This window comes from Eubalaena glacialis, chromosome 14 (genome assembly GCF_028564815.1).
Source record: "Eubalaena glacialis isolate mEubGla1 chromosome 14, mEubGla1.1.hap2.+ XY, whole genome shotgun sequence".
In the NCBI taxonomy this organism is placed as follows: Eukaryota; Metazoa; Chordata; class Mammalia; order Artiodactyla; family Balaenidae; genus Eubalaena; species Eubalaena glacialis.
The window spans coordinates 39888330-40004366 of NC_083729.1; the positions used below are offsets into that span (position 1 = coordinate 39888330).

The 116037-nt window shown below is 39.8% G+C and overlaps 2 protein-coding genes and 1 non-coding gene across 3 annotated transcripts in view; all 3 read left to right on the forward strand.

The window, feature by feature from the left end:
- The window catches only part of EPCAM (epithelial cell adhesion molecule), a 10781-nt gene extending 3787 nt beyond the window's left edge, over positions 1-6994 (forward strand). The window contains exons 4-9 of the mRNA XM_061211285.1: positions 532-597; positions 1628-1691; positions 2509-2610; positions 3797-3997; positions 5704-5748; positions 6529-6994. Of these exons, the coding sequence (XP_061067268.1) occupies positions 532-597; positions 1628-1691; positions 2509-2610; positions 3797-3997; positions 5704-5748; positions 6529-6570 (520 nt within the window). The 3' untranslated portion in view covers positions 6571-6994. The remainder of the gene's footprint in view (positions 1-531; positions 598-1627; positions 1692-2508; positions 2611-3796; positions 3998-5703; positions 5749-6528) is intronic.
- A 10072-nt stretch (positions 6995-17066) lies between these two features.
- MSH2 (mutS homolog 2) lies at positions 17067-90832 on the forward strand. The gene is made up of 16 exons (XM_061168543.1): positions 17067-17316; positions 23476-23630; positions 26847-27125; positions 28376-28522; positions 31148-31297; positions 31998-32131; positions 43824-44023; positions 62209-62318; positions 76298-76421; positions 77889-78039; positions 80468-80565; positions 83403-83648; positions 84733-84937; positions 86171-86418; positions 88064-88239; positions 90385-90832. The coding sequence occupies exons 1-16, from the start codon at positions 17106-17108 to the stop codon at positions 90553-90555; spliced, it is 2805 nt and encodes a 934-aa protein (XP_061024526.1). The 5' UTR covers positions 17067-17105; the 3' UTR covers positions 90556-90832.
- Positions 59296-59402, forward strand: LOC133074840 (U6 spliceosomal RNA). Its single transcript, XR_009697247.1, has one exon. It is a non-coding gene; the product is annotated as a U6 spliceosomal RNA (small nuclear RNA).
- Positions 90833-116037: the final 25205 nt, after the last annotated feature.

The following is a 116037-nucleotide window of genomic DNA, read 5'->3' on the forward strand; positions in this document are numbered from 1 at the left end:
TTAAAGCGAGGTATGATTGTTTCAGGGATTATGTAATGGAAAGGAATGGAAACACACTCCAGCTAGCTTAAGCCAAAAAGATTTTATTGGAAAGAACTAGAAAGACCAAGGCAGGGACTCTCTCCACTTCTGTCTTCTGGAGCCTTGTGGCCACTTTTCTGTTTCTCTCAGTGCCGTTTTGTCTCTTCACATGAACATGACCCAACATGACCAATTAAGCCTTAGCTGCCTATATATTACATGTTTTCATGCATTTTGGATTCATTTAATTAAATTTAGTTTTGAATATGTAATATGTGATCTTGAGTGTGGTGACCAGAGGCCAGAGGGTCCATGTTAGAAAGCCTGAGTTCTTTATGAATGATGTATGTGAGGGCCAAGGAAGAAATGAAGGGCATATCTTTTGTATAGATCCTTTTTCTGTTAATTCTCCTGTAATTCCACTTGGGAATTTGGGTATTAGCATATTAAGAAAATAGTATAAAGGGCTGAGTTGTTATGGTCAATCAATACTGTCTTTTTACTTTATAGCTGGATCATCATTGAACTAAAACACAAGACAAGAGAAAAACCTTATGATGTTCAAAGTTTGCAGGCGTAAGTGCTGTTAAATGCATTATGTTTGCACAGTTGGTACTCAGAACTTCCATCCTACACCATTAGATAAACTAAAACAAGTCTCAATGGGTTTTCATATTTCTGAAAAATAAAATACTGTAAATAATATTTTTAACTTTTTAAAAAAAATAAAGGTGTAAGAATTGTACAGATTCCTGTAGTACCCTTCGCTCAGATTTACCAGTAAACATTTTGCCACATTTTCTTTTTATATGTGTATGCATATGTGTGTATACTTTCTATATCTATCTGAGCATGTATAAATATTATTTCCCCAGAACCATTTGAGAGCAAGTTCTAGATGTCATGCACCTTGACCCCTAAATACTGTGGTGTATCTTTTCCTAGGAACAAAAGGCATTCTCTTACATAACCACTATACAGTTATCAAATTCAGGAAATTTAATGTTAAACCACATTGTGCCAGTTTTCCCGATGTCCTTTGTGGCAATTTTTTCTCCTCTGACCCAGGACCCAGTCTAAGATCATGCACTTAGTTGTTATGACTGTTCAGTCTCTTTAAATATGGAACACTGCTTTGGCCTTTCTTTGTCTTTGTTTTTCCAATAAAATTTAAATTTTTAATTAATATTTGAATTATAAACCATGACATTGATATTTTTGAAGAGTATGGGCAAATTGTTTTGTAGACTATCCCTCAATTTTGGATTTGTCTCATGTTTCCTCATAATTAAATACAGGCAATTCATTTTTGACAGGAAAGCTACTTAAAGTGATCTTGTGTCCGTGTCAGTATTTCACATTGGGAGGCACACGACATCAGCTTGTCCCTTTACTAGTGATGTTAACTAGTGGTCAGGGTGGTGTCCACCAGGTTTCTCTACTATGGAGTTACCACTTTCCTCTTTGTAATTAATAAGTATAATCTGTGGGTAGATACTTAGATACTGTGTAAATATCCTGTTTCTAGTCAAACTAGAACTCAACAGTTTTTGCATCAATTATCATGATGATAGTTGCAAAATGGCATAAAATTTTTTATTTACAGTGCATTCAAGGAGGTAATCACAAGTCGTTATCAACTGGATCCAAAATATATCACAAATATTCTGGTAAGATTTTTTTTTTTAGCAAGTGAGCTTTAACAGAAAATTGGTCTGATAGTTTGGTTTGGGTATGATTTTTGATAGTGGTTAAACTGCATTTGAATAACAGTTTAAGCCCTGGGCACTTAATCCTGCAAATCCCCTGTTACTGTTTTCCTTCGTAGTCTTTGAAAACCTCAGTTTACCCTTAAAGAAAATGTAGTGTCTCTTACTATTCCTAACACATGCCAGTCTTCACACCTTGGAAAACCTCTCTCTGTGGTGGTTTTTGACAATGCTTAGGATGCTACGTAGTCCTGTTTTCTCTGGTTTCAGGAGCTAGTCTTTAACCAGTTAGCCCTTCCTTAACTCTTTCAACTTTGGTTGAAAAATGCTTGAATAGTGTGATGGAACTCTTTCAAGGCAGAAAATTGCTGTCATTTTTTAAAAGACTTTTTGGTAGGGACAGACATTTTTCCTTCCTAAAAACAGAACATGGTAAATGCCACTGCATTTTGGATTGCATTTCTTTAGCATTTTAGCATTAAAGTAGTTCTAACCAAATAAGGTACTTTAATATCTTGTTTAAAATCTTTTGAAAATTCTCTTTTGAAAAGAAAATTATAATTATCTTTGGTTGCATTGCTATTTTAATTCCTTTGGATAGATTTTTAAAACCTCCCAAAGATTTTGAAATTATTAGTGATAAACCCAATTATCCACTAATGGCAACATGCAGATTATAGAAAATCAAACACTGAATATTCTGATTATTGAACAATGATATTTTCATACAGTTTTGGTTATAGTAATATTAATTTGTATTTTTCAATTTTTCCCCCAGTATGAGAATGATGTTATCATTATTGACCTGGTACAAAATTCTTCTCAGAAAACTCAGAATGATGTGGACATAGCTGATGTGGCTTATTATTTTGAAAAAGATGTGAGTATAATCTTCCTCATTTTATTCCTGTGTTTAGAAATGTAATGTTGTCTATCATGCCTCGGTGGATTCAAGATCTTTCATCTGTTTCTCTACTTTTAGATCAACTGTATGAATAACTATTCTCCAACTGGTTCTCATGCTGCAATTAATTTTGTCCTCCTTGTCATTCACATGCACCTTTCTTATACACCTTTCTTACTTGTTTGTATATTTATGCCTTTTTATCACATTGTTCTGTCTAGAATATCTTCTCTCCTATGATTCTTATTACCTCCTTGGCAGTTATTTAGTTTGTGAGTGTAGCCTTCCCCTACTATAATTTGCATTAACAAGAGACTATGTAAAAAATGCTGTGTAACTGGTGTGATTAAAATGTTTGTTTAAACTTTAATATACTGAAGTGAGCTATTTTCTTTTTTTTTTTTTTTCCTGAGCCCATCTCCTGGAATTTCAGTTACGTGTATGTTAGACCACTTGATAGTAACCACAGGGGCACTGAGGCTTTGTTCCTTTTTTTAAAATTTTTTTGGCCGTGCTGTACAGCATGGGAGATCTTAGTTCCCTGACCAGGGATCGAACCCGTGCCCCTGAAATGGAAGCATGGAGTGTTAACCACTGGACCAGCAGGGAAGTCCCTAAAGTGAGCTATTTTCTGATGAGATCTGGGATCCACTTCAAAATAACAAGGCCAGGGAATTCCCTGGCAGTCCAGTGGTTAGGACTCCGCGATTTCACTGCTGAGGGCTTGAGTTCGATCCCTGATCAGGGAACTAAGATCCCACAAGCCAAGCGGTGCAGCAAAACAAAACAAAACAAAACCCCACAAAACAAACAAACAAAACAAAAAACCAGGCCGGGAGAGGCTGGAAGGGTGGGGATAGAAGGAAGAGTAGATAAAATAAGGTTGGCCATGTGTTTATGTTATTGAATCTGCGTAACAGGTACATGGGATCTCATTATACTATTCTTTCTACTTTTGTATATGTTTGAAATTTTCCTGTCATTAAAGTGGTGGGTATTTTTTGTTTTTTTCTTTCTTATGTTTCAATGGATGAGATTGTTATCACCAAACCATAAAGATTCTTGGCAGCAGTTCTTTTGGTACATAATTGGCATGTAATTCTATGTGGCCATGGTAGGTTATCTTAACTATTTTAAATTGCTTTTCTTCTTCTCAATGTAGGTTAAAGATGAGTCCTTGTTCCAGTCCAAAAGGATGGACCTGAGAGTAAATGGGGAACTACTGGATCTGGATCCTGGTCGAACTTCAATTTACTATGTTGATGAAAAACCACCTGAATTTTCAATGCAGGGTCTACAAGCTGGTATTATTGCTGTCATTGTGGTTGTGGCAGTAGCAATTACTGCTGGAATTGCTGTGCTGGTGAGCATAGGACAAGTAAAATTTCATTTCAGGGTCTCTTCTTTGAAGAAAAGGCGATAATGTGAAAAAGCCACAACCGTGTTCCAAAACAAGTTAATGAAACCGAGTTTTCATTTTTTGTAATCCTTTATGCTGAATGAATCTATTGCATTTCTGGTCCCTTTTTATAAAATAGTCAACCTTATGAAGCAAGAAAGGATACTGATCTGAGAAAAGCTCGTAGCTGAGCACCTCACAGGTTGGTTACATTGCTATCAAATAGCAAACGTCCTTCAGTTGTCCTCACTGCACACAGGAGTGCAATTCAACACTGTTGCCAGGGTTAGTGCAAAATAACCTGAATTCCCAAACCATTGAGTGCGGTGAAACTACAGAACACAAATTAATGTTAGCATAAAAAAGAATTAAAAGGGATAAATATGAAGCAACAGTTCAAAATAAAAGATTTCATGTAAACTGAACTTAGCAGTGCTTCAGAAGAAGACTGTGTCACCTGAACAAGCAGCGTTTGTTCTCAATATGTAAGGGTACTTCAGCATCAGGAAATTTTACCAACACAACAAATTCAGAAATAGATTTGATGGTATATGAGAAGTTATATTTTCAGTTCAGCAGCATTATCACACTTGGCTCTCCATCTGGAAGAAAACAAAAGTTGGATTCCTGTTTCACCCCACCGGGGCTGGCCGTACTGCTCAACTGTGTGTGAATAGCACGTTTTGGAGCACAGCAGCGTGAAAGGCGTTGGGCAGTGCACCCATGTTCAAACACATTCTAGACGGCTTATAGTTCAAAATGTTAAAGAATAAAATAAGTCTCAAAAGTAATTTAGGAGATGTTGTACAACCTTGTGGTAAAAGAAACCAAGTAAGGTGGGAAATCTGGAATCCATGAAGGAAGAAGTATATATTTGACTTCATTGAAATTAAATATTTTGTATGGCAGAGATACTGTAAAGTGAAAAAAATGTCAATGATAGGCTGGGGGAAAATATTCACTATGCATAAAACGGGTTCTTAGATATAAAGGGTTCTTAGAAAATGATGAGGAAACTAAAGAAAGAGTGGTAACAAGTGTGAATAGACAATTTACAGAAAAGGAGTTCCAGATGGCAGATAAACACATGAAAGGTTCATCATGGAAATCTAATTGTCCTACAGAAATGAAAGCACAAGTACATAAGGAAGCATGGTCAAGGTCATGTATTCCAGCGTTGCTAGTAAGGGTGAATCTGGAAACAACCTGAGTGTACATCCAGAGGAGGATGGATGAGTAAACTGTGGGGTATCCATGCCATGGAATAAAGTGGCTATTAAAAAGAAGGAGTTCAAAAAAAAAAAAAGGAGTTCAATCTATAGCTTTTGATCTGGAAGGATTCCTGTGATGTGGATACAGGCTGTGCAAAGAGGGAAATGATACTCTGCATGATCCCATTTTTTTTTTGAGACCCCCTAAAACTTATGTGCATATGTTCATATATTTGTATTAGGATGGAAAAAGAAGTGGAAGAATGCACACTAAGCTGTTAAATTTCACTAAAGATTATTCATTGTTTTCTCAGTGCATTTGAGAAACAATGTCTACAGATTTTAAAATTAAATTTGTTCATATCAGAATTGTGTTCATTAAAAGCATATGTGTCAATTTAGACTAACTTTTTGTTTGGGTAGCAGTCCTCAAATAGTAATCATTTTTCTTCCATATAGGTTGTTTCCAGAAAGAAAAGAATGGCAAAATATGAGAAAGCTGAGGTAAGTGGATTATTTAGTTAAAAGGCCCTTGTTTAATCTCTTACTCCTAATAATACCTATACCTTCCAGACACTGACAGGTCTCAGTTACACTTGAGTCCTTTTATAGTATAGTCCTTAGGGTCTTAGGGAGAGTCTCACAATGCTAAATTTTCTTGCACAAGTTCCATAGCAGACCAGATTATATTGAATTCTGACCACTTATTGGCTGGGCAAGTTATTTAACTTCCCTTAAGCCTCCATGTTTCCTTTATCTGTAAGACGGGGATAATAGTACAGACCCATTGTAAGGATTTAATAAAGTAATCTGTGTAAAGTGTCGATCCCATGCTTGCCGCACAGCAAGATGTTTGCCATCCATAGTAGTTGTCATCATCTTGTCTCGGTTCTGCCTATAATTGTGCGATCTCAGACAAAGCATTTAATTCTAAACTTCAGTTTCCTCACCCATAAAGTAAAAGGTTCGTAATAGAAAATGAATTGGTTCTTCCTATATTTAAAAATGGTATACATTTAACAAAAATGTTACCCATTCTTAAAGATCTAGCTTACCTGCTACTTCCCCCTGTCATTTTGGCCATCTTATCTCTAAAAAGCAATTTGGATCATGTACTTAATGTATGCTTCCTTGTAATGTACCTTTTAAAAAAAAAATTTAAATAAGTCATAAATGTGGAAGAGAATTTTCTTGCTTTCCTTTTTGTTTTTTAAGCTATTTTCAGAATGAACAAAAGACTGGATCCAAAATTATTTTAATTTTTTCTTTTTCCCTCTATTTCAGATAAAGGAGATGGGTGAAATGCATAGGGAACTCAATGCATAACACTAATTTGAAGAGTAACTATAAGAAGGGAAATTAGCAAACAGGCTCAGATTACAAACGTATGAACATGGGGCAAAGAGAAGATCTTTGAAGACCACTATTGTGTTAGTTAACATCACATATTTGTAACAGTTAAACCTGTACTCAAAATATAAGCAGTTTGAAATTGACTTTACTAATCTTAAAATTTGACCACAAGTGTCATATATATGCAGATCTGATATAAAACCCAGAATTTGAACTGCATAGTTTGAATTATTTATGCCTAACATTGAACGGTGTGCATTAAATATGCTTCCACAGTAGAGTCTGAGTGACTATTGTCTCATCTGTTTGTGATTAAATAGCTGCCTTTCTGTCTACTTTGAGTCTTGTACATATAAATGTTTTTTATGAACTATGAAATAAAACATTTAAAAAATGAGTTTCCTAACTTCATTTGAATCATATTGAATCAAATTTCATAGTATACAAATAAGATAATAGGTTAAGAAATGCTCTGAATGCTAGCTACAAATTAGAATTTGCGTGAGTCCTTATAATCAAGTATATTCAATATAAAATTTATAACCTGTAGTGTGTAACTTCTTTTTTTTTTAATAACATTTTTTAAAAAAATTATTTAGGCTACGCCAGGTCTTCGTTGCAGCACGCAGCCTCTTTAGTTGTGGCATGTGGACTTCTTAGTAGTGGCATGCAGGATCTAGTTCCCCCACCAGGGATTGAACCTGGGCCCCCTGCATTGGGAGCATGGAGCCTTACCCACTGGAGCACCAGGGAAGTCCCTGTAGTAACATCTACACAGAAAAACCAAACAATTTTATTCTGCATGCATCTAAGATTCTATTTTAGACAAAGTGGCATTTTGACAGACACTTAATACCTTGAGGCTGAATTGATGGAGAATGTTGTGGACCATGAATTCCATGGTTGGTTGAATTAGAAGCACCAGTTTTTCAACTGAATAATTATGGTACAAACACATTTTATATGAAGTTAAAGTATCCTGAAATATTTTGCTTTTCTTAGGAAATTTTTGAAAACACTATGAAAAGAACATTAAAGAAAATATAAAAACTAGATTTAAACATTTACCTATGATTTTTATCCCTTCCATAGTAGGCAAATTCTAGGATGGCCCCTAAGATTTCTTACCCATGATATATGTGCTCTATGTAGTTTCTTCCCTTAGAGTATGGGCAAGATCTGTGAATACGATAGGCTATCACCCCTGAGATTAAGTTATATGGCAAAAGTGAAGGGATTTTGTAGATGCAGTTAAGATCCCTCATCACTTGACTCAATTAAAAGGGAGATTACAAAAGAGTGCCTAAAAGTAAGAGACAAAAAGCAGAAATAGACGTGCTCTCCTGTTAGCCTTAAAGCAAACGGCCGTGTTTTGGAGAGAGTCCCCTATCAGGAAATGGCAGGCCGACCCTCGTGGCTGAGGGCCTCAGTCCCTCAACCATGGAAGTGAATTCTGTCAACAACCAGTGAGCTCGGAAGAGGCCCTCAGCTCCTGATGAGAGCAACCCTGGTGACATTTTCACTGCAGTCTCGAGACCCTGAGGAAAAGACCCAGTCACGCTTTGCTTGGACTCCAGACCCATAGAAAGTGAGGTGATAAATGTTTATTGTCTTAAGATGCTAAATTTGTGGTAATTTGTTACACAGCAACAAAAAGTAGTAGTAGAAAGTAATGAGAATTTTAAAGACAGAATAGCAGATACAAGGAACAGCCACCACCGCAGGGCTGAGACAGCACCCAGGGAAGAAACCCTCTACTTCCGCCAAGTCCCACACCCTGGGCTGGAATCCAGACCTTGTGGGAGAGGGCATTATGGCTTGATGAAGAGCAGAGAAGTTGCTGTGGTGCTGCACTGGCAGAACTTTTTGAAAATCTCTCCTGTGGAACTTACTGGAAAAATTTGCTCTCAAGGGCAGGAGTCATCAAACTACAGCCTGCAGCCTGGTCTGCCACCTGTTTTTAAACAGTCTGGGAGTTACGGATGGTTTTTGCATTTTAAATGGTTGAAAAATTTTAAAGAACATTTCATGATATGTGGAAATTACATGGAATAAAAATCTGTGTCCATAAAGTTTTATTGGAGCACAGCTACACTCTTTTGTTTATGTGTTGTGTGGGGCTGATTTGCACTACAAGGGCAGTTGAGTAATTGTAACAGACCGGGCCAGTGGAACGCAAAGCCTAACTATTACTCTGGTCCTTTACAGAAAAAGTTTGCTGACCCCCGCTCTAGGGTGCTGAGGGATAGCTCCTCATAGGGAGGTGTCCTGCCCGACACCTACAGCACTGTATAAAGCTGCCTTTTATAGCTGGGGTGTAGCGGTTGGTGCTCCGGGAAGCTGCCATCTGCTGTCCAGGGCTGCAGAAGCCCTGGGTGCTGCAGGAGCTGGACACTGGGGAAGCAGCAGGTGCCACAGGGGAAACAATACCCTTTCTTCTTGCAGTGTCTCTCCAGCGCCCTCTACCGACAAAGCTTCAGAGCATGCACAAAGGGTGAATTTGGAGCTAAGAGGCAATAAATCAGTAACTCTTCAACCCAGTGCCCTCTAGTTTCTGTTCTACCTCTTCTGAAGCTACTCCTGCCAAAAGTCAACACTGACCAGCTAATTGCCAATTTCCCCAGTATCGAATCGTTTGATCTCTCCACAGCTTATCACCACAATGACTGCCCCATATCCTACCCCAGTATGTTGCTTACAGATTTTCTTCTTTGGCTTCACTGGCATTACTCTCTGTTTTGTTTTGTTTTCTCTTCTGCTGACTCTGAAATACTGATGTTCCCAGGATTTATCCTTTCTTCTATTTTTTCCTCTCTTTTTCTTCTGGGAGGATTTCATCATTCCCTTGCTTTAGTTACCATCCAAGTCCTGATGATAACAGAAATACCATCTCCGTTCTTGTAATTCACCCTGAGTTCTACACTAAACTACTTTTCACTTAACTAGCCTTTAATGGCCTCATCATCTTCCTCCAAAAACCTAGTGAACTCTTATATTCTCAGAATCAGTTAATGGCATTGTCACCAGGTACCAAGTCCCAAGTTCTTTTTTCTCTCTTAACTTCTCCATTCTTTTAGTCATCAGGCCCTGAGATTCTCCCTCAGGAATAAATCTGCCTCTAATTTGCCTCTCTTACACATTTTCACTGATCTCTTTGCCACCAATTTATTCCCTTTCTAAACCAAATCCCACATTGCTCCCAGAATTATTTGCCTAAAGTTGATCATAGCACTTTTCTGCCCCTTCCCCCTGCCAGTCTGGCCCTGCACTGGGTGCTGTTTCCCCTTTTGGCTGCCCAGCATCCCGTCTCCTCTTCCATTTGGGGAGAATCCTCCTGTGTGTGGTATTGGGAGCCAGTTCTCCAACTCCCTCTGCAGAAGTTTAAGGGTGGTTATCCTCCCTCTGCTCTGAGCATCAGGGCACAGGCACCTCCACCTAGGACTTGGAATCTTGTGATGAAAACAAAGAACAGTTGAGAAAATTCTCAAGGGCAGCGATGGGGTGAGACCAATGGCAGCCACAGGAGTGTTCCACGGGTGGGATCCCAGCCCTCTAGCTATGGTCACTCTGCCTGGCCTCTCGGTTCCTCCTTTGTCTCCAGTGCCAATACCCTGCTCCAAAACTTTACCACTTGCCTAGATGTAATTTCTGGCTTCCTTCCTCTTCACTCCCAATCCTTCCTGTGTATTATTCCCAGAACAACGAAAATGGTCACAATCTACCTTATTTCCCATTATACTTCAATATATCCAACTTTGCTGCATTCAAGATTTTCCTTCCCATTCCTCAAATGTTCCTGTTCCCCAGTCCTTTTATACTTTGCTTGGGCTTGACCATGCCTTTGCTTATGTTCTTTCTTTTCTTTTCTTTTTTTAAATTGAGGTATAGTTGATGTACAATGTTATATAAGTTTCAGGTGTACAACATAGTGATTCACAATTTTTTAAGTTTATATTCTTTTCTTTTTTAACATCTTTATTGGAGTATAATTGCTTTACAATGGTGTGTTAAAGGTTATATTCCTATGTTCTTTCTTACATCTGGAATATCCTCTACTTAGTCAAGGCCCAGCTTAAGATTCCCTTTCATGAAGCCTTTCTTTTTTTTTTTTTTCCCCCGCCCCCCGCCCCCAGTCCCCAGTCCATGAAGCCTTTCTTAACACTTTAGTCTCAGCTCTTTCTACTTCTTTCAACATGAAGGGGATCAGGATATGCTACCCCCAAATATGCCACTTTGGCATAAGGATTTTTTTGAGCTAAAGGCAATTGAGAATCAACAGATGCAGAAAGAGTTCTCTGCCCTCCCCTTATCTGCCTAAAATCAGGGCATAAATTTCCCTTTGTGAAGGTGTTTCTCCCACCCCCCCACCGCCCCCCCCCGACCCATCACCAGAGAGAGAGAAGTGACACTGAGGTGAGTTTGCATAACTAGACCTTATTACAACAGCCTTTATCTTCCATTAGTTCTCCCATATATTTCCTGGTTACTTCCACACAATTGTCATCTCTGGAAGCCCAAACCCTCTTTCCTTTGTTAAGAGGATATATGAGACCCTGAGTCTAACCGATTCTTTGATATTTACTTTTCTGTGAACTCCTGTGCATGTATATATTAATAAAAATTGTGCCTGTTCCCCCATTAATCTGTCTATTAGTTTAATTCACATACTACCAGTAACTGAACTTAAGAGAGTAGAGAAAAAGTTTTCCCTTCTCAATAAACACAACCCTTTCTGTAGATACAACATAATTTCAGTTATTTCCCATCATTCTAAAACATGGCCCTCCAACCCCTCTAAAAATTCCCACTGACCTTGCTTCCCTAACAAGCTGCCATTTCTATCTCTTTTCCTTTCTTAACAAACTTCTTAAATAGAACTAGCACATTTTGTTTTCAGAATGAAATTTTCAATCCATAGAGCTTCTGTTGCCCACATCAACCAACCAAAGAGCTTTCTCAAAAACCAATGACTTCTTCAGATCATTTGCCCACTTTTAAACTGGGTTATTTATCTTTCTATTATTGAGTTGTAAGATGTCTTTATATATTCTGAATATGAGTCCTTTGTCAGATATATAATTTGCAAATATTTTCTCAGAAGAACATACAGAGCACATGAAAAGATACTCAATATCATTAGTCAATATATATCATAGTCAATATATCATAGTCAATATCATTAGGGAAATGAAAATCAAAACCACAATAAGATACCATTCATACCCACTAAGATGGCTAGAATCAAAAAGACAGACAGCAACAATTGTGGGTGAGGATGTGGAAAAGCTGGAACACTTATACATTGCTAAAGAGAATGTAAAATGTTGCAGGCATTTTGGAAAAGTTTTACAATTCCTCAAAATGTTAAACATATGGGTTATAGTTTAACATGAGGACTACAGCTAAACATATATTAAAAGTATGATACAGTAGTCCCACTTCTAGGTATATATCGAAGAGAAATAAAAACATTTGTCCACATAAGAACTTGTAAATGAACGTTCATAGCAGCATTATTCGTGATGGCCAAAAGTGGAAACAATCCAAATGTCCACCAACTGATGAATGAATAGATAAAATGTGGTATAGCCATTCAATAATACATTATTTGGTAATAAAAAGGAGTGAAGTACTGACATATGTTATGACGTGAATGAACTTTAAAAACATTATGCTTAGTGAAAGAATCCAGTCACTAAACACCCTATATTGTATGATTCCATTTATATGAAATGCCCAGAAAACGCAAATTTATAGAGACAGAAAGTTGATCTGTGGTTGCCAGGAACTAGGGGGAGTAGGAAATAGGGAGTGACTGCTAATTTGTATGGAGTTTCTTTTTGGAGTGACAAAATGTTCTAAAATTAGGTTGTTGTGATGGTTATACAACCCTGTTAATATACCAAAAATCATTGAGTTATATACTTTAAATGGATGAATTATGCAGTATGTAAATTATATCTCCATAAAGCTGTTTAAAAAAGAAAAAGATGTCTTAATACTCAGCTCCAGGGGCCATTTTTAGTCGTCCTTTCTCTGAAACTGCAGCTCTAACATGGTTCACAGCACTTTACTTATTGTCATTTTTTTAATAATGGAATAATACAACCAAATTACAAAAATTTTAGAAACTAGAGTGGTGGCAAAATTAGTGTTGAATATGAATTTCTCATGGGCATATTATCATAGAAAACTGAGCTAACAATAATTTATTTATTTTTATAAATTTATTTATTTATTTATTTTTGGCTGCATTGGGCCTTGTTGCCGCGTGCGGGCTTACTCTAGTTGCGGCGAGCGGGGGCTGCTCTTTGTTGTGGTGCATGGGCTTCTCATTGCGGTGGCTTCTCTTGTTGCCAAGCATAGAATCTAGGTGCGTGGGCTTCAGTAGTTGTGGCATGTGGGGTCAGTAGTTGTGGCTCGCGGGCTCTAGAGCGCAGGCTCAGTAGTTGTGGCGCATGGACTTAGTTGCTCTGCGGCATGTGGGATCTTCCCAGACCAGGGCTTGAACCTGTGTCTCCTGCATTGGCAGGTGGATTCTTAACCACTGCACCATCAAGGAAGTCCCTGAGCTAGCAATAATTTATTTTTAAGATTAAGTTAAGATGCAAGAGGGAGGAGATATGGGGATATATGTATATGTATAGCTGATTCACTTTGTTATAAAGCAGAAACTAGTGCACCATTGTAAAGCAATTATACTCCAATAAAGATGTTAAACAAAAAACGATTAAGTTAAACACTTTAAAATTTACTAAACACTTTTCTGTTTTTGGTTGTTTAAAAATCTTAATTATTACTTCTTTGAAGAGCCTCTTTGTTAGGTACATGTGCCTTTTTGCCCAATACTTACTTACTCTGATTATAAATAGGTAACAGTCATTATGAATTTGGAAAATATGAGAAAATTAAAACCCATTTGGTGGTAATGATTTTATTGCACCCTATCAATCATATTGTACCATGTCTTCCAGTTATATTTTTGCAAAATCCCTCTTTTCTGTTATTTTTAGAAATTCATAGTTTCCTATGTAGGACTAGAAAACATAAAAAATTTCTATAAGACAACTATTTGACATAACTTTCAAAATTATCATAAACATTTAATCTGTGCACATGGCTTTAAAGAAAAGATATTGTTAAAACAACCTCTTAGGGAGTTCCCTGGTAGCTCAGTGGTTAGGATTCCAGGCTTTCAATGCCATGGCCTGGGTTCAATCCCTGGTCCGGGAACTGAGATCCTGCAAGCCACCCGGTGTGGCCAAAAAAAACCCAAACAACAAAAACAAACAAACAACAAAACAAAACAAAAACCTCTTAGGCAAATTGATTACAAGCACATTTCAAAGTTTTATTTCAAGTTTTTCTCTAAGCAGGCTAATTTAAAGGTCCCTCTTCTCCAAGACATTTTGGCATTTTGGAGGATAAAAACCTGTTAGGATCATTGTTATTATTAGCCTGGATACAAAGTAAAGAGTGTCTGAAATCATTAGGAATCTTTTAAGTCTGGTGAAAGGTCATTGTCCTCTGCCAAGGCTGATAGTCCTCTAGATGAATTTCTAGACTTTATGCTCATTAGTCTACCAGAAATGGTAGTAACTCCCCAAAAGGAGCAGTTAATGACATCAGACTCTAAGGCTTAGGTCTCAGACACATTTTCTTTCTCAGAGCAAAAGGACATACAGAAAAAGCTCCCATTTGGGCTGCTGGCCCTTAGTCCCCCTGCCCAGAAGCAGCCATGGTTATGTTCCTTGTACTAGGTTCACACTCTGGAGATCCATCTGTATCAGCAGAGCTATGCATCTAAACTGTACAAATATTATAGCTCATAATCTAAGGTGGATTTTTAAAAATCTTGTTCATCTTTAAAGACTAGAGAAAAATCCACTGCCCTCACCTAGATGAAACCAAACCCCCTCCCGTCAGGCTCTCTACCTCCACCCTGTAAACTCTGTCTTTCTTAAATTGCCATGAGAAGCTTATGTTTTGATATTCCATTACCTTGAACTGCCCTCTGGTACTCGTCCAGGTCCTAACTCTCTAGATAGATCAGGCAAGTCCAGGTATTCTCTTTATTTTTAGAATTAATAGACTCAATTGATAAACAAATAAATAATTCAATGAATAAGTGAAAGACATAGTCTGGGTGGGGGGAAATGTGATGATAAATAGTATAAAGCCTTTTTACAAAAGATAACAAAATATTTTCAAAGCTACTACCTCATTTGATCCTGACATCAACCCTGTAGGTAGTTATTATTACTATTTTGCCTTCCTCTGAACTATTTAGAATGTGAATTAGGAAAGGGGAGAAATGGATGACACTCAAGGCCAGTTTATTATATAGAAGTGGTTATTGTGATACACAGTTCATTCATTTAAAAACATTTCCTGTGTACCTAGTATGTGCCAGGCCCCCTCTGGCGCACAGATGGTTAAACTTACAGAATCTGGAGACTGAACTCTAGCTCTATCACTTACTATTATCTCTGGATCTTGGGCAAGCTACTTCACATTTCCAAGTTTCAGTTTCCTCAATGTAAAATAAGAATAACAATAGTTCCTAATAGAGTTGTAAAAATTAAAACAGTAAGCACATGTAAAAAATTTAAAAGTCAATAAATGCTGATGAACATTAGCCATTATTATTAACTATAAAAAATGTAAATACTCGTCTGTGTTCTTTCCAGGTGTTTAGTAAGAGAGACAGGTGAACATATACTTCTTTTTTAAAAATTAATTAATTAATTATTTTATTTTTGGCTGCGTTGGGTCTTCGTTGCTGCACGCGGGCTTTCTCTGGTTGCAGCGAGCTGGGGCTACTCTTCGTTGCGGTGCGTGGGGCTTCTCACTGCCGTGGCTTCTCTTGCGGAGCACGGGCTCTAGGCTCGCGGGCTTCAGTAGTTGCAGCACGCAGGCTCAGTAGTTGTGGCTTGTGGGCTCTAGAGCGCAGGCTCAGTAGTTGTGGCCCACGGGCTTAGTTGCTCCGCGGCATGTGGGATCTTCCCAGACCAGGGGTCGAACCCGTGTCCCAAGCATTGTCAGGCGGATTCTTAACCACTGTGCCACCAGGGAAGTCCCTGAACATATATTTCTAAAACAATGCAGCAAATATAATAGAGATATGAACAAAATGATACTCCAGAAGATAATTCAACTAATTACACCTGGGGGGACTGGGCATCCTTCAGGCCTGAGGACTGAAGAATGACCAGTAGTTTGCTACACAAAGGGCAGCGCAAGGCCATTCCAGAACAGAGGGACATGTTTGTGTTAGAGCCACAGGTATTGAAAGGTAAGGGGAAGTTTATTGCTCCAGATCACAGAGTTGGGGTGAGAGGAGGGAGCACTACAGGAAGTGGGAGACGTAGTCAGCAGTCAGATGGTTCAAACTTTCTCTGCTTCTGAAACTATTTGAATTCAGTGGTTTCTAAACTGAGCTGATTGTCAGGAATGTCCAGGGAGCTTTCTTATGAGATCCCAAGATCCCACCTTCAGAAATTCCAACCCATTATGTGTGGGTGGGGCCCAGGAACACCTTTGAAAAGCCCCCGGGGTAATTCTGCTGCTGAATCAGGGTTTGGGGCTGCTTTTATGGGGGAAGGGTGAGCAAACAGGAGAGCGCAATACCTTTTGTAAGGCAGGTAACTGTGCAGGACGTATCCTGACCTCCTTCAAATCTTTGCTCAACATTTAAAAAAAAAAAAAAGTCAACCCCCTCCATCTTTTTTACCTAAACACTTATCTTCTAACAGTTTACTTACTTTAAGTTTACTTAGTATATTAACTGAATCCATTCATTAGAATGTAAGTTCAACAAAGGCAGTGGTTTTTCTCTTTTCTTTACTAGAGATCCTTAGATCCTAGAAGTCTGGCGCATAGCAGGCCTTCTGTTTTTGAATGAATCAATCAATCAAGGAGTGGACGATACGAGAATTTGGCCAGGACGGAGGCTGTGGAGAAGAAACGTGTAACCTTGATGCAGGCAGTTTGCTTAAAAAGGAAAAGTGAGGCAGTTGGAGAGAGAGGGGCACAGGTTAAAAAAAATACTGTGACAGGGAGGAAGGCTAGTTTTTCCTTGTTTTCAAGTTTCTTTCTGATTTCACTCTCTTGCTTCCGGGTACATAACAAACTCAAAGCCTGCCAGAACTTCCCACCTGGTCTCCTAAACTAGCTAACCATACACCTGGGACCCACACCAGTGCAGCCGAAAAAACCCGGAGAACTGAATTCTTTCAAGGACGGGCGTCTGCCGAGGCGGCGCGCGACCTAGGATCAAGCATGCGCAATAGACAGAGTCACCAGCGTGCGCGGGAAGCTGGGCCGCGTTCGATTATGATTGGCTGTCGCGGCGCACGCCCACCCACCGAAACGCAGCGCTGGATGCTGATTGGGTGTCTCCGCAGAGGCCGGACGCCGCACGGGGGACGAGGGAGGGGAGGCGGGAAACAGCTTAGTGGGTGCGGGGTCGCGCAGTTCCATCAGGCAGGCGGCGGAGAGGTTCCGAAATGGCGGTGCAGCCGAAGGAGACGCTGCAGCTGGAGAGCGCGGCCGAGGTCGGCTTCGTGCGCTTCTTCCAGGGCATGCCGGAGAAGCCGACCACCACGGTGCGCCTCTTCGACCGGGGCGACTTCTACACGGCGCACCGGGAGGACGCGCTGCTGGCCGCCCGGGAGGTGTTCAAGACCCAGGGGGTGGTCAAGTACATGGGGCCGGCAGGTGAGGGCGGGGACGGCGCGGGCTCAGGGGAGTTGGCTCTTCTCAGGAAGTGGGAGGGTGTCGGGCAGGGAGACACGGGGGCGGGGACGCTGGTGCCTCGTGGGGGCACTGCGCGTGCTCCGGCCCCTGCCTGGCCGAGTGGGGCACCACCCGCCCCCTGCCCTGCCTCCGCCCTGAGTCTGTTCCTCCGGAGCTGCCCCGGATCAGACCTAATAGCGATGGCTACGTGCCAGGATTCGTGCGAGGCGTTTTAACACATTGTTCTATTTAATTTTGCTGCAGTCCGCGTGGGTGTCTGCTTCTCGCTCCAGCCTTGGCTCTGTGGATATCATCACAAACGCCGCCAAACCTCTGTATCACAAACGCCAGTCCAGGATTGAGATTTAGAATAGAAGGGGGTTAGGGAGACCGTTTTATGTCACCAGCGTGATTTTGCCTGTTGGGCGAACGTGATTTATATCGCTGTTCAGCGCAGGGACCTATAGTGTCTACTGTTAATAGGCAGTATTGCCAAGTGGTCAGGACCTCGAACTGGAGCCAGATTGCATGGCTTCAAGTCGCAGCCCCTCCACTTACCAGCTGTGTGGCCTTGAGCTAGTCATGTATGTCTGGGCCTCAGCTCGGCATTCAGTGCCCTCGGTAACCCAACCCCATCTCTCTAGCATCATCTCTCCCTGGAAAGCTACAAACTTCTCACCCTCTTGTAGTTAGATGTTCTGAACATCTAGTTTTATGTTAATCTCTTTTATCCCTGTCTCCTAGGAATGAACATAATAGGAGGAGTAAGGAGTTGTGGGTTTTAGTCCTGCCTCTGTCATATGCAGATGGAAGGTTACTGACAAAAGATGTTTCATTCATTAGATAGACATTTATTGAGTGCTGCCTTGTCGGGCAGGGTTATGGACACTGGGAGTACATAGATCAAAAGGCAGTATCCCCACCTTCACAGAGCTCCCCCTAGTGGAGAGCAAGGCAGAAGTAATTCCAATTCCAGGTGAAGACCTATGGAGGATGCTCCATAACAAGTTGCCAAAGAGGCAGAGGCAGGATTGCCTAAGACTGGAGCCATCATAAGAGGCATTACAAGAGAGGTTAAATTTCACTTGAGTCTTGAGAAACCCTGTACCCATTAGCAGGAACTTTCCGTTTCCCCTGAGTCCTCCCAAACCCAGGCAACCGCTAATCTGCTTTCTCTCTCTAGATTTGCTTATAACATTGGTCTTTTGTGATTGCCTTCTTACACTTAACATTTTCAAGGTTCATCTGTGTTATCAGTACTTCATTTCTTTTTATTGCCAAATATTCCATTGTATGGATATACAATATTTTGTTTAATCCATTCGTTAGTTGATGGACATTTGGGCTGTTTCTTGAACCGATACTTTTAATGTCATCTGTACCCATTCTCTCCTTCCCTGTTGTGCCAGTGAAGAGATGAGCCTTTTGCTGTGGTCTGGATCCCCTCTCCTCACAGATGGCTTTTCTGTTGATCATTTCTTCTCTCTTTGGTTCATTCTTTTGGCATTTAGGCTTATTCATATCCTTTTAGCTACTTTTCAACAACTATCAAAACATTATTATAATAAAGCCCTGTGAGGTGGGTTAGTACCTAGCTTCAATTTATAGATAAGGAATCTGAGTCCCTAAAAAAGGAAGTTCCTTATCTTTTGCCTCTTTTGCTGTCAGAACTCAGCTTAGAAGCATCTCCTCTTGGAAGACTTTCTTAATTCCCATCTTAAGGCTGCCTGGTTAGCTGCCCCTCTTACGTGTTCCCTGCCCTAGGACCTTCTCATTACCCTAGACACAGCATTTATTTTACTCTATGCCAATATACTGAAAGCTCCCAGAGGGCAGGAACTCTGTCTTAACCAGTCTCTGCCTCTGAATCCCAGCACCTGGCACAGTGCCCACATGTAAGCAGACACATTATCAGCTGAATGAAGATGGGGGTTCCAAATTATTCTTGAAGAGGAGAATCTTGTATCAACCTGAGGTTTTTCTTCTGCGCCAGGTAGCGGCTGGGTAGCTTTCTCTTCCAGTTCCCCTTCAGTCTTACTTCCCAGCTTTCAGACTTAAAGCATACAGCCAAGCTCTTCACCAGGAACATCCAGTGTGTCACAAACACTCCTTTGAGAGAAATAGTATCTTCGGAGGATAACCTTGATGGTTGGGCAACCTATGTGGAGATTAGTAATGGAGGAAGTAGGGGAGGCCATGATGGGGAGGGGAATCACCTCATTTGCCTCTTCACCCACCCACTCTTAAGAAATCAGCACTGGGGACTTCCCTGGCAGTCCAGTGGTTAGGACTCCATGCTTCCACTGCAGGGGGCACAGGATTGATTCCTGGTTGGGGAAAGATCCCGCATGCTGCGTGGTGTGACCAAAAAAAAGAAAGAAAGAAAGAAAGAAATCAGCACTGTTGTGAATGTGTTCCTGTGTTCCTGTTGAGTGTGTCTAGAAAAAGACTGAGGATTGCTCTGGATCCCTCTGCCCTTGGCCTGGCAGATAACATTGATGTGCGAATAGTCAGGTATAAGTAATAGGGAGTGGTGGGGCTTGTGGATCTGAGAGTGCTTGTTCAAGCACTAAGTGCTTGTTCAAGTGCTAAGCATTCAAATTCAAATGCTTTAAAAGCCCAGTGCTGGCCAGACAGCTATGCTGGTACATCCTATTGGGCTGATGATTTAAGACCTGTTTCTGAATTAGGTGCCAGACCAGTGTTACTTTGTCTTCTAAATTAAAGGATGATATAACACTGTTTTGAAATTCATTGCTGTATTTACTGGAAGTTGCTGACCGATACTTACAGTGGCATTTATAAGTGTCTGTGGGAGAAATTCATCTCTAATTTTGTATTAACTCTGGTTCAGTGCTTTCCGTGAGCAAATTTTTTTTAATGATAATATTTTGTCATATGAGTAATGTTACTTATGTAGACTTCAACTGGATAAGCTGATAGTGTGTTCAGTCATTCTGGTTTGCTTGAGACTGGGGGGGGGGTGCTCCTGGGATGCTGGACTTTCAGTACTAAAACTTGGGGAGTCTTGGGCAAAATGGGATGAGTTGCTCACCCTATGTGCTAGGCAAAAACGGGAAATAATTTAAATGGGGCCTACCATTCCACTGAGGTTCTGGTCCTGAGGGAGTCTTAATTGGGAGATATGAGTCTGTTGCAGCCTGGATAGGCCTTAGATCCCGCTTATGCCTCTGAGAATGTTAGTACAGGCTTTGCTGAATGAGTAACGTTCACAGTAAACATAATTTTCTTGCAGCTTTCCAAATGGAAGGTAAAGGAACAGCAGTATATTCAAGTCTGTAAAAATGTGGCTGTGTTGAACTTGCCGAGTTGAAAACTGGTGGCCTAAATAGTGTTTTCTTAAAAGTTTGAATTAATTGCCTATATTTTAAAGATCGGGTAGTTTCATGAAAAAATTCAGATTTTGAGCTTTTGAAAATTCTGCACAGTTGGAAACTCTGGGCAAATTAGCAGTGGGTTGGAGTTGAGTGGCTGCTTCCTCTGACCTACTGAGTCTAGATTTTTCCTTTACCCTGACGTGCTTTCCTTGTTTTGCCACAGTTCCCACCATTTGAAGTCATTTTTCATCTGTCAGTTGTGTTGTTCTTCCTTTGGCTTTCTCTGCTCATTAGATACCTGCCTGGTCCCTGTAGATATGTTCGCCAGTTCTAGGTTAGATCTTAAGGAATGTTCTAGGGAATAACTTTAGAGAGGCAAGATTTGAGCCAGTTTTCAGGGTGTCTGTGACAGCAGGGGGGGATTCTTTTTTTTTTGTCTGCATTGGGTCTTCCTTGCTGCGCACCGGCTTTCTCTAGTTGCGGTGAGCGGGGGCTACTCTTTGTTGTGGTGCGCGGGCTTCTCATTGTGGTGGCTTATCTTGTTGTGGAGCACGGGCTCTAGGCGCGCAGGCTTCAGTAGTTGCAGCACATGGGCTCAGTAGTTGCGGTGCGCGGGCTCTAGAGTACAGGTCAGTAGTTGTGGCACACAGGCAGCGGGGATTCTTGTCCACTACTTATAACTAGTGAACTGATATTGAAAGTATCAGCTGCGTTTTGCTGTACAAAACAATTGTATTACGTCATTTAATTAATCTTTATGCTTATTTGTATTTGATATTTGTACTTGATATGATCTGTTGTTAAATTTAGGTTAAATCTTTCATAAGATCCAGAATTGTCAGAATAATCTACAAGTATAACCTGAATTACCTTTAAGTGAATAATTTGTATTACCTATATTATATGAAAATTGAGTTTTAATTCCATTTGATGATGTGGGTGATTTTATTTATTTTGTAAAGAAATTGTTATTTACAAATCAAAACTAAGGTGAGACACTATATTCCATCTAAGACAATTTTTCAGCCTTGGCACAATTGATATTTTGGACCGAAGAATTAATTCGTTACTGTGAGGGGCTATCCTGTGCACATTTAACAACATCCCTGCCTCTTCCTACTAGATTCTGTTATTATTCCCTTTCCCCAGTTGTAACAACCTAAATGCCCCCCAGGCATTGACAATTGTCCGCTAAGGGAGCAAGGTCGTCCCCCGTTGAGAACCAGTGATGTAAGATGAAGGCCAGGAAGTTCGAAAACTCGGTTGACTGGATAGGGGAAATAGATGCACTCATACTTTATGGGTGGTAGTGTTAATTGGTACAGCCAACCAAGGGAGATAGTCTGCAATATTTATAAAAATCACACATATCATCCTTTGATAAAATCCAGTTTTAGGACTTTATCTCACAGATACACTCAAATGTTTGGAGAGTGAAGCACATACAAAGTTATTCATGCAACACTGTTGTAATAACAAAGATTGGAAACAACCCATAGGTCCATCAGGAAGAGGCTAAATTATAGAAATTCCTTAGGTTCATTGGAACGTTTGCAGCTGTAAACAGAGAGAAGCTGATGATGTACTGATGGAACAATCTCCAAAATACTATATCAAAGTTAAAAAAAAAGATACAGTACAGTGTGTATAGTGTGCAACTATTTATGTAAAAGAGGAAAAAAGCAATACTTTATATTTGCTTGTGTGTGCCTAGACTATGTTTGGAAATATATTCTATAAACTGATAACACTTGGGCGGTGAACTGGATGTGTAGGGGACAGTGGTGAAGTGCAAGTCTCCTTTTTGATGTACCTTTTTGAGCCTTCAAGTTTTTTTTTTTTTCTTTTTTTTGATGTGGATGAATTTTTAAGTCTTTATTGAATTTGTTACAATATTGTTTCTGTTCTGTGTTTTGGCTTTTTGGCCACAAGCCGTGTGGGATCCCACCTCCCTGACCAGGGATCGAGCCCACACCCCCTGCATTGGAAGGCCAAGTCCCAACCACTGGGCCAGCAGGGAAGTCCCTGAACCTTCAAGTTTTGAACTATGTTACCTAGAACATTTTATTTTATTTTATTTTTAAATTTTATTTATTTATTTATTTTTGGCTGTGTTGGGTCTTTGTTTCTGTGCATAGGCTTTCTCTAGTTGTGGTGAGCGGGGGCCACTCTTCATCGCGGTGCGCGGGCCTCTCACTGTCGCGACCTCTCTTGTTGTGGAGCACAGGCTCCAGATGCGCAGGCTCAATTGTTGTGGCTCACGGGCCTAGTTGCTCTGCGGCATGTGGGATCTTCCCAGACCAGGGCTCGAACCCGTGTCCCCTGCATTGGCAGGCAGATTCTCAACCACTGCGCCACCAGGGAAGCCCACCTAGAACATTTTATAATGAATAATAACTAATTTATTTTTATGGACCTTTTGAAAAAAATCCTATACAAATACTATTGTAGTTATTACATAAGAGTTTTATTCAAACTTGTGAAAAACAAATGATAAAAAAGGACAAGTAGGATTAGCTGTATATATATATATTGACTCATTCTTTTGTCTTTGTGTCTTCTCAATTTTTTATTTTGATGTGTAGACTCCACAGGTGCAGAGGGTTATGTCTATCCACCATTTTATACCCTTCATCTACTAAAGTCTCTAGGATATGTAATAGGTGCTTGATAAATAGTTTATTGAGTGAATGAATTACTGGGAAAACAACATAGCTTGGGGGGAGGCATTGTGTTAGGTCTTCAACACTTAGGACTTCAAATCCTCAAATCTGTAACATGTATTTTTAATATTTTTCTTTAGGAGCAAAGACTCTGGAGAGTGTTGTGCTTAGTAAAATGAATTTTGAGTCTTTTGTAAAAGATCTTCTTCTAGTTCGTCAGTACAGAGTTGAAGTTTATAAGAATAGAGCTGGAAATAAGGCCTCCAAGGAGAATGATTGGTATTTGGCATTTAAGGTAATTATCTTCCTTTTAAATTTAGTTGTGTTTTTAAGAGTAGACAAAATAAAAACATGAGAGAATTCTGTGTTGGTTTAATATTTTAGCCAGGTTGTGATAGTAAAATGCTGTGAGAAACTTTAATATTCTTTAGCATGTGGTTTTTAAAATCACAGTTTAATAGCAATTCAGAAATTCAGTAAATCCTTATGATGAGTATGAATACTCTGAGCTTTGTCACTGTCCCTAAAACCTAAATAATAAATAGCCTTTACATAAAGTTGAATACCAGCATTAAAGAAGATTTGATTTTACTGTTTTTGAAGTAATATCATTCAAATTTACATATCCCAAATATCTATTTATACACATTGGTAATGTGTTTGGATATTTGTATGTTCCTTTCTCTTTCATTAGAGTGTAATTTTTTTAGAAGTGTGGAACTTCGTTTAATGCTGATAATATTCCTAGGTGTGCCTAGAAGGGCTTATTGACATGCTTCTAATGCCTTCATGGAGATGGGGGTACTATTTTGTTTTATTTAAGGACTATCTTTATTTTTAGTCTGTAAAATCATGTTTCTGTTTGTTCACACACAATACCTTCACATAAATATTGGATAATGGTTAAAATACTGGGGAGGTGAGATTTATCCTTGAAAGGGAATAAATGTGTGGTAAGGCGGGACAGTGTTCTGGGCTTGTATTTGGCTGATCTCATTTCTCCTCTGTCCCTCTGCATGACCTTGGCAAATTTCCCAGCCTTCTCCTGTATCTGTTTCTTTGTAAACAGTAAAATTAGAAGGTTTTTAAGATGTTTTCTGACCTGAAAGGCCTGTGAAAGTTTTTTTGTGAGGTTTAATACAACATTTCAACATTTGATGTTGGTGCTGCCCCAAATAGAATATTCTTCAATATTCCTTCCATATTGCCTGCTGTCACCACCCCCCGCCTTTGTAAATGTCGACATTTACTGAAGATTATATCTGAGAGCATTTATCATTCTTTATTATGGAATTTCCTTGGAATTTTCATTGCTACTTTACTGAGAAAAGTGGGACTTATAGTTTTATCCTACATTTTGAAAGATTTTAATAGAAAATTGAGGGTACCGCAAAGTGATGTTTTTCTATCTCATTCTTCACAGAGCTCAGTTAGTAACAACACCAAAATGTGGGATCATGAGTTCAACTGATTAACTGGATTATCAGCCCATCACACCTCACTCCTTTGTGTCATCAGAATCCTTTGAGATGCATTGTTTTTAACCCCTACCTTTTAGATCAGGGGAAAAAAATCTACAAATATGTATCTTTATCAGGTTAAAAGATAGCATCTTCATCCTGATATTTATTTTAAGAAGTTCAGATCTAAAACTGCTAAAACTGATTTATCGTTTTTTAGCTTATTGATTCTATTGTAAAGTATTAGTGATATTTAGGGTAGTTGACCTCTATAATTGACTTTTTTTTTTTTTTTTAATTTTTGGCCTTGCTGTGTGGCTTGCGGGATCTTACTTGATAAGCTAGCTACTAGTTCACTTTTGAGAGTTTTTTTAAGGTGTGCATAACCTGTGCGTCCAAAGCATGTATGTGAAAATATGATGTTCACGTTTGTGATTGAATCAGTGCTTTTTAAATTTGAGTATCAGGTAATACTAGCTTTCCATTTCTTTTTTTTTTTTGGTCGCAGGGATCGAACCCAAGCCCCCTGCAGTGGCAGTGCGAAGTCTTGACTGCTAGACCGCCAGGGAACTTCCTCCATTTCATTTTATTTATTTATTTATTTATTTATTTATTTATTTATTTATTTGTGGCTGTGTTGGGTCTTCGTTTCTGTGCGAGGGCTTTCTCTAGTTGTGGCAAGCGGGGGCCACTCTTCATCGCGATGCGCGGGCCTCTCACTATCGTGGCCTCTCTTGTTGCGGAGAACAGGCTCCAGACGCGCAGGCTCAGTAATTGTGGCTCACGGGCCCAGTTGCTCCGCGGCATGTGGAATCTTCCCAGGCCAGGGCTCGAACCCGTGTCCCCTGCATTAGCAGGCAGATTCTCAACCACTGCGCCACCAGGGAAGCCCCCTCCATTTCATTTTTGATGCAGATTTTAATCAGTAATCCATACATAGTTACAGGATATTCAGAACCATATTGAGAAAAGATAAATGATTATCATGATTATGATGCTAAAGACATTTGAGAACTATTGATGGCTACTGGTTGCTTAAATTTGGCTTGTCACTGTGCTCATTCGGACTGTTTCTAACTCTCTCATGTTTCATACCGTGGTCCATCAGTTGCCCCAGAAATGCCTCACGTTAACAGCAACCTGTCAGCTTCTGATCATGTTGAAGTACTGTTACCCACCAGCTTGACACAGGTGGAGCCAAAAGCAAAGAAACTTGACCCTTTACTTACCTTGTACAGTCTTAAAGAGATTTCTAATCTTATTGAAATTTTGAAAATAGGTCAGGGACTTCTCTGGTGGTCCAGTGGTTAAGACTCCGCATTCTCAATGCAGGGGGCCCGGGTTCAATCCCTGGTCAGGTAACTAGATCCCGCCTGCCACAACTAAAGATCCCGCATGCTGCAACTAAAAGATCCCGCATGCCTCAACTAAAGATCCTGTATGCCGCAACAAAGATCCTGCATGTGGCAACAAAGATCCTGCGTGCTGCAACTAAGACCCGGCACAGCCAAAAAAAAAAAAAATTGGTCAAAGACCCTTTATTTGGAAATCATTGATCTAGAAGAATCTCTGCATTTTACAAATAAATACATTGATATAGAGAGATGTCTATCCAAGGTTAATATTTAAGCTAATAATACTGTTTTTCTATGTGGTATAACTACTCAGTGAAAATTCTGACATGTGCAACCTATAGGTAGTTTGGCAGAGTGTAGAAATTTAGGCATACCATTGAGAGGGTTATCGCTTTGGGTACCTCAATGATTGTGTGAGTGAGTGTAAACTTAGATGCCAAATTTCAAACTGAAAATCGCTGTTGATACTATTATTTTTAGATGTGCCCAAGTGTTCTGAAATTAATTGGAAAAGTAGGGAGGATACTTTATAGAAAATATGGTAATATTAATTGGACTATATGGTTATAAGTAATATTTTTTGGTAAGAAAACGTTTTATTAATAAAATTCATCTAGGTTGGGTAATTTCTGTTGGCTAGTAAAGTTTTAAAGTACATTCAACCGTTTCTTAAAATTTTTCTTTATTTTTGCTTAGGCTTCTCCAGGTAATCTTTCTCAGTTTGAAGACATTCTCTTTGGTAACAACGATATGTCAGCTTCCATTGGTGTTGTGGGTGTTAAAATGTCTGCAGTTGATGGCCAAAGACAGGTTGGAGTTGGGTATGTTGACTCCACACAGAGGAAGCTAGGACTGTGTGAGTTTCCCGATAATGATCAATTCTCCAATCTGGAGGCTCTCCTGATTCAGATTGGACCAAAGGAATGTGTTTTACCAGGAGGAGAGACTGCTGGAGACATGGGAAAACTGAGGCAGGTAAGGAAATGGAGTGTAGAGATAGAGGAGAATCCAAGGCTAGGAATGGCTCTAAATTAACATAATACTGTTTTACTTAAGGAAAAAAAATTTAAAAGTCAAAACCTCTTAAATCTAGTCACAGCAGGGTTTTGAGGAATGTCTTGATGTTTATCTTTGACAGAAACTTTGTATCTTTAATAGGACTTCAGAAGGAGCTGTTTCTTGTTTAAGACTTGTTCTACCTCAGATCATCCCCCCGCCCCCTGCCTCCCAAAAGAGTAACTCAGTGCCATTTTAAAGGGATCACAATTGATAAAAGGAGTGCTTTCACAGTTGGGGGGTGCAGGGTGGGGAAGAGGTGATTTAGGGCCATTAAAGAAAAAAAAACTATGACTGTATTTAGCATGGATATATCAAATAAGTTGCAGTTCTTCAGGATTAATTTTTAATAGTTCAAGTGGAACTTTAGCCTATTATTATTATATTAATTAATTAATTTTTGACTGCATTGGGTCTTCGTTGCGGTGCGCTGGCTTCTCATCGCGGTGGCTTCTCTTGCTGCGAAGCACGGACTCTAGGCACACAGGCTTCGGTAGTTGTGGTACGCAGCCTCAGTAGTCGTGGCTCGCAGGCTCCAGAGCGCAAGCTCAGCAGTTGTGGCGCACGGGCTTAGTTGCTCCGCGGCATGTGGGATCCTCCCGGACCAGGGCTCGAACCCGTGTCCCCTGCATTGGCAGGCGGATTCTTAACCACTGCGCCACCAGGGAAGCCCTAGCCTCTTATTATTTTACTGATTCTTTTATTTTAACAAAGTTCGATTTTGCTATTTGTATAGGTATATGGTTTATTTTTTAGATATTTAAGGGATGTTGTATTCCCCCCAAGGATTCTTTTCTTCTCATGAGCCTCAAATACAATAAGAACTACTTGAGAGTTAGCATATCTGTGATGGGCATTTTTAGCATAAATAGTATTTAGGCAACTTTCCACAAGTATTATTCTGTTAAGAGTTTTTACTATTGAGACTATTTTTTGAAAGCTTTATGTGAGCCTAATTTTAAATTTCCATGAAAATTTCATTTACAGATTTTAAAAATACATGTTAATACATATATTACCAATGTCTTCTTGCATGTTGTATAAAAATATAATGTGGATTAATAATTTGTTAAGCTGTTGTCACTTTATATTTGTCAGTGATACAGCTTTCCTTATTGCTTTTCTTGTTCCTTTTCTCCTAGTAATTTAAAATATTTCTTGTAAAATAGGTTATTCAGAGAGGAGGAATTCTGATCACAGAAAGAAAAAGAGCTGACTTTTCCACAAAAGATATTTATCAGGACCTCAACCGGTTGTTGAAAGGCAAAAAGGGAGAACAGGTGAATAGTGCTGTGTTGCCAGAAATGGAGAATCAGGTATGTGGATTACAAATGTGAATTTACCATTATATAGTGACTTTTTAGAAGGCTGCTTCTGTCATCTATATCTCAAAGCCTAAACTGGATCACTGATATTTAAGCTTATTTTAATCTATGAAGAAGCTTGTGAAAAACTCAAGGACTGACTAGAAAAATCTAAACATAACCTTAAATATAATTTCATTATATTTACACAATATATATCCTTGGGGTAAGGAAGAGTTTATTGTTTTATTGGTTTCACCTGAAAGAGCCTGATTACTGTCACCTAAGTAGGTGAGGTAGCTTAGTTGTTTAGGGGGAAAAAGATCTATCAAAGTTTTATGATGTACGAGCTGTGGTGTTTTTTTTTTAATAAATTTATTTATTTATTTTTGGCTGTGTTGGGTCTTCGTTTCCGTGCGAGGGCTTTCTCTAATTGCGGCGAGCGGGGGCCACTCTTCATTGCGGTGCACGGGCCTCTCACTGTCGTGGCCTCTCTCGTTGCGGAGCACAGGCTCCAGACGCGCCGGCTCAGTAGCTGTGGCTCACGGGCCCAGTTGCTCCGTGGCATGTGGGATCTTCCCAGACCAGGGCTCGAACCCGTGTCCCCTGCATTGGCAGGCAGATTCTCAACCACTGCACCACCAGGGAAGCCCCAGCTGTGGTGTTTTTAATAAATTACTTCAGTTTCATTATCTGTCTTAAAGGATCATTGTGGAGATTAGGAAGTAATAAGGGTGAAAGTATATACAGTGCATAATAATTGCATAATAAATGTTACATTTAAACAATTCAAAAATTGGCACTGGTTATGTATGTTCAGTGTAGAAATGAATATGCAAACAATATAACTTTTTATGGGATTTTTCAGTGGTTGAAGTTTATCTTCAGTTTTTCAAATCTTTGAGGCAAGTATGGTTTGAGGGATGTATTTTTATGGTAAAATATTAGAAACTCTTGACAGGTTATTTGTGGATCACTGATAAGTAAAATGAATTGTATGTTTAAATGAGAGCAAGCTCTAGCTTCTTATAATTTTGAAAATTGATTTCAAACTACAATAAACAGAGACTATTATTACTATCATGATTTTGCAGTGATTGCTTATCACATAATAGTTTGATCCTTATAAACTAAGTTTACCTTTGATCCTTATAAACTAAGTTTACTTTTCTTGTGTGACAGAATCAAAAGCAGTTGTGTATGAGCAATAATCCCAATATAGACGTTCCCTGACTTATGATGGTTCAACTTACAATTTTTTTTTTTACTTTACAATGGTGCAAAAGTGATACGCATTCAGAAGAAACTGTACTTCGCATTTTGACCTTTTCCTGGGCTAACAATACTCAGTGCAGTTCTGTCATGATGCTGGGCAGGGCAGCGTGCAGCAGCTCCCAATCAGCCATGCAATCACAAGGGTTAAACGGCCGATACACTTACAACCATGCTGTACCCATAGAACCATTCTGTTTTTCACTTTCAGCACAGTATTCAATAAATTTTGAGTTATTCAACTTTATTATAAAATAGGCTTTGTGTTAGATGATTTTTCCCAACTATAGGCTAATGTAAGTGCTCTGAGCACATTTAAGGTAGGGGAGGCTAAGCCACAATGTTCAGTAGGTTAGGTGTATTAAATGCATTTTACATTTATGATGCATTTATTGGGATGTAACCCCATCATAAGTCAAGGCAGATCTGTATTAGGGAAACTTACTTCAGTGTTGAAAATGGGAAGAAGCTTTTAGGGCTACTAAAAGGTGTTATCATCTGTGCCTTGTGGTGACGTAGCAGGAGATTCTTGTGACAACCTTATATATTAGAGTTTGGCAGAGGCAGATAGATGACTGTGTTATCAATTAGGAAATATATGCACTTTCACAATGAATCTGGTATCGAGTATAAGTAGAACTTGTCATTGGGCTATCAGTTTGATGTCCTTAGCTTCTTTATTTTATGTTATAGTAGTAATATAGGGAGTTTATTTAAACTTTTTATTTAAATATACATATAGGAAAGTGTATATATCATAAGTGTATAACTAAATTTTCATAAATTGTAAGTACCCACATGACCAGCACCCATGAAACAGAATAGTACCAGGATCGTAAAGACCCTTTTTGTTTTCTTCCAGTTGTTAACCTCCACCAAGGGTAACCCTGCTTCTTACCTCTGACAGTATGGATTAGTTTGGTCTATTTTTGTAGTTTATATAAATGGACTCATACAGTTCATGCTCTTGTGTTTGATTTCTTTTGTTCAGTATCATGTTTGTGAGATTTATCTATATTGTCGCATGTTGTTGTGGATTGTTTGTGCTTATATCTGTTGTTGTGTGTAGTATTCCACAATGTGAACATGCCAGGCTTTATCCATTTTACTCTTGGTGGACATTTGCATAATTTCTGCTTTTGGCTATTATAAATAATGTTGCTGTTACAGTAAGTTTTCACTTTCTGAAAATCAGTTTTTAGTCTTAGGTTTATTTAAACTTTGTCTGATTTTCTTGGTTTGGATTGGGAAAGAACAGGGAAAATTATAGTGTTTGAAATTTATTTTCATCTTGCCATTTGTTTTTTAAAAAAATCTCTGGGATTCTAGTGATAGTCATCTTTTATTTTAAATTCTTAATCTTAGGTTGCAGTTTCTTCATTGAGTGCCGTAATCAAGTTTTTAGAACTCTTATCAGATGATTCAAACTTTGGACAGTTTGAACTGACTACTTTTGACTTCAGCCAGTACATGAAATTGGATATTGCAGCAGTCAGAGCCCTTAACCTTTTCCAGGTAAAAAAAATACATGGTTTAAACATATTGAGTGGTTAAAAATGTTTCTCTCTCTCTCTCTCTCTCTCTCTCTCGCTCTCTCTTTCTCTCTCGCTCGCTCTCTCTCTATATATATAAGACTCTTATTAAGGAGCTTAAATATTGAATTATTATACTTAAAATAGTTTTGAATTGCTGTATTTTTCTAATTGCAAGCTATATAAATAGTATTTGTCCTGGTTTTATGAATAATTTTGTGTATTAATAGCAGTTTTTAAAAACTACATTCTAAGAAGTTTTATGTCTAGAACTGCAGTAATTTGGTGGTTTTGGTTTGGGGAAAAATATACAGCAGAAAATCAGATTAACAGGTTGAAAGTTTGATTTTCGGATGAGGAACTTTTGTGTACATTTCTATTTAATATTTGAAGAATGTTAAGTGTTTTTTGTTTGTTTGTTTGTTTTTACAAGTTTGGGGAGTGTAGGGGTTGGTTATTTAAAAATTTTTTTTGGCTGTGTGGCTTGTGGGATTTTAGTTCTCCGACCAAGGATCGAACCCGGGCCCTCGGCAGTGTGAGCACAGAGTCCTAACCACTGGACTGCCAGGGAATTCCCAGTGTTAAGTGTTCTTGTTCCCCAAATTACTTAATCATTATTCATGGCATAGTAAGGTTTTCACTAATGAGCGTGCCATTTTTCTATTTTATTTTTTGTTCACTAGGGTTCCGTTGAAGATACTACTGGCTCTCAGTCTCTGGCTGCATTGCTGAATAAATGCAAAACCCCTCAAGGACAAAGACTGGTTAACCAGTGGATTAAGCAGCCTCTCATGGACAAGAACAGAATAGAAGAGAGGTATATTACTAGTATACACTTTTGTAAGCTCTGAGTAACTTCCAGTCACTCCATATGATTATACCACTTATTGTAACATGCAATTTTGCACCTATATTTTAGCATCTAACTGCACAGAAAACTAATAAAGTAATAGAGTAGTAATGATTTAGATTGATTAAATAACTTATTTTCTTAATTATTTTTTTTTTCCTCCACTATGAAAAAGTAAAATTTTATTAAAGAGGTGGTATGGATAATGTCTCAGCATGAGCTTGGGAGCCGGATGACCTTGGTTCATGTTAAGGCTCTACCACTTAGGAGCTGTGTTACATTGGGTGTTATTCAACCTCTGTGTGGCAGTTTCTTCCCTTTTAAAATGACAGTAATAACACACCTACTTCTTAGGGTTGTTATGAGGATTTGATGATTTTCTGAGGATTAGATAATCTAACGTGTTTAAAGTACTTTGAACAAGGTCTGGCACATAGGAAGGAAGCACTTATGCTTTATTATTCTAGAAAGGATTTAAGGCAGCCTAAATGTATTTCAGAAAATCTTTAAAATTGAGGAAATAAAAGAAAAGTTATATAATGCTGCTGTCCTAATATAATTAGCATTGGAATAGGTTTTATTTTTATCTTTTGTTTTAGATACAAGTTTTAAAACTTAAATGAAGTATACTGTGCATAAGAGCACAAATCCTAAATGTGCAGTTTGATGGATTTTCACAAAGTGAACACATTGGTAACAACACACAAGTCAAGAAACAACATAACTAGCATCCCAGAAACTCCCCTCAATTATCCTGATAGTTACTGCCTCTCCTCACTTCAAGAGTAATTACTATCCTTCTAACATCATAGATTAATTAGTTTTGCCTGTTTTTGAACTGCATATAAATAAAATAATTTTCTATAGTGCACTCTTATGTTTGATAGTCTTTTTAAAAACATAATTGTAATCCTAATATAGTTTTGTGCCCTTGTTTTTTCCCACTTGTGCTTATATTATAAGCATTTTTTAGTGTTGTTTTATGTTCATATTCAGCATTTTTAATAAGTACATAATATTTTATTGACTGGATATACTTTACCTTTTTCAATAATTAGGTTATTTCATGTGACCTTATTGTATACCCAGTGTTTTCGATTTGGTAAATTAAGGTATATTGCCAGAATAAGTAAAAGAGAGTCAGTATTTTTATGGATTTGATGTTGTCAAATTGTTCAAGAATTTGTTGAATATCTACTGAATGGTGATCCCTTGACTATTTGGGACTCTGTGTATGCCAGGCAAATGTAAGATAGTTGATCAGTATCATAAGACACCCTGCAGATAATTACCAAGCTAAGTGTTGATCCTGTGGATTCTAAAGGGTCTTACAGTAAAAATAACTCATGAGGTCAGTGATTCGTGGGTATGTTGATATATCATTGAAAATGCAAAAGTTGAAATGCTAAGGCAACTTTCCAAAGCCAGGTTTGTTGGGGAAGAAAAGTGGAATTTAGTAACTTAAAATAAGAAATAGGAAGGATTGGATATTTGCAAGTAATTAAGGTAGTTTACAATTTTTTATTTTAATTATTTGTGAGTAAGTAACTACATTAACATGTGTCAAAAGTCCAACAGAACAGAAGGATATACAGTGATGAGTCTCTTACTCTTGTCTCCCAGTTTCCCAGTACTCTTTTCTGAGGGCCTCTGCACAGCTCCAGGGACACATTTCTCATTGTACTCTATGTGAATTGCCAACACCTGCCCTGGGAGCAACTGGTCTTAATCAGTTTCTTGAGTATCCTACCATGGAAAGCCTGTGCCTAAACAAGTAAAAGTTTATGTCCATTCTCCCTCATCTTTTAGTTGTTTCTTAAAAGAAATATTAGGTAATTTAAATAATTACCAAGATCTAGGTCATTGGTTTTATTTTTAACTTTGGGCTTGTGGGAACGGGGCACGTGTCGGTGGTCCTCTTCCGGCTTAACAGCTAGAGCCTGCATGTATTTAAACCCTTCAAAAACCTTACATACTATTACCAGAATAACAAATTATTTAGAAGACAAGATATCAAAATTAATTTTTTTTGACTGTAAGTAAAGGTTATTTTCATAGGACATAGCAATAATTTCCAAAATCTGGTGGCCTTATAAGACTTACTAATTAGAAATAACATTTGCGAGAAAGGCTTTATACGTCAAAATATGATCTACTAAGATAAGAGGAAATATTTTCCCCTTTTTATCTTGGGGAGAATTTTTTTTTTTAACCAGCAATTACTAAGGCCTGTGGTTTTCAAAGCCAAATGCTGAAATTCCACAGACCAGGAAGAAAAAGTTATACTCCTTAAGGCAGACTTTCATTGGGACAGTCTCCTTTTTTTTTTTTTTTAAATTAATTAATTAATTAATTTATTATTTATTTTTGGCTGTGTTGGGTCTTTGTTTCTGTGCGAGGGCTTTCTCTAGTTGCGGCAAGCGGGGGCCACTCTTCATCGCGGTGCGCGGGCCTCTCACTGTCGTGGCCTCTCTTGTTGCGGAGCACAGGCTCCAGACGCGCAGGCTCAGTAGTTGTGGCTCACGGGCCCAGTTGCTCCGCGGCATGTGGGATCTTCCCAGACCAGGGCTCGAACCCGTGTCCCCTGCATTGGCAGGCAGATTCTCAACCACTGCGCCACCAGGGAAGCCCCAGTCTCCTTTTTTTTTATCACCGTTTCTCAATTCCACCTGCTGTGATACCTCATGCTTTCTAGTTTATGCCTTCCTGGGGTTCTCAGGGCAAGTCTATTATCTCCCTCTCTAAGCATTTAAGATTGATCTTCAGGATTACACACTGAATCAAGTTTTTTCTTTTTTAATATTTATTTATTTATTTTTTGGCTGCGTTGGGTCTTAGTTGCGGCACACGGGCTTAGTTGCCCTGCGGCATGTGGGATCTTAGTTCCCCGACCAGGGATCGAACCGGCGTTCCCTGCATTGCCAGATGGATTCTTAACCACTGGACCACCAGGGAAGTCCCCAGTTTTTTCTGTTTTTTACTGTCATTGTTTTGGGATGATTTTCTAGCAGAGAAAGTGGTGGAAATCTCTACTCCACCCTCTTAAACAGTAAGTGAGGAGTTCATTTTAAAGTGTTTGGCTGTGCGGTGAATTCTGTTAAGGAAAGCAAAGATTTCTCTTTTTCTTCTATTTTTATTAGAGCAGACATAGGGACAGTTATGACTAGATCTTTGAGTTTGATGCATACATCTTGTCCAGGACTATAGCCCAGTGATAGGTTCAGGAATAATGATGAAAATAGGATTACTTTTAAGTTACTGTCAGGCTCTTAGGAGGAAGAGAAGACTGGTTGCCTGGCACTGTGCTAAGCATCTCATGTTTATTAGCTGTGTGGTGTTGGAGGCTGGCTTTAAAGCCAGGCTGGCCTGACTCCAGAGCCCATGCCCTTAAACGCTGTACTGTATTTCTATTTTTTTTTTATAAATTTATTTTATTTATTTACTTTTGGCTGTGTTGGGTCTTCATTGCTGCGTGCAGCCTTTCTCTAGTTGCGGCGCAGGGGCTGCTCTTCGTTGCGGTGCTCAGGCTTCTCATTGTGGTGGCTTCTCGTTGCAGAGCACGGGCTCTAGGTGTGCGGGCTTCAGTAGTCGCAGTGCATGGGCTCAGTAGTTGTGGCTCGTGGACTTTAGAGCTCAGGCTCAGTAGTTGTGGCGCATGGGCTTAGTTGCTCCATGGCATGTGGGATCTTCCTGGACCATTAGCAGGTGGATTCTTAACCACTGCGCCACCAGGGAAGTCCCTGTACTGTATTTCTTGTTTCTGTCAATTGTATTTAATTTGATCCAAGTTGGATTAACATCAGAAGTGAAATGTACTATTTTGGCTTTTATTTAAGTTATATGCACGGAATTGCTTTATATGTTGTAATGCTCATTTTTCCATTCATTAAAACCTATTTGCACTGAGACTACAAATACTTTTTAGCTAATGGCTTAAATACTTTAATCTCCAATGAGAATTGATATGTTATTACCTTTTAGGAGTGAGTTTCTGGGTATTTCTTCCTTTTGTGCTTTATCTAACAATCAAATTAGGAATTATAAGAACACTGTCCATATTACTATTTTTGCACTTATTTTCTGATAGGTCCAAAGAGTCCTCATGTTTGCACATACACTAGGACTGTTACTATTACTTTTAATCTTCTGGGATTTTTTTTGTTTTTGTTTTTTTGTCTTTCCATAGATTCATCTGAAGCCTTGGTAATTTTCCCATGTTTTTTCAAAGTTAGAATTCTTTAAAGAACGTTGAATATATGTTAGCATATGAAATAGTTCACTCGTGAAATTGCTGATGATATCATTTGCATATGTTGAATTTGGTATTCTTATTGCCTTCTAGTTTAAAATTGAATATTTCTTTTTCTATGACATTTAATATGATTAATGTAGCAATCTTATTAGAAATATATATCTCCAAATAAAAGTGGTTCCGGGCTTCCCTGGTGGCACAGTGGTTGAGAATCCACCTGCCAATGCAGGGGACACGGGTTCGAGCCCTGGTCTGGGAAGATCCCACATGCCGTGGAGCAACTAAGCCCGTGCACCACAACTACTGAGCCTGTGCTCTAGAGCCTGCAAGCCACAACTACTGAGCCCACGTGCTGCAACTACTGAAGCCCACGTGCCTAGAGCCTGTGCTCCACAACAAGATAAGCCACCACAATGAGAAGCCCACGCGCCGCAACGAGGAGTAGCCCCCGCTCGCCGCAACTAGAGAAAGCCTGTGCGCAGCAACGAGGACCCAGCACAGCCAAAAATAATAAATAAAATAAATAAATTTATTAAAAAAGAAAGTGGTTCCTATAAATGTAGAAATGGTGGTGGTGCTTATGTGATAATATATCATGCTTCTTGAGGCAGTGTACTTCCAGGATTATATTAAGACTTAGACCTAGACTTCTTTCCAGGTTATATTAAGTATCCTTTTATGCAAGGATGTCTTTAGTTAGTAGTCTGTATTCTGTGGAAACAGAGAGGTCTGGCGGTCATACAGTGAGTGCAGTTTCTTTAAAACAGCAAAGCATTGCTCTGGCCTCAGAGGAAGAACAGGAGGGCTGTCACTCTACTGCTTTTCCACCACTTTTCTCTGCTTCCAAATCAAGTTTAGTGGAAGCCCCTTTTTTCTGGTCTCTGGGCTGCTAGTCCCTTTGAATTTTATTTGCCTTCCTGTCCAGTCCGCACCACAAAGGCAACCCTCTTTCCAGTGCTTTCATGGGGGCCATAGAATTTCTTGCCCCATTGGTCCTTTGTCATACTGGCCACTCTCTCCTTAGCTTTCTTTCTCAATTAAAAGTTTCTGGAGAAGGTCACACAGTGCTGATTGGACCCACTGTACTTTCAAACGATCTAGTTTTCACTGCTGCCTGGTATTACTTTTGTTACATGACTCATTTCAGTGACCAATCTAACATTTTTTATTTTCCCTTCAGCTGCCTCCTACATGTAAGCAGACGATCTCCTCCCTGATTCTTATAATCTCAAAATGTACCTGTATTTTCAGTCTTTTACTCCCTGGCTCTTTCTCAGAAGAGGAAATAATGCTCTTTCCTTTCCAAAGGCAGCCTTTCCGTTTTGCCTTGGTTACAGTTTTTTTCCCTATTCCTTCTCTGCTTCAGTTTTCTTCCAGCGCATCCTGTACTGTTCTGCCTTCAAGTCTCTGCTGTTGCTGCTCCACCCTCCCATCCCAAGTATTTTCCTCAAGATCCTATCTCTTTAAATCCCAACTATTTAGAGTATAGGCAAATGAAATACCCCAAAATGAGGTTCCCCAGCTCCCATAGGAATTCTCTGCTTTCTTACTTGTATCACATTTCATTGCATTTTGTATCTTGGTTGTTACTCAGCACTAACTGTAAGATGCAACATGTCCTTCTCCTCCACTAGACTGAAAATTCCTTGAAAGCATGTTCCTTCCTCTTATATTTTGCCATACTTCTTTTTCTTTTTTAATTTTCTCAAGCCTATGTAGCAGATTATCTGCTATTTAATGTATCAAATGAGTGGTTCTGTCTGCCTTAAACCATGTGAAGAACAGATAAAGAAGAGGCTCAAAAACTTGTAATTGTATTTAGGTACCAGATTTGTTCTCAGCCATATAAATAAGCTGTCATGAAATTCCAGTCAACTGTTTTTACAGTGAGAGATCAGAAGTGCTGGTTTTAAAGAACAGAATGGTGATTTTAAAATATCAAAAATTTTATGACTAATGTTATAATTTATTCTTTTGGAATTTTAGAGATTAACTGACCCTAAAAATTATCTTGTATTCCAGTCAACTTGTGAATTAATGTATCAAATTGTGACAGCTGAGTAATTTTGAGTAGGATTGACAGGTATACTCTGTTTTGCCAACACTAACTTTGGTACTTCTGAAATTGTGATTTGAAAGTGGGATTGTCATGGAAACAGTAGAGCAGTCTTTTTTAAAAAAAATCTCTGTTAGCCAGAACACAAACTAATACTATAATTATTTCTGAAATGGCATGTTGAATAGACTTGTGAAACTAGCAATTTATTAGACTTTTTTTTTTTTTATAAATTTATTTATTTATTTTTGGCTGCGTTGGGTCTTCGTTGCTGTGCATGGGCTTTCTCTAGTTGTGGTGAGCAGGGGCTACTCTTCACTGCAGTGCACACAGGCTTCTTATTGTGGTGACTTCTCATTGCAGAGGATGGGCTCTACCTGCGCGGGCTTCAGTAGTTGTGGCACGTGGGCTCAGTAGTTGTGGCACACGGGGGCTTAGTTGCTCCGTGGCATGTGGAATCTTCCCGGACCAGGGCTCGAACCCGTGTCTCCTGCATTGTCAGGCGGATTCCTAACCACTGCACCACCAGGGAAGTCCATTATTAGACTTTTAATGATATCCAGACCAAAGACTGAGGGGGCTGTGTATCTTGCCTTGTGCTATGTGTTTTAGAAGCTTTTTCATTCCCTTGCTGTTTTACTTCTTAATACTCTTTCTGGAACTTTATGCTCTTTTTTTTTTTTAATTAAAGTATAGTTGATTTACAATGTTTTAATTTCTGCTGTACAGCAAGGTGATTCAGTTATATATATGTATATACATTCTTTTTTTATATTCTTTTCCATTATGGTTTCTCATAAGATATCGAATATAGTTCCATTTGCTATACAGTAGGACCTTGTTGTTTATCCGTTCTATATATAATAGCTTACATCTGCTAACTCCAACCTCCCACTCAATCCCTCTTGCCCTTGGCAGCCACAAGTCTGTTCTGTATGTCCATGAGTCTGTTGCTGTTTTGTAGATAGATTCATTTGTGTCATATTTTAGATTCCACATATAAGTGATATCATATGGTATTTGTCTTTCTCTTTCTGACTGACTTAGTACGGTAATCTCTAGTTGCATCCATGTTGCTGCAAATGGCTTTATTTTGTTCTTTTTCATGCCTGAGTATTATTCCATTATATATATGTACCACATCTTCTTTATCCATTCATCCATCGATGGACGTTAGGTTGCTTCCATGTCTTGGCTATTGTGAATAGTGCTGCTGTGAACATAGGGGTGCATGTATCTTTTTTTTTTTTTTTTGATTTTCTGTTTTTGTTTGTTTTTAAATTATTAGCACCTTTAATTATTTATTTATTTATTTATTTATTTTGGCTGTGTTGGGTCTTCATTTCTGTGCGAGGGCTTCCTCCAGTTGCGGCAAGCGGGGGCCACTCTTCATCGCGGTGCGCGGGCCTCTCACTATCGCGGCCTCTCTTGTTGCGGAGCACAGGCTCCAGACGCGCAGGCTCAGTAGTTGTGGCGCACGGGCCCAGTTGCTCCGCGGCATGTGGGATCTTCCCAGACCAGGGCTTGAACCCGTGTCCCCTGCATTGGCAGGCAGATTCTCAACCACTGCGCCACCAGGGAAGCCCGCATGAATCTTTTTGAATTATAGTTTTGTCTGGGTATATGCCCAGGAATGGGATTTCTGGATCATATGGTAATTCTATTTTTAGTTTTCTGGGGAACCTCCATACTGTTTTCCAAGTGGCTGCACCAACTTACATTCCCACCTTTTCTCCACACCCTCTCCAACATTTGTTACTTGTAGACTTTTTAGTGATGGCCATTCTGACTGGTGTGAGGTGGTACCTCATTGTAGTTTTGATTTGCATTTCTCTAATAATTAGCGATGTTGAGCATCTTTTCATGTGCTTATTGGGCATCTGTATGTCTTCTTTGGAGAAATGTCTATTTAGGTCTTCTGCCCATTTTTCGATTGGGTTGTTTGTTTTTTTGTTGTTGAGTTGTATGAGCTGTTTGTATATTTTGGAAATTAAGGCCTTGTCAGTCGCATTGTTTGCAAATATTTTCTCCCAATCTGTAGGTTGTCTTTTCATTTTGTTTGTGGTTTCCTTTGCTGTGCAAAAGCTTCTAAGTTTGATTAGGTCCCATTTGTTTATTTTTGTTTTTATTTCTATTGCCTTGGGAGACTGAGCTAAGAAAACATTGGTAGGATTTATGTCAGAGAGTGTTTTACAAAATTATGATCTCTTCTAGGAGTTTTATGGCATCATGTCTTATGTTTAAGACTTTAAGCTATTTTGAGTTTATTTTTGTGTGTGGTGTGAGGCTGTCTTCAACTTCATTGATGTACATGCGGCTCTCCCAACTTTCCCAACACCACTTGCTGAAGAGACTGTCTTTTTCCCATTGTATATTCTTGCCTCCTTGGTTGAAGATTAATTGACCGTAGGTGTGTGGGTTTATTTCTGGGCTCTCTATTCTGTGGAACTTTATGCTCTTGAACAATGTTGGTTACTTATGATTCTGTGGTCAGCTTGAGAGGAAACAGTGATAAGATACTTGGTGGAACAGGAAAGAAGCATAGGGAGATTCTAGATCAGAGATGTCTTCTCTATGGATACTTACCATTTATGGAGAGTGGCCTAAGGAGTTTTAGGAAAAGAAGCGGAAAAGAAAGATGAGGTAGGTGAAGCCAACATCAGGTTTCTTTCATCCTTTTCCTGACCCCCTTAAACTTCTCTTCCTGCTTTATCATGAGAACTCAGAAATTTCTTGTGATTGTTAGAACTCACTTTTTTAAACTGTTCCGGGCGAAAGAATTGCTTGAGAAGCTCATTGCAGTTTCACAGGTGGGCCCCAACCTTGGGGATTCTGTATTCCACCTCCAAGTGATTTTATTGTGGGTAATCTTGGATCAAACTTGGAGAAGCCCAGTTAGAGCCAGAGGATTAGCTAGGAAGGCCCAAATTTGCTGTGATTTGGCTGCATCCCTTACTCAGTTTTGTTTGCTTTGTTTTTAAAATCTAGAGTACAAGGCATAGAAATCTTTTCTGGAGCAGTAAGTGCCTGAATAATTGTGTTTGTTTATATACCCTGTGACTGGTTCCTAATACAAGCTTGGTAGCAGATTATTTCCCCACTAATTTGGCATTTGCTACAACAAATATATCTACTACCAACTCCCTAAATATTATCTTGACATCCTATAGGGTTTGTTATTTTTCTCTTTATTTTCATCTTTTAAAGTGATTCAAGGTCCTTTAAACCAGTGGCCTAGCCTGGGGCTGTCCTCCCCTCCCCCGCTGCCTCTGGGACATTTGGCAGTGTCTGGAGACATTTTGGGTTGTTACTCTGGAAAGAGTATAGTGGGTGGAATTCAGGGATGCTGTTAAACAGCAGAGAACAACCCCTCACAGCAAAGAATTATCTAGCCTAAATGTCAATATTGCCAAGGTTGCAAAATCTTTTTTTTTTTTAACTTTTTACTTTATATTGGAGTATAGCTGATTAACAATGTTGTGATAGTTTCAGGTGCACAGTTTCAGGTGCACAGCAAAGCGACTCAGCCATACATAAACATGTATCCATTCTCCCTCAGGCTCCCCTCCCATCCAGGCTGCCACATACCAAGGTTGCAAAATCTTGCTTTAATATTTGTAGTCATTATATGATTACTACAGGGGCAGCATATTTTTCCCTTCATATGGCATGCTAGATGAACATGATGATGATGCAGGAATTGTAAATGCTGATGGAGAGATCAGTAAATAGTTAAGAAATTTAGAAAGCTGATTTGGTTCCTTTTCCTGTTCCTGTGCAATTTGAGGATTAATTTACTACTCATATAGTTTACAAATGTAAGGAAAATGGTTGTTCATCTGATAGTGTTCTAAACCTAGGATCGTCTTCTGTGCCCACGCCATTTCCCCTACCTTTGAATGTTAAAGTTTACCTTTCAGCTATTACTTCAGTACCATCTACTACATAGTTTTTCATACTGCATGTTGTGACCCAGTGGTGGGTTGTGAAGTTAGTGTAGCAGGTGATAACTAGCATTTTTGAAAAGTTAAATACAATAGAAAAATAAGAGTGCACCACATATAGTAAGAGTTAAGTTTTGTCTTGCAAAACCTATTTTAATTATATGTTGTCAGGGAGGAAAGTTTCTTTTTCCTACTACTCTCCTAGTTCTTTGGCTGTGGCCCTATGAATTGGACTGACAAAAGACAGATTAACAAGAGAAAAAACAAACAGAAGTTTATGCTTACATCTGGGAGCACTCAGAGATGAGTAACTCTAGGTTTAGTTGGAACTTGGGCTTATATAGCATCTTAGCAAAGGAACGATAAATTTTCAGAGAAGCGACAAGACAAAGGAAAAGGACTTTGAGTTCCTAGGGCTACAAATTGTGAGAAGGGAAATGTATGGAAACTAAAGGTAGATAAAAGCTAGCTGGTAGGGTTATGTAGGTTCCTCTGTTGTCATCTCCAGGCTGTTAAGGGTCTAAAGTTGAGATTAATTGTTGTCCTTCCTGGTAAAGAAGGAAGGAAGGGGGAGCACCTTGGTAAATTTATGTCCTGCTTTTGGGCAAATAGGGAGAAGGCAAAGAGCTTTCCTCCTTTCTGCTCCTTCTCAATTGTCCTCAACTAAAAATAGTCCTTAAGGACCAAAGTAGTCCTTATGGACACTAGAGTGGCATGTTTTGAGGTGGCTTATTTTGCCCGCTACAATATCTGTGCATGTGTGTGCTGGGTCATGATGTAAAACTATGTTTCTTGCTGTGGATTACAGGGGAAAAAATGGAAAGCCACTGATTCCAATAAATTACAAAAGCAATATTAGCTGCGTGTTTTATAGTTCTTGAAACAAGCTAAGATTTTATTTATTGATTTTGTGGAGCAATAAACTTATTTCAGTTTTTTAATTAGAAAATTTTGGCTTTGTACTATCATGAGGTAATTTTAGAATGCATTTTGAATTTATAAGACTTTCTGATAGAATAAGTATTGAATTTGGCAACATTCTTGAATTGTAATTCTGTTTCATTAAAGATCATTGTTTCCATGTGCAATAATGTGTCAATATCAACAGAGTCCCAATAATGAGATTCCTCTATTTAAGAAATGTCAATTTGATGAAAGGCAAACAAAATTGGGTATATTTCAGTATCATACGATACTACTTAACTAAACATTAATTTGGTTATTAACTAATCAGAAACTGCTTACATCACAGTGTTATGGAGCTTTCCGTCCTCTACAAAAAACTAACATTTCAGAATAGATTCAAGCTTCTTACATGGAGTTTTTGAGTTGAGACATGCACCTAGTTGACAAACTTTACTTTCATACTAAAATATTTAAGATTAATTGTAGTATAATTTATTTCAGATTAAATTTAGTTGAAGCTTTTGTAGAAGATGCAGAATTGAGGCAGAGTTTACAAGAAGATTTACTTCGTCGATTTCCAGATCTTAACCGACTTGCCAAGAAATTTCAAAGACAAGCAGCAAACTTACAAGATTGTTACCGACTCTATCAGGGTGTAAATCAACTCCCTAATGTTATTCAGGCTCTGGAAAAATATGAAGGTAATAAAATGATTTTGTTTTTGTTTTCCTTCACTCTCAATATACTTAGCAAATGTTCTGTCCTTTTAAAGTTGGTTCTGGTGACTCATCTTTAAGTTTTCCTAAACTTAGGTTTGTATTGCCCTCTGGCTGTATCACAGAAGCCACAAGTCATGAGACAATTTCGAATTTTTGTTTTTTAGAAATGAATATTAGGATTACGAGGTTTATTAATAGGTGTCTTGCACTAACAGTGGCAGTTGAACAGGGTTTGATTGCTAAAGACTCACAGGACCCGAAATGACAGTGCTTACAAACATATGGTTTATTACGGGAAAAGGATACAGTCTAGCAGCTGCACTAAAGTAAGGATAATGCATCACAGCCAAAGGCTGTCACAACAAGGGGGCCAGGGAGTTCAGGTGCAGGTACCTATAAAAAGGTCCTTGGTGAGGTGCACCTTCTCAGATCAGGGACCATTATTGTATGCAGAACATCCTGGAACCAGGGAGCCTAAAACAGTCTTGCTGGGCTTTTTAATATTTTGCTGGTCTTGTGGGTGTATTCCTGTTCTGTAACTAGCTTCTACAGCAGAGCCCTCTTGGGGCCTTAGTGAGACCAGGTGCAAATCATCGATCACATGGTGCTAAGCTGAATGATCCACCTTGAATCTCCTGGGACTGGAGATTACAAAACAACACAATTAGTATGTTTCATGCCTTGACCAAGGGTCATTGCCAAGCAGGAACTTTAAGAAAACACCGCAGGCTAATTCCAGGCCTGCTGGAATTAACCTTTCCAGTACACCTATGAAAGAAAGTTAAGACAGAAGGTCTTGGTGGTAACAGTTGAAGTCAGAGGGAAGTTACTACAATAAAGTAAGCAAAGTCATATATTAGTTAATATAGTATTGGTAGGTAAAATCAACTTGCTCTTACAAGCATAGTTTTTAACTTTAAGTGAACATAAGTTTCTACAACAAATATTTTAGTAAGTACAGAGTTATATGTCTAATACATAAAGCATTTTAAGTTTCAGAGTTAAAAATCGACATCTCTTAGAACTATTGAAAACAAACCTTTCAATATTTTGAGAAAGCTTTATGAATTTTTTTGTAGGCAGACTTAAAAAAAACACTATGATGACTGGTACAAAATAAGTATAGATTTAATTTAAATTTTATGGTAACCTTTCCTCTTATTTATCTAACAGAGTGTAAAAGAATAGCTAACTGCTTATCGTTTCAGAGTACCACTGTATAAAAAGTATTCCTATTCTAGTCAAGGCTCCTCTTTAGACTAATGAGGCTTAAATGCCCTTGAATTTAGTTCCACCAAAGTGGAATTAAAGAAAATGGGTCTTTAATCTTTTCTGTTTCACATTTCCTTAGTGTGGCTTAATTTCCCTCCTTTGTGGCTCAATTTCCTCATCCTGTAAATGAATATCTTCTACTGCTATGATTTTCTGATTCTGTCTCCTCTGGCCTCATTCCAACAGGATCAGTTGGAAGCACAGGGGGATTGACCAGTGTTAGGGATGTAATCAGGGTGTAATCGTGGAGATAGGCTCTCTAAACAATTTACTCTTACCACTTAACATCAGCTGTTTTAAACATTTCTCTCACATCTCTTCCCTCATGAGGTAAAAAAGCCATCCTTGTCCCTGTGTCCTCCTCTTGTACCTGTACTCAGTGAAGTTTCTGAAAGCCTACATTTCCATATTCCATTAACTCCACTGGCTTTAGCCCTGACCACTGTACTGAAATGGCATTTGCTAAGTGACTTACTTGTTGCTAAATTCAGTGAACATGGTCCAGTCCTTATCTTACTAGGTTTCACTGGTGAGTGTGACAGGCTTTTTTTCCTCCTAGTTTTATTGAGATATAATTGACATATAACATTGTATAAATTTAGGTGTACAACACGATTTGATATGTATATATATACTACGTAAATGATCACCACAGTAAGTTTAGTTAACATCGTCACCTCACATAGTTAGTATTTTTTTCCTTATGATGAGACCTTTTAAGGTCTAATCTCTTAGCAGCTTTTCGAATATACAATACAGTTTTTGTTTTTGTTTTTTAATTACAGTCACCATGTTGTACATTACCTTGCCAGGACTTAAATCTTACAACTTGAAATTTGTACCTTTTGACCACCTTCACCCATTTCCTCCACCCCTTGCCCCTGGCAACCACCAGTCTGTTCTGTATTTATGAGTTTGGTTTTATTAGATTCCACCTATAAGTGAGATCACAAAGTATTTGACTTTCCCTGTCTCACTCTTTTCACTTGACATAATGCCCTCAAGGTCCATCCATGTTGTTGCAAATGACAGGATTTCTTTCTTTATGGTTGAAGGATACTCCGTTGTACATACGTATCACAGTTTCTTTATCCATTCCTTCGTTGGTGGATACTTAGGTTGTTTCCATGTCTTGGCTGTTGTAAATGATGCTGCAGTGAACGTGGGGGGTGCAGATATCTCTTCGAGATAATGATTTTGTTTCCTGTAGATATATACCCAGAACTGGAATTGCTGGATCCTTCTATTTTTTGCCATCCTCTTCAGTGTGGTCACCCCATGCCCACCCCACAACCCCCAGTTCTATTTGTGGCCCTCTTTTCACTCAATACGTGAAACTTTAAACCTGGGATTTTTGAATGAGTTCTTGAAAGTATCCTGAAATTTTACGCAAAATTTTGTGTATATGTATTTTTGGAGGGGGAAAGGATCTGCAAGTTTCATTAGATATTCAAAAGTATATGTAAACCACCCCCCCCCCAAAAAAAATGTAAGAAGTATTGCTCTGCATATTCTCTGGGGAATCTTGCTTATTCCCTGAGATAAGCATGGAAGTTAGGAATTGGATTTGAAAGGCTTGGCTCTCTTCATGAACCTCTCTGCATATGTGTGGCTTAATGTACTTGAGAGTTTTCAACAAGTCAGTAATTCCCTACTTTTTCGGTGTTACACTTAATATAAGACCTGTGAGATATCATAACATTAGACATCATCACATATAGACCTGTGAGATACCATAACATTATGTAAATCAAATGCTTCACTTGTCAGTTTGATAACTGATGTCCAGTTAAGGTATTTGAAATTGCCCAGCCTAGAAAATATTAAAGGAGCAAGACTGTTCCAAGTTTCGTGGTGCTAAGAGCTATATATTTTCTTTCAATAACATGGAACATTGGAGAATCTAGGTGTATCCTAGTCACTGGGAACCTAACTAATCTCTCTTGAGTTGATTTACAATATTAGTTTCAGGTGTACAACATAGTGATTCAGTATTTTTATAGATTATACTCCACTTAAAGTTATTATAAAATATTGGCTATATTCCCTATGCTGTACAGTATATCCTTGTAACTTATTTTACCCATAGTAGTTTGTACCTCTTAATCCCCTACCCCTATGTTGCCCCTCCCCCCTTCTCTCTCCCCACTGGTAACCACTAGCTTGTTCTCTATATCTGTGCATCTGTTTCTGTTTTATTATATTCATTTGTTTGGTTTATTTTTTAGATTCTGCATATAAATGATAACATACAGTATTTGGCTTTCTTTGTCTGACTTCATTAAGCATCATACCCTCCAGGTCCATCCATGTTGTTGGAAATGGCAAAAATTCATCCTTTTTTATGGCTGAGTAATATTCCATATATATATATATATATATATACACACACACACACACACACACACACACATATATGTATACACACACACACACACACACACATCTTCTTTGTCCGTTAATCTGTTGATGGACACAGGTTCCTTCCATATCTTGGCAATTGTAAATAATGCTGATAGGAATATTGGGATTTGTGTATCTTTTTGAATTAGTGTTTTCATTTTCTTTGGATGTATACCCAGGAGTGGAATTGCTGGATCATATGGTAGTTCTATGTTTAGTTATTTTTTTTTCCATACTGTTTTTCACAGTGGCTGCACCAGTTTACACTCCCACCAACAGTTTATGAGGGTTCCCTTTTTTCTACATCCTCGCCAACAATTTCTTATTTGTGGTCTTTTTAATGATAGCCATTCTGACAGGTGTGAGGTGATGTCTCACTGTGGTTTTGATTTGCATTTTTCTGATGATTAGTGATGTTGAGCATCTTTTCATGTGCCTCTCTTGAATTTAAAATGGCATTTTGCAGAGTTCAGCATAGCTCCTTAGCCTACTGACTTCATGGAGAAAGTCAAAACTGAGGCTAATTTATGAGGAAAAACCAAATGCACTGTCCTTAAAAGTAAAATCATTAAAAGTTTTAAAAAACATGTTTGTATATTGTTAGAAATTGAGTGTATTCTGCCATCTTGTGATGTTTTGGTTTTGATTAACTCTAGGTTTAATGTTATTTTAATGTTATTCCTGGAAAAAAATGAAAATAAAGTAAATTCAGAGACAGCAGAGGGCAGCAACAGTTTAGAAAGTAGATTTGCATTGAGTGATAAAAGCTCTACTCTAAATTATCTTTCTCCTGTTTAAAAAAAAAGGCTATTTGAAAAATATACTTGGCCTCCCTTATTCCTCATATCTTTTAAAATTGAAAAGTTGAGACACACATTTGCAGCAACATGGATGGATCCAGAGTTTATCAAACTAAGCGAAGTAAGTCAGAAAGGGAAAGACAAATACCATATAATGTCATTTATACATGGAATCTAAAATACGACATAAATGAACCTATCTACAAAACAGAAACAGACTCATAGACATAGAGAACAGACTTGCGGTTGCCAAGGGGGAAGGGGGTCAGGGAAGGATTGGGAGTTTGGGGTTAGCAGATGCAATCTATTATATATAGAATGGATAAAAAACGAGGTCCTACTGTATAGCAAAGGGAACTATATTCAGTATCCTGTGATAAACCATAATGCAAAAGAATATGAAAAAGAATATATACGTGTAACTGAATCATTTTGCTGTACAACAGAAATTAACATAACATTGTAAATTAACTATAGTTCAGTAAAATTTTTTTTAAAAGTTGAGGCACAACCTAAAACAATGGTATTCTGCATTTGGAGCAAATTTCTGATAGTGCTTAAAACAACTCTAAGTATCTAGATTTTGTTGATGAATTTTATTGTAACAGCTATCATACTGAGGTATTAACCCTTCCCTCTGCCCACATCCAAGTAATCATCCTTTTCTGTTTCAGTATATTTAAAAACCTTACATGTGCTATGTTCCCTCCCCTGGTCATTGCATCCTCCTCAATGAACCCATAGTAATCTTTCTTAGCACGTCTGATCATATCATTTCTTCCCTTTCGGTTATGAACACATTAATTTGCTTCCCATAACCTACCAGAAGAAGCCCCATTCCTGTGCCTGGCTGGCTGCTACTTCTCAGTCAGCCTCCCTTATACTCCCTCACCTACTCTTCTCCTCACTGTACTGGTTCTCCAGACTGCTCTGATTTTTTATGCTTTTCTCCATGTTTTTCCTTTGTCTTAAATGCCCTTCACTACCTTGTCCACGTGATGGAACCCTACTAATATTTAGGATTGAGCTCAAATATCACCCTTTCTGTGACGCTTTCTCTGCCCTCCTCATGCAGTTTTCTGGTTTCCATAGCACCTTCTGCTTATCTCCATTGCTTTTTAACCCTAAATAACATAGTAAGTTAGTCTAATAATAATCCCCCCTTTTAACCTGATTGCTCAGTTTCCTTCTAAATAGAAGATAAGAATATGAAAGCAATTTATTTAGCATTTCTGAAAAGGAATCTGCTTTACTAATGTAGCACTTTTTAAACTTTAGCCTATAAAGCTGCAATTTAAGATCTGGTTGGATTTTGTATTTTGGAGATATTTTCTTTAAATTTCATCTTTATCAGGTTATAAAAGCAAGGTAAACTCTGTAGTAATTATTCTACCATCCAGAGGTAATCATTATTAATATTTTGCTTTATGTTGTTTCATTCTTTAAGCAAAATTATAGAAGGTCAGTTATGCTTAACACTTTCTTGGACAAGGAAGACTTGTTCTAATGTAGTTTATATATTAGGAAACAATTTGAGCATAATGTGAATTTTGTGTTGCTTATGCACATTTTGCCCATGGGAAACACTGGGTGAATGCAGAAAATTGCACCCAGCTGAACTGAGCAGTGTAGGCATACACAAAGTGTACACAGGCACACACACTCCTCAAACATCCACCGTGTGTTCATGAGCCACACTCATTTGCATGTGGTGTTACAGCTTTGCACTGCACTTCAGAGGACTCACCATTTCACAGTAACTTACAAGCTGCAACCTTTTGGAAGTCCACCTCCACAAGCAAACTTCATGTCTTTTGTGAGGTAAAATGTGTTATTTATTGTAGTATTTTTGTATTTCCTATACATTTAATTTGATTTAACATGTGTAAAACTGCCCTTTAAAATTTTTTTGTTTTTTATTTCTTTTCTTAATTTTATTTATTTTTTCATGGAAGTATACTTGACTTACCCAGTTAGTGTCAAGTAACAGAGGTTAAATTATGGCAACTAACAATTAGTACTATTTTTACTATTGTAAAATCAGTACTATTTATTTATTAAATGTACAATTAGAACATTTTTATCCCACCAATATATTCTATTACACTTTTGCATACAGCCAGTTCTGTTATAATGCAACATATGCATCCCTATGCAAAACTGTGCAATAAAAACTAGTTTAGGAGATAAAAGAGGTCAAGGCACAACACTCAGAAACTTCATCAGTCACACTTCTGGTCACCAAATGTGTGGAGGTTTTGCCCCACACCAAGTGATTTCCTGTGACACTAACTGGGTGTTCTGCAGTTTAACTCAGTTCTGACACTGTCTCCCTGGAGATAGCATCAGATCCCATAGGTTAAGGGCTCAATCCCACAAGCCTGGTGCCCTGCAACCTCTCCACCCAGTCTCAAGCCCAGGTATTACCTGTACTTCTGACCAACCGGTTACAGATGAGGTCCCAATGACCCCCTTCTCGGGTTTAATCAGTTTGCTAAAACAGCTCACTGAACTCAGGGGAACACTTACTTACACTTAACAGTTTATTGATAAAGGACGCAGATGAACAGCCAGATGAAGAGATAGGGCAAGTCTCGGGGGGATCCTGAGCACAGGAGCTTCTGTCCTAGAGTTGAGTTGCGTCGCGTCACCCTTCTGGTGGATGTGTTTGCTCTCCTGAAAGCTCTCTGAACCGAACATGCCCCCCGCCACCACTACTGGGGTTTTAGGAAGCTTCCTCACGTAGGCACGATCAATTATTAACTCCATTTCCAGCCCCTTTCCCCTCTCTGGATGACGGGGGTCGGGGGGTAGAGCTAAAAATTCCAAGCTCCTAATCATGGCTTGGTCTTTCTGGTGACCAGCCCACATTCAAGAGCTCATCTTGGGTCACCTTATTAGAACAAGAGATGCTCCTAGTGCTCTCATCACTTAGGAAATTACAAGGGTTTTAGGAACTCTGTGTCAGGAACCAGGAGCAGAGACCAGTACATTTTCTGTTATCTCACAGAGACTAGCATGGTGTAAAATGATACTCATAGCTAATCAGTGGAATCAGAAGAGAAAGTCAGCATAGGAAAGAAAATTACTCTTTTGTCAAAATGACAATAGTAAGAAAGGAAAATGAGGTATATTGTCGGAGAAAGTATTACCTGCAAATGAAGGAACGGAAACAGGTGGCTGTGCTCAACAAAAGGGATGATGTGACCCGAGAATCTGAAAAGGAAGAGAGGGCAGGGGCCATGAGGGAGGATAAGAGGCCAAAACTATAGGGCGGCTGTTGGTGGTGGAGGAATAACGGAGATGCCCTTGTGCTAAAGGTTGTTATTCAGAGAGATTGAATTATTTTGATCTTTTACCATGATTGACTGCACTTCAACTGTTGGCTTCTTTGCTAATTTGGTAATGTTTTGGCTCCAGCCTCATATTTGTGTGAATACTGTAAACTTTCATTAGCAGCATCTTGCTAGCCTTTTTTCCACTTACATGAATTTTTAAATCCATTTCATAAATATATTTAAAGGGTCAGATAAAGTTTAATTGTACTTCATAAAACTTCTAGGTTGGAGTTAATAATACAAGGAAATTACGTTAAATTAGTCAAGGGAACATGGGCATAGAATAAATTTTTAAATCTTTGTTAATTGAAATTCATGTCTTTTTATTACCATTTACCAAAATATTTACTAGAACAAGGATGTTAATACTAACTTGATAATTAATTTAGACTTTAGGTTGGTTTTTCCGGTTGTATTCTATTTGGAAAGTCTGATTCAGCAGATTTGTGACTAGTGGTAGGCCTTGGACCTGAGTTAGTGTCGGGAAGACACGTGTAGGGAGGCACCTCATATCTGTTACCCAGAACTCTCCTGTAGTTCATTTTGATTTTAGTGTTACTTGCTCATTTAACTTGATTAGAAAATCTTGGTGTCTTTTTCTTAATTATTTTGCCAGCCGTTTCCAGTTACTTCTCAGTTACATTAAATAAAATGTAAATGATTTGAGAGAGAAGACGTTTACCAGTGAGTATCAATAATTTAGGTGCAATTACAGCCAATTTACCCAGCAACCTCAACTTTGCCAGACACAGATCTGGGAAAGTCTTCTCCTGGTGGGAAGTTGGGAACCTGTGGTGTGGTTGGTGTCTGCCTGTGGTGAATAAGACCAGGCATTGCAAGCTCGTGCCTGAAGGGGCCCGTCAGGTTACAGATAATGAGGCAGAATGGTGGGCTGATATTCTGATGAGCTAGGGAAGTCATGGTCTGACTAAAGTGGACCGCTGCTGGTTGGACTACCTGATTATCACTGAATGGGAATTCTGACTGAGGATTTCTCATATGGGCCTATGTTTCAAAGTCTACTCTGAATTCCTCTCTCTAAACTCTGCTTTTGGTGTTCTCTCTCTCGGTAAATGGCCCCATTATCTACCCAGTGGTCTAAGCCTTGGGAATCAGCCTTAACTGTTGCCTCTCCCTCTTTGCACTCACTCAGTCACCAAGTCCTATTGGTATCGCATCATATATATTCTTCACCTCGGACACCTTTCCATCCCGCTGCCAGCACCCTAGTCCAGGCTATAGCATTTCTTACCTGAACTACTGTCAGCCTCCTAATGCTTTTACTATCTCTTGTCTTGGCTCTTTCTAATCCTTTCTCTTTGCTTCAGCCAACTGTCTTTCTCAATATGTAAATATATTTATAAATAAAAATATAAATGTGTTGTTAACCCTTCAGGGGTTTTTCACTGCCTTTATATATTCACTGCCCTTATATTTCACTGCCTTATATTTTTGTGCGATTACTTGTCTAATGTCTGTTTCCCTCACATGCTATAAGGGCAGAGACAAGACTGTTTTGGGGTTTGACAGGCCCCTCATAAATTGTTGCCTCTGCCTATCTCTGTGTCTATCCTTTCCCTCCTAGGACTCATTTCCAGTGTTTCTCAGACTTTTTTGACCATGTCTCACAGTAAGATGTACATTTTCATTTGACTTAGTGCATACCCATGGGTGTGTCTATGCAGTGTTAAAAAACAAAATTCAACTGAGTGAATTTTAAAGATCTTACTGGCTTTAATGAACAATTCATGAATTGGGCAGCATCCCATCCAGGAGATAGAAAGGAGCTCTCTAGAGCTGTACAAAATGAAAGACATTCATAGGCAGAAGGGAGCTGAAACAAGGAAGTTATAAAAAGCGGGTTGGTTATTGTAAGGTTACTTTCCTTTAGGGGATTGTAGGGGTCTATCAGGTGTATTACCTAACTGGTGCTGATCAGGTGATTCCTGATTGGCTGGTTTAAGATTCCATTTCTGGGAGAGCCGAAACTGTAATTAAGGTAAGCCTCGATTTGGTGACATGGGGCTTAGCATAAGCAACTCCATTTGGGACCTGTTGTCTTGTTTTTAACAACATGTATACACGGTATATATAAAAACTGAAATAATTATATAATAAATTATATAAACTGAAATAATATGTAAAACTGAACCAACAATACAGTGTACTTTGACATTTTTCAGTTTTTTCACTGAAAAATGCTAAGATTTATTAAATTAATTTTATGATGGAGAAAAGTCTGCAGTTTGAAAAAACAAACTGCATTTGTTTTTTGCATCTGTTCAAGTGAACTTGAACATCCTCTGGATCTCACATATACTGCACACTCATTGACCTTTGTATGTGCTGTTCCTTTAGAGTCAGACATTTATCCCTTCCTGTCTCACCTGGCTTTGTTGTCTTCATCTTTAGATTTTCACCTTCAAAGTCATTTCTTTGGGTAGGCCTACCTTGTTCCTACATTTGAGTACACTCCTGTCCTGGTTATGTGTTTCCAAAGCACCCTGTATTTCCCTGTCATTATACTTGCCATCCTTCTTTGTAATTAGTTTAATGACTGTGTCATCTCTCCCCGACACCTGAGTGTACGGTATGTCCCCAAGGAACAAGTATTCCAGCCCAACTTCTGACATGTAATAGGCCTTCAGAAACTTCTTTTGGGAGAATGAGAAAATACTACTTAGTGTAGGAGAGAGAATGTGTCAGAAAGGAAACTGAAAAGCAGTAAAAGAATGGGAAAGTACTTAATGATGAATGATGGTGCTAGGAGTTCAAGATGCTTTGTCTTACCATTGTTATTTAAGAGGTCCTGAAAGCTTACGGTGTTCTTTATTTTACTTTAGTGTCTATACTAATAAAGGTATGTTAGCAAAAATTGATTAATTCATTGCTTACATCATAACAAAGGACTGGTATCCAGAGGTTGTTAGGGAAGATAAGGGAGAAGGAGAAACAGCGAGAAGGTTTAGCAAACACTTGGAGTACTCACTGTGTTCCTGACACTGCTAGCTGCTGAGGCTGTGATAGGATCCCAAAACAGTCTCTGCCCTTATAGCATGTGAGGGAAACAGACATTAGACAAATAATCACACAAAAATATAATTTTGATAGATGTCATAAAAGGAGAATTCTAAAGTGGTATATCAAGAAAGTGCAACATTTTATTTTGGGGCAGTGCACATGCCAAGGTGGTTTTCATTGGTGTTTTTGCCACTTGACAAGTAGCCGTGTGGCTTGCGGGCTCCTAGTTCCTTGACCAGGGATTGAACCCGGGCCCCAGCAGTGAAAGCGCTGAGTCCTAACCACTGGACCGCCAGGGAATTCCCCTGAAAATTAACCTTTCTAAATTCACTAAGGATAGTCTCCATAGTATTTCTCTCAGTCTATGATTAAGTGGCATGAACATAGGCAAGATGGAGAAAACAAGTCCCAAAACTGGTGTTAATACACCAGTTAAGGCTTAGATTTAGAAGCTGGCCTGGGCATCATTCCAGGAGTATATTTAATGAACCACTTACTCTTTTTTTTTTTTTTTTTTTTTAGTATTTAAATAGTTATTTATTTATTTATTTTTGGCTGCATCGGGTCTTAGTGGCTGCACGTGGAGTCTTCGTTGCAGCATGCGGGATATTTCATTGTGGTGCGTGGGCTTCTCTCTAGTTGTGGCGTGCAGGCTCAGTAGTTGCGGCGCATGAGCTCGGTAGTTGTGGCTCACGTGCTCAGTTACCCCACGGCATGTGGGATCCTAGTTCCCTGACCAGGGATCGAACCTGCGTCCCCTGCATTGGAAGGCGGATTCTTAACCACTGGACCACCAGGAAAGTCCCTGAACCACTTACTCTTGATAGACTTATGGCCTTTCAGTTTATCCTGAAATTTGTTATAATTTTTATCATAGTAAATGATGATGAAATGTTTGATAGTGACTAAATTATGCTTTGGGTTGTTACAGAAGTGTAAGTACTTATGCTTATTGACCTAAACGTTGCAGCAGTTTCTGAGGCACGTAGCAGCATTCTTTTAAAATTTTTCCTTGTGATGAGAATTCTAAGGATTTACTTACTCTCTTAACAGTTTTCATATGTATCATACAGCAGTGTTAACTATAGTCGTCATGCTGTACATTATATCCTTAGTGCTTATTTATCTTGTAACTAGAAGTTTGTAGCTTTTGACCACCTTCCTCCAATCCCCCTCCCCTCCCAGCCACAAATCTGATCCCTTTAACTGTGAGTTGTTTTTGTTGTTGTTGTTGTTTTAAGATTTCACGTATAAGTGAGATCATAAAGTATTTGTCTTTCTGGACTTCCCTGGTGGTGCAGTGGTTAAGAATCCACCTGCCAGTGCAGGGGACACGGGTTCGAGCCCTGGTCCGGGAAGATCCCACATGCCGCGGAGCAACTAAGCCCAAGCACCACAACTACTGAGCCTGTGCTCTAGAGCCCGCAAGCCACAACTACTGAGCCTGGGGCCACAACCACTGAAGCCCACACGCCTAGAGCCCGTGCTCTGCAACAAGAGAAGCCACTGCAATGAGAAGCCCGCACACCACAACAAAGAGTAGCCCCTGCTCACCGCAACTAGAGAAAGCCCGCGTGCAGCAATGAAGACCCAACATAGCCAAAATTAAATAAATAAGTAAATTTATTTTAAAAAAAGTGTTTGTCTTTCTCTGACTTATTTCACTTAGCATAATGCCCTCCAGGTCTATTCATGTTGTTGTAAATGGTGGTATTTCCTTTTTTTTTTTAATGGCTGAATAATATTCCATTTTGTGTGTGTGTGTGTGTGTGTGTGTGTCTTTGAGTGTGTGCGCGTGTGTGTGCGCACGCCACATTTTCTTTATCCCTTTATCCATCGATGGATACTGAGGTTGTTTCCATATCTTGGCTATTGTAAATAATGCTGCTATGAACATGGGAGGTGCAGATACCTTTTCAAATTAGTGTTTTGGGTTTCTTTGGTTATATTCCCAGGAGTGGAATTTCTGGATCATATGGCAGTTCTATTTTTAATTTTTTGAGGCTCCTCCATACACAGTTTTCCATAGTGGCTGTACCAGTTTACAGTCCCACCAAGAGTGCTCAAGTGTTCCCTTTTCTCTACATCCTCACCAGCATTTGTTCTCTTGTCTTTTTGATGATGACCATTCTAACAGGCATGAAGTGTTATCTCATTGTGGTTTTGATTTGCATTTCCCTAATGTTGAGCATCTCTTCATGTACCTGTTGGCCATTCATATATCTTCTTTAGAAAAATGTCTATTCATGTCTTTTGTCCATTTTTAAATTGGATTAATTGGGGGTTTTTTGCTATTGAGTTGTGTTGTTAGTTTTTTATCTATTTTGGATATTAGTGCCTTATCAGATAAATGTTTTGCAAATATTTTCTCCCCTTCCATAGGTTGGCTTTTCACTTTGTTGATTGTTTCTTTTGCTGTGCAGAAGCTTTTTGGTTTGATGTAGTCCCACTCGTTTATTTTTAATTTTATTACTTGTGCTTTGGGTATTATATCCAAAAAATTATTGCCAAGACCCACGTCAAGCAGCTTCTCCCCCATGTTTTCTTTTTTCTAAAAATTTATTTATTTATTTATTTGGCTGTGTTGGGTCTGTGCTGTGTCATGCAGCTGTGTTGTGTCATGCAGCATCTTCGTTGTGGCATGTGGGATCTTTCATTGCGGTGTGTGGGTTCTTTGTTGCGGCACGCGGGCTCTAGAGCGCACAGGCTTAGTTGCCCTGCGGCATGTGGGATCTTAGTTCCCCCACCAGGGATCGAACCCACGTCGCCTGCATTGGAAGGTGGATTCTTAACTACTGGACCACCAGCAAAGTCCCTCCCCCATGTTTTCTTCTAGGAGTTTCATGTTTTCAGGTCTTAACAAATTTAAGTATTTAATCCATTTCAAGTTAATTTTTTGTAAGTGATGCAAGATAAGGATCTAGTTTCATTCTTTTACATGTGAATATCCAATCTTCCCAGCACTGTTTATTGAAGAAGATTGTCTTTTCTCCATTGAGTATTCAGCAGCATTCTCAAAAATGAAATCTTCAGCGAGTTATAAATGAATCTTTAGGGGCTGACAATGAATCTGGAGTTCTTAGAGAAATTATTGAATTTGATTGCTTAGATATTCCACATTTTGATGCATTTAAGGAGTTAACAGGGACTTCCCTGGCAGTCCAGTGGTTAAGACTCTGTGCTTCCACTGCAGGGGACGCAGGTTCGATCCGTGGTCAGGGTGCTAAGATCCTGCATGCCGGGGCCAAAAAATAAAAATTATTAAAAAAAAAAAGAAGACGAAGAAGCTAACAGTTATTTCCCAGTGTGATCTTTTGTATTTTTCCTAGGTGAGTGTTGCGTGTATCAGAACTAATGACCAGTGATTGGTTGCTTCATTAGTCCCTTGCTCCCTTCATAAAGTCATTCATTCAGCATAGAGTTATCCATTGCCTACTTTGTGCCAGGCATTGTTCTGGGAACTACAATGGTAGATATGACAGATAAGGTCCTTCTTCTTATGGAGGCTCAGTAATAGTGGAAGGGAAGAGAGAGATAAATAAATGAGCAAGAATTTCGAAGAGTAGTAAGTACAACAAAGAAAGCATAATATTTTGATGTGACAGAGTGACTTGGCTGGGCCAGGAAGATGCTGGATATGGTGGTCAAGGATGGCCTCTCTATGGAATTGCTGTCTCAGGTGAATCTCAAATGATGACGAAGAGCTCACTGTGAAGATCTAGGGGAGGCTAGTGGGGCCAGCTAGTATAAGTGCCTACAGCTTGACTTGTTGAAGGACTGAAGGGAAGCTAGGGTTGTCAAGCATAGAGATAGAGAATAAGGGTGCTTGTTAGGAGGTGAGGCCAGAGAGGTGAGGCCCATCCAAGGTTCTTAACATTTTTCATGCTGTGGACCCTTTTGGCTTCTAATAAAGTCTATGAACCACTTGTCAGAATAGCGTTTTTAAATGCGTAAAATAAAACATAGAGTTAAATAGGAAGCCAATTATATTGAAATACACTTATCAAAATATAAAAGAAATTCTTGAGAAATAAGTCCTTTTTATTAATGCATTAAATAACATGATCTGAGTGAAGTTCGAACTTCTTTAATTTTGAACTAATGAGTTTAAATGTTAAAGTTATCTCCAAAAACTATAATATGATATGAAAATATATCTGGAATTTTAATTGATGACAAAGACACAAGTACTGATGATACTACTGTGGTTTATTACTTACATTAACAATGGAAGAAAATGCTTGATTCCAGTTAGAGGTTAGAGAAAATGAAGATGGGATTTACTTCTCTTCTTTGTTTATGTACTACCTTGAATTCAAGGATCTATGGACCTTTGTTTAAGACCTTGGGATAGATCATGTAAGGCTTTTTAGGTTGTGGTAACTAGTGGAAGATGGAGTTTATCAAAACCCAATGGGTGGTGCTCGCTTTGGCAGCACATACACTAAAATTGGAACGATACAGAGAAGATTAGCATGGCCCCTGCGCAAGGATGACTCGCAAATTCGTGAAGCGTTCCATATTTTTAGGTAATAGTATTATTAAGATTTTATTTTAGTTTCTGTACTTCTGTAATTAAAAACAATCGTACTGAAAAGTATGTTTTGTTACTAGAAATAAACCAAAAATGATTAAAAAAAAAAACAACCCAGTGGTGCCCATCAATTGATGAATAAATAAATAAAATGTGGCATATCTATACAATGGAATATCGTTCCTCAGTCAAAAGTAAGGAAGTACTGATGCATGATACAACATGGATGAACCTTGAAAACATTATGCTAAGTGAAAAAAAGCCATCACAATATAATGTGATCCATTTATATGAAAAGACCAGAATAGGCAAATTTATAGATTCAGGTGGATTAGTGATTGCCTAGGCTTGGAGGAGTGGCAGGAGGTTGGAAGGAAATTGTAAGTTACTGCTAATGGGTACAGGATTCCTTGTTTCTTTTGAGGGCAGTGACAGAGTTTGAAAATTGATTGTGGCGAGGGTTGCACAAATCTGTGAATATACTAAAAACCATTGAATTGTATACTTTAAAATGGAGAATTGTTTGGTATATGAATTATATCTCAATAGAGCTGTTATTTTTAATTAAAACCATAACCAATTGGGGGAAAAAAAAACCCAGTTGGAAATTGCCAACTGGGGCTCAGTACAAATTACAAGTAGGGGAAGGAATTCAGGATGCTAGTGAAGGCTTGCAGGATATGGAACAAGTGAGCAGAGGAAGGGACTTTTTTTTTTTTTTTTAAAGATTGCACAATTTTATTAATTAATTAATTAATTTATCTTTGGCTTTGTTGGGTCTTTGTTTCTGTGCGAGGGCTTTCTCTAGTTGCGGCGAGCGGGGGCCATGCTTCATCGCAGTGCGCGGGCCTCTCACTCTCGCGGCCTCTCTTGTTGGGAGCACAGGCTCCAGACGTGCAGGCTCAGTAGTTGTGGCTCATGGGCCCATTTGCTCCGTGGCATGTGGGATCTTCCCAGACCAGGGCTCGAACCCGTGTCCCCTGCATTGGCAGGCAGATTCTCAACCACTGTGCCACCAGGGAAGCCCAGAGGAAGGGACTTTAACTCTGAGAAGAGCTGCAGCTAGGTGGGCCTTTGTGTGTGAGGGGCTAGAGGACATGTTCTGAAGTTTATACAGGTACTTCTGTAATACTACTACTTGGGTTTTCTTGGAAAACCTTACCTTCTTCAAAGTCATGTGCTAGAAAACAGAACTTACAGAAAAAAAATAGAGATAAGGTAGATCTCAAAATATATGAAAAATTTTAAGTGATTAATAACAAAAGCATTAACAACCTTTAATAAGAACAATAGCCTGCGTAAATCTCCATTGCATTTGTAGCCAGCATCAAGTGACTCTTTGCAGCTTTAAAGTCTGGGGCTCATTTCCTCCTTTGAGATGCCCTTTGAGGGCATTTGCTTCAAATGTCACTTTCAACAAAGTTAAAAATCTGAACCAGGGTATATAGAATTCAGTTAAATAAAAAATTTCTTTTTAAACAGTGGCAAATGTTTTTGTACTCTTCATCTGTACTCAGCCTTTCCACATATCTTAACGTAGTGGAAAGTATAATGGTCATTAAGCCAGCTACTCTGAGGTCTTTGTATGTTGCTAAGCTTACTCTTAATTGTGTGAAAGCTTTCCCTTGATCTCTTCAAAACATTAATGGGCTGGGGGAAAAATCATTTGTGAACCAGTGCCACCACCATGTTTTGCTGCCATCATTCCCCTTTTTACCAATAGCATATGAGCTAATTCAGAATAAAGAACCAGGCATTGTAGCACAACAGACATGATGTGGGCAAAGTGTTGTTTATAGACTGTCTAAATAATGTTTCACACATATGTACTATTTTCTAAATATGTCTCGATGCTGTTGTGATTAATAATAAAATATGAATTCTCACTGTAGTTTTACTGACTGCCATCATAACGTTTTCATCATTTTCTCAATCAAGAGCTACCAATACGTCTGGAAAATGTTGGGAATTATTGCTTTGGAGTGAAATGCAGTATGCTAGAGATCACTTGCAGTGTTCTCCTAAGGGAATTTATTGGAGATCAGAAGAAAATCCTTGTATTATAACCAATAATAATGTGTGGTAACTATTGCTGAGCTTCTATTGTGTCAACTACTGTATATATACTAAGTATAGTTGTCTTATTTATTCATCTTCTAGGTAGCTGTTATTATTACTCCCGTTGTAATAGACAAGGAAAAGGAGGCTCCAGATCACAGAGCCAGTAGATACCAGAGCAGGGATTGGCTTCTAGGTCTCTCTACTCATGCCTTTCACACTATAGACTCTGTTGCTTCACTTACTTCTCCTCACATAATTCCCCAGCATGTGCTCTTAAACAGCATCAAGCGAAGTTCCATTTACTTGTGGCTTGATTTAACCTCTGTTAATTGGAACACTGTATTATTAATGGAAATTAGGGATTTATAAGGTAAGTTAGATATTTTATTTTAATGACTTCAACTTTGCGTTATTAAATCTAAAAAGAAATGCTATTCATTTGGTTGTAATTAATGTCACGTTTCTGCATCTATAGTACCTCTTCTGAAGAAGATTAACAGACATGCAGGGCAGGCAGTGTTTTATTAGTCGGAAACTTTGAGTGCCAGATCATCTTACTATATAAGTACTAAACACATTTGAATTAAGATACCTGAGTAAGTAGTAACTTCAGAGATCTGCTACACAGTTTGTGCTTTTGGGATCAAAGACTGCTCATTATCGCAAATTTTCATGATTTGTAGTTTTGTATTTTTAATATAGGACCTATTTATTTATTTACTTTTTGCTTTCTTTTAGGAAAACATCAGGCATTGTTGTTGGCAGTTTTTGTGACTCCTCTTATTGATCTTCGTTCTGATTTCTCCAAGTTTCAGGAAATGATAGAAACAACTTTAGATATGGATCAGGTATGCAATATACTCTTTAAAACAAGCAGCAGAATAGTTTTGAAAAGCAAAGGCACATCAGAAAACTTTCCAGATTTCTCTTTTTAATATTTAATTTTGGTACTTTTGTAAGGCACCTTTGAGACAGTGGATGTAAGATTAAGTGATGGGAAAAGGTTTTTAAACTTTTTTTTAATAATCATTTCAGTGGACGAAAATTAAGAAAGATTAACAGAGGAAGTGAATATTGGGCATAAGTGGCCTGGTTAAAGGCAATTTCATAAATAAAAGATTTCACATATGCAAGCGGAGTTTTGTTTTAATTCCAAGAAAGAAGGAAAGTTATAGTCACTGGAAAAGGGAAGGGTATAGAGGTAAATATGGAACATAAGAGAAGTCAGCTTCTCTTGTTTTATTTTCCACGTAGGGAAAGTCTTTGGGGGAGGAGGTTAGAGTATGGGTGTATCTCCTGAGTAGTTGTATACTAAAAAGTTAACCATGACTCTAAATACTAATACTTTGAAATTTTCTACACTAACTTTCCTGTTAAACATGATCATGCAGGAAATATGTGCTTACATTATTCTTATTAAAGAATAGTTAGATCCTTTGCATTCTTCTTAATAACTGGATTAAGTGGAGTTAACATTTGCCATATATGTTGATTTATTTTGTTTTTACTGGATCATTAACTGAGATTTAAAGAAATTAAACCCCGTTTACTCTGTGCTCTTTGGATTTTAGAAGCATGTGTGTGTGTGTAGGTATAAATGCTTCTTTTCTGGTAATTTGTCAGTGATAGGGCAATCTTTTCCATTTACTTGTAGGTTAAGCAGTCAGAAAACTTGCATCGTTCATCCTTTGTTTAGGAAAACTTGTGTTTTAGCTCTTGTTTCCTCTGTAATGTTGCTATTAGTGGAATGATTTTAGGTGCACAACTTTTACATCATTGGGAGCCCAGCAATCTGTTTTAACAAGCCCACCAGGTGCTTCTGATACATGATTAAGTTTGAGACCCACAATATTAAGGCATGGAGATAGCAACTTAGAAGTTTCTAATAAAGCTGGCCACAAAGGGCAAAATCAACTGCAGCATTTCATCAGAGCTTTGCCTGGCCTCTGGGTTCCTTCAAGTGTGTAAATAGGTGTAATGACATGGAAAAGTTCAATTCTTGCTTTCCCACCCCTCTATTTTAGTCAGAGTCTTTGTTAACCATCAAGAGCTACACATTTACTTGCTTTCATTTAAAGGAATGTTTACAAATATCCAACTCTGCCCAATCACAGGTAAGGCCACATCCTCACCTGTTGGGAAGAAGGGGGCAGCAGTATCCAGATGTTTAAACGCTGTGCTCTTTGGATTTTAGAAGCACGTGAATGTGTGTGAGTGTGTGTGTGTGTGTCATCTATGTGTGTGTAGGTATAAATGCTTCTTTTCTGGTAATATTTTGTCAGTGATAGGGCAGTCTTTTTCATTTACTTGTAGGTTAGTGTGCTTGTGGGTAGTTTTCCAGAAAGATATTTAAAATACCGAGATATAAATTTTTAAAGTGTTTTTCTTTATTTGGTGCTTTTCTACTTATAAATGGAACACATAGTATTAGAACAAGTGAAACAAAATGATGGGAAGAAATAGAGTCAAAAATGACCGTCCTTGATATTTCTCCTTCCCTCTTTTCAGATGAACAATGTTAACAGCCTGGTGTTCTTTCTTCAACTCCATTGTATTATCCTTATTGTGGGTTAAGGATTTTTGCTTTGATCTGAAATACTTGACACACATCTGTTAAAGTAGAATTTGCTGTGACTGTAAAATAGTAGTCAGTGTTAATTCTTGAATGATGCTATGGGATTAGAGCATTATAAGATTTTATAAATGTCTGGGAAGAGTGGATTGGGAAGGTAAGCAGTGCAATAATTGGTCGGATATAGACTGCAAAAGAAGAGGTCATTTGTCCTAATTTCATTGCTGTCACTTTAGATAGACAAGCCCCAGTTTTTAAATCTGAAAGTAGAATATTAAGTAGTTAACTTTGTAGGGGAAGAAAAACTTTTCTTCTCCTTTCTTAGGTTCATTGTTTGGGGGACTGCTAATTAAACTGACCAAAAAAAAATTAGCAAGAGAACAGACTTTGAGTTCACAGAAAAATGTGACTCAGGGAAGCTGTTAGCATTTGGGAATATTAGGGGAAGGGGAGTGGGAGAAAAGGCACTTGTTGGAAAACAAATGGCTTTTAGGAAAGATAAATGAGCTCTTTGGAGAAAAGATGGAAGATATAATAGTTTTGACTTCCCTGGTTGTGAAACTCCTTGGGAAAGGACTTAACGACAATTGAGTTCTTTGGGGAGGCTCTGCTTTTAGGGAGATAAGAGAGTTCAGAAACAAAGTCTACTCTCATGCTTTCATCTCAATATAATTTTTATGCCACAGTGACATGTTGTGGACCCCTTCAGCATTAAGTACTGTGCCAGTAAGATGTGAGTTATGGGTTTGCTTTTTTAAAATTTTCTGAGTAGATTATTTGTGGTTAAACTTAATATCAATTAGGACTCTTTATTTTTGCAGGTAATCTAAACTCAATACACCTTGGCTCATGAAATTTTAAGTCTAGAGATATGGTAGGCTTTATTTAGAGTTGCTTTATTCAGCAGCTCTGTGAGGCCATCCAAAGGACCTAATTTCTTGATCTCTTCTATTTTTTTGTGATTTAAATTTTGACCTAAGGCTGGTTCCTCTTTTGGCTCTAGGATGGCTACCTACCAGTAGCAGTTCATGCCGTATTCCAAGAAAGAGTCCTGAAGTTTGCCTTGATGGGACTATTTAAGCAATGATTGTGGCCAGAGAAATAGAATGTGATGTTTGGCCTAAGATACAAGGGGTAGGTTATTTCTCTAGTTGGAGATACACAAAGTAAGAGCACTACTGGGAAGGGAGAAGGAGGGAAATAACTGTTGTAAGACCAGCAGGAGTGTCTCCTAAGATTCTGTCTTTATTCTCAGTTACAAACTTTTAAACTTAGCTCAGGTTATGAGGTGAATTCAATCCTTTCCTGTCATTGTAGATATTTGTAGTGAATTTAGGCATTTCAATTACGTGACTCAGAACCACTTTGAGAAAACCTCAAGAGGATATCAATCGTTTCATGTATGATTTCATATTTTCTACCTGTGCACTTAGGAATTCATGTGATGAGAGGAGCAGTCATTTAAATGAGTGGCTGGGTTAATTTTTATTTTTTCCTAGGCTTAGCTTTTTATATAAATGCGTTGGGTGTTTTTTGTGGCTGCTTTCCATAAATCTTATAGAAAGGTTTTCCATTTTTGAAGTAACTGTAGAGCAAAACTACCCCAAGACAGGGTTCAAAAAAAACAATGATTTTTCACAAAAATGTAAACAGTATTTGTTTATTGGGTGATTCAGTGAGATGTATTAAATTTTTAAACCTTTCTATATGTATTTGGACCATTTTATCTTTGAATCTTAGTTTTCACATACACTTATTACTGATATTTCATCTACTATTGGAAAAGTAATGACTTTAGATAAATTTTTATTGAAAATACTGGGACAGAAGAAATTGAAATAGTTTTTAAAAAGCCACAATTGAATAATCCTCATACAACTATATCATTGTATATGTAAGTTATAAAGATACTTTATAACTTTAACTATAACTTTAAATTAAATATAAATACTTTAAAGTTTTTGTACTTGGAAACGAAAAAGAAATACAAAAAACGGAGGTATTCATATTCTTCCATCTAGAATTAACTGTCAAAATGTTGACATTTTTTCTTATAGTTATCCTATAAAAAAACAAAACACTGTTTTTGTTAAACTGATACCTATATAAAATAGCATTCACACAATACAGAAAGGTAGAGAGATGGTAGTTAAAAATATCCTCCACATCTACCAGCCAGAAATAACTGTTACTAACATTTAGTCTTTTCTCAAGTATGGACAGTATTGAAGGTTTAGAGGACACATGTTGAAATTTTGTGTTTTAGTCCCTTACAAATAAAGTATTGTCCCACTCAAAATCCTAGTAGTGCCTCCATTGAGACATAGCTAATGGTACAGCTAATGGTCTTTTTATGGTTATGTACAGACAGATGCATAGATAGAGAAACGAGCTCATACTATAGACGTAACTTCTAATTTTAAAAGGATCCAACCTAACAGTTTCAGTGTAACAGAAAAAAAAAATTATGGGAGGGAATTGTTGAACTTCAAATAAATAATTTTTCACCATAAGAGAGGGAAAATAATCTAAAACATAGGTTAAAGAAACTTACATTAGAAAAAATGTGAGGAGATTGGAGATTTCTTTGAAGGACATGTTTCAATTTTGGAGTATTAATTACCTGCTCTGAAAGTTGAGCAGTTAACCACTCTTGTATGTGCTTCTATAGAACTCCCTTCATACCTCTTTTTTTTTTTTTAATTAATTAATTAATTTATTTATTTTGGCTGTGTTGGGTCTTTCTTGCTACGCACGTGCTTTCTCTAGTTGTGGCGAGCAGGGGCTACTCCTCGTTGGGGTGCGCGGGCTTCTCACTGCGGTGGCTTCTCTTGTTGCAGAGCACGGGCTCTAGGTGCATGGGCTTCGGTAGTTGTGGCACACGGACTTCAGTAGTTGTGGCTCGCAGGCTCTAGAGCGCAGGCTCAGTAGTTGTGGCGCATGGGCTTAGTTGCTCCGCGGCATGTGGGATCTTCCCAGACCAGGGCTCGAACCTGTGTCCCCTGCATTGGCAGGCGGATTCTTAACCACTGCGCCACCAGGGAAGTCCCCCTTCATACCTCTTGGTTTTTAATAGTTATATTTTTACACTGGCCAGGTCTAAAATATGCACAACATGTCTGTAGCCTTAATTCCAATTTCCAGGCTGTTTAATGTTCATGTTTATATGTAAATGGATTCAGTGCTTACCATGTCCTTTTACCATGGCTTCTTCATTCCTGGCTTTAAAATGCTTGATTCCACTTTTATTTGGCTAGATCTGTTTTTCAGGTGTTTTGGGTTTTTTAAAAAGAAAGGTTGATGGATATTATAGTCCTTGAATTATTTCATGCTTGATAAGCATATCTGTCTTTTAGCTTTATTCTCGAGCAAATCTTCATTATTATAGTTACAGCTTTCCTAAACTTTGAGGGTGATACACCACTATCTTCTGACATTCAGTGTTAATGAAATGTCTGTTATCACTTTGATTTACTACCGCCCTCTCCTCCCACCCGCCTCCCCATCCCCGAATTCCAGGTAATCTGCTCTGCCTGGATGCCTGAAGAATTCTTCGTTCCTGTTCCCTTTCCTTCACCCCTTATCTTTTCCCACTTTCACCTTCCCCCTTTCCTCTGTCTGGCCCCCTCTGGGCCTTGACTCCTTTTTCTTTCCTTCTCTCTTCCCACCCCTTTTCCTTCCTTTCCCCTTCTTCGTGTCCACATCCTTTCTCCCGTTAATTTCTCCATCCACTTTCCTTTTTGAGGTATTTAAAAGTTTAAAATTTTGATTATAAAATACTTGTCATACTAATATAATCAACATTTGTATGCACACTATAAAGTCCTGTTTGCATACATCCCTCCACAGAATTACATGCTATCCTGGAATTGGTGTTTATTATAATTTTCATGCATTTCATTAATATTAATATTTTCATATTTCATTAATATGTACTATTGGTTATTTCTAAACTTTATAAATAATATTGTCTTCTAAGTATTTTGATTGAAATTGCATTTAATTTAGTGATTAACTTAGCGGAGAATCAACATCATTACAACATTGAGTCTTTTTTAAAATTAATTAATTAATTAAACATCTTTATTGGAGTATAATTGCTTTACAATGTTGTGTTAGTTTCTGCTTTATAACAAAGTGGATCAGCTATACGTATACATATATCCCCACATCTCCTCCATCTCAGCATTGAGTCTATCCATAAATATATTTTTCCTTTTTTTTTTCCTTTCCAATGATTATTACATCTTTTGGAGGGGAATTTACATAAAATTAACCAATTTAAAGCGTGTTATTCATTGGTATTTAGTACATTTACACTGTTGTGCAACCACTACCAGTTAGTTCTAAAATATTTTCATTACCACCGAAAGAAAACCCATACCCATTAGCAGTTACTTACTTTTCCCAATTTCCCTAGATGCTGGCAACCACTAAGCTACTTTTCGTCTCTATGGACTTGCCAATTATTGACATTTTTTATGAATGGAATCATACAATATGTGACCTTTTGCGACTGGCTTCTTTTATGACTCAATAATATTCCATTATATGTACATACTACATTTTGTTTATCTAGTCACTTGTTGATGGACTTAAAGGTTGTTTCTACTTTTTGGCTATTATGAATAGTACTCCTTTGAACAGTCATGTACAAGTATTTGATCAGTTCTTTTAGGTATATACCTAGGAGTGAAATTGCTGAGTCATATGGTAATTTTATGTTTAAGTTTATGAGGAATCACTAAACTGTTTTCCATAGTCCCTGCACCATTTATCATTCCTACCAGCAATATATGAGGATTCCAGTTTCTCCACATTCTTGCTAATACTTGTTATTTTCTGTGGTTTTTGTTTGTTTTGTTTTGTTGTTTTAATAGCCATCCTAGTTGGTATGAAGTTGTATTTGAGTGTGGTTTTGATTTGCATTTCTCTGGTGTCTAATGATAAGTATCTTTTCATGTATTTGTTGATCATTTTATTTTTAAATTTGATTGATTGATTTTTGGCTGCGTTGGGTCTTCGTTGCTGTGCATGGGTTTTGTCTAGTTGCGGCGAGCGGGGGCTACTCTTCGTTGTGGTGCATGGGCTTCTTATTGCTGTGGCTTCTCTTGTTGTGGAGCACGGGCTCTAGGCACGTGGGCTTCAGTAGTTGCAGCATGCGGGCTCAGTAGTTGTGGCTCGCGGGCTCTAGAGCACAGGCTCAGTAGTTGTGGCACACGGGCTTAGTTGCTCTGCAGCATGTGGTATCTTCCCGGACCAGGGGTCGAACCCGTGTCCCCTGCATTGGCAGGTGGATTCTTAACCACTGCACCACCAGGGAAGTCCCTGTTGATCATTTTATATCTTTGGAGAAATGTCTCTTCAGATCCTTTGCTCGTTTTTAAATGGTGTTGTCTTTCTGTTGTTGAGGTGTAAATGTTCTGTTTATATTCTGAATATATTTCTAGTAGATATATATTTCTGAGTTTTCCAATTGCTAAAAGTTGTTCATAGTGATTGCTTATTATTTTTAAAAGGACTGCTGTATTTGCAGATAGATTTCCTGTTTATTTTTAATATAATTTTTTGCGCCTCCCCTGACACTTCTTCCTTTCCATAGTTTGTCTGTTTTTTAGAGAATCAACTTGTCTAAATTGACCTTTAAAATCCTCTTTTGTATCTTTGGGGGTTTTTTTTGTCCATTAATTTCCATTCTTACCTATATATTTCATCTATTTTTGGTCTCTTTTCAGCCTCTTTAGTTGAGCGTTCACTATTTTTCCAGCCTTTTCTTTTTTAGTAAGCACTTAAGATTATACTTTTCTTTCAATGTGGTGTTTTAGCCGACTGAATCCTATACGTTTTGAGAGGTACAATTTCTTACTTAGTTTTAAGTCCTTTATTCCATTATCATTTATTTGTTCTTTGGTTTGTCATTTGTTTAGAAGTAAGTTTTTGTTTAGAAGTAAGTTTTTAAATTTCCAAGCTTGGTATGTGTCAGTTTCATAAAAGTTCTCCATGTATTTGTGGATTATGAGTGCTCCCTAATTTTGGTTGCAGAGTTCTCTATATGTCCACTAGATAAAGCTTTAGTTGTTTTGTTCACATTGTCTGGATACTTGCTAATTTTAATCTGCTGGGTTACTGAGAGAAATGTGGATATCTTCATAAATTCAATACATTTTTGCTTCATATGTTTTCAAGGCACAGAGCTGTCATTTATTTTGTGTGTGTGGGCAATTGAACCTTTATCATTCTTAGGGATATTTAAATAATAGTAATGCTATTATTATGTAATGCTTTTTGCCTCAGATTTATTTTGTCTGATAATAAGAAAGCAGTGCCATAGTCCTTTTTTGTTTTTTACATGGTATATCTTTTCCCATCCTTTGTGAGTCTTTTTGGTTTAGGTAAAACTTATAGCTGGATTTTATTTATTTTAAATTTAATTTGAGGGCTTCCCTGGTGGTACAGTGGTTGAGAATCCGCCTGCCAATGCGGGGGACACAGGTTCGAGCCCTGGTCCGGGAGGATCCCACATGCCGCGGAGCAACTAAGCCCGTGTGCCACGACTGCTCAGCCTGCACTCTAGAGCCCACGAGCCACAACTACTGAGCCCACGAGCCACAACTACTGAGCCCACATGCCACAACTACTGAAGCCCGCACGCCGCAACAAGAGGAGCCACCGTGGTGAGATGCCTGTGCACCTCAGCAAGGAGTAGCCCCCACTCGCCGCAACTGGAGGGGGCCCGCGGCAGCAACGAAGACCCAACACAGCCAAAAATAAATAAATAAAATAAATAAATTTTTTAAAAATTAAAAAAATTTTAAATTTGATAGAGACTTCTCTGGTGGTACAGTGGTTAAGAAGCTGCCTGGCAGTGGGTTCAGTTCCTGGTGCGGGAAGATCCCACATGCCGTGGAGCAACTAAGCCCATGAGCCACAACTGCTGAAGCCCGCGTGCCTGGAGCCTGTGCTCTGCAACAAGAGAAGCCAGCGCAGTGAGAAGCCTGCGCACCACATGGAAGAGTGGCCCGGCTTGCCGCGACTAGAGGAAGCCCGCGCACAGCAACAAAGACCCAAAGCAGCCAAAAAAAAAAAAAAGTTTAATTTGATAATCTCTTTTTTTAAAGTGGCAATTTGGATTTATTTCTACCAAATTATTTTGTGATTCTTATCGTTCCTGGTTCCCCTTACCTGTTCTTTCTTAATTTTATGTTAATTGGGTTTTAAAAATTCCCGTTTTCCCTCTTCTTATGCTCCTCCTCTATCCTATCACACATGCACTGGTTTGAAGTTCTTCACAAATTTTTTTTTAAAATGTGTATACATAACTCATCAAAGTCAAAAACGTTATCAGCATCTTCTTACTTCTCCCGCAAAATACTAGGACCTTAGAATATGTTAGATCAGATTATATTTCTTCATTACTGGCTGATATTTTAGTTCTATCTTTTTTACCCCTTAGATTTCTCTATAGTCAGTGTTAAGATTTGCCTGTATGCTTGCCATTTTCTTTGCTGTTCATTTCTTCTTCCTGGATATTCTTTAGGAGTTCCTTTATTGGCGGGGGGGGAGTCTGTTAGTCAGATTTTGTTTGTTGGAAAATGTCTGTATTTCACCCTTGTTCTTTTTTTTATTGGGGTATAGTTGTTTTTACAATGCTGTGTTAGTTTCTACTGTACAGCAGAGTTAAGTAGAATTCCCTGTGCTATACAGCAGGTTCTTATTAGCTATCTATTTTATACATATTAGTGTATGTATGTCAATCCCAATCTCCCAATTCATCCCACCCCCGAACCCCCACTTTCCCCCGCTTGGTGTCACCCTTGTTCTTGAAGGATATTTTATCTGAGTGTACAATTCCGCATTGACAGCTACTTTTCCTTAGTACCTGTAAGATTGTGTTGCATTGTCCTTTGACTTGCACTATTATCGTTTACAAGTCTTGATCCCAGATATTGGTTCCTTTTTCTACACTGGGTCCAAAAGTGGATTTCTCTTTTATTTTTCCTATTATTTGGATTTGCTGTGTTTTCTTAATCAGAGAATTCATGTCTTTTATCAGTTCTGGAAAATTATTAGTCATTATCTCTTTGACTATTGTGTTTCTTTACTCTTTTTCTAAAGCTATGATTTAGACATGTGTTAGACTTTTGCATTCTTTTTCTGCCATGTGTTTGTGCTTCTCTCTTTGTGATTATTTCAGATGGTCTAGTTCTTCAGCTCTAATATGTTGTTTAACAATCCCATTGGGTTTTTTTAAATAAATTTATTTATTTTATTTATATTTATTTTTGGCTGTGTTGGGTCTTTGTTGCTGCGCGCGGACTTTCTCTAGTTGTGGCGATCAGGCAGGGGCTACTCTTCGTTGCGGTGCACAGGCTTCTCATTGTGGTGGCTTCTCTTGTTGCGGAGCACGGGCTCTAGGTGGGTGGGCTTCAGTAGTTGCAGCACGTGGGCTCAGTAGTTGTGGCGCAGGCTCTAGAGCACAGGCTCAGTAGTTGTGGCGCACGGGCTTAGTTGCTCCGCGGCATGTGGGATGTTCCTGGGCCAGGGCTCGAACCCTTGTCCCCTGCATTGGCAGGTGGATTCTTAACCACTGCGCCACCAGGGAAGCCCGGGTTTTTTTTTTTTTTTTTAATGATTATATTTTTCATTTATAAAAGTTGTTTGGTTCATTTCTAAGTCTGCCTAGTCTTTTTGTTTTTTTTAAAGTAGTATCTTGTTCTTTGCTCATGTGTTCTATTCCCATTCTTAATAGTCCGTCTCTAAAATTTCTTGGATTTACATCTGCTCCTTGTCTTCTTTCTGCTGAGTCTTACCGTTTTTTTTTTTTGACTCTCTTACTTGTGGTGGCTTGTTTCCTTGTCTGTTATGAATGTTTATGAATTCTCATTTATCTGGGTTCCTTCTGTGCAAATCATACAGGCAAATCATACATCCTCTCAGATAAAATTTGCTTTTGCTTTTGCCTTATACCCTACAAATGTAATTAACCCAGTAACACATTTAAGTTAATTTCTCAGCCTGTAGCTCTCTACATTTGTTAGGGCAAAGATTAAGCTGTTGAAAAAGAAACTTCAAATAAATAAATAACAGTGGCTTAAACAGGAATAGGGGTTTCATTTTCTATCACGACAGTGTGGGCATAGCAGCACAGGGCTGGCTGGGCAGTCCCACTGTCTCTGCATCCTGTCTGCTCCTTTACTTCTCTAGCATCCTTAGGGTGTTGCCTTCATCTTCAAGGTCCAGGATGGCTTACTACCTTATCTTTATTCCAGCCAATGGTAGAAGACTAAAGGGAAAGAGGCGGACACATTCTGGAAATGGCACACATCATTCCTGCTCAAATTCTGTTGGTCAGAATTTAGTTATATGCCCACACCAGCTGCAAGCGAAGCTGGAAAATGTAGTCTTTGTTCTCAGTAGTTACGTGTCTTATGAAAAATTGTCAGTTCTGTCACTGTAGAAGGAGGGGATAATAGAAATGGCCACACCCAGCAGCCTTTTTCACTGCTAAGACATACAGCAGACATTTGAAATCCCAACCCCAGTGAAGGCAGGCTTTTATTTATTTATTTATTTAAAATTAATTTTTATTGGGGTATAGTTGATTTCCAGTGTTGTGTTAGTTTCTGCTGTACAGCAAAGTGAATCAGTTATACATATACATATATCCACTCTTTGTTAGATTCTTTTCCCATATAGGTCATTACAGAGTACTGAGTAGAGTTTCCTGTGCTAGACAGTAGGTTCTTATTAGTTATCTATTTTATATATAGTAAAGGCTGACTTTTAGTCACACATTGTCAGAGAGGAGATTCTGCCCCTGCCTTTTCTTTTCCAGGGGCCCAGGCTGATAGAGGCAGGTTTCCCTAATTGTTACCATATCTCATGAGGTAGGTTTTTAACATGGTCCCCCGGCCTTGCTCTATGCTGGGGACTCACCACTTTGCAGGAGCTCAGACATAGTTTTCCCTAACTCAACTATACATTTATTTGAAAAAGTGCTTATAATATTTTATCTAGTATTTCTAGGATAGTGGAGTTTTTGCTTTTGTGTTTGAAGATTTCTAGTATCTTCCATACTTATTTTCTCCTAATTACTTTAATCTCTTTCATGTGAATTCTCTCTGATTATATCAAGTCTTTTTTACTATGTCAGTACAGGTAATTTGATTCAACAGTATCTGTCCTCTTCTTTGTTATGTTGTATTTATTTGTATTTTAATGATATTGCTAGGATCTAACTTCCCTTCCTTATTCTTTTTATCTTGTTTCTTGATTTCATTATCCCGTTTTGGAGTTCTAAGCCTGGGTCTGTTTTGTTCCATTTCCTTTGTGTAGTCTGGTGTAATGGGTGTGTGTGTTTCTGGAGCTAGGTGGGTGATAATCTGAAAGACAACTCGCAGAGGTCATTATATCATGTTTGTTAGAATACCTCAGTTCTAGGTTAGAACACTTAGTTGGGTGGTATATTTTCTTATCCACTGTTTGGGAGGAGTAAGGCATTACTGAAGGATACTCCATTTGGTGTGTGGCCTAAGAGTGTTCACTAAGTTAGAGCTCAGTCATCACTTTCCCTTGCTTCACTGGGGTCTCCCAGCAGCATTTTCAGAATAGTATTCCCCCATCTGCAGAAGGAAAATGGAAGGGCACCCCTCAACTTTCTACTCTCCAGGTTGGGATTATTAGTGAGATTTCTCAGGGTTTTGTTGACTCACCAGAGGATTTCTGGAAGGTGAGAGTGAGGATAGGAACTAAGCCTGGCTCAACCTCACTTCTCTTTAAGTTTCGTTGGAAGAAGGCAGTTCTGTAACACTGTCAATCCACCATTGTAGCATTATTTTTTTCCTTGGATTATCATAAGTCTTGGTCCTTGTTTCTAGATCATCTTCATTGTTTGTTTAAACAACTGTATAATATTCTAGTGATGTACGATTGTGCAAATATTGTGATGTTCTGTTATTTCCAGGTCTTGTTGTAACAGATAAATCTGTAGAGATTTTATTCATCCCTGTGTTGTTTGCTTCTGTTGCATTATTTCCTTAGATTGAATTCCCAGGAGTAGAATTGCTATGTCAGAGTATAACAAATATCTCTGAGTCTTGTCTCATATTGCTTTTTCTTTTTTAAAGGTTATAACAACTTAGATTCTAACCAGAAATGAATGAGTATACTAATTTCACTATAGCCTCATTAGTATTTGGTGATAGGTTTTTTCTTTTTCCTTAAAAAAAATAGCTATAGAATAATATCTTAAGGTTGCTTAAATATTCATGTGTTTTATTATTATGGAGCTTTAGCAGTTTTCTGTGGCTTTAGTTTACTACTTATTTTCTCATCTGTGAGTTGTATGTTTTTATGCCTGCCCATTTAATGACTTGATGTTTTTCTCATACATGCACACAAGTGCCGTTTTATAAAAGAAAATGTCAACCTTTACATTTTTATATTTTGCAAAGCTATTTTTACAAATCTTTTGCCTTTTAAAAAATTAGGTTTATTTGAAATTTTAAATTTTAGTATATTGTATAATTAAATCTTTTGTTGGTTTAAATTGAGAAAGTTATTTGATAAATGTTTTATTCTCCTTTTTGCTAGCTTTCTGTATTGTGATTTTATTTCCTTATTGTGGTGTTCAATTTTGGTATGTGAAGAAGGTGTGCTCTAAGTGGATAGTAATTGGGAGGAATTTATATCAATCTCACTTACTGAATTTCTAAAAATCTTGTTTTAGAAAACTGACTCATATTTTTACATAAAATTAAGTCTTTTCAATAGTTCTTAATGTCTATAAGGATAGGATTCATTCTTTTTAAAAAATATTCTTTCATAATTTTGTCTGTTCAAGTTTTAGTCATTTTGTTTTGTTTCAAAAAGGGATTTCAAGAGCTAACTTTTCGAGATTCCTAAGATGGATCATTGATTTGGGCAAAAACTACACATTCTGTTACAGTCTTTAAACATTGCTTAGGGAAAAATATAAATAAAAATAATGAATACTGTTAGGGACAAAATCATCAGCACTATGTTTCATATGAATAATTTTTCTATATCTAGAGATCTAAGCTCCTAAAAAACAGAACTCTTTATATCTGTTAATATATAGAAACTCCTTATAGTTGTGACTGAGTAACTTATGGATAGTGAATCACTTAACTCAAAACATTAGTGAATTTTAAATTAAATAATCAAAATACTTTTCATGACTTCCATCTTTACCCATCATTGATAAAATTTAGCTACTCTTTGTTCTGTCTCTAGGTGGAAAACCATGAATTCCTTGTAAAACCTTCATTTGATCCTAACTTGAGTGAATTAAGAGAAATAATGGATGACTTAGAAAAGAAGATGCAGTCAACATTAATAAGTGCAGCTAGAGATCTAGGTAAGAATGGGTTCTTGGAGGTTTGAATAATTCTTTTGTCTACATAGTATCCACACTGGAGCCAGAATTGCTTTCCTAGAAGAAACAATTGATCATGCCACTTCCTTGTTTAAAGTGCCAGCCCCCTTTTCTACTGAATAAAATTACAGTCACATAAAGTTTACATACAGGGTTCTTTACATCTGGAGCCTGGCCTCCCCGTCAGATTCTTCTCTTACTAATTTCCCTAATCCCAGGATGACCCCACGTTCCTGCCAGACAAATCACCCTACATGCCCTTGCATCGTGTCTTTTAAATAAGACCTGTTTTAAATGTTACCTCCTCTATAAGCCTAATTCTACTAGGAATAGTTCATTGATTTGGCTTTGGGGTTCCCAAGTACTTCATTAATATCAACTTTAAAAAATTATTAGATTTAAATTCCCTAGATTATCAGTTCCCTAATTAGTCTCACACTGTTTTGTTCTCTTTTGCTCTGAATTTATAAACCTCTTTGTTCTGAGCATCTCTCACATGTATGTTGAACAAACAAATCTCAGCATATTAGAAGACCCCTCAGAGCAGTAATACTCTTGTATATGCCCATACCAACATATATAAAAATTTTTGCAAATAGTTTCCTTGGAGAGTCGTTATATGAACTGGATCCTAGATGTAAGAATCTTTGCCTTGAAGGATATTGAAATTTACCCTCCTCATTTCATAGATCTCTCCATGTTCTCTCTATGTCTCTTTCCTCCCTGGTCAAGTGAGGTCTGTCTTTAGTTGTTTGCTGCTTCTAACATTCCATAGTCATGCTTTAGCAAATAAGTTTGTAGATACTATCTCTCTCTTCTGGTTTGGGGTCTAAAGATCACAATGATGAATGAGATTATGAGGACAGGACAAACATAAAAACTCAAAAATCTTAGATGCATAAAGTCTAGCTGATTGATCATTGCTTGTTTTGTGAAGCTTCCTACATTTAACACAAAGTATATGTCCTAGTTTTTCTAGGGCTTCATTGTCAGAGTCTCAAGTTTTTGTTTGGAAAGTGTATTTGTTTTCTTTAATTATACTCTATATTAGTTCCAGAGAAATGCTTTGGTTAACTAAAGAACCCTCAGCAGAACTCCTCAAGGACAATGACCATTTCTTACCTACCCTCATGCCCACAGCATCTTAGAACAGTGTGTGCTACCCACTGCTGGTGCTCTGAAGCCTTGGTTGGGTTTACCTAGAAAGGCCTCCACATCAGAAGCTAACATTAATAAGGGGATTTAAGTATTTTCATGTAGTTTTTTGAGTGAAGTAAGTGAAGTAGGATGTGCATCTTTCCCAGTTGGATAATATTAATAATTTCCAGTATGCTGTCATGTAATAAAAGTGTATTTTTCACTATTTAGATTTAAGTATTTTAAACACTTACATTGAAAATGGCTGTAGATATCTATGACATACTTTTTCTTTTTTTCCTGATCATGAAGGCTTGGATCCTGGCAAACAGATTAAACTGGATTCCAGCACACAATTTGGATATTATTTTCGCGTAACATGCAAGGAAGAAAAAGTCCTTCGTAATAATAAAAATTTCAGTACAGTAGATATCCAGAAGAATGGTGTTAAATTTACCAACAGGTTTGTAAGCCTATGTTAAATTAAGTCTTTACTAGTCCCATGAAACTATTCTCTGATGAAATGTGAATGTTCTATGATAAGGAAGTTTTACCGTATTTATTGTTAATTGATACAAGGCATAAGATAAGATTGAAGCTTTTTTTCCCTTACAAGAGGTTGGTCAGATATCCCAACACCACTTGTTAAATAATTCATTTTTCCTCATTGACTGAAATGGCACTTTGGGTCTATTTTTAAGATTATTCTTTCATGTATGTCTCTTACCATCCTTTTAGCAGTATGAAATACATTGTATTACATTTATTTTATGTTTCCATATCTATTAGAGTTAGTTCCCCTTCATATCTCTGTTAGTTATTTTCACATTTAATTTTTCTAAGAAAACTTTGTTAACCTTGATCAATTAAATTCTTCTGGTGTATCAGTTGGATGTATCATTTAGTTTAGGGAGATGTCTACCAGCCTTAATAAGGCCATTCATTAGACTACAGCTTTTTTAAAAAAAAAAAAATGTGTTCCATGTTGTAAAAAAATCTTACCAGTTTTTTTCTGCATTTTCTCTTGCTGATGTTAGGAAGTTCCTGAGGCAGATTATTCATGGGTGAAAAAAGAATTATTTAAAAATAAATCTTCTGTGACTGGTAGAGGGAGGGCATTTATCCTTTCTCTTCTGTATTGTTCTAGAACTTATGGCCAGCCTTACTCCCACCCTCCTGAATATTCTTAGTATTTACAGCTAACTTTTGTATATATGATCCTCTTTTATCCATTTATTTAGTAAGTGTTTTGAGTGTCTGTTATATGCAGACGTTCTTCTAGGTGTTCAGACAACCTAGTAATGAAAACAGTCGGTCTGTTTAGTTTGTTTCTCATAACAACTCTCTGAGATAAATAGGACAGGTTACAGTTCTCTCACTTTTTAGATGGAGAAACTGAAACTCCAGTTCCCCAGGATTGGACAGCTAGTAACAATAGATACTCAAACCTGGATCTTCTGTTGCCAAATTTAGTTGCTGTTTCTCAATCACACTATATCCCTGATTCAAGAAATTTATATATGTTATAACTAACCAATGTGTGACTGGAAGATGATTATAACACCCCAAAAGTTCTGTTTCATCTAAGCCAAAATATATATAGAGGTTGAACTGACCACAGTGGTTCCAAAAGTTGTGAAAAATTCATTCGTTCATTCATTCATTGCTTTTTGTCAACAGATTGCTTGCTATGGATCTGACTCTGAGATCATATAATTGTCCTTCTTAAAAACCTCCAGTGTCTGTCATCCAGAAAAATTTTAAATGTTTACTATAACCTGTACAATCTGATTCCTGCCCACCTCTTCTTTTCTCTCTGTCAGCTCTTCCCGTCACACAGCAGTCTCACTTTTATAATGTCTTTGCTTCTTTCTTTTCTTCCTTTAATTCTTTCCAGTTGCCTGTTTCATAGTCTTTTTGTGCCAATGTACTGTTCTTGAGCTGTATATGCATGTTATGGCATTGGCTGGTTCCATCATGTTCACAATTATTGCCTTGATTGACTAATACCCTCCTCCTTCTGATAAGTACTTCCCCCTCTTTCTCGTATCCTCTGTGACCCCCCCCTCATCTTGTCTTTTTGTTTTTAATTTCATTCCCTTCCTTTGATACCAGTGAATATTTTTTCTCTATTCTCATCTTCAGCAATTTTTATTTCAACCTTTAATTTTCATTTACTCTTTAAATTGCTCAGTAAGATTGTTTTCAAAACATTTACCTTACTTTGACAACTTTCAGTATCAAAGACCATTTCCTACAGTAATGAGAGACACTGTGTGTGTGTGTGGGGGGGTGTGTTATTTATTTTTTAATCGAAGTATAGCTGATTTACAATATTATATTAGTTTCAGGAATACAGCATAGTGATTCATTATTTTTATAGTTTATACTCCATTAAAAGTTATTACGAGATAATGGCTATAATTCCCTGTGCTGTACAATATATCCTTGTTGCCTTATCTATTTTATACATAGTAGTTTCTATCTCTTAATCCTATACCCTTAATTTCCCCCTCTCCCCACTGGTAACCACTAGTTTGTTTTCTATATCTGTGTCTGTTTCTGTTTTGCTGTATACATTCATTTGTTTTATTTTTTAGGTTCCATTTAAATATTTTAGAAAAGGTCACAGACCAGAATTTTACTCAAGGAAATAATTGTTATAGCAAGAATACTATTGGTGCCAATGGGCCATTCCAAACAGCATGAATGTTAATACACTGAATTCCAGCCACATTCACCCCTAATGAGTTGCCCATTTTCTACTGATATTTCGATTTTAATTGTTTTGATGCTTTATAGGATAATACTCTGGATATATTTTATATAGTGCACATTACCTCCAGTAGATGTTTTAATATTTTTAATAATACCATTATCTTGATTTGCAGTAAATTGACTTCTCTCAATGAAGAGTATACCAAAAATAAAACCGAATATGAGGACGCCCAGGATGCCATTGTTAAAGAAATTGTCAATATTTCTTCAGGTAAATTTAATAGAACCAATACATTAAATGTCGAAGGTTTGTGGCAACCTACCTTGTCAAATGATGGTTAGCATTTTTTAGCAATAAAGTATTTTTTAATTTAAGGTATATACATTTTTTGTTATTGCACGCTTATAGACTACAGTATAGTGTAAACGTAACTTTTATGTGCACTGTGAAACCAGAACATTTGTGTGTTGCTTTATTGTGATATTCCCTTTATTGCGGTGGTCTGGAACTGAACCTGCAATATCTCCAAGGTATACCTGTAGTAGTCTTGAAAAAAATGTTTAACCTGAATAGTAACAAGAAGAAAAAAAATTGGATAAATTTAGATTGTGGGACGTACTTTTTAAGGCCTGCACTCTTTAAAAATGTCAGTGTCGTGGAAGCAAAGAAGGAATGGGCAGGTTCTGTTCCAGATTAAAGGATACTTAAAGTGACAGAACAGTCAAAGCCAGAGGATGATCCTTGATTGGATCCAGTACTAGGGGTTGGAACTGGGGACTAGCTATAAAGGACACTATTGGGACAAATTGACAAAGTTTAATATGAGATAATATGATATTGGTGTCACATTTCTTGGGTGTGTATAGTGATTAAGTAGGAAGATGTCCTTGTTCTCAGGTTATGTGTGCTGGATTATTTAGGGGTAATAAGTCATTTAAAAAGTATAAGCATGTATAATTCTGTAAATTGTTTTACTGTTATGAATTTTTATAGTAAGTCAGAAAGAAACATAAAACTTTTAAAGGGTTTTAGTATAATTTATATATTTGTGTTGAGATGAATGAGATTTGTAAAGATTACATTTTTGCTTGGTGGTATCAGATTGCTGTAGCATGGTGATCTTCTAGTTGAATTATGTTCCTAGCCTAGATTGCATTTGTAAGGACCCTAAAAAACACTACATATATTCAAACTGGGAGTTTTCCCCCAAAATAATATTAAGTAATATTCATTAAATACCTAGTAGGTTAAAGCTGCTAGATTTTAACATTTAAATTGAAGGTTTTGTATTTGGAGTCACCTTGAATTTAAATGAAACCTCTTCTTGGTCTAATATACACATTATAAACTTTCTTTATTAAAAATGTAATAGATCATTTTTGTAATTTATCTTGCTCTTAAGCCAGAAAAGGTGATGCTGTGAAGAGCCAGGTGTTGTGAGATACCAAATATAGACTCTTGATTAAGAGGCTTTTGGTTTTCTTTTATTATAAACCTGTTCTTGTTGGTATGTTAGAAATTTTATGAGTTAAAGTAATTATGTAAGTACTCCACTAATATTTAAGTAATTCTCACAGGTTCCTATTGGTATATGGTAGGGTAGTATGATGAACTCTCCCCCTCCCCCCTTTATTTTTAATATGTTAGGTAAAACAGGAATAAATTTAAAAGTGGTGAAACAGTAAGAATTATTTGTTTTTGGCCATTCATAAGTTAATTTTTATTTTCAAAAAATATTATATCACTTTTGTGGGGAACAAGGGAATCAGAGGTGAGTCAGATTTCCTGCCATTTGATTAAACTCATAATGTTGTATTTTTCTAAAATTGAACAGTGTTCTCTTGATTGTCTTTTGAATCTTTTGACACATTGATGTCCATGTGATAGTTCCGTGTGACCCATGTGTCTGTTACACCAGCCCCTCCAACCTATTAAAATTTTAGAATCTCTTCTGAAAATTTTGACCATTTTTATTGCCTAATCATGCTTTGCCTAGCATGTGTCAGGGACTGTTTAATGTATGTAATAGCTTTTAGTTTTACTGCTCTAGTGGAGTGTTGAAAGTGTTTTAAGAGACAATTATGGAACTAAATTTATGCTAAAATTTAACTGCATGGGAAAAAAAACCTCAAGTAACAATCTTGACAGTCACATTATATCTTATTACCTTGTGTTTGCAGGTTTCTTAGGATAATTGTGAAATGCCATCCTGGTTTCAGACTCTTAAAATTTAGAAATGTGCCTCACATATCACTGCACCCTGCTTTTCTTACCTTATCAATATATCATGAAAGCTTTTCCACAGAAGCTTTTTCTTGTTAGTTTTTTTTTTTTTTTAACCTCTACCTCATTTCCATATATAAGCAGCTATGCACTCTTTTTTTTTTTTTTTTGAGAACAGGCCATTTATTTTGTAGAACATTTCTCAGTTTGAGTTTGTCTGATGTTTCCTCATGATTGTTTTCAGGTGATACAGTTTTGTCTGGAATACACAGACGTTACCGTTGTCTGTGGATTCATATTAAGGGGCACATGATGTCTTTTGCCGTATCATTGGTGATGTTAACTTTTGCTGCGTGCGGGTTTCTCTAGTTGCCATGAGCTGTGGGCTACTCTTCGTTGCAGTGTGCAGCCTTCTTGTTGCGGTGGCTTCTCTTGTTGCGGAGCACGGGCTCTAGGCATGCCGCCTTCAGTAGTTGTGGCGCACGGGCTTAGTTGCTCCACAGCATGTGGGATCTTCCCGGACCAGGGATTGAACAGTGTCCCCTGCATTGGCAGGCGGCTTCTTAACCACTGCACCACCAGGGAAGTCCAAGCAGCTATGCACTTTAATATTTTAATGGATTTTGGTAAGGAAGGGCATCATACTCTATTTTTGAAATCTGTTCATAATAAGGGAAAATGTGACAACGCATTTTAACCTCATGTTAAGTTTTAGGTGTTCCTTTCATGTTTAGTTATGGCAAACCTCTGTTTTTAAAAACTATATAAATTAGGAAATGGTTTTTGAATTCCCAAATGGAGGAGGGTTGAATTTATTCTTACAGCTGCTAATATGTATTTTTTCTTATCCAGTATTCCTGTGTACCTTTTCTGTTTTTATATAGGCTATGTAGAACCGATGCAGACACTCAATGATGTGTTAGCTCAGCTAGATGCTGTTGTAAGCTTTGCTCATGTGTCCAATGGAGCACCTGTTCCATATGTACGGCCGGTCATTTTGGAGAAAGGACAAGGGAGAATTATACTGAAAGCATCCAGACATGCTTGTGTTGAAGTTCAAGATGAAGTTGCATTTATTCCTAATGATGTTCACTTTGAAAAAGATAAACAGATGTTCCACATCATTACTGGTAAACAACCTAGTTTATGGGCTTTTTGTGGGTAATGTTTCCCATTTATTATGTTGGAGTGGAAATGTATTTCAAGTTGATGAAGAAAATCCTGGTCCTTGATGTTAGAAAAAGAATGTTGTTCATTCTAGCTAGTAGTATATTAATAATATATGAATGAATGAATGAATATATGTGAACAGAATGAAACTTCTGTTCCAGGGGTTCAGTGCATTTAAAAATGAACATCTCTTCCTCCTCCAAGCTTACCTTTGGGCCAGACCTTTCAATAGTGAGGTCATTGAAAGTCAAGCAGAATTAGGTGCTGGAATGACCTCAGCTTAGGGTAGCAGTTCTTTAAAAGACATGATACTGTATTCATGTGAAACTCGAAAAAAGTAGACTTGTGTATAGACTAAGGTAGCTTGTCTCAAACTAAAGGGTTTTGAGAGATCTTAACGAGATTCTAGAAAATAAAAGTGTTAGGGTACAGGGGTGATAGGAGTCTTCGGGCAAATGTGTTTGGGAAACAGTCAGTGATTGTATTTTATTTCCCCAAATGGATTTTCAAGTTGTTCATATAATCTAACACCATTAATTGGTAAATTGCACATTTTCCAAAAGTAAGGTCATGTCTTTGGGTTTTAGTGTGGAATTTACTTGATTTGAAGGATTTGATCATACTGATTCATTCTCTGATAGATGCATTTATTAATGAATTATAGTGTTTAGTTAATTAATCAGTTAGGTACTGCTTTTCTGAATATCATAAAATTATCCTGCAGGCAGCTTTGTGAGCTGTGGGGAAGTGGTCTGTATGTTCTTTCTAGACCATAGTCAAATTATAGGTAGGATATATTTTTCATGGGTCCTCTTGAAGAAGGGCACAGCATAGGTTTGTCTGAAGAGAAAATAGCATTGTTTCAGGGACTAGTGTAAGGCAGGAACTTTGTTCATGCCTTTGGGCAGCCTGTGGTCTGCTTCTTGTATGTCATATCACATGACCTAGGTAATTAGTCACCAATGTGCAATTTAGGAGTAATATTCAATTTATTAGTAGCACAAATAAGTTAATAATCTTGCTTGTTGATATAATGTTTTGTAGGTCCCAACATGGGAGGTAAATCAACATATATTCGCCAGACTGGGGTGGTAGTTCTCATGGCCCAAATTGGGTGTTTTGTGCCATGTGAGTCAGCAGAAGTGTCCATGGTGGACTGCATCTTGGCCCGGGTAGGGGCTGGTGACAGTCAGTTGAAAGGAGTCTCCACATTCATGGCTGAAATGTTAGAAACTGCTTCTATTCTCAGGTGAGTTCATTTCCCAGTCTCCTGAAAATGGAAATGGATGTCTCTGTCCTTTGAAAAGTAAATTTGCAGGTTCATCTATAAAACATCTGTGATCTTTTATCTAGTTTAATAGTTTTCCTGTGAGCTTTATGCACTTTATATTATCTTAAAAGGGTGACTGGCGATAGTTGTGGAAAGCTTCTTTGATTTTTAATGTTGTCTTCTTAAGGTTTCTGGTAGTTGTTCACCTTATGAATCTCCCCACTGCCATGCTTTTGCTTATGCTGTTCACACTACCCGGAATGGTCCTTCCCTGCTGTTTACCCAAGTCCTTTCTAATCTTTACAGGCCCGTAATGACAGAAATTCTACTTCTCTGATGACTTTCCTTGTCACACGTGCCTAAGGTCATGGGTGTTTCTTCAAACTCTTTGACATGCCTGTAATTTATTAGCTTTTAATTTTAGAGTTTATGAAATCTCTTTATTTCATTTTTAGGAGCTTCTTTGAAGACAGGGAGGCTATGCCTTCTGTTTCTTGGAGTCTTCTAAAGTACTTTGCATATAGTAGATCCTTAATAAATTATGCTTTGATTATTGTTTGTGGGGAATTATAAAAGCAATACAGATGTTCAGTAATTAGTCAATAAGTTAATATGCATAACTTAAAAAATTAAAGAAATAAGCAAAAGGTGTCAGTGGCATTTCATGGAGAAAGAAGGAAATGACCAATAAGCACATGAAGAACTGTCAAATTCTCTAATTAAAAAAAAAAGTTCCCCTCCTTTCATTTGGTTAAAGAGAAAATAAAATGCTAATATCTGGTGTTGGTAGGGCTGTGGCAGGCACACAGATTCACGTGACCACCAGCCGTGTATGTGAGTGTTCGTGTCACCACACTCCTGTCCCATCTTCTTGTGGTGTTATTTTTTTTAATCTTGACTGATTTGATTGTTAAGAAATGAATGATAGCTGCTTTATTTGGAAATTCTTAGATTACAGCTAATGAGATTGGTAATTTAAAAAATATTTATTCACCATTTGTTTCCTCTTATGTCAGTTGTTTGTTCATGTCCATGCCCATTTTCTTACTGAAGTTTTAGTGCTTTTCATTGACCTTATTGAATTTTTGTATATATTAAGGTAATTAATCTGTTACATTTGTGGCACATCTTTCCCATTGTATTGCCTTAATTTGTTGTTTGCATTACCACATGCTATATCATGGGAAATTTTCATGTAATTATGTGTTTCAGGTCTGCAACCAAAGATTCTTTAATAATCATAGATGAATTGGGAAGAGGAACCTCTACCTATGACGGATTTGGGTTAGCGTGGGCTATATCAGAGTACATTGCAACAAGGATCCGTGCTTTTTGCATGTTTGCAACCCATTTTCATGAACTTACTGCCTTGGCCAATCAGATACCAACTGTTAATAATCTACATGTCACAGCACTAACTACTGAAGAGACCTTAACTATGCTTTATCAGGTGAAGAAAGGTGAGTGCATACTGCTGGTGTACTGTAAATTCGGTGTTCCTATCCTTGGAATCATTAGTAATTGCCTTATTCTGCATTAGGATGAATTATTGATGTTTTTACGGAACACATTTACCTCTTAATTTACAGTCTGGGGACAGGGACGTGGTACATTATCTCTGTTTCTATGTATCATAGTAGAACCACTCATTTTAAAACAGTCACAGAAAGAATGATCTGCACTTTTGAACATCCTCACAGGGGTTTTGTCCTACTTCCCATGGCAGCATGTTTTCTTGTCAAATTAGCTACTTAATAGTAACAATAAGCTTTGAAGTTCTGAGGCTTTAGCTGTTACTGTTTAATAAACTGTCATAATTATCTGATTATATTTTTAAGAATATGTTATATAACAGGTTCATTTAAAGCTGGGGTTTCCAGAAATCTTGAAATTGTTAGTAGTTATCAGGTAAGGAATGACTTATTTGTTGGCACTTCATCCTTTGAGAAAAGTTTGTCATTAGTGGACCTGGCAGCTAATCAGATGACTGCGTTGATGAGATTAACATACTGTAAAGTTTTTATTGCTTTAACATTTCACCAATCATCAGAATAGCTTTTTCAGATGGCTCTCTGATTTTCCATGAATGCATTTTTCTGCATCAGTTGGTTGCACATAAATGAGATTATTTTTGATTCTTCGTTGCTTATGCTTCTTAGGAATCCTTCTGAGTTACTGTTTGCATTGTTGTTGTTGATAGAGAATATAGATACTCTTGGTTGGACATGGCATTTAGCATGAAGTTGAGGTTTTGCTTTTAAAAGGTTTTGTGTGATAAAGAAATGGGTTCAAAGTATTAAAAAAGACCAGGTGAAGTTTGGAGAAGATAGGAACAGGTTCCTCCTTCACTGCGGATGTTTATCAAACACTTGCTTCTATTTTATTTTTGTTTCTCTAAGCTGTGCAAAATATCCAGCTCCAGAATGCATGGGATACATAACTAGGCTAAAGGAAAATTTACGGTTGAGGCAGAAATGGGAGCTCCATGATAACACTGAGCATCACTGGTATTTAACATTTGGAAGGAATGTCTTAAGTCAGTTTATTTTCTGCAAATGTGGGTGAAGTTAACATACCTAGTCTAAAAATTTACTAGACTAGATTTGGGTCAAAAATTTCATTGTCATTTGAAATACATTTTGAATTAAATACTCCTCCTAATTAGTGACACTTTACATTTATCTTTTTTTTTTTCACAGTACTTTAGTTCCTCCCTTATGAAATGAGAAAACCTCAGAGATATTGTGTTGATTAATTTTTCTTCAGATTCAGATATTTGTCTAGGCTTTTGAGGACTGTCTGTCAAGCCTTTTCTCTGCTATTTTTATTTTTCCTACTACATTTGTCGAGGATAAAATACAGCACTGTGTGCCAAGTCATAATCACTTTTCACTGGAGGCTTAATTAAAATTTCTTTAAGTTACTGTGAAACATTTGGCTAATGTATTTGAAATAATACAAAATTACGTTTCCTAATGACAAAGTGAGAAAGTAAGTTCCATTTGCATAAATTGCTGTCTCTTCCTACCCTGCCCCTCACACTCCTCAAATTTCTTACAGGTTCTCTTCCTACCCTGCCCCTCACACACCTCAAATTTCTTACAGGTGTCTGTGATCAGAGTTTTGGGATTCACGTTGCCGAGCTTGCTAATTTCCCCAGGCATGTAATAGAGTGTGCTAAACAAAAAGCCCTGGAACTAGAGGAGTTCCAGAATATTGGGAAACCACAGGAACATGATGAAATGGAACCAGCAGCAAAGAGGTGCTATTTGGAAAGAGAGGTTTGTCAAATTATTTTTGTAGTTATTTTTTTCCTATATGATTCTAATGTTTACTTATTGATCATTCATTATTGGTTTCCACTTAACATTTCTTTGCACAGTAAAGAATCCATCTGTATCATTTTGGTTTCACCACTGCACACATCTGCACAATTGAAAGATAGCACTTCAAGTACCAGATTTCAAAAGCAGGAGGATAAGAATATTAGTGTAGGTTAAAATACATAATTCAAAGGAGTTATAGAGGTCTATGCACATCTTTGATTACTTATAAACAAATAGATCGAGTTCAGTTAAATTACATATTTACTCAGTGCTTAGCTAAGATGATGAAGAAATGAACACAGTTCCTGCCCTCCAGTTGTTTAGAAACTAGTTGGGGAGGTAGTAATAGTGAGCATGTCATAGAGAATTATGACAAATGTTTACTCAGGAAAGCTCTCTGTGGGCAGGATGTTTCAGTTCTTGTGGGAGCAGTGGATCTTAAGTTAGGCCTTCTGAGTGGTGGGTGAAATTTAGATGTTCACACAGAAAGGTATAAGCATATGCCCAGTGGATTTTTTAAAAATTAAAGGATTATTAGTTTTCTGTAATAACGAAAATAAAAGAATCTTAATTTACGTCTAGGTCCTGGCAGCATTTACTGTGATTATGCATTGTGACAACTTCTTGTCACATTGTTAGCTTTTACCCGGTGAATTTTTTGTTGTTCTTACTTGAAGGATAGATGATGTTACAATAATAGATGATGTGTATGGTTTGGGGGCTTAAAAGATAAGGTTCTATCTGTTGTACCTATACAAGCAGGAGATATGTATTATAACTTGTTAATAGTTTTAAGTAGGGAAGGTTGCCATCCTGGATATGAAACGGTCTTGGTATCAGCCCCATAGCTATCCATGATCCAGGATTAGGTAGGCTCCTTTATGTAAATGATTCCCAATTAGAATAGAAGTCATATACTTTTTTTTAAATTTATTTTATTTATTTATTTATTTATTATTTATTTTTGGCTGTGTTGGGTCTTCGTTTCTGTGCGAGGGCTTTCTCTAGTTGTGGCAAGCGGGGGCCACTCTTCATCGCGATGCGCAGGCCTCTCACTATCGCGGCCTCTCTTGTTGCGGAGCACAGGCTCCAGACGCGCAGGCTCAGTAGTTGTGGCTCACGGGCCTAGTTGCTCCGCGGCATGTGGGATCTTCCCAGACCGGGGCTTGAACCCGTGTCCCCTGCATTGGCAGGCAGATTCTCAACCACTGCACCACCAGGGAAGCCCAGAAGTCATATACTTTTGATAATATTAATTACAATGAATTTTTAAAAAATTTTAAGCTAAGGGAGACATATAACACAGAATTATCCATGTTACTCAATCTAGATTTTATTTTTTGGGAAAAAGAGGCACTTGTTATTTAACAGAGATGTGTTTCTTCTCTATCTTATCATTTGGATTATCTACCTTTCACCTCTAAGGTACATATTGCTAACTGGCTCCCTGGTAAAAACCAGACTTTTTAGTTCAGCTTCACATGCAGTAATAAACATTATGTCCTTTGCCAGGCACTGTTCTTAGCACTTTACACTCTTTAACTCTTTAATTCTCATAACAGCCCTGTGTGGTTGGTAATATTATTGTCCCCATTTTACGGATGAGGAATGTGTGTTAAGGAATTAGCCCACAGGTCACATAGCAAGTAATAACCACGTTCTTTAGAATGGCAATAACTAGGCAGTAAAATAAACAAAGAAGAAACATCCCATGTGTGTATGAGTATTAAATTTTCAGTGACTGTTTATACCTTATAGTATTTGTAAACCTTGAGTTCTTTTTCCCCCAGAAGGTTAAGTTTATATATCAGTTATAAAAGCTGAGGGATTTGGGAACTACTAAAATATTCAGTTTCTTTGGCATTAGCAGCTGAAAATATATTTATAAATACCCTTTAAACAACTTGCTATGAAGAAATAGAGTCAACTAAGGGCTTTGCTATAAATTCTAGATGGTGCACACTTAAAATTTAAAGAATGTTGTTTAAATATTGGGTGGAGTGTTTAGATTGAAATTATAATGGGACAATTCATTACTATTTAATGTGACTTTTAGAAAAGTCATTTTAAAGACTAATGGAACGTTCACATGTTTTTCAGCAAGGTGAAAAAATTATTGAAGAGTTTTTATCCAAGGTGAAGCAAGTACCCTTTACTGAAATGTCAGAAGAAAACATCGTAATGAAGTTAAAACAGCTGAAAGCTGAGGTGATAGCAAAGAATAATCGTTTTGTAAATGAAATAATTTCAAGAATAAAGGTAACTACATGAGTAAATTCCACTAATGGAATGAAGATGGTATTGATAAGCTATTGTCTGTAATGCTTTTGTACTATTTTATATTAACCCTTTTTCCATAGTGTTAGCAATTGATGTCCATGGGATATGAAGTTAATAAAATATTTAGTATACTTTGCTCTACCTGAGTATATTTTCAAAGATCTTTATTTTGAAAAATGAGAGCTGTAACTGAGGAATACTTAAATGGACATGGGCAATAGTAGGCAATATGTTGAATTTTATAAATAAAATCATGTAGTTTTTAGAATTTGATATGTGTTGTATTCTTTGTGATAAGACTTTTACACATATTCCCGAATGGTATGGAAGAAACGAGTAGCCCAGAGACTTTGTAAAAAAGTAAGGGATCTTAAAGCTAGAAGGAACCATGGAACCCATTTCCAGTGATTCCCCACAGTGTCCATCTGTTGGCACGAGCCAGGTTGGCTGCATATGCATTAGCCAAGGAACTTATTATAAATCCAGGGTCCTAGTGTGATCCTCCAGCCCATCTGCCATTCTCCCACCCCCAGTTTGTGATGAGATTTAGAAATCTGAATTTTAACAAAATCTTTCAGATTGAGAACGCTGATTTTAGTCTACTTTTATTTTACAGGGAGATGGAGAGGTTAAGAGTGTAGTGGCTGGTGCTGCTGAACATGGGAGGAAAAGGATAGCCTTTTTAATAAATGGTGATGGGATGATAGGGTATTCATATAGGAACAAAACGAGATTGGATCCCTATTCCATATCATACAGAAAAATCAACTCCAGTGAATTTTTTACCTAAATGTACAAAGCAACACTACCAAGTTTTTAGTGTTTGTAGTTCTGTAGAAAATAAAATAGGGAAATATTTTTATGACTATAAAAATATAGGAAATATGAAGTTGGCTTTGGGAAAGATAGTTCTTAAGTCACAAACACCATCCATAAAGTTTGACACACTTAGCAATATTGAAATTAGGAACTTATTTTCATAAAAAGGCATCACAAAGTTCTAAGAGTACAGTTGACCCTTGAATAGCGAGTGGTCTGGGGCACTGACCCCCTGTGCAGTCGAAAATCCACATATAACTTTACAGTCCCTTCATATCCACAGTTCTGTATCTATAGATTCAAACAACTGTGGATCATGTAGTATTGCAGTATGTATTGAAAAAAATCCAAGTATAAATGGACCCACAGAGTTCAGACCAGTGTTGGGCAAGGGTCAACTGTAGATCCATAATGGGAGAACATATTGGTACCACATAAAATATCAAAGAATTTATATCCATGATATATAAAGAACTATAAAAATCACTAAACAGACACGATTCTTAATACAACCCCTTAACAAAAAGACAACCCAGTTGAAAGGCAAAGGATCTGAATAGATAATTTTCCAAGGAAGATACGCAAATAGCCAGTAGGCAAATGAAAGGATGCAAGATGTTATCAGGGAAATGCACATAAAAACCACAGTGAGCTACTACTTCACACCCATTAGGATACTAAAATCAAATCAGATAAACCAGTATTGAGGATGTGGAGAAATTGGAACTCTCCTACACTGCTATGAAAACGTAAAATGATGCAGTCACTTTTGGAAAACAGTCTGACATTTCCTCAGTTAAACATAAGAGTTACCAGATGACCCAGTATTTCCATTCCTAGGTATATATCCAAGAGAAACATGTTTACGCAAAAACTTATACACAAATGTTTATAGCAGAATTATTACTTTTTTAATTAATTAATTAATTTTTATTTTTGGCTGCGTTGGGTCTTCGTTGCTGTGCGCGGGCTTTCTCTAATTGCGGCGAGCGGGGGCTACTCTTTGTTGTGGTGGGCGGGCTTCTCATTGCGGTGGCTTCTCTTGTTGCGGAGCACGGGCTCTAGCCATGCAGTCTTCAGTGGTTGTGGCACACGGGCTCTAGAGCGCAGGCTCAGTAGTTGCGGCGCACGGGTTTAGTTGCTCTGCGGCATGTGGGATCTTCCCGGAGCAGGGCTCGAACCCGTGTCGCCTGCATTGGCAGGCGGCTTCTTAACCACTGCGCCACCAGGGAAGTCCCAGCAGAATTATTTATGATAGCTAAGAAGTAGAAACGATCCAAATGTCCATCAGTGGATTAATGAATGGATGTACAAAATATAGAATATCCATACAATGGACTATTTTTTTTTAATTTTATTTATATATGTACATATGTATGGCTGCGTTGGGTCTTTGTTGTTGCACGCAGGCTTTCTCTAGTTGCGGTGAGCAGGGTCTACTCTTCATTGCAGTGTGCGGGCTTCTCACTGTGGTGGCTTCTCTTGTTGGGAGTACGGGCTCTTAGGCAGGAGGACTCAGTAGTTGTGGCACCCGTTGCTCCGCGACATGTCGGATCTTCCCGGACCAGGGCTTGAACCCGTGTCCCCTGCATTGGCAGGCGGATTCTTAACCACTGTGCCACTAGGGAAGCCATATACAATGGACTGTTAATTGGCCATAAAGGGAATGAAGGACTGATACATGCTAAAGCTAGGATGAGCCTTGGAAACATTAGTGAAGAAGCCAGGCACGAGAGCCTCCGTAATATGTAATTCCGTTCGTGTGAAAGTCCAGAATAGGAAAAGGTATAGAAACAAAGTAGATTAGCATAGGGCTGGCAGGCAGGGCATGGATGGCTAGGGAGGTGATAGCTAAAGGATATGGGGTTCCTTTTTCAGACGAAAATGTTCTAAAATTGGTGATGGCTGCACGTATCTGTGAATATACCTAAAAACCATTGAAGCATACACTTTAAATGGGTGCACTGTACAATGTAAATTATATTTCAAACTTTTTAATTTTAAAATTTTTATTGAAGTGTAGTTGATTTATAATGTGTTAGCTTCTAGTATACAGCAAAGTGATTGAGTTTTATATATATATATATTCTGTTTCATATTCTTTTCCATTATGGTTTATTACAGGATATTGAGTTTAGTTCCCTGTGCTATACAGTAGGGGCCTTGTTGTTTGTGTATTTTATATACAGTAGTTTGTATCTGCTAATCCCAAACTCCTAATTTATCCCTCCCCCATCCCCTTTCCCACTTTGGTAACCGTAAGTTTGTTTTCTGTGTCTGTGAGTCTGTTTCTGTTTTGTAAATAATTTCATTTGTATCATATTTTAGATTTTACAAGTAAGTGATATATGATATTTGTCTTTCTCTGTCTGACTTCACTTAGTATGATAATCTCTAGGTCCATCCATATTGCTGCAAATGACATTATTTCATTCTTTTTTATGGTTAGGTAGTATTCCATTGTATATACAACACCTTTATCCATTCATCTGTCGTTGGACATTTAGGTTGTTTCCATGTCTTGGCACTTGTAAGTAGTGCTGCTGTGAACCTTGGAGTGCATGTATCTTTTTGAATTATAGCTTTCTCTGGATATATGCCCAGGAGTGGGATTGCTGGATCATATGGCAACTCTATTTTTAGCTTTTTAAGGAATCTCCATACTGTTTTCCATAATGGCTGCACCAATTTACATTCCCACCAACAGTGTAGGGAAGAGTTCCCTTTTCTCCAACCAAAGTTGTTTTAAAAGAAGTTCAGGCACTTTACCCAAGAGGAAATATAAATGATCCATACACATGAAAAGGTCTTCAATCACCAGTCAGAAAAATGAAAATGAAAACTATTCTGGGTTACACCCTCCTGTAACTCCCAGAGTTCTGGGAGGACTCTGCCCTCCCCATCAGATAGACAGTCCTTTAAAATGTGACAGTACCAACTATTGGTGGTATTTGTTGATGTGGCTCAACACTGCTGGTGAGAATAATTACCTAGTAAAGTTGAAAACAGACATATGACCCAGCAGTTTTGCTCCTAGGTGCATACTGTGGAGATACGTATACACATTGTACAATGATGGTATACAAGAATATTTGTGATAGACCCAAACTGGAAACAACCCAGCTATGAAAACAGACTATAGCTACACAAAATAACATAGATGGAATCTTAAAAACAGTAAGCAAAAGAAATGACAGATAACAAATAATACCGTTTTTCTCCCAATCATATGAAGTTGAAGAATAGGTAAAATACTGTTTAATGGTGCATTCATGGGGGTGAGACGATAAAGAAAAGCAAGAACTTGACTATGTAAGTGGGGAGAGTGGTTGGCGGTGCTGACGGGGAGGGGCTTCTAGAGGGCTTCTGGGGTGCTACAGCATTCTGGTTATTGACCTGAGTGGTGGTTATGCAGGTGCTTGCTTTATGATTATTGCTAAACTCTGCAATTATGTGTTAAGCACTTAGTTTGGTATGAGAACAAATGAAAATTTAATGCCAATAAGCCCTTTAAAATGCTCATCTTGATTTACCACGCTCTTTTTCATCAATGATAACTTAGAGTAAGATACATCAGCTTTTCTTTTCTAGCTATCAAATGCTTGGGTAGTAGGCAAACTTAACAGAGAAAAAATTTAAATGTGGACATTTTTATTGGTTTACAAAATCATGTAGCTGCTTGTAAGCGGAAGACTTTTTTATATAATTCAAAAGGCAATTTTAAAATTCCAGTGAAATATTTTATCCCCTGGTTAGCTATGAGCGCGTGTTTTTAGATTGCTGTACAAAAGCATGTATAAAATGGAGATCAGCCCATGGTTTTAGTTGTTAGGGCTACGAGAAATGGAGGGGGGGAGGTGTTGATTCATGTAGTCTCTCAAGCTCTGATAAATCAGGCTGCTTTCATTTCTCTAAAAGAGACTTAATGTTTAGTTCTAAGATGTTTTTGAAAGTGAAAAAAACATAATACACCCTTTGTTTAAGATGTTTCAGACTTAAGCTGTGCTTATTACATGAATATGCTAATGAAGCAACCAGTCTCCTTCCTTTTGGAATGGTAGATGTAAAGCAAAAGATAAACTAATTTCTGACCTGTCAAAAGACAGTTGCATTTTAAAATTCTAATTGCAACGTGGCTTGGTTTTCCTTCTCCACTCAAACACGAACTTGGATAATACCAGAATAAAGCCGAATCTATAAATATTATCCAAGATTTAGAACTCAACCATACTGTTACCATGAAATCTGTTGGCCACATAACCACGTTTCTGAGAAAATACATGGCTTTTTTGCATTTTAAAAAAGTTAGCACTAAGAATCCATCCAAGATGCAATTGTTTTTGTAGTTAGATTTTTTTCCTTAAAATACTCTTTTGAGGGTAAAAATTAGAACAGAAGGAAGATGTTTTAGGATATATTTAAAGAATAACTTTTTCCCTGTAAACTCTCAGTGTTCCACATACTAAGCACATCCTGTTAGACTTCATGAGTATTAAATGCATCTTCTATCCTTAGTCTTTCTGCATTTAGCTTTTTTGGGAAGTATGTTTTTACCCACAGCATATGGTATGAGCTGCTGATTCAGTGCTGAGCGGTCCTTTAAGCTTGTTAGTTACATTCTGTTGATTAGGATGGTGTGCAGAATAGTCAGAAGGAAAACCAGTGCCTGGTCTGAAATAAATTAAACCATGTTAATCAGCTTATGGGGAAGAACAAATGAGTAAAGAGAATTTTCATATACAAAGGAAATCTCTATTATTGCCTTCCTAGGGTCGGTCAGTGTGTTTGGGATAAGGAGATAGGGTGTGGCCGGGAGAGATGACGAAAGTGCCCAGAATGCTGCACATATTTTCCGACTAAAACTGGAAGTGGAGCCCAACTTAAAATAATAGTTTCCTGCCTGATGTTCTCCCCACTCCGCTTCCCTTGATAGACAGAGCCACTGCTTTCTCTTATTATTCTGCTCCAGAATTTACCTATTTGGCCAGCTTTCAGGTGTCTGTGAACATTGTGGTACAGAGCCAGGGTATCCAGAGGAAGTAGTCCCTTGCAGACACTGTCTCACTGCAGGTAGCAATGCCTCCTGTTCTTTGAGGAGGAAAATGGGGAGCCCTCGCCTTGCCTTTGACACAGCAGCTTTCCCACGGTCCTGGAAGCAACAGTGTTTCCTGTGTCAGACCACATTCAGAACATGATCCAAATTCAATGTATGTTAGCATATTTTTGCTTTGGCATGTGGTTTGTCCAAACAAGTGCCCACACACATCTTTCATCCAGCTATGTGGGGAACTCAGCAGCGGCATGAATGATACTGGATGCTGGGTGGCCTTCACTGGACCATTCCCATCCTATTTCTAGACTTGGTAAATAGAAGACCAGACTGCTGCTGCCTTTGCTTCACCTCAAAGAGATAAAATTATAAACTCCCTAAAATTGTTAAATTTAGAAGAAAGGATACTTCTGTCAGTGGACAATTTCTTATTCTAGCAAAAGAACAATGGCAGTGAATTCCTCAGTGTTCAGAATCAACCAGTAAATGAAACCATAGGGATTAACCTGTATTATCACAATATTACTATTGCATTTATTTCCTAGAATTTTGTTGACACTTATCTGTTAGCAGTCAGTTTAATTTTATGAATAATCTTGATATGGTTTAAAACCAGATTAAATATAGTTAAATCTAATTAAGGAAATGCAACTACTTTCAGTTCAGCCACTAATCTGAAATTTTATGGTGCATTGCCCATCTAGCAAGATGTGTTTTATCAATTTTTTCTTCACATAATGATCAGGACTTCATGTTTATTATCAATTCTAATGTGATGTTTTATTGCTAAACATTGTTTGGCTCAGCCAAATCCATCATGAAAATGACTTCTGCATTGAATCCTTAATATTACAAAGTAGATGCACGATTTGGCAACATTAAATACTTTGTGAATATCTGAAAATGGCAAGATGCTGTGCTGGGCTCCTCAAAAGACTCGTCCTCTTCAGCAATACTGAAAGGTGGGTACTTCTATTACCTGCGCTTCACAGATGAGAATGTCGAGGCTCAGAGGTTGAGTAACTTGTCCCAGGCACCCAGCCAGTAAGTGGCAGAGCTGGGGTCTGAACCCCAAGCAGTGTGTCTCCAAAATCCGTACCTTTTTTCTTTCCATTTAAAGGCTTAAAATATTGTTAGGCATCTGAGATGCGCATGTGACAAATTTAATCTTTCTAAATATTATTTAGTGTCAAAATGAGTGATGTCGGGGCTTCCCTCGTGGCGCAGTGGTTGGGAGTCTGCCTGCTAATGCAGGGGACATGGGTTCGAGCCCTGGTCTGGGAGGATCCCACATGCCGCGGAGCAACTGGGCCCGTGCGCCACAACTACTGAGCCTGCGCGTCTGGAGCCTGTGCTCCACAACAAGAGAGGCCGCGATAGTGAGAGGCCCGCGCACTGTGATGAAGAGTGGCCCCTGCTTGCCACAACTAGAGAAAGCCCTCGCACAGAAACGAAGACCCAACACAGCCATAAATAAATAAATAAAGAGAAATGTTAAAAAAAAAAAAATGAGTGGTGTCGGCAGTGCAACAGGAGTTAAGGAAGATGGGAGGTGTGGTGCAGACATTAAGAAGTACTATTTCTGTTCTCTTGTGGAAGCTGGTTCTGTGGAAGGCTTCTCTCTCGGTGCTGTGGACACAGCAAGAGGCATCCACCTGGGGCCCTGCCGCCCATCTGGTTCATGGCAACTACATGGCTGCTCTCTGGGGCTTGATACCCCAAAGGAAACAGGAGCTAAGCAGCTGCATTCTTTCAGAAGTTCACCAGTCACCAAATGCCAACATCTGGCCAAGGGATTACATTGAACCGTTTGGACAAAGGATTATGTTTAAATGAGAAGAGAGACAGTCAGCCAGAAGCTTGCGAAATGAGGAGATGGAATTAAATGTCAGCAGTGTTTGGAGCAGGACACCGAATCTGGCACACTCAGATATTCGGATCATTTAACTTGGAGGTTATGTATGTTCTCTCTTGAGCCAGGAAAGTTTTATCCAGCCTGTGGGGAATAACCCCGGAGGTTTTCTCCACCGCTCTGCTCTGAATTCGTGCCTAGTGAGTAAAGTGCTGAGTAAGCCTGCACAGGTCAAGGTACGGGTGAGTTAAAGTGAGCAGCAATGTGGCGCATCAGGAAGGCTGCTTGAGTTGGATTAGCCCTTGCTTGGCCACTTAGCTGTGTGACTAGAAACTGCCCCTCCTTGGATTTCCCCTCTTCTGTAATTTAAGGGGGTTGGGTTGTTAAAGAGTTCTCAAATGCCACACCTTCAGGGCCAGGCAGGTGCAGAGTACAAAGCATAGTAGGGTTAAGGTGAATGCCTCAGCCTAAAAACAAATGATTTTTTTCATAGGTAGTATAAAAGGGCTTAAGCCTTGGTTGCAGTTAGTCTAATCCAGCATCCAAAGAGCCACCCTGAGGTGATACCTGCTCTCCTCAAAGTGCCATGTCAGTAATCTAGCTCGTAATTCTCTAATCAGCAACAGAGCACTTTGCTGCTTTATTTTTTATTATTATTAGCTGTGATCTTGGCATCCAAGTACTTTGAGGCCTAGAAATATTCATTGATAATGCTTTTCCCTGAAACCCTTTTGGTGGCCCTTTCACTAGAATCAGACATGGAGAAAAAAGGTCCAGTGAATTCCAAGCAAATAGAATGGGGGAGTCTGGTTACCTGAGAAGGGTAAGGCAAGGCGGTCAGACCAAAGTGGCACTTCCAAGCCTCTTTCAGCTCCATGAGCTTAAGTCTAGGTTTTGGGGGCAATGCGGATGAGATAAAGCAGGATGTTTCCTTCAGAATTGGCTATGACTGAAGTAACTTTCAAGATTGAAAAACAGTAGCTTGAAGTAAGTCCATAAAGCAACCAGGTCAAGGACGGGAATCCCCAGAAGGATGGACTCGAGGAGGAAATGGGACGAGTGGACCTGCCGTGTTTGAGTGCAGTGAGGGGAGCGTGGGGGTGAGTCAATAATAGCTGCAAAGAGCAATTGAGAAGAAAGGGGGCGGGATTATTAACTCCAGGAATATCAAAACCGTATCATGTCTAAAATTAGAAAATAAAGAAATAGCAGTATAAGCATGTTAAAAATATGGAGATAAATGCTAGCGGATTCGAAGAGAGCTGAAAGTGAGCAGCGCAGCATTGAGAGGGGGGACTGGTACTTTTTATTATAAACCTCATGATGCTCCAATTTGATCTTTTAAAATGATATTGCTTTGATAAAATCAATATTAAATTGAAAATGACTGTCATCTTAAATCAAGGACTATCTTAATATTACAGAATATCTTCAAGCACCCTTAAAATTGTGACTAAAGAGAATTTACTATTAAAAACAAAACATACCTAGGGCTGGGGAGGCAGAGGCAGAAATGGGGAGTGACTGATAATGGGTACAAGCTTTAGGGGATGATAAAAATGTTCTAAAATGAGATCATGGTGATAATTGAAGAACTCTGTAAGTATGCTGAATTGTATACTTTAAACAGGCAAACTGGTATGCAAGTTTATATCTCAATAAAGCTGTTAAAAATAGTAGCTTAAATAAGATGTAATAATAGCTATGTGTCTGGCACCCAGTTTATTCTCAACCTATTAGGTAAATACTGTTCATTTTAGAAATGAGGAAGCTGGGGTGTAGAGAAGATAAGTGACTCGCCAAAGATCATCGGACATGAGTAGATTAGGGTGGAAGTTATTTTTCTTTCATGTGAAAGAAATCTGGAGGGAGGAAGACTAGGTAAGGTGGCTCTATGAGCATCAGGGACCCTGATTCTTCAAGCTTGTTTCTCTGCTGTGCTTGGATTCTCTTCCCAAGGTCCCCTCATGGCCCAAGGTGACTGCTGGGGCTCCATCCAGTGCACCCACATTTCAGGCAGCAGGAAGGAGGAAGGTGTAAGGATGCTCTTCCTAGCTTTAAGGAATCGTGGATGTTGTACACATTGCTTCCACTTACATCTTCTTGGCCAGAATTAAGTCAAGTGTCCACACAGAGAAAGCCAGGAAATGGAGTCTTTTGGCTGTCCTCCCTACCACATAGGGGGCAGTTGGACCAAACTCATTTTGAAAAGTGTGTTTTGGGAATGGCAAGGATTTGGTGCTTTGGGATGATGATGTTTCCTCTTCAGCCTACCATCTTCAAAGCCCCACCTTGTCTAAATGTTAATTTATTACTATTATTATTATTTAATTTGTTTTTTCTCGAAGCATGTCTTGGCTTCTGTTCTTTCCTTCTCTTTCCCGAATAATAGCTTCTTTGGACTCCACTCTGTTCTGTAATCTGTTTCCACTGAACCCAACTAAGCTAAAAACTCAGGACCTCAGCACAGCAGGCATGGAGTAGTTTCTTAGGAAAGACTTGTGCACAGAGCATGAGCTCCCTGGGGACTTGGGTCACTGACACCATGGAGCAGGGACTCTAATGTGGCCCCATGCAGATACTTCTCCCTCTGTGCTGTCGTGAAGGGTAGCGGAGCACTTGAACATTGGCACAGATGGAACAAGATGACCCTCCACAGGATGCAGAGGGCGGGTGATGTGCCGATGACCTCATGGCTGGTTGGTGGCAGAGCTGTCCTGGAGGGTGAGCCTCCTGACCCTCCAGCACCTCTGACCACAGAGCTTCTCAATCAGACACTGAGTTCCAGGTGGAGCCACTTCACACAGGGTCATTAAGTAAAAGAGAAATGGATGATAAATTTTTATGTATTCAGAATTGTTTCTGTTCTCCCCTCCTCTTGGGATTGATTAACTTAGTTAGAAATAATGAACCTGAACTGATTTTTGAGTATCTGGTCTAAGTGGTAATTACTATACTTGTACCTTGTTTGCAGACTTTCCAGAGACCGTAATACTTACTAAGATGATCCTTTTCTCTCCCCTACTCTCCCAGTTTTTCCCTTGGTGTGAGAACTGACAAGCCAGAAAATAAATGAGCTGGAAAAAAGAATAGTTTTATTTTTCTAGGAGTTGTGTCCTTTTTCTAAAGGGCGGCGCTGGAAGTGCCATCTTCCCTTTGGGGAGGCGATCATGCTTCAAGGACACTCACTGGCGGGCAGGCTCCAGGGCAGAGTGGCCAGTTCAGGACCTACAGTCATTGGCCAGACTCCTTCCTTCCCACAGTCTTGCTGACGGAGGCCCCAGGGTCACCTCCAAGGGTGTTTTGAGGCCATTTCTGCTTTTTTGACTTTTCTCAGTAGATTTTTGTGTCTCTCTTAATATTGTCTCTCAGACCACTTGGAATCAATCCACATCTATCTCTTGGTTCCTCCTTATGTGAAGTCGACTTCTATTCTCAACTGGCTTCACAGGTTTTAAAGGCAGGCCTTTCTCCAAGTTTCAGGGGTTGGTGGGCAATTCTGTCTACCTAGCGAGGGACATGGAAGCATCACAATCTCCCCTGGGGCTAGTCTGATGGTGACTCCTGCCCAGATTCTGTGGTCACCAGAGGTCCCAGGTGACAACTCAGAGAGGGCACCATCCCCTGGAAGCCCTGGGGACTCGGCCTCTTATTAGCTTGAAGATGTTCTCTGTACTTCCCACCTGGGCCCTGGCAGCACAACAGCCAAGTAAGAAGAGGCCCAACCTCCTCGGCCTGAAGCTGAGTTGCTTCCTCTATACATGTAGCTTTTACCCTCTCTGGTTCCTTCCTGGAGCTTCCAGGTCCCTGCCATCCCGGCCCCACATTCTCCCCAATAGTCCAGGCAGACTGAGGACTGAGTTCCTGGAGCACCTTCACTTCCAACAGTCTGATGCCAGTTCTTCCTCACCCACAAGCAATTTGATCTTCCAGTGATGCCAAGCCCAGCTGCTTCCTGATCTTTGCTCTGCGAGGGCTGGCCTCTGGTCCTGGCTTCGGCCCTTTCCCCTGCCTTTGGCCAGCCCCCCGCTTTAGCTACTTTAGCACCAGCTCCTGCACAGTTTGGGGCTCAGGCTGTGGCAGGGATCCCTTTCCCAGGAGGGCTTCATGTCTTGTCGCTGTGACAGTCCTTGGATGATCAGCGCTGGGAGGGTCTTCAGACAACTCTGCCAAGTTCAAACGCTGGATTTAGATATGAGGAAACCAAGAAGCCGAGGCCACACAGGTGGTATGAAGTGGAATTGCCAGGAATGGAGATGGTAAGCAGCTGTGTGCCCCCATCCCAGGGTGTTGGGGGGAGGCTTTACTGGACATCCTCCACTGAGCCTTCCACAAACTCTAATCCACTTTGACAGTGAGGTGATGTCTGATGTTTTGTCTGTTCACCATCCCCTCCCTCCCCACCTTTCTTGGTGAAGCCCCTCTATGTAGTTCCAAAGGGGCTGCCAGTCACAGGGCCCATTTTCCTGGCCACAGAGGTGGGCCAATGAGCCAAGCTTCCTACTAGAGTTTATACACAGGTTTGGGGAATGAGAAGCTCTCCTTCCTCCAAGATGGTTTAGGATGTTGCTTACCCAGAACTGTCTATGGGCATGCCCCTCCCCTCCCTTCATCTTCCCTCACCCACCCAGCCATCATCACATGGAGCCCAGCAGCAGCAGGAAAAATTGAGTCAACATCCAGAGAGAGGAGAGCTCTTAGATGTTGGTGGGGGAAAGGTGCAAAAGCAGGCTGACCATTGTTGTTGTGGTCCCTGGGGTTTCTGAGGGCAGCTCCACCCCTGGGCTCTGAGTCACCAAGCCAACCAATTCCCTTTTGGCTAAGTTACTTTGAGTGCAGTTTCTGTTGCTGGTGACCAAAGGGTCCCTGGATGATTCATGCACAGATTTCGTTCTGAGCCAGAGTGAAAACCCATGACAGCCAACTCCTAATGGGCCTCAAAAGAGACATAAGAGACTCGTGCTTCTGTGAATTATTCAGGCATCCACTGTTTAGGGCAACTCTGCTGTGAGTTGTTTTGCAGCATCATGCAGACCGTAAATATGGCTTTGCATACGTGGATTTGAATAAACTGGGGTTATATCAGTAACATGTGACTGCACCTCTTCCCTAGGCTGTTACTTCTAAGAGAAGAACAACCCTTTCTCCACTGTTGTATTTGCACAGCATTCAGCGTATGGCCACATTGGGCACTCATTTAGAATGAAATATATTCATGCAGAAATCTTTGCTCTGCCTCTGGACCTCAGAACCTTAACCTCATCTTCCACATCTGTAAATTGAGGATGATAATAGAATTTATCTAACATACCTATCTACGAATAATCAGAACTTTTTTGCTTTCAGGTGAGAGAAAGCCAACCTATACCAATTTATACAAAAAGAGACACCTGGGGTCGGAGCTGCTGGAAACTGGAGCAGTGCTGGCTGGCCTCCCTCCCTCCCTCATCCCTGACTGTCTGGGTGTTGGCCTCGTCCTCAGGTTCCTTCAGGTTCCTTCATGTGACGGGGAGGAGGCCTTCATACCCTTACAACTCTCAATCCAGAGGAAAGAGGGCCTCTCTCTTTAGGGTCCACATGTAAAGTCCCAGGAAGGATTTCAATCACCTTGACGTGAGGCAAAGGCTACCAGAACCATGCAGCATGGGGGAGGGGCTTCTTAGAGGAAATGGGGGGCAGTGCCATGATGCAAGGAAGTGAAGAAGGGTTGCTGGGCTGAAGAAAAGGGCACATGGCCACACACTTCTTTTTGGAGGCTTGCGAGGATCAGAAGAGACATGACTTGGGAAAAGTGGAGCACGGCGTCCGGCTCCTGGCGAGCCCTCGATAAGTGTCCGCTGCCGCTAACATGGCCGCTGGAGGGAGGGAGGGGAGGGGGAAGGGGAGAAAGCGGAAGGAACAGGAACAGTGATGGGGCAGCTCTGCGCCTTGCATGGGGGTGGCCAGCTGGTGGCTGAGGGGGCGACACTGCAGCCTTCACTCCACCAGTCGCCCTGGTCTGGCCTTTATCTGCTCAGAGGGGCGTCTGGTTCTCATTACCACAAAGGCCTCTGAGAAGAAGGGGATCTCTTTGTGCTGAGGCACAAAGAATGAAAGTGATTCTCAAGTCTGGTAAAGGATGCTGAACTGGGGCGTGAATTGGTGGCTGGTGGTGCAGTGAAAGGAGGAAGGGTTTCAGAAAATCATTTTCTAGGAGCCGTAAGCTACTGAGCCTGGCTTGGTTTCCAAGTAGAAGTCATCCTAAGGCCTCAGAGGTGCTAGTCAAGGAGGGGGGGCACCAGAGAGTATTCGGTTGGCCTCAGCATTCGGGATCCAGGGGAGCCCTGTGCCTCCTGTTCTAGGCTGAGGGGACTCCGCTGAGTGTGGACAGCAAAGCCGGGGGGCGGGGGAAGGGAACAAAAACCAATGAGCACCTGGTGTGCACCACGCGTCTCATTTAATCCGCACGCAAACCTGTAATCTACACAAACACGGAAGCGGAGGCTCAGGAAAGGGATGCTACTTGCCTAAGGTCACTGAGCTCACAAGAGATGGGAGGACCGTCCCCACCATGCCTCCCGCCCCAGTGAGCTGGCGCCCGGAGAGAGCACCGTCGCAAGCAAGCCGGCCGGCTGATGGAGGCGAGGTGGGTGCTTTCCCTGCTTACCCGCTAGTAAATGGAGATTCAGAGAGGTGAAGGGCCTTGCCCAAACTCACACGGCTGGTAAGTGGCAGAGCTGGGTCTTCTGTCTCTAAATCTGCAACCCTAAACAACCCCACTAGCCGCATTGGCAGCATTTTCTCAGCAATGTCTTTGCAGGAATCTTGCGATCAAATTCCTGGTGGGTAGTGGCCTGCAGAGATGATGGGGTGTTTCATTCATCATGTTGATGGGTCCTTGTTTCTCACTGTGGCAACAAAATTTGTAAGATTTTCCTCTTTTATCAGCTGAGAAATGCTGCCCCACGCCGTTTGTTTATCAGGCACTTTTGTAGGGAGATACTTTTCCCCTAATTCTTGCAGGGGTTGACTTAAGTTTGGGCAGAACTCAGGTGGCGGGGAGAAGTTTTTAAGGAGGTGGAGGCTGGCTGCTGGTGCTGCAAAGCCCTCACTTAATGGGCTCTCTGGCAGACTGTAGTGTAGGGAATGCCTGGCCTGAGGCAGCTGTCTTTAATGTATCCATCATCTCCTCATTTAGCTCGTGGTGGTTTCAAATTCCCTCGTGGAGGGTCCAATTAAAATCTTGGAAGGAATCTGGACTCTGGGCATTGTCCTCAGTGGAGCAACTGAGAGCTGAACGCAGGAAACTGAAAGCCGAGACGAAGCCAGGGCCCAGGTTAGGAAAATGAGACTCTGAGGCTTCTTCCTTGTGCAGGAGGAGAAAAATGTCCTAGTGGTGTCCATTAGAGAAGGAAATGTTTTATCAAATCAGATGTAATCCTGGCAATTGCCTTCTATTGGAGCTTGAAGAGAGGTCTGGGAATGTTTAATCTCCCAACACTTTCTCTGTACCTCCCTTAAGACACTTCACTTTCTGCCAAGTCATTTGTATCTTGGTCTTAATATTTAATTTTCGCTTCTAGATTGTATATTACTATATCTACTTCTGTGGACAACTTGCAGTGGCTTGTACATAGAAGGTGCTCAAAAAATGATGTAATATAGATACATGGATGGATGGGTAGATGGGTAGATGGATGGATGGATGAATAGATGGATGGGTAGATGGGTGGAACAGTGAATGGCTGGGTCAATGGATGAATGGTTGGTTGGGTAGCCCCTTATAGTCAGGTTGGCACAGGAAAAGTAGAATTTGTGGATTGATAAAGGGAGATAAGGGGAACTGAATGTCTGTGCTAAACACTGTGTCTGGCACTTTATAATATCATTTCACACCAATGCAGTAAGGTAGGTTTGTTTTTCCATTTCAAGATGTTGAAACTGATGGTAAGAGAGGTTAAGGAATTTGCTTAATGGGACCCTCATCCAGGTCAGTCTGAATAGAAAATCACACCACACTCTAGAAGTCAACTCAGCACCAAGTAGACACCAAAAGTTGATTTTTATGATGTTGTTTACTCAGAGCATTGACTCAGAAAGCATGTGGGTGCTGGATTAAAGTGGATTGAAGTGGAGTAGGCTCGGGCTTGACCGAAGGTCTGCAGTAGGGGCTGAGGGAAGAGCTGCCCTCCACCAGGCCTGGGTGACTCAAGTGTCAGCCTCAGAAGACTCTTCTCCTCCTTGGTTTGAGAGGAGTCTGAGGACAGGTGTGGCCTCAACAGACCTGTCCTGGAATGCTGTGTGCTGGAACCGGTGGGGCCCAGGCCAAGGCCAGCTGGCCCTGCCTATCTTGGTCCTTCTCCCCTCCCATGTCCCCTAGCCCTGCCTTCCCCCAGGCAGCAGATCACCCCTTTCTCAGTGCTTATTCCAGAGTGTAAAAGCTGAGAGCAGGTGTCACCTGATGGACAGGCCTCAGAGGAGGAGTGAGATGAGGTCTCATTGCGGGAGCTGGGGGCTGCCCAGGAACAATGTTTGCCAGGCCTGGTGTCACTCTCAGAGGAGATGGGGCCGGCTGGGAGCCAGTGGGCAGAGCGGTTTGGGAGCCCAGCCTGTGGATTCGGTTCTGGAGACTGAATCCTTGGTGTGACAGCCCAGCATGATTGTGGTTTGACCCCAAAGCCTACCGCCACCCTGGCTGTGGGCCCGTCCCTCCCAGAAGCCCTGTCTAGGTGACTTGTGGGCTGAGGCTCCATCAGCAGGCCCACCCTTGATGGAACCGTCTGCCAGGACTGCTCTGTCTCTTTGAGGCTGGGCTTCTGAGCTTCTGACAAACCACAAAGCTGCTGGACCTTTGTGCCCTCCCACCCCTCCCCACCCCCAGCCCCTTGTGGTACCAGTGAGGCCTGCTATTTCTGCCTTTAGCTTTGCCATAAACAGCCCCATGCAAGGGTTCTATTGTCAGTCATCTATCTGTGTGGTAGTATAAGTGGAAATCACGGTATCCTTTCTCCCTGGTTATTTACACTTCAAGTCATATTGTGGAGAAAAAGTTTCTGTCAGCAAAAGAATAGTAATCCTCCTCATTTCTATTCATAAGGCCTCCAATGGTAGACATAATTTTTCTCATATGTCATCTTTTGGGCATGGAGTATTATAACCCTGTTTTACTTGCATCCCTGTGGAGGGCTCATTTGCTTACGTGGCAGCTCTGGCAGGCCCAGGCAGTATTGGCATATCTTTGTACAGGGATCAGGGGTCCTTGTGGCCTTTGGAGTTGGCAGGGGGGAAAACAGCCCCAAGATGGAGGAAAGAGATCGCCCCCTCCATCCACCAGGATGTTGGCAAGGTAGAGAAGAAACTCCTTATGAGGTTGCAAAGACTTAAGGCACTTGCACTGGACCTTGGAGTTCTGTGGGGAGAGGTACTTTTGGGTATGACACTGTGTAGTGCCATGTGAGTACCCTTTGATATGCATTGTCCCTGGTTCCTTGAGCGAGAGAGCTATAGGAAAAAGAGACAGCCGGGCCTGCTCTTGGGGACATTACTAGGGGCTGTAACACTGGTAGAGAGAGAACGTCTACCTTCCAGAAGAGCTGAAAATGGGACGTGTGTGAAAATGATACAGCGGAGTGACGTCACCAGTGGGCGTGTGAAAGGAGCATGTCAGGGTCCTTCCCACTCAACATGGAGAGTCAGGAGGTAGAAGGGATAAGGGTCACCTCTGATGGCTGCAGCAGGACAATTTTTATGACCACCAGAGAGAACACATCAGCCCCTCAGGTCCCTGTTCGGGGAAGAGAGGGTCTGTGGGGCTGGGATCTGGTGCTGACTCTGCTGGGAGGGGCCATGGAGCCGAGCCCAGCTGTGCTTCCCGTGCTCTTCTTGCCCATTTTGGCCACTGGCCTCTGCTGGCATGACCCAGGGAGGCAGAGTCCACCTTCCAATGAAGAACTGGGCCTGGGTGCAGGTGTGTGCGGGAAAGGGTCTACTCAGCAGGCTGGGGGTGCTCACATCTGCACGTTCTCAAGGCCTGGCCCTTGAGCTGCTCCGGGGAGATAACCTCTGAGCCCTTGGAAGATCCTGCCTGATAGCAGTGTCTTTGCACACCTGGAAACTCGAGCCACGCTACATAGTTTACACTAACAGTGTGATTCATGGTGATCACCTGGGCCCTGGGCAGTGCTGTGTTGGTTTGCTCTCTGGAGGGGCTGAAGGCTGAGTAGCTAAGGTGAGTCCGTGGGTGCTCCCTGCCTGCGTGACTGACCCTCATGAAAACCCTGGACACCAAGTCTCAGGTGAGCGGCCCTTGTTGGCAAATACTTCATACATGTTGTCACACATCATTACTGGGAGAATTAAGTGCTGTTCATGTGGTTCTGCTGGGAGAGGATGCCTGGGTGCTTGAACCTGGTTTCTCCTGGATTCTTGCTGATTTTAATCTGTATCCTTTCACTGTAATAACCCACAACTGTGAGTAGAGTAGCTTGTCTGAGTTCTGTGAGTCCTTCTAGTGAATCATTGGACCTGAGGGTGGTCTTGGGGACCCCTGAGAAAAGGAGCTGGGGCCTGAGCCTCATGTTTGTTTCCAAAGTCCTACAGCAGGTGATCTTGCCAATTTTCAGCACCAAGATGCTGGTGGAGGAGCATTGTTTTTTCTTCAAGTGGTACCGTTGGTGAAACTGGGGAAGAGATGCCTGAAATCTCAACCCAGAGGCAGCTGCTGACTTGCCTGGGGGTTGCACCTTTTCTTGAATGTCTCAGGTGGTGTGCTGGTCACTTCATTTTCAGTGAGCAGCAAGTAAGCACTGGTGGGGACTGGGCCCTGACACGGACACTGGGGCACATGGGGTCGGGGGTTGATGATGGAGAAATGGGGAGTAAAGAGATTTTATACTTAACAATTGTGCTGTTTCCAAGCTATGTCTCTTTTTATTTTCACAAAATCCCTAAGAGATATGGGCTAACATTTTAAACTCCACTTTATGGTTGAGAAAAGCAATCCCCAACAAGGCTGTGACTTGTCCAAGTAAACAGTAAAAGGGGGGACAATTTGGCCTTGTTCTTGGGGGAGATCATGAGCTCCTGGAGCAGGTGGGGACATACACTCAACCATGATGAGAACAACTATAGATGAACAAGTGTGTACCGGTCAGAATAAGCAATGTGAAGCTGCAGTAACAAACAATCCCCACATTTCAGTGGCTTGACATTTCAGAGGTGTATTTCTTGTTCATACAAAGTCTACTGTGGATCTGGATGACTCTCCGGGCAACTGTCTGGGGGACTCTCCAGGTGGGCTGGGGTCACCTGGGGTTAGACCTTGAAGGCCTTGAAGTGAGAAATGTTAGAAGAGAGGGAACCTGTAAGCAGCGGAGGAGAGCATCCCCTTGGGGGTATGGGTCAAGGCCATGTTCTCCCTGGCTATGGCTTGACATCATGGAAAAAGCAGAGGCTCTCTGCCAGAGGTGCCAGCAGATGTGCTTCTGGTCCAGGCTTTTCCCACATCCAGCCAAGAGACTCTGGCCAAGTCACTTCTCTCCACCTAGGCTCCTCATCTGTAACACAGGAGGGTCAGACTAAACCATGGTGGGCTATGCAGGCATCTGTAGTTTGGGAGGATTTCTTGGATCTCCCTTCCAGAAGAGAGGTGGCCAACTCAGGCTGGAATCTGGCCTCATCCACAAGCTGCTTGCCTGTGTGGCTCTAAGCAGTTTCCCCAGTGTGCAGTGGGTGAGCTGGAGCAGGCAATAAGATGGCAGTGATACTCGTCTTGCTCCTTCTGTGGTCAGATGGCTTATTTCACCACTGCCTCTAAGGGGGCACTGAAATTGGTGGCAAATCCCTCTGGAGTTTCTGAAGCAGGAGTGAAGCTCCTCCATTGCATCAATGATGGAGCAGCGGGTGTGAGCCCAGCCTGGAGTCCGCGTGCGGGCCCCACAGTCACGGTGCAGAGAGGATGGGGCGCTCACTGCGTGAGGCTGTGGGAGGAGTGAGGGGGTCTTGCTGCCTTCAGGAAAAGGGGTTGAGGGGGACTGTAACATCCAGGAGAAGGCTGCACCCTAAGACATCTCCGGGCCAGAAAGCTTGACTCTGCCTCCAGCATTTTTGCATCATTTTCATTAACTGGTTTAGGATGAATAAAATTGCAATAGTAATACTTTTTCCACTTTCTATTATTTCGATTTTTAACCAATGAAAAAGAAAATTCCTTGTTAGGGAGAGTGGGGTGAGAATTGGAGGGCTGGGGAGGGGCAGACCTTCCAAGTTTCTGGAACAGAGATGCTCCTGGCTTTCTAGCCAGGAGGAATCTCCCTCCCACCACCCTCTTGCCCCAAGCTCTGGATGCTCAGAAGAGAATCTGGGGAAGTTGGAACATGGAAGAGAGAGACAGATTGAGAGATTCCTGCGAATGTTGGGGTGTTTGGTTAATAGAATTAGAAGCCGGGCTGGCAGAGACCCTGTCACATAAACATTAAGTCAACACAGGAGACTGAACATTTGTTAGAAATTTTACAGGGGATGGCTGGAAATTTGTTTTTTAAGGGAAGGAGTGTTAGGGCTTCTATTCAGTTTCAGTTCTCTGAAGCCTGAGTCAGCAAGGTTGATCCATGATGCCATCAAATGGCCTTTTCTGTGGCCTTTGTCGGATCAGTAGAGCTCCCATCTCCATATGCCAGGAGCCAGGGCTTTTCCCTCCCTCTGCTCCATCAGAACCTGGTCTCAGGAGAGGCTCCATTGTCAGTCATTTACACTTTAGTGTGAAATGTTATTGTACTCACTCTCCTGGAGCGAGTCTGCATTCCAAGACTGAACTTTCCTATGAAAGTGGCTATTGCTGTAAAAGGCATTTCAACCCTCAAAGAACAGGGAATGAGTTAATTTGGGGTAAAGAGACAGTGTTAGCCCAAATCTTTTCAGTGGCAGGGTAACCTAACTCAGCCCACAGGCAAAGGGGGAAATTACAGGTTAACACCGGGAAAGAAAGGCTGAGGAAGCTCCCAGATTTGGAGGAAGAACTGCAGGCACTAGGCCTCAGGGAGCACAGCTGGGCTCAGGCAGGCGGCTAGGCCAGCCTCTGCTTCCTCTGCACGGTGGCTTCCCTCTCCCCTCCTGTAGGCAGACCCTCCATGTGGCAGAGGAGGGGGTTGATCGCTGGCTGACAGCCCCTGCCGGCAGGATGTGGCAGACAGGCATTCAGCATCTATTCCACCCTCCTCGTAGCAGGCTGTCCTGTACTGCAGAGCCTAGAAGGCTGAAAACTACACTTCCCAGACTCTCTTGCAGCTACCATTCTGGATGAGATTCCAAATGTTAGATGCACTTGCACAAGATTGGAGGTAGAGCCCATGCTTCTGCTGCTTTCTGTTGGCAAGCGGGTGTATCTGGTTTTTGGGGAGTGGCTTCTTGATCATGGTGGCCTTCATGAAAAGGGCTGCTTCCTGGTCATAAGAGAGATAGCACCACCCTGTGGGTGTGTCTCTCCTGAGAGTTGGTCCTGAGAGCCCAACCTAGAGTCTTTTCAGCTTTCCCAGTGATGGGCCATTTAACAGCCCAGGTTAAATTAAAAAATGAAGCCCATCAGAGACCAAAAGTAGAGTGCTGAGTGAAAAAGTTTTCTGCCAAGCAGGAAACCTGATCCAGGACAGGATCTAGGAAGGCCGTTAAGGCCGTTTCGATGAGGATCTTTTTTTTTTTTTCCTGGCTGTGCCCTGCGGCTTGTGGGATCTTAGTTCCCCAACCAGGGATCGAACCTGGGCCCACAGCAGTGAAAACACCGAGTCTTAACCACTGGACCACCGGGGAATTCCCTGGATGAGGTTCTTGAGGAGGAGAATTGGTGAAGGTCTTTTAAAACCAGAAGACTGCTGTAATGCACAGCATGGTGACTACAGTTAATAATACTATATTTCATAGCGGAAAGTTGCTGAGAGAGTAGATCTTAAAAGTTCTCATCACAAGAAAAAAAATCTTGTAACTTTGTATGGTGACAGCTGGTAATGAGAATTATCATGGTGATCATTTTGCAGTATATACAAATATCAAATTATTATGTTATACACCTGAAATTAATATAATGTTACATGTCAATTATACCTCAGTTTAAAAAAAAAGGCTGCAAATTCCCTCTGTGTCCCATAGTAGGAAAGCAAAATCTCTGAGTGATATTGGCTGGATTTGTTGGCTGTGTAAGCATTTGGGGAATGGTGGTGGCCTGTTGTGTACGAGTGGTGCCTGTTTCAGGATTATGGTGTCCAGATGTCTCTCCTAAGCACATAAGACCCTGCCCGGGGACTATGGCATCAGTGCCCTGTGACATGCCTGAGTCGTAGTATGTAACTCTGTCAGGTTGTCAGCGTCAGTGGGCTGAGTGGCCAGGTCAGAGTTTATCACCTACAATAAATTTTTTCTGCTTAAACCAGCTGAACTGAATTCTGTTGTATTAACTTTACCCTGACTGGTGTACTAGGCCTAACTTGTATTCCAAGAGAGGAAAGGACCACTCTATCACCTCCAGTCCTTGTAAGGCCAGGGAGCTGCTTGCCTGGCCGGGGGCATGTGCCCTTCCTTAGACCAATGATTGTGTCTTTAAGGATGTGGGACCATGATTGATCCAGCCTAGAGAGGAGGGTGGCAGGGACCGTAGGTGGTCTTACTCCACACCATCCCAGTTCCCTTGCCCTTGCTGTCCTCCTGTATAGAGGATTGAAAGCAAAATGCACCATCTCCTGGCCTCCCCTGTAGGTCGTGGTGACCATGGGACATTCTTCTGGTTAATAAGATGCCAGCAGAAAGTCCCTAGGGAAGCCTGGGAAAAGGCTCGCTGGGAATTCTCCCTTCCTACTTCTTGCTGCTGGTAACATGGATGTGAGACTTGGAGGTGTAGCTACTGAAGTCACAAGCATGAGGACCAAAGCCAGCATGCTAAGGACCCCAGGGCAGAAGAGAGGAGGAGCTCGCTGTACGGCGGGCATCACCGAGACACGCACCACCCACGCCACCTGCCTCCAGACTTCTGGTTATCTTCATCAAATAAACCCCTGTTGGGCTTCCCTGGTGGCGCAGTGGTTAAGAATCCGCCTGCCAATGCAGGGGACACGGGTTCGAGCCCTGGTCCGGGAAGATCCCACATGCCGCGGAGCAACTAAGCCCGTGCACCACAACTACTGAGCCTGCGCTCTAGAGCCTGTGAGCCACAACTACTGAGCCTGCACTTTAGAGCCCACAAGCCACAACTACTGAGCCCGTGTGCCACAACTACTGCAGCCCACGTGCCTAGAGCCCGTGCTCCGCAACAAGAGAAGCCACTGCAATGAGAAGCCCGCGCACCGCAACAGAGTAGCCCCCGCTCACCGCAACTAGAGAAAGCCCGCGCGCAGCAATGAAGACCCAACACAGCCAAAAAAAAAAACCCTGTTTCTGCTTCTTTAATCTACTCTCTGTTGGGTTGTCTGTTAATTGCAGCTGAATGCATTGGTAACTAACACAGGAGGCACCCTGTGATCCACAGGCCCGCTAGACCACAGGGAGATGGGCTGGAGTTTTTCGCAAAGGATAGAGCGACAGGGATACTGTTCCCATAAGAAGGAAACAAGAGAGCATCCTGGGCAGACAAAGACAAAGGCTCTAGGATCTACTTTGACAGGCCTTCTCAACACACCTAAAGTCTCACCTGCAGACAGCTATGATTCCAACTACGAACATGCCCCACAATCATGGTTTGTGCCTACTGAGTGCAACTCAGCAGTACTGCGACCTGGGTGTGAGAGGGTCTTTAAGAACCTGATCTGGAGCAATTTTAGGTGGAGGAGCAAAAAGGATGGGGTGTGGGTAGAAGAGGTCTCTAAACTCTGGTGTTAACTGGCTGCTGAAATTTTGATAAATGAAGAATGTATCTTATTCTTTGCCAGGTGGAAAGTAGATGAGGAATGGGGAGCCACAGGACTAGAGCTGGGGTGAAGTACAGAGCCACCCAGTGCTGGGCATGGGGCTCAACCCCAAGCCCCGGCTGTGCCTCCTTCTGTGGTCACCCACCACCACGTCATAGCTCCTCGACCACAGTGGGCGGGATTCATGTCTTATTGACTATAAGTGCTATAGGGCTAAGCGCAAAGCATACACGCAATAGGTGCTCATATGTGTTTGTTGAATGAATGAACGTAAGACCAGGCAAATGGGCTGGACAGAGCTGTGGGCCAAGCAGGAAGGCCATCTGGCTTCTGCTGGAGATTGGCTAGTGAATTGCTGTGGGACCTTCTCCTTGCTGGGCCTCATTTTCCTCCATCTGCAGAATCAAGCAAATGCTCCTTTTTTGTTCCCTCTCTGCCAGAACATTCCTCAATGAATGTTCAGATCAAAGGGAACAGCTCTATGAAGTTTTGCTTCATGTCTTACTTGCAGCAATTCCTGGAACTAGGCTTTTAATAGAAATGTTTGTGTGCCCGTGCATGCACGTATGTATTTGGACCAGGGGCTCTCACGTGTGAGGACATGCATCCCGAAGAAATCTACCCATGGCCCCAACATCTATGTGGGCTGTGGTGGGAGAGGCTCCCATTTTACCAATGTGGATGTCACCCACAGTGGTATAAAGTCCTAAAGGAGGCCTCAAGGGGTAACCAAGGGATGGGGAAGGGGTGGGCGCCCCATGGTGAACAGCAGCAGGAGGGCTTTCCATGGGGACAACGGAGAAGAGGTCACTTGGAGGTGGAGGAGACCACAATGGGGCCTGGTGGTTGGGGAAGAGCTTCCACTTCAACTTCTGCCAGCCCCAGCCGCAGAGCCCCCATGGGGTTCAAGCTTTCTGATTGCAGAGCTCCTCTAGAGCAGCACTGCAGCACAGACCTCGCTGCAGTGAAAGAAATATTCTGCGTCTGTGCTGGCCAATATGGCCAATAGCCATTAGCCACATGTGGCTCCTGAGCACTTGAAGTGTGGTTAATGCAGCTGCAGAGCTGAATTTTTAATTCCACTTAATTTAAATTCATTTAAAATTAACGAACTGTGCGTGGCTGGCGGCTACTGCATCGGACAGCACAGCTGTAGAGAATGGTACAAATGAAAACCAGGACCCGGCGCTGGCGGAGGTTCTTACAGGGTTGTGGGTGTGCTGGAGCCGCAGCTTTCAGCAGGAAGCTGGCCAGTCCTCAGGGGGCACAGTTCCTTCCCTCCTGCATCCAGATGGTTGGGCATATGGCTGAGGTTAGCTAACGGTGGTTCTTGATAAGAATCCCTGTGGCACTCTCACATTTCTCCTCCCAAACCTCAGAGTTACAGAGCTGAGAGGCCAGCCCCTCATTTTGCTGACATGGAAAAGGAACCTTAGGGAGGGGAGGAGATCTGCTCACAATTGGCCAGAGAGGCAGAAGCCAGAGAGGCAGAAGTGAGCTCTCATCACCGGGCGTTCGTTGCCTTATGGTTAAACCTTTCTTTAGCGATTCCACCAACATCCTTTCTGTGAACATTTCCCTCAGAATGGAGTAGGAAGGGGCCTTGAAAGTAATTTTCTTTGCCGGGACTCCACTTCTTACAGTCAAGAAAGCACTGTGCAGGCTCCAGGCCCACAGGACTGCACACAGCTCTCCTCTCTGTCTTCTCACATAGGGCTCCTTCTGCCTGGGGCACCTCTGCCCCTCTGCAGCCGGCTCACCGTGGCCCCTCTCGGGCTCAGCTTGGACAGCCTGCCTCTGAGAGCCTCCCCTGACTGCCTGGCGGGCTGGCTGCCTCTCTGTGGGTGCTCCTGGCAGCCCAGACTGCCCGCGGACGTGGAGCACTC

Coding starts and splice junctions, on each gene's coding strand:
- MSH2 (XM_061168543.1), top strand. CDS start 17,106: ATGGCGGTGCAGCCGAAGGAGACGCTGCAGCTGGAGAGCGCGGCCGAG. Junction 32,132..43,823: donor AAGAACAGAATAGAAGAGAG/GTATATTACTAG, acceptor AATTTATTTCAG/ATTAAATTTAGTTGAAGCTT. Junction 83,649..84,732: donor GATGTTCCACATCATTACTG/GTAAACAACCTA, acceptor AATGTTTTGTAG/GTCCCAACATGGGAGGTAAA.